The following is a 144179-nucleotide window of genomic DNA, read 5'->3' as shown; positions in this document are numbered from 1 at the left end:
CATCTCTTGAGATCAGTGAGATTGTTTTCTTTGCTTTAGGGTTTCACCATTTAAATTAAATATTTTCATTTATTTTACTTTTAAGGTTTCAGAACATGCTCCTGAATTCATAATCTCTTTTCCATATGTGTTAGCATCATTGTTATAATTTTGAATTCAACTAACTTCTTTGACTTTATAATCTACATTCCTCTGGTTGTTTCCAACTTGTAGTACCTTATCTTCATTCTCTTTCCTTGATTTCTAAAGCAGTCATCATTAGGAAAATTAGAGAGCTATAAAATATCAAATATATATATATATATTTATATATGAAACATTACTATCAATCACATTGGTAAAATTATTAAAATCTTCAGGGAATTTACTGACAAGCTAAGCACATCCATGCTTAGGGAATAGTGGCTAAATAGTAAGTGGCAAGATAATTAAATCCAAAAATTTGTTCCCATCTCAGTTCCATCAGTGAAGTTTTCTTTGGGTGACACAGCGTGAGCTTGCTGTCTTTGCCTCAGTGTCCTGCCTACAGTCTAGCTTACTTTGACAGGTGCATCAGTCTCCTCCTTCCTCACTGGCTCTTTAGAAGGAGAAAGCACAGCCTGCTTCGAGCTGCTGTAAGCTTCCGGGCATGTGGGTGACAATCCATACGTAAATATCAAACCTTCTTTCCAAACTTTGGTCCCACCCGTCTCCTTTCTGCAGACAATCAAGAGCAGCATGACCCTGACACCTGATGAGAATTCAGAGAATTCTGTCTTCTGAAACGTCACAAACTTTCCACTCATCAAAGTCATAATATGCTTTTCGTTTTGAGTTGCAGTGAACGGGCACGTTATTTTTACCTCCTCCCACTGGGCCTTGTCTCTCAGCACTCCTGTTTTTCCTGGGTTTCAGATGTTAGACTGCAGGGGAGGAGGAAACAGACTCCAGATGTACAAATGTAGAGAGTTCTGTTCCTTCAGACTGTTCTTTCCTTAACTGTGGAAACTCTGAGAGCCAAGAAAAAGGTCTTTCCTGGAACTTCCCTGGTGGTCAGTGGCTAAGACTCCACGCTCCCAGGGCATGGGGTCCGGGTTCGATCCCTGGTCGGGGAGCTGGATCCCACATGCAGCAACTAAGGGTCCCGTTTGCCACTACTAAGACCTAATGCAATAAAAATGAATATAGACACTTGATAAAGTTTGAGTGTCTTATATTAGACTCGCAAACACAGAGAAGGAACTTATGGTTGCTGTAGGGGGAGGGGGAAGGGATAGTTAGGGAGTTTGGGATGGACATTTACAAACTGCTGTCTTTAAAATGGATAACCAAGGATCTACTGCACAGCACAGGGAACTCTGCTCAGTGTTATTTGGCAGCCTGCATGGGAAGGGAGTTTGGGGGAGAATGGATACATATATAGGTATGGCTGAGTCCCTTTGCTGTTCACCTGAATCTATCACAACATTGTTAATTGGCTATACTCCAATACAAAATAAAAAGTTAACCCCCCCCCCATTAAAGTTCTGATCTCAGGGCTCCAATTAACACCAGGTTCCAAAAGATGAAGCAGCTCAGGTTTCTTGTTTAATAGAAATTGCCTACAGACCCTGTACTAAGGTTTACCTTATATCTGTTGGTCAAAACTCACCAAACCAACATCCACAAGGTAGGCAGTTTTATTCTTATTTTGAGGGTTACAGAGTTTCAATATTTATGTCATGTCATATGGCCAGTGTGACCACGTGGGGTTAAGGAATTAGCAGTCTTTCTGATGAGAAAGCCCTTGTTTAATCAAGTATCCCATATTTCCACCTTCCTGTGAAGCTTTCACGTCCGTGTTGAGCTTTTATTCATCATTCTTCTAAATCATGTGTATTTAATACCTGTATTGAGTAATGTTCAACTTAGGCACTTGGATAGACAATAAAGACAGGACCTTACCTTCAAGGAGGCTTCCCTGGTGGCTCAGCGGTAAGGAATCTGACGCCTTGGGTGAGATATGGGTTCAACCTCTGGGTCAGGAAGATCCGCTGGAAAAGGACATAGCAATCCACTCTAGTATTCTTGCCCAGAGAATCCCATGGACAGAGGAACCTGGCGGACTGCAGTCCATGGGGTCACAGAGAATCAGAGACGACTGGGACACCAAGCATACTCACCTTCAAGGAGCTTATATGCCAATGGGAGGAAAAAATATTAAAAAAAACTACACACAGTAAAAAATAAATCAGACTGTATTTCATTTTCCCTCACGTGTTTAACATCGCTGAAGTTGGGATGGCTTCTCTGAGTTATAGGAGATCGAGTGGCAAGGGTCACAGGTCGTCACAGCCTACGCATGGATGAACTTGGCTGTTATTCCTGATGGCCCGAGAGGACAACCTCAGCCCCTGAATTTCAATCCATGAACCACTCAAAAACCATTTAAAGTAGAGAAAATGAGTCCTAGTTGATGTCTTAAAACATTTTGGTAAGATTTTAAAAGCACCATCATCAAAACACTATTTTGGCCTTTGAAAAAAATCCCAGAGTCAGGGGTAAAACTTCAAAAAAAGCACTATGCAATGGTATGAATAGGATGATAGTTTTCGAAAAAGAGTCATTTATTTCACTTTAAAATATCCAATTGAAGAGGTTCTTAAAATCAATACTAAAACCCTTAATCCCAGATAATTTAATTGGTATTTTTGCTGTACACCAAACAATGAAATGCCTGATAATTGAAAGTGTTACAGATTCAATAAAATATATCAAGCCATTTCAGTTGGTGATAAGTGCTATGATGAGGTCAGGTCATGTTAGTAGCAGTAGGTAGGGCTGAGTGTTGGGAGGGGAGTATTTTAGCTGAAAACAGATTACAGTTGGATTAGATTTTAGCTAGAATAGATTTGGAGAAACTTCCTTAAAACTCTACCGAGTTACCCTGAACCTAAATCAGGTTAGTTACAACCTGCCAGTGATTGTATTCGTGTATTGTTTGATACCCTAGTTGGTACGTTTCGTTTCCCCCATATCTCACCTTTTCTGGTGCATTTTCAAGTATTAAAACTCATTACTTGCTCACAAAGCAATGAGAAGAGTGCTTTTACTGGGGAAAAAATATATTACCTGTGAATAGCTACTCAGTAATAAATTAATTCCAGATTTGTCTTTCTATAGAAATCATACAAACAAAAACTCAGAGAAATACCAAGTCAAAATAGCAAGGGCTCCCTTATCAAAGCTCTTGGATGCATTATTGCTTTGCTTTGTTTTATTCCAAATAAAGCTCTAGATGAGATGTCTGCATATTTATTGCAATAACTTTTTGAAGAATAACATTTTTATTTGCTCACTGCATTGTTCTGCATATAAGAGCAGTTCTTTATTATTTATGGATTTTCCAGTATTTTTCTATCACTTTGAATGGGAATTCTTGAAACTAAGTTCTCTAGTCAAAACCATTCTTATCCAACTTCTTTCTTTCTTCATTGGTCTTAACATTTAGAAGAAGTATTGTGACATACAGAAAAATTACGGACTTCTGGGTCAGATATCAACTGAAATGTAAGCTAGGAATTTTGGCTCATATTAAAGGCACGTAGATATAAAAGTGATTAAGTACTGTGCATGGGCCATAACAGATAATGAAACATAGATTTTATTAGTATTAGCAACAAGAAACCAACAATGATTTTAAGAAGACAAAGACAAACAAAGAGCCCATTATACTTTCCAAACTTTTCAGAGTTATGATTTCTTTTGACCTCTAGAATAAATCTATTGTTAGTAGAACAAGTGTTATTGTCCCCAGCTTGAGAAAATTGAGATTCAGAGAGGGGGTGAGAACCCAAAAGGACATTGTTATCAAGTGATAGAGTAAAAATCTCCTACTGCAGTATTTTCCTACCAGCAGTGGGCAATGCATAATATCTGGATTCTCAAAATCCATTTACTGGGCCCATAATGCCAAAAACAATTTTGGAAAAATACTAAAATATTATTTGTCTTTTTCACTATGTTGATATGTATGCCAGTGTTATGAAAACAATGGTGGATGCAGCTGCTGGTACCTTAACACAAATTAAATTTTTGATGGCAAACTGCATTAATATCCATTGCATTGTTCACCAGTACACAAATAGAGTAAAAATCAAAGCAAAGATCACTTTAAAATATCTTTCATGCGTCAGTAAAACTTGTTAAATATTTTGAAACTTCAGCCTTTTGTAGGACAAAATAAGAACTGTGATTAATGTTCTTTTGTCAAATGTCTGGTTATCTGATGTGATGGTTATCTGTAAAAAGAATATCTACTTTATTTTTTGAATTGCCAGCTGAACTAGCCTTTTTTTTCATGATATAAAATTTTTTCTTGGAGAAAATGATTGACAAATTGTGCTTTTTTCAGGTTTAGGTGCTAGGCAGATATTTTCTCAAAAATGAGTGAAGCCTCGTCTTGGAAAATGTCAAGGAAAACAATTGACGTTGGTTGTCAATGATACAATTTGAGTTTTAAGCAAAAATTATTGTCAGTTTCAAAAGTTTGTATCAGTCACTGGGTGCTTGACAGCTTCTGGTAAGACTGAAAGTGATATTACAAAATAGTATCTGAGTCCTATTGTAAAGTGAAATGTGTCAAAATTTGTAATATCTGCATAATTCAGTGAGCCAGTGCTTTCTATCGAACAATGCATGATGTTATAAAATCGCATGTGGGTAAAGATCTATTCAAAGATAAACCAATGAATTAAAATAAAAAAGTAAAATGTTTATTAATATGGTATCAGATTACATACTGGAAGTGACTTATAAGAAACTGCCACTTACTTAGTTTTAGTAGGATTTCATATAAGAATACCCACAATTTTCTGAAATGATTTTTAAAATATGCCTGTATTGTCCAATTACGCGTTTGTGAGTGGCCTGGTGTTCTTCAAATATCTCAGCCAAAACAATATATTGCAACAAATTCAGTACAGAAGCAGATATGAGATTCCAGCTGTCTTCTATTAAACCAGACGTTAAAAATATTTGCAAAAGAGAACACATTTGTGAACACAGTGAGGGAAGGAGAGAGTGGGAAGAACTGAGAGAGTAGTATGGAAACATATACATTAACTTATGTAAAATAGATAGCCAGTAGGAATTTGCTGCATGACAGTTCAGTTCAGTTCAGTTTAATCGTTCAGTCAAGTCTGACTCTTTGTGACCGCATGCACTGCAGGACGGCAGGCCTCCTTGTCCATCACCAACTCCCAGAGTTTACTCAGACTCATGTCCATTGAGTCAGTGATGCCATCCAGCCATCTCATCCTCTGCCTTCCCCTTCTCCTCCCACCTCCAATCTTTCCCAGTATCAGGGTTTTTTTCAAATGAGTTAGCTCTTCGCATCAGGTGGCCAAAGTATTGGAGTTTCAGCTTCAGCATCAGTCCTTTGCAATGAACACTCAGGAGTGATCTCCTTTACGATGGACTGGTTGGATTTCCTTGCAGTTCAAGGGACTGTCAAGAGTCTTCTCCAATACCATAGTTCAAAAGCACCAATTCTTTCGCACTCAGCTTTCTTTATAGTCCAACTCTCACATCCATACATGACCACTGGAAAAACCATAGCCTTGACTAGACAGACCTTTGTTGGCAAAGTAATGTCTTTGCTTTTTAATATGCTGTCTAAGTTTTTCATAACTTTTCTTCCAAGGAATAAGCATCTTTTTATTTCATGGCTGCAGTCACCATCTGCAGTAATTTTGGAGCCCCCAAAAATAAAGTCAGCCACTGTTTTCCCATCTATTTGCCATGAGGTGATGGGACCAGATGCCGTGATCTTAGTTTTCTGAATATTGAGCTTTAAGTCAACCTTTTCACTCTCCTCTTTCACCTTCATCAAGAGGCTCTTTAGCTCCTCTTCACTTTCTGCCATAAGGGTGGTGTCATCTGCATATCAGAGGTTATTGATATTTCTCCCAGCAATCTTGATTCCAGGTTGTGCTTCATCCATCCCAGCGTTTCTCATAATGTATTCTGGATCCATGTTAATAAGTATGACAAAGAGAGTTCAAACCCTGTGCTCTGTGACAACATAGAGGGGTGGGATGAGGAGGGAAGTGGGAGGGAAATTAAAGAAGGAGGGGTCATATGTATATCTATGGCTGATTCATGTTGATGTATAGCAGAAACTAACACATAATTGTAAAGCAATTATCCTCCAATTAAAAATAAATCAATTAAGAAATAACAATGTCACTTTCCCACAATTTTTTGAAAATACAATAGTTTTTTTCATGAAGATATTTACGGAAATATGGGATGGGTTTATTACTGCTCTTTTCAGGGCTGGCTTCATGGATGTGTGGGTAGCCCTGCATTTAGAAAGGCCCCTTGCTCAGTTTTGTGCTCTGCTCTCTGACTGCCCATCTCACAGTTTTATCTTTGGAGCTTGATCGCAAGGGATACATGCATCATGCTTGACCACCACTCCCTGCCACTTGAGCATTCACATTGCCACATGAGCACGGAATTTGGGTGGGCCCACAATGCATAGAACTTTAGGGAGATTCAAAGAAGTACAAGGTAAGCACATGACATCTAAGAACAGACTATGGAAGACGGTTGGCTGACAATTCTGAGAAGGCGTGCTTTGTATGTGAACCAAAATTTGCTTTAAATGCAGGCAAAAAGCAACAGTCTTCTAAGAAACAAAAACAACAAATAACTCCATCATAATCTTTTTACTTTGGTTACTTCCCTTCCCTGCATTGGGCTTCCCTGGTGGCTCAGACGGTAAGGAATCAGCCTGCAATGTGGGAGACCTGGCTTGGATCCCGGGTCAGGAAGCTCTCCTGGAGAAGGGAATGGCAACCCACTTCAGAATTCTTCCCTGAAGAATTCCATGGGAAGAGGATCCTGGCAGGCTACAATCCATAGGGTCGGTCCCTGGGGTCACAAAGAGTCGGATAAGACTGAGTAGCACTTTTACACTGTAAATTCCCTGTGTTAGCCAAAGCTTACACTGATGGTGATGATGATGATACAGAAGGAAAGAGAAGTTGGAGTAAACTATAGTCCATTTTCCTTCATATTTTTAAATGTGTGAGTTTTGACTTCCAATATGGCAACAGTGTGTGCTGGAGCCAACACAATCGATTTCAGTGACCACATGTTGGTAGCTTGAAGCTGGTTATTATGGCTGTATTTAGGTGTGTGCTAAGGCACTTCAGTCATGTCTGACTCTTTGCAACCCTATGAACTTTAGCCCACCAAGCTCTTCTGTGCATGGGATTTTCCAGGCAAGAACCCACACTTAGTGGGTTGCCGTGCCCTTCTCCTGGGGGATCTTCCCTACCCAGGGATTGAACTTGCATTTTTTATGTCTCCTGCATTGACAGGAGCATTCTTTACTACTAACACGACCTGGGAATTCAGGATGTATTTATAGATATGAGCAAATACTAGACTTTTTTCTCCCTACAGAGCCTATTGTTATTTACCAGAACACCCTTGGATAGAACACACAAAAACCAAAGCTCTTTGGGGCCTTAAATAATGGTTAAGAATGTAAAATAGCCCTGAGATTAAAAAGTATGAGGATCATTTTATATAATACACTTCTTTAAAACTGTGAAAGAGACGTATAAGCTATTTTGTCATTGCTTCAGATTCTTGGATATGAAGCATTTCAGGAAATAGGAAAAGCATTTCAAGTACAGAAATTATGATTTTCTTTTTTCCAGTATGTAATTAGCAATGTATGCTCTCTACTTCATCACACACACACACACACACACACACTCATATTATTTTCCCAAAAGGCTCTACCAACCAGTAAGTAGGCCCACCTTCACTGCAGAAGAGAAAAGGGTTCAGTGGGGAAAACAGGTCCTTTATTAGGCAAAAGTTTCCTTACAGAGTGACACTCATGTAAACACTTAATGATGTACGTCTTTTCAGCCTTCAACACCTGTGCCATTCATGTAAAATACCTCCGAAGTGAATAGCAGGTCATAAACTGTATGCAATTTGAACTCTGATGCAAGAGCCATTTTGTCAAAGCTTTAAAATGTGTGTCTAAACATAATTACTTCCTTTGCTGCTCACTGTAATAATATTAATCACACAGATTCTTTTCATTTTTACAGCTTTACTTTGAAATTAATTACCAAAGTTAGTGCCATTCCTGATCACAAATGGAAGCCCTACATGTTGGTGTTAATGTACTTAAACCAATGAAATTATATCAGAGCCCTACAAAATCTCCTCTACATACACATCTGTAAAATGTAAAAATCTGTGTAATCCGTACACTTAAAAAAAAAAAAAAAAAAAAGATGAAATTGGGGGAAATGTACCATGGTTTTCAATTGCTTTCAATTACCATTAAACCTTTCAAAGAATGATTTGCATAATGTTCCATAAACATGTAGGCAGATTAACCTTTTTTAGTTAATTTATTCATTAGCAGTAAAAATTCAAAGCACCACTTATGAGAAAATAATGTCTTGCTGTTAAATTACATGGAAACAAAGCAATTGGGACATACATGCCTAAGTTCACACTGTGTCAGAGCACAAAAAAAAAGTGGAGAGGGGATAAAAAACCCACAACTTTGCCTGTTAGTAGAGTGTTGATTAAATTGCCAGTTTGTGAACAATTAGTAGCATTACTAGAAGATTAGGTGAAGTATTAATTAGAGTCAGGCCAAATGGTTTCTGAGGAGTAAAGATACTTCCTACGCTGTGCTGGAGGTAATGGAAGGCAGTCCTGACGTCCTCTCACCTATGGTCTGTAGTAACTGCCGGACCCTCTTGCTCAGGGCTGAGTCAGGGTGTACATGTGTGTGCTGTTTGTGAAGCCGTTTTTTAATACCCTCTGGCTAATTAGAGGGCTTCCCTGATGTTAAAGAATTTGCCTGCAACATGGGAGACCTGGGTTCAATCCCTGGGTCGGGAAGAGCCTCTGGTGAATAGGTTGCTTAGAGGGCTAATTAGAGGGCTTCCCTCATGGCTCAGACAGTAAAGAATCTGCCTGCCAACGCAGGACACACAAGAGATGTGGGTTCGATCCCTGGGTTAGGAAGATCCCTTGGCATCAGAAATGGAGCTCCACTCCAATAATCTTGCCTGGAAAATTCCATGGACAGAGGAGCCCGGTGGGTCGGATGTGACTGAGCACACACAGTTAGAAGTCAAGACTCAGCTCTCAAATTGGTTAAACCCTGAATCAAAGCTATACCCAGCATATATATGTGTTTTAAGAAATATCTGAGAAGCCAGTGGGAATTCTAAGGGTTGTTTGCCAAAACCAGGTTTAAAAAAAAAAAAAAAGAAACTGCCCATCTGTCAGGGTAAGTCCGTGAGTAATCCCATTGATCACATGAAGGTAAAATCAGGACAGGGTATCGGGAATGTGTTTCTTGCATTAAGAATGGAGGAATAGGGTCTCTTGCAGCTGAGAACTGGGTAAGGGATTCTGGCCTCAGCAGTTTCTTACTCCAGATACACAGGGACGTGCCATTTCCAGAAGGAATTTTTATTTAAGACGACAAAAGTCAATCCTGCCTCACATGGCAGACCAAAATAATTAATAATAATGGTAACCAAAGTCCAGCTCCCTCTCTGTCTCATGATCCCCCTCCACCCTGTTTTGCCTAAAAATGTTCTTCCTTCCCAGAGGACTGCCTCTCTTCTTTTCAGAAGCATCTATTGTAGGTCTGCAGTTTTAAAGGCTTGCATGTCAGGCAGAAACTGTAACTTTCAAGCCTTCCATTCTCATAGAAACCAGAGTAGTTTTTTCATATATTATCCCCGAAGTAAAAAATCCCTTTATTATGCAAGCTGATGTTTGTACTTTGTTCAGACAATTGCTTACTTGCTTATATTGCACTCCAGCAAACGTGCTGACTAGAGTTCAAGATCCTGGAAACCTGAACTTATGTTTTCTTCAAATTGATATCTTCCTGTAATTATCAGGGTATTTTACACAATGGTGTTTATAAAGGCTTTTAAACTAAACTTTGGAAAAAGCCAATGGACTCAAAATTTACATCTTTTATCTGTTGAGAGAAGAAAATCAATTTCAGCAAAAAAAAAAAAGTATTGCTTTAAAAAATCCTTCATTAATCCAGCTAAAGTCAAATAAAAACAATTCTGGGCTGCCCCAGTTATTTCTTCAATGTATGACCTTCTTTTGGTCAGGACAACCAGTAATTTGGCTGCCTATACATACATGTTTCCTTGTTGCAAAGACATGGATGGGTATTCACTAAAGATAAAATTGAAGTAAGACATGCATAAAAGAAAAGTAGTCCATAAATTGAAGTGCTTTGAAAAGCAATTGAAAGTAAACTTAATCCAAAACGTGAAGGCAAAGGAAAGTAAGTTACCAAATTGAGCAATTTTCTTTTAAAACATGTGTTTAGTGAGGCAATAGCAAGACAGAGAGAGACATATTGCAATCTAGGTTACAAAAGTAAGATACTTGGTGTACCTTAGATACTTATTTCTTAAAATTAGTTATAAGCTCAATTGTATAAGCTTTAAAATTCATTTTGAGTAGAGTTAGTTTCAGGAGAGGGCATAAATCAACCCCAAACAAAGACAGCTCAAGAATTTCTCTGTTGTATGTACTTTAAGGACTAGACAATATGTGTTGCTTGCATAATAGCCAATACTCTGCTTTTAATTTGAAAATATATATATATGTACATCTGTATAGAATACATATATTTATATATATATATTCAGTTCAGTTCAGTTCAGTCGCTCAGTCATGTCTGACTCTTTGCAACCCCATGAATCGCAGCATGCCAGGCCTCCCTGTCCATCACCAACTCCCGGAGTTCACTCAGACTCACATCCATTGAGTCAGTGATTTATTATATACTTATAATATATAGAATATATATGTTTATACTTATATATATTTATAGAATATATATTTATACTTATATATGCCATAGATATATTTATATTGTATGTGGGCATGGGAAGCCAATGAGGATTGTGAGTCACACATGTACACATGCTAAATCACTTCAGTCAGCCTAACTCTTTGCAACCCTCTGTACTGTAGCTCCCCAGACTCCTCTGTCCATGGGATTCTCCAGTCAAGAATGCTAGAGTGGGTTGTCATTTCCTTCTCCAAGGGGTCTTCTCAGCCCAGGGGTCTAACCTAAGCCTCTTGAGTCTTTGCATTTTCAGGTAGGTTCTTTATCAATAGTGTCACCACATTTATTTATGACATAGATGTATTAATATTGTATGTGGTATAGGCTTCCCTGGTCATTCTGTGGTAAAGAATCCACCTGCAATGCAGGAGACTAGCAAGAGACATGGGTTCAGTCCCTGGCCGGGAAGACGCCCTAGAGAAGGAAAGGGCAACCCACTCGTGTCCTTGCCTGGGAAATCCCATGGGCAGAGGGGCCTGGTGGGCTGAAGTTCATGGGGTTGCAAAAAGTTGGACACGACTGAGAGATTGAACAACAAACGGGAAGCCAACAAGGACCATGGGCCATGAAAATGTCTTAAGGGAAACTCCCTGATCTTTGGGAAAGAAGCATCAAATCCAGAACCACAAGAAAACGGAATTCCAACAAATGAGTGTGGTTAGACTCTAGGAACACTTGAAGTCTGGCTTTCCACAGATACTGACATCATTGACATGGATGTGTAGTTCATCCAAATTCATCACCTAATCTAAACATGAAGGAAGAGATCTCAGAAATGGACACTCTATAGGGTATTAAATAGGCTAGTTTTGTGCATATCCCACTCTTAAAAAAAATGTGGTGTCAATCCTCACAGATGGATTATAACACCCCCACACACACAGTTTCTAATCACTCCTGATTAGTAACTCAAGTATGTGCTCATAAACAAAGCTAGTGGAGGTGATGGAATTCCAGTTGAGCTATTTCAAATCCTGAAAGATGATGCTGTGAAAGTGCTGCACTCAGTATGCCAGCAAATATGGAAAACTCAGCAGTGGCCACAGGACTGGATAAAGGTCAGTTTTCATTCCAGTCCCAAAGAAAGGCAATGCCAAAGAATATGCAAACTACCGCACAATTGCACTCATCTCACACTCTAGTGAAGTAATGCTCAAAACTCTCCAAGCCAGGCTTCAGCAATACGTGAACATGTTGAGGCGGCCGAAAGGAACAGCCCAGCATCCAAGGTTAGTGGCTGTGCGGGCGCAGGAGGGTCGAGTGGAGCTACTCCACATTCAAAGTCAGGAGGGGCGGCCATGAGGAGATACCTCTCGTCCAAGGTAAGGAGCAGCGGCTGCATTTTTTGGAGCAGCCATGAAGAGATACTCCACGTCCAATGTAAGAAAAATCCAAGTAAGACGGTAGGTGTTGCAAGAGGGCATCAGAGGGCAGACACACTGAAACAAATATCACAGAAAACTAGCCAATCTGATCACATGGACCACAGCCTTGTCTAACTCAGTGAAACTAAGCCATGCCTTGTGGGGCCATCCAAGACAGGTGGGTCATGGTGGAGAGGTCTGACAGAATGTGATCCACTGGAGAAGGGAATGGCAAACCACTTCAGTATTCTTGCCTTGAGAACCCCATGAACAGTATGAAAAGGCAAAATGATAGGATACTGAAAGAGGAACTCCCCAGGTCAGTAGGTGCCCAATATGCTACTGGAGATCAGTGGAGAAATAACTCCAGAAAGAATGAAGGGATGGAGCCAAAGCAAAAAGAATACCCAGCTGTGGATGTGACTGGTGATAGAAGCAAGGTCCAATGCTGTAAAGAGCAATATTGCATAGGAACCTGGAATGTCAGATCCATGAGTCAAGGCAAATTGGAAGTGGTCAAACAAGAGATGGCAAGAGAGAATGTCGACAAATTAAGGAATCAGCGAACTGAAATGGACTGGAATGGGTGAATTTAACTCAGATGACCATTATATCTACTACTGTAGCCAGGAATCCCATAGGAGAAATGGAGTAGCCATCATGGTCAACAAGAGTCTGAAATGCAGTACTTGGATTATAAAACATACTGCCCTAGAAATTCATAGAGAGTCGGTGCAGTGGATGTGCATAGGCACTTTGGAGCACATATACCTAGATTTGAACCTCAACTGCACACTGACTGTAAGGACACAGATTACGTGTTCACTCTCTCTCTCCCGCTTCCTCGTCTTTGAAATGCTGATACTAATATCAACAGTAAGCGTTCATCATTCAGTTGTGTCTGACTCTTTGTGACCCCGTAGACTGTAGCCATTTCTGTCCTTTATCGAGCCCATCTTTGCATGAAATGTTCCTTTGGTATCTCTGATTTTATTGAAGAGATCTCTAGTCTTTCCCATTCTGTTGTTTCCTCTATTTCTTTGCATTGATCGCTGAGGAAGGCTTTCTTATCTCTTCTTGCTATTCTTTGGAACTCTGCATTCAGATGTTTATATCTTTCCTTTTCTCCTTTGCTTTTCACTTCTCTTCTTTTCACAGCTATTTGTAAGGCCTTCCCAGACAGCCATTTTGCTTTTTTGCATTTCTTTTCCATGGGGATGGTCTTGATCCCTGGCTCCTGTACAATGTCATGAACCTCATTCCATAGCTCATTAGGCACTCTATCAGGTCTAGGCCCTTAAATCTATTTCTCACTTCCAATGTATAATCATAAGGGATTTGAATTAGGTCATACCTGAATGGTCTAGTGGTTTTCCCTACTTTCTTCAATTTCAGTCTGAATTTGGCAATAAGGAGTTCATGGTCTGAGCCACAGTCAGCTCCTAGTCTTGTTTTTGCTGACTGTATAGAGTTTCTCCATCCTTGGCTGCAAAGAATATAATCAATCTAATTTCAGTGTTGACCATCTGGTGATGTCCATGTATAGAGTCTTCTCTTGTGTTGTTGGAAGAGGGTGTTTGCTATGACTAGTGCATTTTCTTGGCAAAACTCTATTAGTCTTTGCCCTGCTTCATTCCATATTCCAAGGCCAAATTTGCCTGTTACTCCAGGTGTTTCTAGACTTCCTACTTTTGCATTCCAGTCCCCTATAATGAAAAGGACATCTTTTTTGGGTGTTAGTTCTAAAAGGTCTTGTAGGTCTTCATAGAAGCGTTCGACTTCAGCTTCTTCAGAGTTACTGGTTGGGGCATAGACTTGGATTACTGTGATATTGAATGGTTTGCCTTGGAAATGAGCAGAGATCATTCTGTCGTTTTTGAGATTGCATCCAAGTACTGCATTTCGGACTCTTTTGTTGACCATGATGGCCACTCCATTTCTTCTGAGGGATTCCTGGCTACAGTAGTAGATATAATGGTCATCTGAGTTAAATTCACCCATTCCAGTCCATTTCAGTTCGCTGATTCCTAGAATGATGACATTCACTCTTGCCATCTCTTGTTTGACCACTTCCAATTTGCCTTGATTCATGGACTTAACATTCCAGGTTCCTATGCAATATTGCTCTTTACAGCATTGGACCTTGCTTCTATCACCAGTCACATCCACAGCTGGGTATTCTTTTTGCTTTGGCTCCATCCCTTCATTCTTTCTGGAGTTATTTCTCCACTGATCTCCAGTAGCATATTGGGCACCTACTGACCTGGGGAGTTCCTCTTTCAGTATCCTATCATTTTGCCTTTTCATACTGTTCATGGGGTTCTCAAGGCAAGAATACTGAAGTGGTTTGCCATTCCCTTCTCCAGTGGATCACATTCTGTCAGATCTCTCCACCATGACCTGTCCATCTTGGGTTGCCCTATGGGCATGGCTTAGTTTCATTGAGTTAGACAAGGCTGTGGTCCTCGTGTGATTAGATTGACTAATTTTCTGTGAGTATCGATAAAGGACAGAAATGGTATGGACCTAACAGAAGCAGAAGATATAAAGAAGAGATGGCAAGAAACACAGAAGAACTGTACAAAAAAGATCTTCACAATCCAGATAATCATGATGGTGTGGTAACTGACCTAGAGCCAGACATCCTGGAATGTGAAGTCAAGTGGGCCTTAGAAAGCATCACTATGAACAAAGCTAGTGGAGGTGATAGAATTCCAGTTGAGCCATTCCAAATCCTGAAAGATGATGCTGTGAAAGTGCTGCACTCAACATGCCAGCAAATTTGGAAAACTCAGCAGTGGCCACAGGACTGGAAAAGGTCAGTTTTCATTCCAATTCCAAAGAAAGGCAATGCCAAAGAATGCTCAAACTACCGCACAATTGCACTCATCTCACACGCTAGTAAAGTAATGCTTAAAATTCTCCAAGCCAGGTTTCAGCAATATGTGAACTGTGAACTTCCTGATGTTCAAGCTGGTTTTAGAAAAGGCAGAGGAACAAGAAATCAAATTGCCAACATCCGCTGGATCATGGAAAAAGCAAGAGAGTTCCTGAAAAAACATCTATTTCTGCTTTATTGACTATGCCAAAGCCTTTGACTGTGTGGATCACAATCACCTGTGGAAAATTCTGAAAGAGATGGGAATACCAGACCACCTGATCTGCCTCTTGATAAATTGGTATGCAGGTCAGGAAGCAACTGTTAGAACTGGACATAGAAAAACAGACTGGTCCAAATAGGAAAAGGAGTACGTCAAGGCTGTATATTGTCACCCTGTTTATTTAACTTATATGCAGAGTACATCATGAGAAACGCTGGACTGGAAAAACACAAGCTGGAATCAAGATTGCCGGGAGAAATATCAATAACGTCAGATATGCAGATGACACCACTCTTATGGCAGAAAGTGAAGAGGAACTAAAAAGCTTCTTGATGAAGGTGAAAGTGCAGAGTGAAAAAGTTGGCTTAAAGCTCAACATTCAGAAAACGAAGATCATGGCATCTGGTCCCATCACTTCATGGGAAATAGATGGAGAAACAATGGAAACAGTGTCAGACTTTATTTTTCTGGGCTCCAAAATCACTGCAGATGGTGACTGCAGCCATTAAATTAAAAGACACTCCTTGGAAGGAAAGTTATGACCAACCTAGATAGCATAATCAAAAGCAGAGACATTACTTTGCCAACAAAGTTTCGTCTAGTCAAGGCTATGGTTTTTCCTGTGGTCATGTATGGATGTGAGAGTAGGGCTGTGAAGAAGGCTGAACGCCGAAGAATTGATGCTTTTGAACTGTGGTGTTGGAGAAGACTCTTGAGAATCCCTTGGACTGCAAGGAGATCCAACCAGTCCATTCTGAAGGAGATCAGCCCTGGGATTTCTTTGGAAGGAATGATGCTAAAGCTGAAACTCCAGTACTTTGGCCACCTCATGTGAAGAGTTGACTCATTGGAAAAGACTCTGATGCTGGGAGGGATTGGGGGCAGAAGGAGAAGGAGACGACAGAGGATGAGATGGCTGGATGGCATCACTGACTCGATGGACATGAGTCTGAGTGAACTCCGGGAGTTGGTGATGGACAGGGAGGCCTGGCATGCTGGGATTCATGGGGTCGCAAAGAGTTGGACACGACTGAGCTACTGATCTGATCTGATCTGATCTGAGACTCTAGCCTGCCAGGCTCCTCTGTCCATGGAATTATCCAGGCACCAAGGGATCCAACCTGGGTCTCCTCCATTTCAGGTGGACTCTTTACCATCTGAGGCACCAGGGAAGCAAATAGTGACAATCTCATACTATTATGATAAGTATTAAATAAGTTAATCTTTGTAAAGTTCTAAGAAGAGCACCTTTCACGTAAGTTAAACAATAACCTTATCAAATAAATACAGTACTTGATCTCATGGAAAGCACCTAACAGCTACAAGTGACTGCTTGGACATAGCAGCTGAATTATTTTTTTGTCTGTTTATTTCTTTAAATCTGTTTGTTTCTTTAAATCTGTTTGTTTCTTTAAATCTGATTGTTTTAACATTGTATTTACATCTATCTATCTATCTATAGCTACAGCCCAACAGATCATGTTGTGGTAGTTTGGTAAATAAATCTGTTAAATGTTAGGTCACTGTGAAATTTGAAAAAAAAAAAAAAAAATGAGATTGCCCAGTGTTTCTCAAGTTTTCCTTAAAAGAAGTTTTGAGTTGTGCTAATTTAAGTGGTACTGCTTTGGTTACAAAATTGACTATCTTGGGAGAATGTATTTCACCAATATGACTTAAATAAAAGTGATTTACAATTTATATATTAGACAAAATTAGCACTAAACTATTTGTGATCAAAAGGGAGCAAGTACATACAACTTAGCACTACCTTTCTGAGAAACACTGCAATACTTGAGAAACCAACAGTAAGTGAATCCATTAACATGCAATCTTTAGGCTACATTTTAAGTAACTTGGCAAGTTTTGGGGATAGAAGAGTAATTCACTTGCCAGGATAACATAAAATAAAGTGGAGAAATTTAAGAGGCTAGACAAATGCTTTTAGATCAGAAAAAAAAAAAAAATTTCCATGTCTTAAACACTATACAGATAAAGTCATAATAATGCAGTTTAAGACAGCTCGATATGGCATTAGAAGTATTTATTTAAAAAACTCTCTTAAGCAACAGATATTCTAAAAATGATGGGAAAAAAACCACAAAATCTTAGATACCTGTTTTAAATCATGTACAGTAGATCTGATAGACAGGTAGACAGATAGATAGACTGACTTATTACTAATGCTTATACAAATAAAATATTATTGATATTTCCAGCAAAATAAAGAATAGACAGAACTTGTACCCAAGTAGATTCAGAATGGATTTTGCATTAACGAGGAAAATCATTTAAATATTTACATTTATAGCCTTACATTTAAACTTATGAAACTGAAAACACTCTATTGCTTGACTAAGAGTTGCTAGATCTTAATTCTAGAACTTGTTCTGAAATTACAAAATGACCATGAACAACAAATTAAAAATGGATTCACTTTATTTTTTTGCATTTTTGGAAATTAGATATATTTAAGTCACCTCAGAACCTAAAATTGTATGTCTCAAGTTACATACAAAGATACATACAACTTCTTATGATGAAAAAAACTGCAAATTGCATTCATTAAAAAAATGACTTAATGGGATAAAGTCAGAATTGAACTGAGACTTGAAGTAGATCAATTGTTTCCCACATATTTCCATTCTCAGGAGAAGATGATTTTTGCTTTGTTACAACAGATCAAGGATGCCTACTGCTTTCCTTCAACTTTATAACACAATTTTTAAAACTACTTTGTCACCACCGTCAATTCATCATCTCTTACCCTCACAATAGTATTCAATCGGGTTTTCATCCCCACTTTTATCTTTTTTTTACCTAAATCCATTGAGTCAAAACTACTAACACCATCTAAACTGTTCATTTCTGTCATCAATTCCTAATCCACACACCAGCACTGTTTAACACCGAGTATCGTCTGCTCCTTCTTAAAATGCTTTGTCCACTCAAGTTCCGGGATACCAACCACTCCTGGTTTTTCTGTGACCTCACTCCACTTTAGTCTCCTTTGGCAGATCCCATAATCCCTTGATGTGTAAATGTCAACATGACTCAGCACTCTGTCCTCAGAACTTGGTTCTTTTACTGACTTCCTCGGTGACCTCACAAATCCCATGGTTTTAAACATCATCAACATCCTGATAACATCTAAATATTAACTTTTAATGCAAGCTTCTCCTTTGAACACTGACCCATATTCTGCTGCCTCCATGATGTGTCCATTTGAATATCCATTTGCTATCTCAAACTCAACAAATTTCTACACACAAACGCTTGATTTCCCTTTCCAGTTGGTTATTTCCTATCTCAATAAATGGCATTTGTGTTTACTCTACTGCTCATATCCTGAACTTGGGGCAATCCTTGACTCACTCTTTTCTTTTACATCCACATTCAATACATAGCAAATCCTGTGTGTCCAACATCCAAAATGTGCTATATCTGGGCACTTACTACTGCATCCTCTGTGACTATCCTAGACCAAACTCTGATTGTCTCTCATGTGTCAGTTGCAATAGTCTTCTAACTGACCTCAGGTTTCAACCTTGGTCCTTTTCCATCTATTCTTCATGCTGCAGTGTAGTGATCCTTGGCAAAGGTAGGTCAAAGCATGCCACATCCCTGTTTCCCACCATCCAGTTGTTTCCCATTATATTTATCATGGGAGCTTCCTTGGTGACTCACCACGTAAAACCACCACCAATGCAAGAGAATCAGGAGATGCGGGTTCAATCCCTGGGTTGGGAAGATCCCCTGGAGGAGGAAATGGCTACCCACTTCAGTATTCTCTGTCCTGGGAAATCCCATGGACAGATGAGCCTGGTGGGCCACAGTACAGTCAGTTGAGTCCAGTCACTCAGTTGTGTGCGAATCTGTGACCCCATGGACTGCAGCATGCCAGGCTTCCCTCTCCATCACCAATTCTCAGAGATTACTCAAACTCATGTCCATCAGAGACACCATCCAACCATCTCATTCTCTATCATTTCCTTCTCCTCCCGCCTTCAATCTTTCCCAGCATCAGGGTCATTTCCAATGAGTCCGTTCTTCACTTCAAGTGGCCAAATATTGGAGTTGCAGCTTCAGCATCAGTTCTTCCAATGAATTTTCAGGACTGATTTCCTTTAGGATTCACTGGTTTGATCTCCTTGCAGTCCAAGGGACTTTCAAGAGTCTTCTCCAACACTACACTTCAAAAGCATCAATTCTTTGGTGCTTAACTTTCTTTATAGCCCGACTCTCACATCCATAAATGACTACTGAAAAACCATAGATTTGACTAGAAGGACCTTTATTGGCAAAGTAATATCTCTGCTTTTTAGTATGCTGTCTAGGTTGGTCACAACTTTTCTTCCAAGGAACAAATGTCTTTTAATTTCATGGCTGCAGTCATCTGCAGTGATTTTGGAGCCCCCGCAAAATAGTCTCTCACTGTTTCCATTGTTTACCCATCTATTTGCCATGAGGGACTGGATGCCATGGTCTTAGTTTTGTGAATGTTGAGTTTTAAGCCAACTTTTTCACTCTCCTCTTTCACCTTCAAGAGGCTCTTTAGTTCTTCTTCACATTCTAACATAAGGATGGTGTCGTCTGCATATCTGAGGTTATTGATATTTCTCCCAGCAATCTTGATTCCAGCTTGTGCTTCCTCCAGCCCAGCGTTTCTCATGACGTACTCTGTAGATAAGTTAAATAAGCAGTGTGACAATATACAGTCTTGACATTCTCCTTTTCCTATTTGGAACCGATCTGTTCCATGTCCAGTTCTAACTGTTGCTCCCTGACCTGCATATAGATTTCTCAAGAAGCAGGTCAGGTGGTCTGGTATTCCCATCTCTTGAAGAATTTTCTGCAGTTTGTTGTGATCCACACAATCAAGGTTTTTGGCATAGTCAATAAATGGGGTACAGTCCATAGAGTCACAAAGAGTCAGGCTGACTGAAGTGACTGAGCATTCATACTTACCATGTTTTATAACTTTAGAAGAAATTCAGGCTTAAGGAATATGCTTGTTACAGGTGTACCCTGATCCCAATATGTGGATACATCAGAGGTAATTTGTCCTGTTTTCCCACACAGTGTCATTTTCTATTCCTGCTCATTTTAGGAGCTGTTCATCCTTTCACTTTCCCTTCATTCACTTTACATCCAAGCCTTCCTAGCCCAGTTTTTGTTTGATTTTCACAAAGATTTCTTCCTCAGACACTGTATATTATTTGTTTCATTATCATCATCTGTATATTACCAGGATGGCAAAGTGGAGGGTATAGTGCATTGGGAAACAATACCAATCTTTTGACAATTCGGTGGTCAAAGTAGCATTGTTAGATTCCTCAAAAATCAACATTATGATTTTCCCATGTAATAGAGAAATAGGAAAATGCTACCTATGTGTGGTTGGAAGAGCTGTCTAAGAATCTCAGCTTTACTAGTGAGAAAAATGATGTAAGTCTGAATATCAAGGTTAAAAACTGTACAACTTGGAAGCTGTAGATCTGCAGCAGCAATTTGCCTTTTCTAGGGAAACAGTGGTGTGTGAAGAGCACTGTGATGTATGCTGCTGCTGCTGCTGCTAAGTCGCTTCAGTCGTGTCCGACTCTGTGTGACCCCATAGACGGCAGCCCACCAGGCTCCCCTGTCCCTGGGATTCTCCAGGCAAGAACACTGGAGTGGGTTGCCATTTCCTTCTCCAATGCATGAAAGTGAAAAGTGAAAGTAAAGTCGCTCAGTCGTGTCCAACTCTTCGTGACCCCATGGACTGCCACCCACCAGGCCCTTCCGTCCATGGGATTTTCCAGGCAAGAGTACTGGAGTGGGGTGCCATTGCCTTCTCCACTGTGTGTATAGGGTGAGCAAATATTGGCCACATTTGTTGAATCAGTGTCCAATATACAATTACATTAAGATCCTATGCCACTAATATTAAACATCATGTACACAGAAGCATGAAAGATGATTCTCTTTTGCCTAGTATTTGTTTCAAATACTAATATCTGTACTATAGTTTCCTAAACTGAGATACTGAGTTGCATGTTATGTTCTTATACCTCTTCATTTGATCATATCATTTTAGGCCCAAGTAAAGAGCTCAAGTACTCACAAAATCTTTGCATGTCAGAATCCTCTGTAGCACTTCGTTTTAAAGGAGGGAGTGAGGCAGGGTACTCACATTTGCAGTCCACCTGTTATGTCTTCAGTAACTTGCTAGGAAACTGAATGTGTTATTTCGTTGTATCCTCACAATAATAAAAGACAGATTTATGATCTCCATTTGACAGAGAAGAAACTGAGTCCAAGAGGGAATCATTGACCTAACCAATGTCTAAGAGCATCGCTAAGACATGGGCCCGGCCACTGAGCCACAGCAGCCCAACGTTTGTTTCATCACACTATGGCAGTCTTCCTACAAGAGAAAATAAAAACATCATCATGTGTTTTCAAAAGTCCTTGGCTTTGGTGGCTATCATCTTACAGTCGGCTTCGGAGATATTTGATTCACTGCCGTGTGAAAGTTCATGACGTGAACGGTGAAATACGGAACGCGACTGCTTCTTTTACACCAGACCATGAACTGTACCAGCTGAATGCCATACTAAGTATCCAAAAAGGATAAATGGAAATCTACTTTTTATGACTAAACAGAAAATTCATAATATAACTTAATCTTTAAAATCTACAGATGCATTCTAAGTGAGTTAACCATACAAAAAAAATCTAATTTTTAGATTTTTGTTGAACTGTCCCACTTTACAGAGTGATGCACTGCACTGGAGTATGTGAAGTGTACGGATGTGTGTGTAACATGTTCTTCAAAAGTTTTTAAACTGTTTTGAATGAGCTTTTAGATATTATATTGAGAATTTTCTGTTAACCCTAAATTTTAGGAATATGTCATTTCTTAAAAAGAAGTATGGCATACAAAGACAATTTCCTAAAGCTTTATCTTGAAATTATATTACAAAATTAAAATATTTAAAAGTCAACAGATGAATTAATTTGGTGCATAATACATATAAAATATATTATATTAATTGAGCCTTGGACACTACATTTTAGAAATTCTTACTACCATGACTCATCTTATAACCACTAGAAGATTTTTAATGTTCCTGGGAAAAAGGGTTCATTCATTATCTTTTTAGGTTTGCTCAAGGACCTGGAAACAGGGGGATGTCCTGGATGACCTTTAAAGAACCCTTCTATTCCTATGGCTCTGAAATAAATTAAAGTTTTATGACCACATTATGCATAAGCATCAGTGGGTCTGGAAGACAATGAGGATGAAGCCTGTGCTCAGACTCTCCCTCCTAGTATTTATGCTTCCCCTTCATTTCATGCATAACTAATTTCATATAGCAATTGGTAATCGCATCTTGGTAATGACACCACAGGCATCACAAAACAATTGCAATCATGGCTGCAATTCATTGTAACTACAGCAAAATACCCACACTGAAGCTGAAATACCTTCCTGACCCACCCAAAAGTAAAGGATTAGAAGAACAAAATACAGCTTTGAAACGGTCACCTTCACTAACTAGCTTTTAGTTCTAAATACTGAGTTCCTACTTTTTTTTTTTCATTTTCAAGGACATAAAGATTTATTAAGACTGTGGGGCCTAGAATTAGCAAAACAAAACGGCACACATAACCTGGTTATACTACTTTACGGATGCCACTGTATTTGTCAAGCTTCATTGTTTTAAAGACTTGCTGATACTTACACATAAGATGGTCATGAATAAAAGGGTATATATTTTCCTGACATGTTTCTTCCATTAAGTCAACAAAAGTAAATTTAGGGATAAGAAGTGGTTGTCATAAACTTGTTAAAATAACAAAAATCATTCTCTTTTCTTCCTGGAATTGAAAGACAGTATCTACCTTTGATACCTCCCAAGTCTACTTGGAATATGCCAGTAATACGACAATAATTAATAGTATACCTTTTGTGGCACTTTTAAATCTTACAGACCAATTCCGGTTTTATTATTTTATCTTATACTCAAAAAAGTCTGTTAGGTAAATAAAGCCAGTATTATTATGTCAAAATCATAAATGAGGAATCAGAGGCCCAAAGGATCTAAAGAATATTTCTTTTTTTTTTTTTTTTTCTTTTTTAAAGCAAGGTGCTGGAGTTGCACCCCACTGTGTGGCAGATGGCAGGAAGAACTGCAGTCAGCTTTGCTACTGGGCGGGGAGCCTAAAGAATATTTCTATTGTCATCCAGGTTCATTCCCAATTACTATGAAATTGACTGCTACCTCTTACTTAGTGTATGGCAGTCCAGAAGCCCAAAGCTGTCAGCAAAGGAAGCTGGCTGGAACTGGACAATTGGTGGCTGGGACTCTGAGCCTGGGCCTTTGTCCTCCTGGCTGATAAGAGCTATTGCTACCATGGCTGAGTCGTGCTTCACTCTTCTGGATGGAACAAAGGTGTATATTGTCATGGTAAAGAATGACCATCCTCTGTGACTGCTTGCTGTTGTTCAGTTGCTAAGTCAAGTCGTGCCCGACTCTTGGCAACCCCACACTGCAGCACGCCAGGCTCTTGTGTCCTCTGTTATCTCCTAGAGTTTTCTCAAATTCATGACCATTGAGTCAGTGATGCTGTATAAACATCTCATCTTCTGCCGCCCCTTTCTCCTTTTGCCTTCAGTCTTTCCCCACATCATGGTCTTTTCCAATGAGTCAGCTTTTCACATCAGGTGGCCGAAGTATCGGAACTCTAGTTTCAGCCATCAGTCCTTCTAATGAATATTCAAAGTTGATTTCCTTTAAGACTGACTGGTTTGATTGCCTTGCGGGACAAGCTGACTGTTTCTACCATTTTATTAACTAATAGGAAAGACATTGGCTTTTGTTGAGCGAGAATTTCTGTTTTGAATCACTTCAAAACCATGGAGTTACTACTCTTGTTCTTAATCTTGGAATACTGGGTGGGGGCAGTTTAGGTGAAGCAGGGTTAGTTTACCCTAGTCAACTCTTTCCTAACTAGTCACCATGAAAGAACAGACCTATAGAGTCCATTGTATATTACTAATACTACCAATTATTAAACCATATTTGTTCATATTTGATTTAACAAATACATTTCAGGGAATTATCCATGAGTCTGTGACTGAACTTGATCAAAGTTAAATCTCCCCAATCATTACACGATGTGTTTTACTCTTAAAATAGTAAACATTGTCATTTGTGAAATCTGATGATTCTATTTGTCTGAATAATTATGTTTCAGTTTTCTTTCTCTCACTATAGACCATATCTATAATTTTTTTTTAAAAATCAGAAATATATAATCTTCATTGACTTCAAATATTTCAGGAGTATCTCTTTTGTGTTAAATAATAGTGGCACCAAAAATCAAACAGTAAATATATCTGTTAAGGTGCTCATAAGAACAACCCTAATACCCCCCCCCCACCCAGTAGTCTCAAAGGAACCAGCCCACACTAATAACTGTCCACTGGCAACTTACTACCAACAACCTTTTAAGAGAGGTGTTAGCAGAAACCATTACTCACAGGTCTAACAGACAGTGTAAAAGGAAAGGAGGGGATTATGATTTCAGAGATAAACTACAGAATTAAGATTCATTTCATTTTCTCAAAAAAAGAGTCTGGGTAGTGTGTGTGTGTGTGTGTGTGTGTGTGTGTGTGCATGCGGGTGAGCACTCAATCATATCCACCTCAGCAATCGCAGGGACTGTGGCCCACCAGACTCCTCCATCCATGGGACTTTCCAGGGAAGAATACTGCAGTGGGTTGCCATTTCCTGCTCCAGGAGATATTTCTTACCCAGGGATTGAACCTGCATCTCTTGCATCTCCTGCACTGGTAAGTGGATTCATTACCACTAGGTAGAGAAGCAGTCTCTAAATAAAGGAAAGGACACTTTGGCTTTTGAATTGTCAAAAGTTCACACTCACCAAATGCATTATAAAATTACATGGTGCTGAAAAATTAATGAGCTTCTAAATCCCCAGGAAAAGTGAGGCGAGGAACTCTGGTCTATCTTAGAGATACTAAAGTAATAGAAAGATGTTTCATGCACTAAAACAGCAAAATTAACAAAAATAAACAGTTGGGAAAAGAGCAAATGAAAGCATATTAAAGAAAGATCATATCAAAGTGAGTTTGCATATATTAGATAATTAATTATTAATCACTTTATTTAATTATTATAATTGATATGAAATGTGTTGGCTTCTTCTGTGTAGTGTCAGTGATATTATTTTACATACATATTGATGGGTTACTGTTACATTTATAAAGCAAGAAAATCTTTAGAAAAGGAAACTTATTTGGTTCCCATTTCAAATAAGTAGTGACTTTTAAAATTGTACAACTTAGAGTTTATTAGTCATTCACTCTAAACCATGGGTTGACTTTAATAGCAATCTTTCAATATTCAACCTAGAAAAATCTCATGATTGTGGAAAATGTATAGAGAAATACATCTATATGCACCTGGACTTTGGTATAAAGCACATTAGCTGAAGAGAAGTTAGTTCCTAAATCTCCCCTCCACTTCATACAAACTATGAAGTTTTAACAATGATTCTTTGGAAACCGATCTATTGAACAGTTTTTAATAAAGTGCCAGCATGAACATTTGAGACTTTTCTTGACATTTTAATTTTAATAAAAAATAAAATAAATCTGGCCATCTATTCTCATGGGAAATGAATTCATGCATTTTTTTTCTATTTATGACTAAATACTCAAGTATGATCCTGTAAGAGTTATTTAATGCTTTTTTTCTTCTATTTCTATGTTTGGCCTCAAGAATAAGATTAGTGGACACAGTTATATAAAAGTCGAATATAGTGTTCTATGCACAGTGCATCAAATATGCCCTAAAGAATTAAAATGATGCCCCCACTATGGAAAATAGTATGGAGATTCCTTAAAAAAAAAAAACTACCATAATACCCAGTACTCTGACTACTGGGCGTATACCCTGAGAAAACTATACTCCCAAAAGACACCTGTACTCCAGTGTTCATTACAGCAAAATTTACAATAGCCAAGACATGGAAGCAACCTAGATGTCCATTGATAGATGAATCGATACAGGCGTTCTGGTACGTATACACAATTGAATATTACTCAGCCATAAAAAGGAACAAATCTGAGTCAGTTGAACTGATGTAGATGAACCTAGAGTCTGTTATACAAAATAAGTCAGAAAAATAAAAACAGATATCATATATTAATTCGTATATATATGGAATATAGAAAGGTGGTACCTGATGAACTTTTTTGCAGGGAAGGATTACAGAATACAGGAATCCAGAGTACTGGCTTGTAGACACAGCAGGGGAAGGAAAAGATGGGAAGAACTGAGAGAGTAACATGGACACATATACATTCACTTCAGTTCAGTTCAGTCGCTCAGTTGTGTCCGATTCTTTGCGACCCCATGAACCACAGCATGCCAGGCCTCTCTGTCCATCATCAACTCCCAGAGTCCACTCAAACCCATGTCCATTGAGTCGGTGATGCCATCCAGCCATCTCATCCTCTGTCATCCCCGTCTCCTCCTTCCCTCAATCGTTCCCAGAATCAGAGTCTTTTCAAATGAGTCAGCTCTCCGCATCAGGTGGCCAAAGTATTGGAGTTTCAGCTTCAACATCAGTCCTCCAATGAACACACAGGACTGATCTCCTTTAGGATGGACTAGGAGGATCTCCTTGCAGTTCAAGGGACTCTCAAGAGTCTTCTCCAACGCCAAAGTTCAAAAGCATCAACTCTTAAGTGCTCAGCTTTCTTTATAGTCCAACTCTCGCATCCATACATGACCACTGGAAAATATATAGCCTTGACTAGATGAACCTTTGTTGACAAAGTAATGTCTCTGCTTTTTCATATGATTTAAAAGGTTGGTCATAGCTTTCCTTCCAAGGAGTAAGCGTCTTTTAATTTCATGGCTGAAATCACCATCTGCAGTGATTTTGGAGCCCAGAAAAATAAAGTCAGCCACCGTTTCCACTGTTTCCCCATCTATTTGCCATGAAGCGATGGGACCAGATACCATGATCTTAGTTTTCTGAATGTTGAGATTTAAGCCAACTTTTTCACTCTCCTCTTTCACTTTCATCAAGAGGCTTTTTAGTTCTTCTTCACTTTCTGCCATAAGGGTGGTGTCATCTGCATATCTGAGGTGATTGATATTTCTCCCAGCAATCTTGATTCCAGTTTGTGCTTCATCCAGCCTAGCGTTTCTCATGATGTATTCTGCTGCTGCTGCTGCTAAATCGCTTCAGTCGTGTCCGACTCTGTGAGACCCCATAGACGGCAGCCCACCAGGCTCCGCCATCCCTGGGATTCTCCAGGCAAGAATATTGGAGGGGGTTGCCATTTCCTTCTCCAATGCATGAAAGTGAAAAGTCAAAGTGAAGTCGCTCAGTCGTGTCTGACTCTTAGCGACCACATGGACTGCAGCCTACCAGGCTCCTCCATCCATGGGATTTTCCAGGCAAGAGTACTAAAGTGGGGTGCCAATTGCCTTCTCCGATGTACTCTGCATATAAGTTTAATAAGCAGGGTGACAATATACAGCCTTCACATACTCCTTTTCCTATTTGGAACCAGTCTGTTGTTCCATGTCCAGTTCTAACTTTTGCTTCTTGACCTGCATACAGGTTTCTCAAGAGGCAGGTCAGGTGGTCTGGTATTTCCATCTCTTTCAGAATTTTCCACAGTTTATTGTGATCCACACAGTCAAAGGCTTTGGCATAGTCAATAAAGCAGAAGTAGATGTTTTTCTGGAACTCTCTTGCTTTTTTGACATATAGATATACATTACTAGGTGTAAAATAGCTAGTGGGAATTTGTTGTATAACACGAAGGGGCTCAGCCCAGTGCTTTGTGATGACTCGAGGGATGGGTAGGGTGGAGGTGGGAAAGAGGTTCAAGAGGAAGGAACCATATGTACACCTATGGCAGATTCACATTGCTGTATGGTAGAAACCAACACAACACTGCAAAGCAATTATCCTCTAATTAAAAATAAAATTGTTAAAAAAAATAATAAAAAAATAAAAATAAATTTGTTAAAATGACCAAAAAAATTTGCAACAGTGAATCCACCAATTTTGGATTACTGCTAAGTTTCATAGAACAAGTTTTCTTCCTTATACTCATTACAGTGGTTTTGCTATAAACCTTTCTACACACACAGAAGCACAGATTCTAGGTGGGGAGAAGCATAGTAAACACGTCTGATTACTCTCTCTTTCCTTTGATTTGAAAACCAGGGATTACACAGAACATTTAGAGCTGGTTCTAAGTATCCATTTATTGTAAATAGTAATGTTTAAGGGGTACTGTGACATCATCAGGAAGCTCAGTGACCAATAAAGTCCTCTGTGGAATCCAAACCTTGTTGCTAATATGACTCATCTTTCCCATCATAATCTGTTTATTTTTGAGAGTATAGAAAGTCATCCTCTTTCACATGGAGACAGACACCCTCCTTCCACCAAAATGCCAATATCTTTTATTCCATTTGTTCCATAATAGAACCTCCAATCTGCTGTGCTCAAATAACATTATGGTATACTTCCATTATTCATATTAGAAAGCAATCAACATAGAATCAATAGAAAGCATGTTTACTCAATAATTAATTAAATTTCCTAGAGAAAATGAATGTGCTACAATGTAGTAACCTACGCTACAAAACAATGTGTGTGTGTGTGTGTTTCTTTTCTTTCTCATTTTGGCCAAGGTTGCCATCACCCCTTTCAAAAGGATCAGAATAAAATATGGGAAATTACTGAAAAAGTACCATAGGAGACAGGCAATGTGACCATTGGAGAAATAAAGACATGTTCGTTGTGCTCAGACCTCTGGAGCATATCCTAAAATGATTTAACAAACATTGTAGTCTTCAACAGAGTCTTCATACAAAATCGGGGGTAGAACAACCAAAGGGTAATACCCACTAAGACCCATCCATGGGACAGTGTATCAGGCTTCAGGCTGTTGATACCTGGGTGGCAAGTGTTTGCCTAGAGTCATGGATTCTTTAAACTATGAAATATTAATGATAGAAATCATCAAATCCACTGCAGTATTCTTGCCTGGAGAATCCCATGGTGATGGCGGAGCCTGGTGGGCTGCCGTCTATGGGGTCTCACAGAGTCGGACACGACTGAAGCGACTTAGCAGCAGTCCATTGGGTAACAAAGAGTCAGACACGATTGAGCACACAAGCATGTATCTCTATTATAAGATTGCTGTAAACCTTAAATTAACAAATACATAGAGCGATTTGTAGCACTGAATGAAATGTTCAAAAGTTTATTTTTATCATGAGATGCGAAAGAAAAAAATAAGCTTCTAGAGGGTAGACACAGTAACTCTCTATACTCTGTTCAGTTTTGCTATGAACCTCAAACTGCTTTGAAAAATGAAATAAAATATGTGATATTTTGTCTATTTCATATAATTTAGAAACTCTTTTCCTCCACCTTCCTATTTCCATCTGGAGGAACTTCCATTAGGAATATACTCCAAGCTTCTCTGGGGCCTTAGTCTCCTGGGAAAGAATTACTTGCCTGGTGGATGTATTCGGGAGAAGGAGCTGATGATTATAAAATTAACTGCTTTGCCCTTCATATATTCATGGATCCATCTTTGCAGGAAGAATTCTTCCTGGTGTTGGTCTCTACATGGACCAGGTCCCATAGGTGTGACCTATTAGTTATCCAGCCTTGTCAGAGACTGGCTGAATAAATCTAATTCTGAGATTAGGAATTAGCAAGCCCAGCAGAGCTACAGATCTAAAGTCAGTTTCTCCAATTCAGCTTTTTAGGTATCATCAGTTTCTCCAATTAAGCTTTTTAGGTATCAAAGCTGGTATTTTGATTGCCATATTTCTAACAAAATGACAAAAACAAAACAAAAAATATCTAACAAAAATTTTTGTAACAACTACTTTTTATTCATTTTGAATTTGCATTGGGAAGTGAGGTGTTTTTTATCGACCCTCTAAAGACACAGCACACTTCTTGGGCACTCTCAGTACATATCTATCTGTGCTACAAGCTGCGGTAGCATTAGAAAAGAAAGAAAGAAAGTGAAAGTCACTCAGTTGTATCTGACTCTTTGTGATCTCATGGACTGTAGCCCACCAGGCTCCTCTCCCCATGAATTTTCCAGGAACCAATACTGCAATGGGTTTCCATTTCCTCCTCCAAAGTATCTTCCCAACCCAGGGATTGAATCCAGGTTTACTTCATTGCAGGCAGATTCTTTACCATATAGCTACCAGGGAAGCCCCTGCTTACCTTCAAAGGCCCAAGGTATTTAACCAAGAAAACCCAGATATTCATGGATAGACGTGTGTGTGTGTGTGTGTGTGTGTGTGTGCGTGCGTGTGTGTGACTGTGCCTTTCTGTGCCTGTGTGGTTAGATGGATATCTATGTCTAAAACTAACACTTATGGAACAAGACTTACCAGAATATGTTGTGGATCATGCTGGTGACAGAAAGAAAAAAATAATAATTGTTGATACCCTCAATCAGTTCTGAAGATACCACCTTAGCTAATCCATTCAGGCTAAACCTCAGGTTTTGTTGTTATGTTTATTGTTGTTGCTGTTGTATGTAAAATGAGAACAACCACACCAACATTAGTGGCTTATAATGAGAAGAATATGGAAAATTTTTGACATGTATTAGTATCTTCAATACATACTGATTTCCATCTTGCATCAACTTCTTTCCAGATGTGTGTGTGTGTGTGTGTGAAGTCACTTGTCATCTCTGACTCTTTGCGACCTCATGGACTGTAGCCCATCAGGCTCCTCTGTCCATGGGATTCTCCAGGCAAGAATATTGAAACAGGTTGCTATGCCCTCTTCCAGGAGATCTTCCAGACCCAGGGATTGAACCTGCATCTGTTATGCCTCCTGTGTTATCAGGCAAGTTCTTTACCACTCGTGTATGTCTCAAATAAGTAGCATTGATTCACTAAAAATGTGATTCTCTTTGTGTCCATGTGGCACAGGGAATTCTAACTGTTCTGTAGACCTGGTTAACCCCACTTCAGTTGTTATACTAAATGCTAGTTTCCTCAAGGAGGTCTTTATTAGTAAAAATTATATCCCCATCTATTTTCTCCTGACCTCTGTGCTTCACAATATTGATAAAAATTTTCAATGTCATATACACCCTTATAATTATCAGTAACCTCAGATATCAATAACCTCAAATATCAATAATCTCAGATATGCAGATGACACTACCCTTATGGCAGAAATGAAGAGGAACTCAAAAGCCTCTTGATGAGGGTGAAAGAGGAGAGTGAAAAAATTGGCTTAAAGCTCAACATTCAGAAAACTAAGATCATGGCATCTGGTCCCATCATTCATGGCAAATAGATGGGGAAACAGTGGAAACAGTGTCAGACTTTATTTTTTGTGGGCTCCAAAATCACTGCAGATGGTGATTTCAGCCATGAAATTAAAATACACTTACTCCTTGGAAGGAAAGTTATGACCAACCTAGATAGCATATTAAAAAGCAGAGGCATTACTTTGCCATAAAAGGTCCATCTAGTCAAGGCTATAGTTTTTCTAGTGGTCATGTATGGATGTGAGAGTTGGTCTGTGAAGAAAGCGGAGTGCCGAAGAACTGATGCTTTTGAACTGTGGTGTTGGAGAAGACTCCTGAGAGTCCAAGGGACTGCAAGGATCTGCAAGGAGATCCTACTAGTCCATTCTAAAGGAGATCAGTCCTGGGTGTTCATTGGAAGGACTGATGTTGAAGCTGAAACTCTGATACTTTGGCCACCTCATGTGAAGAGTTGACTCATTGGAAAAGACCCTGATGCTGGGAGGGATTGGGGGCAAGAGGAGAAAGGGGCAACAGAGGATGAGATGGCTGGATGGCATCACCAACTCGATGGACATGAGTTTGAGTGAACTCTGGGAGTTGCTGATGGACAGGGAGGCCTGGCATGCTGCGATTCATGGGGTCGCAAAGATTCGGACACGACTGAGCGACTGAACTGAACTGAACACACTTACAGTTATTTGCTTAAAGTTTATTCCCAACAAGAAAGCCAAAGTCACAAGAAAAAAAGATCTCAGTCAACATGATTCAGTATTGTACATCCAAGACCTAGCACAGAATGGGCACCAAATATTTGTTAAATGAATAAATTAAAAAAAATAAAAGAAAGTGTTCGTACAATCTAAATGTCAGATAAATGCAAGAGCAAGCAAGAATTTTTGGTGAATTCTTTCACCTAAAGTACCAAGTTGTGATAGAGGGTTATGCTTTTGTTTTTTATGGACTGTCATAACCACAGCTGAGCAATATCTCACGCGGCAGTCTTCATTCTTTTAAAATCAATAAACATGCTCCAAAAGTGAATTAGAAAGGTTGCAGCTGAAATGCATGCCGTCAAGCTGTCATTAGAGACATAAGGGCATGTATGTCCACCCACACACCCTGTCACGCCTTGAGGTTAGGAGGGTTGCTATATCTGCTACTCAAAGAGAACGGTCAATATTTATATCTAGCTTGGATCTCCCAAACATTATTTCATTTTCCAGAGACAGTGCCTTTGGCCCCATGAATCTCCCCATGGGCATCTTTGGTAAAACATGTCTGTAGCCCTCAGTGGACAGTCATTCATTGCAGTATGTATGATGTGCCTGTGTCAGAGAACAACCTCTCTAATGGCATGATTCATGTATACACGGTCCTTCCTTTGCTCTTCCAAATGCCTCTATAAAGAAGCGGCAGTGAAATTTAAAAGGTACTTACTTAAAATACAGATTGTTTGCAAAGTATATTAGCTAAAATTCAGCCAAGCCAAACTCAAATAAACTAAGGCCATAAAAGTAATACAATGCTTTATTATGTCTTAAGGCTTGTAGTGTCCTTTATTAGAAAGCCACTCCAAATAGCCAATCTTTCTGCTTTTCTCTTTAGTAACTAGTAATAAGGAAAGCTTAGGAAAGGCATGCATCAGATGCTTTGCTATGAGCACTTGGAAGGGGCAGAGGAACTCTGATTTATTGAATTTGAATCTGCTTTAGTGCATCGAGGGACACTTGGCATTACAGATTGCTCACTCTTTACTCTCAGGACATAAAAGCACAGGGACTGGATACAAACTTTACCTCCTTGAACAGCTAAGAAAAGGACTGGTCACTGCCAGATTCTTATCAAGATGATACACACATTTAAACACAAATATTACAGGAGTCAAGCTGGGCTTCCCTGGTGGCTCAGATGGTAAAGAAGCCTCCTGCAATGCAGGAGACCCCAGTTCGATCCCTGGGTCAGGAAAAGCCCCTGGATAACTGAATGACTATGCATTCCAGGATTCTTGCCCAGAGAATTCCATGGACAAAGGAGACTGGCAGACTACAGTCCATGTGGTTGCAAAGAGTCAAACACGACTGATCGACCAACACACAACAACAACAATTACAGGAGTTGAGTTAGCTGGATTCAGTGGAAACAGTGCCGAGTTTGGATCCAGATAGAGCTGGATTTAAATCCCAGTAGCTATTCACTCACCTATGCCTTCAGAAATTTGTTCATAGCACTCTGAGCCTTAGTTTTCCATCTATAAGTTGGGTAAATACTGTTGGCTTTAATGGTTGTTTCTCAGTTACTCATTGTGTGTAAATCGTAACACACTGCCTAGGTCACAGGGTGTATTCAATCAATTTTATTTGTTGTCAACATCATTATCTTTATATGATGCAATGTGGGCCTGAGGACAGGTAATGTTCCGGAGTGAAGTTGACCTTGCCTACAAATGAGATTGATGGAGACCATCCTAAAAGGAAAGATCTGGGTAGTGATGGCAATACTGCCACAGATCCCTTTTGATGACTATCCTTTCAGACCTACTGACCATCTTTTCTGTGTTTTTAGTTTCTCAGATAATTATAATTGATACCTTCTTTTGTTAAAGCATCCCTCTGTGCCTCATCCTAAATCTACAGAAAAAGACGAAGAATAACTAAGCAATCTTGTCTTGATCCCATAGCTCCTTCTCATCACACCTCCACTCTCCTCCGACTCTCTTATGCAAACTCTTTGAAAGGGCAGATGTGACTTTACTCCACATAATCATTTTCTCGCTTTCAACCTTGAAGGTGATTTCTGCCCCCACAACCCAAGCAAAACTATGATCACTAAAGTCAGCAATAACTTCCCAGCTGTCAAATCCAGAAGCTATTTGTTGGCGTTCATGAATCCATCCTCTGCTTCATCTGTCAGTACCTTCAATCCTTTAAAACGCTCCACGTACCTCTGGCCTCCCGCCCACAGCTGTCTCTCTGCCTTTGCAGATGCCTCCTCCCTTGCCCACCCTTGCGCTTCCTTTCATTTCTATCTTTAGCCCTTTGCTCTTCTGAGTTCTGCAGACTCTTTCAAGTCACTCAGATGATTTTTGAAACAGACCTTCGCTACAGATTCCTAAATAACTCTCTTTAGACAGACTATGAGCTTTGGTTTCAAGCATGTATATCTGAATATCTGCTAGACCTCAGTGTTCTTCATCCAACATCTTGAATCCAACATGTCCAACACTACATTTATTAATTTCTTCCTGACATTACACTTTCACCTATAATCTGCTTCTGAGTTAGACCCTTGAACCTACACACTTGCCCAAGCTATGGGTGTAGGGAGTCTGGGTGCTCTCTCTGTGACTCAGCACTCCCCAACATCAGTTGGCAAGGTCCTTATTTCAGTTTTTCTCAAAGCTATTATCCTCTGTGTCATTATTACCTTTCTTCTCTAGGCACATACATATGTGTCCTAACTGGTTGTTCCTGTCCAATCTTCTTTTATATCACTGACAGGATCATCTATTTAAGTATAATTCTGGTTATGTCATTCACCTCTTAAAGCTCTCCTTTAACCATCCCTTAGTTAACCCAATGTGGCTCCTTAATGTGGTGCATTTAATGTCGTCTCAGAGGTCTCTAGACTGTCCTCGCTTTTTTTTTCTTTTCATTCAACATGTGACTTTGAGTAATCACTATCCTAAAATGTAAATGTTGAGGATTTGGGCATTCAGACATAAAAACATTTGGTGAAGTCACTTGCAATCAAATTCACCTGTAACAGCGATGATTCACGAGGCAGTTTTTATTCCTTTGCATCAGCCTTTGTTTTGGGTTCCATTTGCCGTGTTCCGCTGGTTTTTCCAGGTGGTGCAGTTGGTAAAGAACCTGCCTGCTAATGCAGGAGACACAAGAGACTCAAGTTTGATTCTGGGGTCGGGAAGATCCCCTAGAGGAGGAAATGGCAACCCACACCAGTAGTCTTGCCTAAAAAATTCAAAGGACAGAGAAGTCTTGCAGACTATAGTCCACAGGGCCAAAAAGAGCTGGACGCGACTGAGCACAGATTCATCCATTCGTTCATTGGTTTGGGTCTAGACCAGTCATTATCAACATGGGTTGCCTGGTGGAAATACGTGAAAACACTATTTAAAATAATGTTGAAGCCTTGATCCCACTTCTAGAGATTCTGATTCAAGTGGTCTGGGACACAGTTTGAGAACTAGATTTTTTTTACATTCCTAGGTGATTTAGTTAAAGTTCAGAGCAACTATCTATATATTTATTATTTTTAACTGTGAAAGGTATAAATATGTCAACTACATGATGTTTCTTTCTTTTTTACATTCATTCATTTACTCTTTCAGTCCACAAGTATTGACTGAAAACCAGCTCAATAAAGTGGTTGGGCATCATGACAGCTGCAGGGAACATGCTGGTAAATAAGGTGGGAATAGCATGGACCCATCGTGTTCAGCATTATCGACACCTACTATAGATGACTATAGTAGATTCTATCACACAAAGTGAACTGTCATCTACCTGCGTGACAATTCAGAATCATCTCTTTGAATGACGGGAAGTCGCCTCCAGCTATGAAGACAGCTGCTTCTGAAGTAACATCATGGGTACCAGCATGTCATTAACAATGACAAGGGATCCCTCTCTCAGACTTTGCTTGAGCCTTCTTTCTAAAAGCCAACTGAGCTTCTCTAACTTTCCCTTCTCAATTCCTTCTTTCTTTCTCCTGGCAGAAACTTTCGTTTATTTCCCAATTATTCTCTCACAGTTAAAGAGCTAAAGTTTGAAATGTTAGGATTAAACAGCACTTCAAGCACTTTTGATCCACAGACTAAGCTAAATTAGCTGATCATGTAAAAAACATGCGATTTGGTTCTTACTATTCATTTTTTTTAAAGACAGGCAGGAAGATATCACAAAAGGCAAATCCTACTAATTACATATAAACACAATAATTTTGTATTAGACAAATATTTAATGCTAGAACAGTAGATACTATTTCTAGCAATAATAATAATAATATAATGATAGTTACATTTACTGAGGTAGTTCTTTTTTATCAGGCATTTTTTCATTACCTGAATTAGCTTATTTCATTTTCAGTGGGAAACAAAAAGGAGACTTTGTGTAATATTTTAAAATAAAAGGAAAACTGAGCACAGAGAATTTGTACACTGGTGCTGGCCTTCCTAGTGTTAAAGAAATGAACAGGACCTGACATTCTTTAAAATTTAGATACACTCTCAAAACGCCCTTGTATTTAAGCTACAAACTCTTCAAAACCTCTCACTTCAGATGACTACTTTTGCTTGTTTTGTGAAAAATGGCCTTGTTTTCCAGTTAATGTTGTCATGAGTCAGTTAGTTCATGAGTTTCAATTCAGCAGAATTTCCAGAGAAGAATGCTTTTATAATGTTTTAGATAAAAGTAAGGACGTCAAAATCTAATCCATGGTATCAGAGTTTTGCCAGAACGTTGCTCAGACTGAAATGAAAAACAGGATCTCCCAAGGGAGTTCTCTTCCATAATGAAATCATTGAAATGTGAAGGGCCCCAGGAGGAGGACTTTCAAAGCTCTAGCCATTGGCAAATAAGAAACCAATTGAGATTTTGTTTTTAAAAGAAGATGGTGTAATATTCCTATAGTTTGATATTAGGAAGGAAGCCAAAAAACCTAAATTGTGGACCATCTGGAGAAGAAATATAATGAAGAAAGCCAACAAAAATATAATTACAACAACTGGCTTAGAAATAACAACTGCATTGATTAAGAACAGCCTAAGTAGAGATGTCAAGAGCACAATCTGAGTTAAATTTCCATTTCAGTTTCATTGTAGGAAATAGAAGAAAATGTTCTTGTTTGTAGCCTGAATCCCCATATGCAAGAGATATGATAAGAATTTGGTGAAAGATCAGATGCGAAAAAAAAACTGACACTTACATCTCTGCCTTTGTGAGTTCAAAACAAATACACAATTGAAGAGTGTCAACGATATGTGATAATCTATGGTTGGTGCTACCTGGGAATACAGAGACCAGGCAAACAGTCTTTTCCTCCAGAAGCTTAAATCTGACCATACATATAAAATCACAATCTCCATACTAGTTGAAGAATAAAATGACTATAATAGACTCAGATGCAGTCATTCAAAAGTAATCCATAGTACATCAATTAGAACTTCGCTACTTCCTGTACCAAAACAGGAATTTATTGAACTGATAATTAGGAGAAAATTTTTTTTGATATATGCACAGATGCCTTCATTCCTTTAAAATAATGTGACACCTATCATGTTAAGCATGGATACTGAAATAAATATAAATATATATATATATATATATATATATACATATATATATATACTTTTCCTCACAGATTTGAGGGAAGAGAATTTTGTGATTTTTTTTAATGATTAAGAGGCAATGAGTGAAAAAAGAAAATAAGAGTATAGCTTTGATACCAAGGTGAAAAGGAGATTATAGGAAGGTTTCTAAGAGTAGATTTCCTTAAGCTGAAGGGTGGCCAAGTATTAATATTTCTTAGGAGGAGAGAAGGGACTAGATAAAAGGCACCTGAACAAAAGCTCAGTCCCCTGCCTAAAAGAAAGTCTGGAACATTAGTGAAAATTAGTGAAGTCGCTCTGCTGCTAAGGCGCTTCAGTCGTGTCTGACTCTGTGCAACCCCATAAATGGCAGCCCAACAGGCTCCCCCGTCCCTGGGATTCTCCAGGCAAGAACACTGGAGTGGGTTGCCATTTCCTTCTCCAATGCATGAAAAATGAAAAGTGAAAGTGAAGTCGCTCAGTTGTGTCCGACTCTATGCGACCCCATAGACAGCAGCCTACCAGGCTCCTCTGTCCATGGGATTTTCCAGGCAAGGGTACTGTAAAGCAGTAGGAAAACATCACATTTTTTTAATGTGTGGAGTCAAGAGAGGTTAGCAGATGATTCACGAGCAATACACGGAGGTCAGATTGTTAGGGCCATACATACTAAGCAAAAAATAAAAGTAAAATTTGACTGAAATTTTTGAGAAATCGGTCATTGATTCTCTGCAAGAAAGCGACACAGACTGATATGCATAACTACACCTCAAAATTTAATTATACAGAAAATTAACCAGAGTTGAGATCCAGAGCAAGAGGAATCCGCAATATACTGTGAACAAAGCAGGTAGATCTCATTGCTTTACCCTTTAATGATCTCAAAATCTCAAATCATCACTCTGAATCATTCTTTATCTTTTATTTACTGAGAAAGGCTGGGGCATTCATTATCTACCCTTTCTGAACATATGCTATTGCTTCCCCTTCAGCTACAAGATGTGGCTATTGCTAGATGTTTGTGTTTTAAAATAAAGAACTTTACAAAAGTATATGTAAAGCATATAATCTTTTTTTCCTTTAGAGCATTCACTTTTTATGTTGCATTCAACAGTTTATTCAAGAGGCTGTAACTGTATACTTATTTTCCCTTAGTAGTTTTACAATATTGCTGCTTATTTTAAAATTATAATCACTTTGGAATTATGATCAATTTGGTATACAGGGAATTCCCTGGTGGTCCCGTGGTTAAGACTCCACGTTTTCACTGTAGAGCGCCCAGGTTCTATCCCTGGTCAGGGAACTAAGTTCCCACAAGCAGTGCACCACAGGCAAAAATAAATAAATAAATAAAGCCAAAAATTTTTAATATACAGTGTAAAGCATGAATAAGCATAGTTTTCTTCCAGAAGGGTATTACTAATAGTTTTACAATGTCTGAACCTTAGGAGCTGCTGGGTGAAGGGTTCACAATATTTCCTATAGACTTTTTTTAACTACTTATGAATCTATAACTATCTAAAAATAAAAGATTTCTTTAAAGGAGTGTTAGCCAACTGCTCTGACTGCAAGCTACTTTAGTACTTCAAATGCTTAACTAAATGAGTAAATGTCCCCCCAGATAAGTCATTCATTGAGAATTTTATTCTTCTCTTGCTCTGAATTTTAGAAGGCTAAGTATTGGTCTTCTGGTTTCCAGTATCTTCCCTAAAACACAAATCAGATTATGTTATTGATCTTCTTCACATTGGAAACTTAAAATGCCTCCATTTTAAATAGGCATACCCTTGACCAGCCTTACCCTTGTCAACACCCTCTTTCCCTTCAATCGTTTATCAATGATTCTAGAAATACCAAGGTTGCTTTATAATATGCACAATCACGTAGGCCTCGTGTTCACTACAGACTTCATTATCACATGCTGAACAGAAACTCTAAATCATGATAACCCCTATCTTTGATCATGAACTATAGAATTATTATAAAATTACTTAATAGTTCATTTTCAGATTTGTAATGTGAAAAAAATACTGCCTCAGAATTGCAAAATCCTGGGCCTACTTATCAGCTATGAGATGATGATAAGTCTACCTATTTCATTGGATAGCCATGGAAATAAAAGCAGCTGTGAGTGTGTATTGTGTCTAGTATGGCAGGTGATAAATATGATTTCCCCAACCCTCAACTTCTGAAACTTCTTCTTAGTAAATTCTGATAGACAAGTTCACTCAAATCTGAAGGGAAAGAAACACCATGGATTCTTGATGGTGTCAATTTTGAGAACCCAAATCAACCTGCAGCTAGTTTTATAGACAATGCAAGAAAGAGCCAGGATTCTTTGCCCTCAACCAAAGTTGCATCACCCTGCTTACTGTCTAGTCAGACCGCATGTACATTCCCTACATGGAATGGAGTTTTAAAATGCAGGTCGTGGAAATTAGAGACATGAGGTATCTTAACCCCCAGTGTTCTGATATTGGCCTCACCAGTGTTTTTGATGGAATGAAGAGAGACTGTGTTTGATTTCCATCAGCGTGAAAATAAAAACTTTGACATTCTTGGCAAAGGAACCTGTGTGGGTCTCCTAGATGACTAAGGGTGATGAAAAGTCAGAGCAAGCTGGATTCCCACTAATGATAAGGATAATTGGATTGGGGCGCAGGGCTGTACTCTGGGGCACACACTTGCCAGTGACATGCGCGCTCCCAGCTCAGAACAGGCTTTGTATAATGTACACAGTGGTTGCCTGGACTTTCTGTGTCATGAACTCAGGCTTTGGAATCCAGAACAGTCCCTAAAGCACAGGGACTGACAGCTAGAGGTGTCTGTAAACAAACCCTGTTGTAACTCAGAAGGGACGCTTCTATTACAATGCTTCAAGGGCCTCTACAAGAATGTTTTTGCTAAAATAATAGTCTTGCTAAAAATTAGCAAGATTATTGCTAAAACATTTGGTCTACTTGAACCAAATGATATAACTGGCAAGACAAAATGTATTTATGAACCAAAATGGGCAAAATTTATAGTTTTGGCCTCTATCTATTTACATAATCTGCAAATTATATTCATGAACATGTTTGTCGGTCAGTAATTCCTAGAGGTAATTTTTATTTTTCTAAAGGCTAAAATAGGCTTCCAAGGTGGTGCTGGTGATAAACAATCCACCTGCCAATGAAGCAATGCAGGAGATGTGGGTTTGATCCCTGGGTCAGGAAGGTCCCCTGGAGGAGGAAATGACAACCCACTCCAGTACTCTTGCCTGGGAAATCACATGGACAGAGGAACCAGGTGGGCTACAAAGAGTGAGCATCTGAGTAAAGATTAAAATGGAATAGGGAATAAAGTTTGCAATGTTTGCTATTAACTGTCTTGATCTATCGAACTGAAATTTTTAAATTTTTTCTTCATTTTTTTTTCCATTTGGCTCAAGTATTAAGAGATCATTAAGATTCTTCTAAAATGTAAAAAAAAAATAAATCTAATGTTTAACCCACTTCAGTAATACAAACGCAATTTTAATAAGCTTGAGGGAAGCAAGTAAATGATCTTCTAGAAAGCCTACATGAAATGTCATTCATTAATTTGATCAGTTAATATATTGATTACAAATTGCAGAATGCACTGCTGTTAAGGTCTTTATCACTGATGCTTTAAACACTGATGGATCTTTTTCTTCCTTTGTATTTTGCTAAGGTCCTTCCTGAGAGCTCTACTCTGATGTCTTTTTCTATCAGCCTATGCAATATTCCACATTGGTCATTTACATAAAATTTGAAACTTTTTTTCAATAAACTTTCTCTAATTCATTTCTGAACTATTTCTTATTTGAACTTGAAGTTATGAGATTTACTTTTTCATTTAGAAGAACATGTCAAAGAATATGTGCTCAGTCATGGCCGAGTCTTTGTGACCCCATGGGCTGTAGTCTGCCAGGCTCCTCTGTTCATGGGATTATCCTGGCAAGAATACTGTAGTGGGTTGCCATTTTGTTCTCCAGGGGATCTTCCCAGCCCAGGGATCAAAACTGTGGCTCCCGAAGCTCTTACTTTGGCAGGCAGATTCTTTAGCACTGAGATACTTGGGGAGCCCTTTTCAAAGAATATAAATAGTCAAAACTAATTTACCCTAAAAATCTGTGGCAAAGTTTGAGGATGTTTCCCTGGTTTAAATCTATTTCTCCATCTTATAGAAAGTGAAAAGTGAAAGTGTTAGTTGCTCAGTTGTGTCCAACTTCTATTGATCGCATGGACTGTAGTCTGCCAGGCTGCTCTGTCCATGGAATTCTCTAGGCAAGAATACTGGAGTGGGTTGCCATTTCCTTCTCCAGGGGATTTCCCAACCCAGGGATCGAACCTGGGGCTTCTGCATTGCAGGCAGATTATTTACCATCTGAGCCATCAGGGAACCCCCTTTATAGAAAGCATTATATATTAATCCTTGATGTTTTCCTTTATTAATTTTTTCTAAGAAAAGATTTTAATATGAATATAAGTCACTAAAATTTGACTAGATTTTAATTTTTCATTGATCCTTAACTGCTTTATACACTATGAAAATCAATTTTGATATTTTATATCTCCAAATCATAATTCACATGTGGCACAGAGAGAAACTGTACAAAAAATTTGCTCCCTCTTCTACACTAAGATATAGTTTAGAATTGTCCATAGGAAGCGGCTACCTATCCAGGGGCTGTGTTTATCAGTAATAACTGAATTAAAGTGTCTCGTGATTAGTTCTTGATAGTGGACTTTGGATGGGAATAATGTATAACATCTCTACACCTCTCCCTGCTTTCTACCTAAATTCAGAGCAGTTGAATACCCTAAAGGATGCTGGAGTAACAGGATGGAAAGAACCTAGTACCTCCTATCACCGCATCAAAGACTGATTGCCGGATTCCCTTATGGAACTTTTTTGTAAGTGAAAAACCATCTTCTTTTGCTGTACAGCAAGGAATCACCAAGCATCATAGAACCTTAAAGTCTAGAAGGTTAATGCTAAAAGGAATGTAGAAGGCATTTAATCTACCCCTACACAAGCACTGTTCAATATATTACTCCATTAGAGGGCTTATTAGGGTTTGGGGAAAAGAGAATGCAACTAAGAAATATATCTTTGCAAAGTTGATGCACCAACTCTGGTAAATTCATTGACCTTTTCTCCACTCAGCTAGCTGATTTCATAGACCCTCAAAATTTATACTTGGATCTGAACTAGAGAAAGAAATATGGAATAAAGAGAGGGATAGATTGAGGAGCCTACTTTTCTCCTGATTGAATAGGGGCATAGGCTAATGAATGAAGAAGAATTTTATTTGTAGTCTCCTCAATCATTCATGTGGCCTGAAGTGATTTAAGGTAACATGCTTAATTGAGGGAAAATAAATCAAGAGTGTAAGATCAAAGGAGAACAACCGATACAAATTGTACCAAAACATCCTAAAATGGAAAAATAAAAGTTGAGGGATGGCTGAGGAGAAAGTAAAGGAAATGGGCCAAAGCATGGAAATAAATGGGAGCAGGGATCAAATTCTAGACCCAAATGTCTCAGTTCTATTTAATTTGTATTGGTTTTCTGTCCAATCAAGCTAATGCAGTTGAATATTCATTGTTTTAAATGCTTTCTTGGATTGTATACAACATCCATTGTGAAAATCTGAAAGTATATTTAACTGGTAAAAACTTTTTTTTTTTTGCTTTGCCCTTTACATATCCTTAATTGTTAAAAATCCACCGGAAACTCCAAACTGATCTGCTCTCAACTTTCACATCAGTGAGACATTTGGCGTATATGAAAAAATAAGCTGCACAGATGAGATTCCACATGAATAAAGCAGATGCATTTGTCTTATGTCAAGGCAACAATGCTTTCTCACTGAGAAAGTAACTGTTCTGGCTATTGAGAAAGCTGATAAGGATATTTCCTTCTTCCTAAAGACCATGTCCACTTTTGGACAGCTCAAGGAAATGATAACTGAACACCTAAATAGAGAAAAGTTTTCAGATTTTTATCAAGCCTGCCATAGTTAACATGGAGATGGCAGCATTGAATCGGGTATTTATTCCACAGTGTTACAGTGAAAATTAAAGAAGCCATGAAATGTATTTAGTGCAGCATCTGGCATAGAGTAATAAACAGAGCAATAGCTGATTTTTTTATTATACTTACAACCTGAGTGTACCTTAGCTTTCCCCTTCTCCATAGCCCAATCCCCTAATTTCTGTGGACCAAGAGTTTGGAGTCCTCCAGTAAATACATTTGAGGATCCTAGCCAAGGCATATATTGCTGTGATTTCTGCTCCACACCCTTATCTGAACATAAGCTTTTCTTTGCGTCACTGGGATGACCCCTGTCTCACTTGTCACTGCTCTTCATGTAACTGCTGCTCTAACTAGTCTAATTTGCTCCAAAGCAGGGGACCACAAGCTCTCCTTTCATTTACTGGTAAGCAGACCAGTAGTAGTCAACAAATATTACATTTTGCTATAAGGAATCACATGAAAAACAATAGTTGTCTACAACTATATGTACTAAAAAGGTTCCTGATATCTGGGCCTGGCTCCCTGTTGCTTGAAACCAGTCTTATTAAAGAGTATCAAACTAAGAGAACTTAATTGGAGGAGAAAGTGAAAGTGAAAGTTGCTTAGTCATGCCAGACTCTTTGAGAGCCCATGGACTACACAGTTCATGGAATTCTCCAGGCCAGAATACTGGAGTGGGTAGCCTTTCCCGGAGAAATGTGTAAGAACTCACGGTAACAGAATGTGTAATAAAATCACTGGATCGTATAAAAATCAAGGGAATTCCAGAAAAGCATTTACTTCTGCTTCATTAATTTTACTAAAGCCTTGGACTGTGTGGATCACAACAAACTGTGGAAAATACTTCAAGAGATGGGAATACTGGGCCACCTTACCTGCCTCCTGAGAAATCTGTATGCAGGTGAAGAAGCAACAGTAAAAACTGGACATGGAAAAACAGACTGGTTCCAAATCAGGAAAGGAGTACATCAAGGCTGTATATTGTCAACATCTTATTTAACTTATATGCAGAGTATATCATGAGAAAGGCTGGGCTGGATGAAGCACAATCTGGAAAAAAGGTTGCCAGGAGAAATATCAATAACCTCAGATATGCAAGTGACATCAACCTAATGGCAGAAAGCAAAGAGGAACTAAAGGCCCTCTTGGTGAAGGTGAAAGAGGAGAGTGGAAAAACTGGCTTAAAACTCAACAATCAAAAATCTAAGATCATGGCATCCGGTCCCATCAGTTCAGTTCAGTCGTGTCTGACTCTTCGCAATCCCAAGAACCACAGCACGCCAGGCCTCCCTGTCCATCACCAACTCCTGGAGTCCACCCAAACCCACGTCCATTGAGTCGGTGATGCCATCCAACCAGCTCATCCTCTGTCGTACCCTTCTCCTCCTGCCCTCAATCTTTCCCAGCATCAGGGTCTTTTCAAATGAGTCATGGCAAATAGACGGGGAAACAGTGGAAACAGTGACAGTTCATTTCTTGGACTTCATTGCTCTGTACTGTTAGCTAACACAGGCATTCAAGATGGAGATGCATACAACCATCCAACTCCGCCTTGGCAGAAAGTCCTCAGGAAACTTTGCTAAGACTTAACAAAGGAAAGAATGATATCACAAAGGAAATAAACGTGAGTGAGTATGAGACTTCAAGTTCAAGAGCTTCTTGGCTACCAGAGAACCACTGACACATCAAGTGATCTTAGTGGCAGTAAGTGTAAGTGATGAACCAAATATTTCTAGGATGCGTAGTCCCTTACCTGTCTTAGAAGCCAGCACTACAAGGTAGGAAACCCTCCTTGCTGCCACCAGTCCCAAAGGCAGTTGAAGCCAAGTCAATGCTGTTCCAGGAAGGCACTCAATCAGTTACATTCAAATCACTTTCAGAGACTCTGCCCTTCCTCAACCAACCACAAAAAAATAAAAACAAGCCAACAAACAAAAACAAACAGAAAACAGTGGACCCTATTTTTCTTGAAATCAGTTTACCCATTTTTGATTAACTTTTCCCAGCCTGAAACTTGCTTTTCACTCAGCTCTTTGTTCAATGAATATTTAAACATCAACACTTTTCTGGTGTCTGGATATATAGCGATACATAAACCAGATGAAAATCCAGCCCCAAAGGATTTGATATAGGAAGGGAAAAAGATAAAACACACATAACAAGTGTATAACAACAGGTGTTAGTAACCACTGTTGAGAATAATAATGTAGGGAGCACAGGGGATTAAGGGAGCAGCATTAGTTACCATTTTGTATAAATGATCAAGAAAGGACTCTGCAGGGAGGTGTCACTGAAGCAGTGACCAGAAAGAAAAACCTATGTCTGGGAGATTCATGCACCAAGCAAATAGGAAAACGGTTGCTAAGGGACAAGGCCTGGAGCATGATTGGAGTGCTGACCCTTTCACATTCAAAATGTCCTTTAATTAAGTTTTTCCCTAAATGAAAGGACTTTCTCTGCAAAATTCAGAATTTGCAGCTACTTCTGGGATGCAGGTACTTTTGCAGTCCTGTAACACACTGTTCCATCTGCTCTATTATAATAATGACCAAGACCATCATCATGATCTGTCTTAATCACAGACCAAGACTAACTTCAAATTGGATCTTGTAGGAAAATACACAAAAGGGAAGCATAAAGGGAAGGAAGCTTCGTAGCTTGAAATACCCATCAACCAACATTATCCTGAACCACGTTGCCTTAATGGGCCTACAGTTTACATCAGAAGGATGGTCTGTCATATTGTGCTTCTGTGACTTCAAGATATGTGATAACTTTCCAAAGCCAGACAAGTTTACATCAAACTGGCACAGCATATATGTGTCCAGTCTGGATGGTCAAAAATATTCCATGTATAATTAGCGATAATAATAGTCTGATTGAAGAAACAAATGTGTGCCCAATAATAATATTGAGCTTATAATAACAACTTGGCCTACGGCTGTGAATAATGATCTCTTGTTGGATGGAGGGATGCAGCAGATGTATGAGGTCACATGTTAAGATATTTATTCAAATGTCAGAAGCACAAACAGGGAGAGTAAAATAGACATGACTTTGTTGGTAAGAACAGGAAGTCTCTGCTTCTAGAAGACATTTATCTTAGTGTTATGAAAGTATTTAAGATTCTATGTATTTTAATACTTGTCTCATCAAAAATTTAGAGTACTATATATTTCTTTATACTCAGTAATATACATTTTCAATTTTTTTTTAATTTACTTGCTCTTCACCCTCAATTTTTTAATGTTTTAATTTTCTGGCTACTTTTGGTTAAGGATATTTGAAAGCAAAAAATAACAGTGACAAAAAATAAAATGTTTTAATATAAAAACTAAAAGAACCTCAGACATGAAAAAAAAATGCAACAAAACCTCTATAACTGAAAAGAAACCAATATGGTTCTAAGACGTTAACAAATACACAGTCGTGGCCTTTGCTGCCAAAAGCAGGATGGGGCAGGGATTTTATTTACTAAGACCAAAGAAGTTAAGGAGTTTGCCTAATTTCATAGAGCTTATACTTGTCAGAGTCACACCCTTAACACAATTTTAACTTTAAACACTGGCCAAACAAATATTGCTCAGGCTTTTAATTTTAAATATCTAAATGCTGCATAATTTGATGTTTTCTTGGGGTACTTCCCTGGTGGCTCAGGCGGTAAAGTGTCTGCCTACAATGGGGGAAACCTGTATTCAATTCCTGGGTCAGGAGGATCCCCTGGAGAAGGAAATGGCAACCCACTCCAGTACTCTTGCCTGGAAAATCCCATGAATGGAGGATCCTGGTAGGCTACAGTCCACGGGGTGGCAAAGAGTCAGACACGACTGAGCGACTTCACTTTCACTTTCACTTTGGGGGTGCTTATACTCTGAGTAAGGATATAAAATACATGTTCAAGAAATTAGGTACAGAGAAGAAGCTAGATGTTTCACATTGACTAAAAGCTTCCAATTACATGTCTGTATTTGATTTTTCAACCCAACCCTGTAAAGGTAATAGAGCATGCCTTACCATCTTTTTCAGGCAGGATGTACAGCTATGCCATAGTAACAAAGAATCCTTAAACCCAGTGACTTTCCACAACCAACATTGATTTCTTGTTCGTTCTGCATGTCCTGCAAATCAATTGTGACTCTTTAGTCTCTATTTGGGAGGCTACAGTTCTCAGGAAAAGAGAAACAAGAGATGTGGTAAACCGCTGCATCCTAGAAATGACACAGCTCAATTCTGCCATATTCAACCGGTCAAATCCTTGACTTCTGAGTGAGATACAATCATCTTCCCAAGTTTGGGCACAGCAAGTCCCAAGGCCAAGCCTAATGTCAGTGTCAGTGGGAGACAAAATTCTCCCTTAAGGATTACATTTAAGATAGAATACAGTTGACTACGCAACCCATATTATGTAGATGAGGAAATGGAATTCAGAGAGAGTAGGTGGTAACTGGCCAGAACGTGGAAAGTAGCTCAAAGTCAGCACTCAAGCCCCGGTGTTCATTAATCTACTCTGAACTGCATTGCTTAGGAAGTCAGCAGCAGAGCTGAGGATACCCCGAGGAGGGGTTGGTCTTGCCAGTGAAGAGCCAGAGGCAAGTTCTTCCTATGCTCTCTGTGCCACGCCTCTCCACGGTCGATACTGTGAAGTGGAGCATCTCTGAGGAGCTTGATCGCTGAGGAAATCATGGGCTCCATAAAGCAAAATAAGAAAATAAGTATCGAGACTGAGTTCTGTTGTTTTTTTTTTTTTCCCAACAGTCAAAAGCAACTGAACTGACTCCTCCCTAAATTCTTTCACATCTGCAATAATCAGTGGAAACAAGATTGTTCTGACCTCATACAACATGATACATCATCTCTTGTCCTTAATGTTCTTTTGTTATAGACACAAACATAAAGGGAAATGTTTTCAATAGAGAGAAATAATACATAAACCTAGTCTGAGGTAAACACTTTTCTAATTTTTGTTGTTTGAAATGATGGATCTTATGAAAGGAAATAATTTGTACTTTAAAGTGTTTCTTTTTTTTAAATAAAAACAATATATTGAAAATAGTGTTCAACTCATTCTTGACAGAATCCAGAATGTGGGGAATTCTACATTATGAGTGATCCAATTTCTTCAACAAATAAAGTAAAGAAGCAATTTGTAGATTAAAAAGTGTCTTTATATAAGTTTCACTGTTCAAGATTTGAACAAACTAACTGCAAACACTTTATGGGATAATAAGGAATATTTGAAAACCTGATTGTACTGATGTATGGCAAAACCAATACAATATTGTGACATAATTAGCCTCCAATTAAAATTAAAACAAAAAAAGTAAAAAAAAAAAAACTATAGAAATACTAACACTGCTTCCACCCTCAGAACTATACCTTTTAGTGACACAAATTGCAATATTTACAGATGAAATATTCTGGGTAACAAATTTCAAAAGAATGCTATGGGGTTGAAGGAAGTGGATAGAAATAAAGATGCAATAAGCATGTTCCTGAGTTGATAATGCGTAAAGCTGGTTGTAGGTGAAAATGTTAGGATTTGTTATATTCTTTTTTCTTCTTCTGTAGATTTGCAATTTTCCATATTAAAATATTTATGGCAATTTGGTTCAGTCCCTGGGTCAGGAAGATCTCCTGGAGAAGGAAATGGCAACCCACTTCAGTATTCTTGCCTGGAGAATTACATGAACAGAGGAGCCTGGTGGGCTACAGCCCATGCGGTTCCAAAGAGTCAGACGCTGTTGAGCGACTAACACACACATGGTAGGAAGATTGAAAAACACGGCGCCAACTACTTTGTTTTTTAATTCATAAAGCTTCATTCATCTGCTGATTTCTTAATTGTTTGTTTGTGAGTTGAAACTGGGAGACTGAAAAGTGGGATGAGGTCCCAACCCTCTATGCTGTGACATTTAGATTACTGGAGATATAGACAACATCAGAGTCACCTTATCTTCTTAGGCTGTACCCAGGATGGACAGAAATGAACATTTTTCTACTTAAGAGGATATGTACTTAAGGACAGAGGGTTAACTATGTTTCCATGTGTTCCCACTGACAGTGAGCATAATTTGCCTGGTATTTGAAACACATAAAAGAAACAACTTCTATTCCTTAAAAAGGTAGGATTAAAACTACCACGCATGCCATGCATGCCAACTCACTTCAGTCATGTCTGACTCTTTGCAACCCCATGGACTGTAGCTCGCCATGTTCCTTAGTCCTGGGATTCTCCAGACAAGAGTACTGGAGTGGCTTACCAAGTCTCTTATGCCTCTTGCATTGGCAGGAGGATTCTTTACCACTAGTGCCACCTGGGAAGCCCCTAAAACTACCAAACAGCCCAGCAATTCCACAACTGGGCATATACCCTGAGAAAATCATAATTCTAAAAGACACATATACCCCAATGTTTATTTCAGCACTATCTACAACAGCCAGGACATGGAAGAAGCCTAGATGTCCATCAACAGATGAATGTATAAAGAAGCTGTGGTACATATATACAATGGAATATTACTCAGTCATAAAAAGGATCACATTTGAGTCAGTTCTAGTGAAGTCAATGAACCTAGAGACTATTATACACAGTGAAGTAAGTCAGAAAGAGTAAAACAAGTACTGTATATTAATGAACATGCATGGAATCTAGAAAAAAAATGGTACTAATGAAACTATTTGCAGGGCAGGAGTGGAGATGCAGACACAGAGAACATTTTGAACGCAGTGAGGGAAGGAGAGGGTGGAATGAGTTGAGAATGTGGTACTAAAACATATATATTACCATATGCAAAATAGATAGCTGTTGGAAAGATGCTGCATGACACAGGGAATTCGACACTGTGCTCTGTGACAGCCTGGAAGGGCAGGAGGGGTGGGGAATGGGGGACAGGCTTTGGAGGGAGGGGATATATGTGTGCTTATAGCTCTTCATATTGTTGTATGGCAGAAACCAACACAATATGGTAAAGCAATTGCCCTTCAATTCAAAATAAATTCTAAAAAAAGAATAGTCTGAATACTCTAGTTTAAGTATTCCATTTTCTATTTGCAATGATATACACAAAGATTCAGAAGTGGAGAGGAATATCCCTATGCTTAAAGACTTTATCTATTGTAGTGTAATAAGACTCAAAATACTATAACTCAGCTATTTTCTTACTCTAAGAAACTCATTCATGAAACCTGTATTTGCAGCTTAGCCTTGATTTGATTTTTGATGTCAAAATGAGGTTCCTTCCGTTCAGGAGTTCTTCCTGCAAATTCCATACAATGATATGTGAATTTTATGTTTAACATGGCACTTACATATCTGGGATGTCAGCTTGCCAGCAAAAACCCAATATGAAATCTTGAGTATATTTAACTTGAATCACTCATGGCTGATGCAGTGAAGATCTCGGGCTGGTGTCTTTAATCAATGGTTATGAATAACATGCTGTATCATACTTCGGTGTAACTCAGTTGAATGCCGAAGAAACCCAACACAGCACAATGCATTGTGAGTTGCTCAGCAAGCTCCAGGAATGTGAGAGGGTGATCTGTTTTGTGCAACATGCGGTCCTTGTGTGTGTGATATTTCATGTGTTTGTTGTTGGTGTGCAAACCTAACCACAGGAGAGGTGCACACTGGGCCCATGAGAAGCCTTCGGATGAGAAGTGTTTATTGCAGAATTTCAAGTCACAAAATACAACTATCTGTAGGTTAACATGGTGAACAACACCCAAGTCAGAAGTTCTTGATTTAGATTTCCTTGGTAACTAGATCAGAACTAGGATAGATACAAATTGCTTTTACAGAATCTCCTCAAATTTCACCCATTTTCCCTCTCTGTATTATTTTTCCATTTCCTTTTGGGACCAACCCACAGCATTATCCCTTTATAATTTGATAGAGAGAATAAATCATTCTAAGCAAAATTAAGTGGTGTAATTCTATGTACTGTAACAAAGCACAGTTGTTAAGACTCATTCTGGACCCGGGTCGACTTGGTTTCTTATCACTTTTGCTGTGTGACTTAATAGAGAACAACCCTGACTGCATATTGAATCTGTCCCTTTAGTTCTAACCTCTGTGCTCTGCTTCCTGTGCTTAGTCCTGCTGGCTCTCACCTTTTGTAAAAGAACGTTGCCTATAACCTGAAATATATATGACAGCCCACTCTCAAGTCTCTAACCTTTAAAGGTAAGGAAAGGGAATTGGCAACCCACTCTACTATTCTTGCCTAGAGAATTCCATGGACAGAGGAGCCTGGCAGTCTACAGTTCACAGGGTCACAAAAAATTGGATACAACTGAGCGAGTATCCACAACTTTTAAAGGTATCACAATTTTCCATTCAGATGGAGATAAAAAAAATTATAGAACAGAGAATGATATTTGTCTTACTGGGTATTTACAGGAAAATTGTGATAAGACCTACATGGACAGCTGCAAGAACAAAGGATTCCTGCACAAAAAAGTTTGCAACAACCAGTCCCACCCCTTCCCCTTTTAGTGTAAAAGAAGCCTGAATTCTAACTTGGGTAAGATGGTTCTTTGGGAATCTAGTCCACCATCTTCTCTGATGCTGGCTTTCCTAATAAAGACACTATACCTTGCCCCAAAACCTCATCTCTCCATGTATTGGCGCATCTTGCAGCCAGCAGTACTTACATGACCTTGCACAAATTACTTAATTTCTCTAAGGGCTTCACTTTCCTCGTCTGTAAAATGAAACGAAGGACAGAACTTACTTCATAGAGCTGCTATGACACCTAAGAGACAGTCAGTGAAAATGCCTGGCTCTATTTCTGATGCATAGTTGAAACTTTGAAAATACTAGCTTGCTGGAAAAGGACAGGGAAGAGGGAAAGTTTCTGAGTTTGCTCAGCAAATAAATATTGAGAGATGGGGGGTGGGGTTGAAGTGTGAAAGCAGAAAGGGGGAAAAATAGATAAAAAAGGAAAAATTACCGAGAGAAAAACGTATACCCAATATGAAAACAATGATGCGAGGAAAGCAACAAAGAGAAATGTGTTCATAGCGGGAAATGAATGTGAATATTCTCAATTCATTCTCATCTACAAATGACTACTGTACAATAAATGCTGAATAAGATACTACATTTGCATGAATGTTGTAATAATCACAATAATGAGATAAGATGCTACTCACCCACAGGAGATCAGAGTATAGCAAGGGGGCAGGTAAGAAAACCAATCTATAAGTTCCCTGTTAAGGGCAAGCATGGGGCATTTGGGAGCTCACGAGATGGGAGACTTGGGCCAGAGAGAATCAGAGGAGGTTTTACTGAGGAGGCGGCTCTTAACTGGGGTCATAAAGAAAAACTAAGATCTTGTCTATTAAAGTAAAATTGAAAGGTTGGTCTTAGAACAAACAAAACCAAGTAGACTTGAAGAAAGGTATTATTGAAAATTCCAAGGACCTCATGTGGGAAGGAGCCTAACACTGAGATCAAGGGAGTGGTGAGTCAGGAGATGAGAACTAAGAGAGCTTTCATTTTGGACTTTATTAAAGAAAGGTAGCTATTGAAAAATATAAGTGCGTGTGTGCTCAGTCACATCCAAGCCCAACTCTTTGAGACCCCATGGACTGTAGCCAGCCAGTCTCCTCTGTCCATGGGATTCTCCAGGCAAGAATGCTGGAGTGGGTTGCCATGCCGTCCTCTAGAGGATCTCCCTGACCCAGGGATTGAACCCGCGTCCCTTAAGTCTCCTACATTGGCAGGGAGATTCTTTACCACTAGCGCCACCTGGGAAGACCATAAAATAAAGGGATGTAATCAAACTGACTGATGGCAGAGGTGGCAAGGGCCAATAGGAGAAAGATAAGTAGGCAGTAAAGGAGTCCCCGGAGACTTCCAGGTTTCCGGCTGGGTGATAATGGAGGTTTGTATGGATATTTGTTGAAAGAAACATTACAAAAGAAGGGTCAGAGGAGAGCAAAGGAGTGATGAGTTCGGTTTCCTTCTGAGTTTTGAAGTCCAGGCCCAGCCTCCAGATAATTGCATCCAGTGTGCTGAAGATCACTGGGTGGTGACTGTTGAAAATAAATATATTTAAGTTTTCAGCAAATATGCGGCCATTTTCCCCAGCATATCTGATTCCTCCAACTAGACTTAAATTGCCCCATACCTAAGTCAAAATAATCTTTCCTTCTTATCTCACAGTACCCTGAGCATAGTATTGGCTAAGTAGGTAATATAATAAATAGATGTATAAATTGAATTGTTTACACTAGGAAGTAGTTCTTGAGTAGGAAAGCCCTTATTAGGCTACTAGTCAACTGAAATACTAAAAAGTAAAATAATTTACAAAATATAGATCAGTCACTAATAAATGCTGTCCTGAATTTATACGTCTTTACTTTGAATTCTAATAGGGCCACCTAGCTTCATTGAAAACACAGAGTAAGGTCTATATTCTTTTAAAATAAGCATTATTTATAATATTGTAATACTGAATTAACCACATTTTCTATTTTTTTTTAAATTCTTGTGGATTCGAGTGTATTGCAGATGACAGAGGCGTCAAGCCCTCATGTTTGTTGTTTGCTGAATATCTCCCTTTGGAGGTCCTCACAAGTTCTCAGACTCCCCAAGTCCTGATCTAAAACCCCCTTTTAACAGATCTTACTGATCTCAGCTAATGACATCTTCTGCTATTATCCAGATTCAAAATCCCTGGTGCCTTCCACTTCCCTCTTTTCTCATGTCCTGTCATTTGCAAGTTCTCAGAGTTTTTTCTTACCTATAAGCCCTTTAATCACCATTTTTGTTCTGGTTTTCCTTTCCTTCTGCTCTTCTCAACACATTTGGCTTTTCATTGTTTCATATTTCACCAATGTTTTACCTGTTACAAATTTACTTGTAGGAGTGTCCATATGTACATATTAATCCTTAAAATGCATGAGCTAATTTTATCTCACAAGGAGAAATAATTGAGAGGAGGGACAATTCATATAGGATTGGGGATAAAGTTATTCATCACAGCTTCTTCTCACTCCAACTCCAAGCACCATAGGAAAACACTTTAAGAGGTCACCAAATGCCATCCCAATTCCAGACCCTGGCTGCCATGCTGTATTTAAACTTCATCTCTTCTAAGAATTGAAAATTGTGTGGTTAGAGAGCAGCCCACTGGCAAGGTAACAACACAGTGAGCGGCTTTGTAACAACCTACATTTGTTTTATACCAGCAGGTATTTTTAGAGGATTAAAACAGAAAACTGGCTGTTATACACAGCTCTCAATATGAAGCCTTCTTATAGAGCACAGGGGGATTCCTTTTTGCTTTATAATGGGGGAAATAATAAAAGGAAGGACACACTGACTCACGAGCAAAGCAGAACAAACACAAACACTTTCTGACAGTTTTGTTGGAGAGAAGGTGTGTAGGAAAGGAATTCTAGCCTGGAATCACGGGTTTCAGAGCGGGAAGAGGCCAGAGAGATCCTTCTTTCCAGACTCCTCAGATTACAAATCAGGAAACAGACTAGGGAGTGTGCCATTTTCCCAAGGTCACAGTTAGTTAACTTTTCATCAGGGACTGGAACTTGAGTCTATTAACTTCCAGTCCAGTCTTCTTAAATCCTAAGAAAAGGTGGGAAACAAGTGCTATTTCCCAAGAAATCACTTATCTACTTGCCAAAGGTTTTGCCTACCTGAAAAAGACACAGTATCTGTTACCATCTAGTTTAAAATATGCAGCAGTCACCCTGACAATTTTTTTGGAGAGGTTTTTTTTTTTTTTCCCAGGCAAGTTCAGTATCTTCCTGCTGGGTTTCCTGACTATTCTGAGAAACTTATCCCAGGGCCATACAAGAGACGAAACCAGTGGCTTCTGAATTATGATCCCTGAGCTATTTGGGGTTTGGCATGCCTAGCAGTTTAGCAGAGACGTAAATTTTCAATTCCAAGAAGAATGAATTCGGGAAGGGGAAAGAAAAGAAGTGTTTTTAACTGAAAACTGAAAGACAAACTGTGAGTTTTACCAGGAAAGGTAGACAGTAATTTCACTGTGTGTGCATATATATAAATAGAGAGAGTGCTAAAAAGACCATAAAAGAACATAGTAACAAAAACACATCATTATGTCTGTGCTCACTAGCTGGCAAGCTGGACAGACCACTTGCTGAAATTCTCAGGGCTTTGAAAGAAGGCTGCAGGGATGAAAGAGAAACTCATCTGTATACAGAAAAACTACAGTCTCTTTTCTGATATGACTAAGAAATAATTATTCTCAAAGATCCTGTGGTCTTTGCCTCCAATCGTGCAGTAGAATAAGAAATAAATAACATAATAGAACTCACCAGGGAGAAACCCTATATGTCCCTGGCAGTATATTGGAACATACCAGAGGAAAATTAACAGCTTCAAGTCAGATGGGTTCCTGGGTCATAGAAACCCCTGTTGAGCATTCATCATTTATGCTCAGTTTTTCAAATGGCCATATTTATAATCAGATACACACACACTACTAACAATCACACATGCATATGCAATCCATGTGTGCATACAAGCTCACACTTGCTCACATGTTCACACACACACACACACTCAGCTAAATTCAACACATGGCTACAATTTTCTTATTGTCCCAAATTGAATTTGAATATACAGTAAGCCAGCTGAATGATGATAGTTTTACAAGGTCTGGGGATAATTTATCAATTGAACTTCAAAGGTATCTCAGCCTTTCCGCACTGGTCATTATTAAGTAGGAAAATATGTAATCATTTGAGAAGAAAAATATTAGATTTAAACAAAAGTCAACTAATCTTGAATCAATGTAAATTTCCAACATATCATCTATCCCCAACTCCTTGTTTTCTTAATCTGCCTTTCCTTCAAACATAGTCAGCACTTCCCCAATGTCTTTAGATCTGGGATGAGGAATGCATTGAGAGAATAAGAATTAATAAACTTAACAGGATGTCCCTATTCTTGCATCCCTGGAATAAATCCTACTTGATCATGATACATGATTCTTACATTGTATTGGGTTAGGTTGGCTGATATTTTCTTCAAGCATTTTGCATCTGTGCTCTTCAGTGATGTCGGACGATGATTATCTTGTTTGCTGTATCTTTGTTTGGTTTCGCTGTCAGATGATACTGGTCTCATTGAACGTATTTGGAAGCCACCCTTCTTCTGCAATATTTTGGAATAGTTTGAGATGGATAGGTGTTAACTTTTCTCTAAATTTTTGGTAGGATTCACCTGTGAAGCTATGTCTTTTTGTTTGTTGGAATTTGTTGTTTTCCTTACTGATTCAATTCCATCACTGGTAACTGGTGTATTTAATCTTCTGTTTCTTACTGGTTAGTCTTAGGAGATTACACAGCTATATGTAAATGAAATTAGAACATTTTCTCACATCCTATACAAAAATAAACTCAAAATGAATTAAAGACCTAAATTTAAAAATGTAAACCATGAAACGCCTAGAAGAAAAAAACAGAACACTTTTTGACATAAATCTTAGGAATATATTTTTCACATCTGTCCCTAGGGCAAAGGAAACAAAAGCAAACAAACAAATGAAATCTAATTAAATTTAAAAGCTTTTTTTTAACAGAAGAGGGAATCATGTGTTTGTGCTCAGTCATGTCCAGCTCTTTGTGGCCCCGTGGACTGGAGCCCACCAGCCTCTTCTGTCCATGGGATTCTCCAGGCAAGAATACTGGAGTGGGTTGCCGTTTCCTTCTCCAGGGGATCTTCCTGACTTAGGGATGGGACTTGCATCTCTTATGTCTTCTGCACTAGCAGGTGGGTTCTTTACCACTAGTACCATGAAGGGAACATGGACAAGATAAAAAAAAAATACTGAATGGCAGAAAATATCTGCAAATTAATTGACTGGTAAAGGGTTAACATGCAAAATATATAAGCACTTCATGAAACTTGATATCAAAAAATCCAACAACCCAACTGAAAAATGGGTAGAAGACCTGAAGAGGCATTTTTCAAAAAAGACATACAGATGGCCAACAGGCATATGAAAAGATACTCATTTACTAGTTATCCAAAAAACACAAGTAAAAACCACAATAAGATATTACCTTAAGCTGTCAGAATTGCTATCATCAGAAAGACCACAACCCTAACGAATGTTGGTGAGGATGTGGGGCAAAGGTAATCTTTGTACACTATTGAATTAAAAACAACTGAAAAAAATTACAGGCCAAAATTTAAAATAAATAAAAGATGTCCTTATTCTTAGATACACATGGTAGAAAAGGCTTGATAGTGTGAAAATCTGTTATTGCTCAGATTTCAAGGCAAAATATACCTAAAATTAAGAAATGGGAAGGGTTGAAAAAAAATGGATAAGGCAGAGAAGAATTAAAGTATTTATCTATCCCTCAACAGCCTTGGAAATACTTTCCATTCCCATTTTGATCATGAGAAAAATTGGTCTTAGGGTGATTAATTAATTTCAGTTAGCAAACAGTGAAGCAGGCATGGAGAAACAGGTTGGTTTGACCCCTAAATCTATCATTTCACTAGCATACCTGAATGAGAGACAATGGGAGGGAGGTGACCTTTTCAAAGCAACAGCTATATTTGGCAGGTACTTCATTTTTAGGTTGTTAGACTAAAGAATGAACAGAAAAGAACACAGACGTGCAGCAGGGTAGGCAGCACTCCAGAACTGCTCATATTTTTGTTAACAATCTACAGTTACTTGGTCTCTGGTTGGGAGATACTTATTCAACACCTGTATTTCCAAGGACTATTTCTTCAGGTATGAGCAATGCAAGAAATTAGAAAAAAAAAAGGTAAGACAAAATATTCGCCCCCACCATCATTATTAATAATTTTATAGCAAACATAAGACAGGTAACAAAATAATTTCAGAATAAGCTAGGTAAACTGTAACGGAAGCATTAAAAAATCATCCTAGGAAAGATGGTACTTTGAGAATTTAAAAATGGTTATAAGTAGAGAGGTTAACATGGGAATGATATTTCCTTGGTAGGACAAATGCTAACAGCAAATACCAGGGCTTGAAAGCCTGGGCTCAGTTCAGAGGTCATCTAGAATATGATCCTGACTAGATGACGGAGTTGAACAGTAGGAAGCAGGAGTAGAGACGAATAGGACTGGGTCCCTGTTGTAGCAAAAATTACATTTTCCAGAATTTTTGTTTGTTTGTTTGTTTTCTAAGTCGGTTGTCTATAGTAGCATTGTGTTGGAGTGTTACAAATCACAATGCGAACAACTGCTTGTGCTGAAAATCTTCAAGAAAATATTCTGTTTATGAATTTATTTTGGATACCTATAGTGACTCCTAATTATTCAAGAAGCAAATACCCCCAAAGAATATCTATACTAAAAATTTATTTTGGCATTGTATGCAAATCAGGGTGGACTGCGCGAGACTATTTCTTCCAGTAACACCTGTGTGTGCTGTGCTGTGTTGTGCTAAGTTGCTTCAGTTGTGTCCCACCGCTTGCAACCCTATGGTCTGCAGCCCTCAAGGCTCCTCTGTCCATCGCATTGTCCAGGCAAGAATAGTACAGTAGGTTGCTGTGCCCTCCTCCAGTCATAAACACTTATTATTACATAATTACCTGATGTCATTCCCAGTTTATTGAGAAGATTTCAGGCAATAACCAGTTGGGATAATCACTGCAAAAGTCTCTCCAAAACAACTCAAAAGGGTTTTCTTTCTGTTTCTATTTGGCTGTACAAATGCAACCAAATAACACTAAAAACAATTTTTAAAAAAGATCAAAAAAGCGAAGACATCAATTTGCCTACAAATATCCATAGAGTCAAAGCTATGCTTTTTCCAGTAGTCATGTACAGATATGAGAGTTGACCCATAAATAAGACTGAGCACCAAAGAATTGATGCCTTTGAATTGTGGTTCTGGAGAAGACTCTTGAGACTCCCTTGAACTACAAGGAGATCAAACTAGTCCATCCTAAAGGAAATCAGACCCGAATATCCATTGGAAGGACTGATGCGGAACTTGAAGCTCTAATACTTTGGACACATTATGTGAAGAAGTAACTTATTGGAAAAGACTCTGATGCTGGGAAAGATTGAAGGCAGAAGGAGAAGAGAGCAGCAGAGGGTGAGATGGTTGGACGGCTTCAGTGACTCAGTGGACATGAGTTTGAGCAAACGCAGGGAGACCGTGAAGGGCCTGGAAGCCTGGCATGCTGCAGTCCATGGGGTCACAAAGAGTAGGACACAGCTTAGAGACTGACCAACAACAAACTAAATTATCCGCCATATCCCAGAGAGCACAGACATGCTGAAGTTTTAAAACCTTTGCAAATCTCACCTGGGCTTTGCTGTGTTGTTGTTTAAATGCAATGTGCTTGGAATTAGAAAAAGGAAAGGAGGGATATGTAATTTGTCCGTGGGTTCACCATGAAGTTGATTATCATCTTTACTCTCACAAGTATTATTGTAAAGCTCTTTAAATTCCTGGTTATGCCTCTGTTTCCCTGTGGCGTACAGTTTGAATTTAATCACCAGGAAAGTCAAAGTATTGAAACAAGTTATCTCCAATGTTGAAAGGAGGGGATTCTAGTACCCCAAAAAAAGTTGGAAATAAATAAGACTGGAAAAGCTAAAATAAACATCACAGTTTTTAAGATACGTAGATTGAAAGCCTCCAGAAAGCCCAGTAGTCAGTGGTGCAAAGAGTAAAATACAGCAAATCCCACAAATTAGTGGTTTGAGCCTAAAACAAAATTTTTGATGCAAATGCCTGATTTAAATCTCAGTTCTTGGCTTGATTTAGCATGTGACTAAACTCCATATGAGTAAAATCAATACAGACAGCTTCACACTGACAAACCTGCAAAAAATAGCTTCACCTCCTTTTCCTCCAATATTTCAGACAAACTCATGGAAGATATTTTTTCTTTAAATAACATCTCTAATATTTGTATTAAATGTAATCATAAATATAATTTTCCATAGGAATCTCCTTCATTACAAGCTTATTTTAAAATTTTCCTGTGATCAGTGATGGTACCAAGTTAAACTGCTGAAGAGTAGAGGTTTCAACTTGTGTTCAGTTGCAGGCTGTCTTCCGTGTGACCTAATTCCCCAAAGTACACACAATCATCTCTAAATTTCCTTCTATGTTTAAACCTCTATTTTTCCTTCTGATACATGCATTTTACCTTGTATCAATTTAACAAATATCACTTCCCGTTATGATTGATCAAATATTATTCTCCTACCCAGAAAGATAAATGTTTTTATGTCACTCATTATTAATTAGATCTAATTTCTAATTCAGTGAGTGAATTTGAAAATCTCCCATAAGCTATGCCTTTCTTACCCAAACAAGTTCGCTGTATCCCAACATGCGTCTCCATCTCTCTCTCCTCACCCCGTCCCTCTTCCTGGAATACGCATTCCCACTTCTACCACTTTATCTTTGCGTGTTTTTCCTTTACGTCTATAAAACACATAGTTATGATCCTGTAAATCTGATAGGTCCCTTAAGGTCCAGCTCAAATTCCTTTTGTTCCAGCCCATGATGTACAGTAACTCTGGTGAATGGACATTGCATTTGATGATGGTGTGATAAAATTGACTTGCTTAAAGCTAGCACAGTTTATGCTTCTCTTGTTTCATGAAAAGAAGCTATCACAGTCTTGTGAGCCCAGTAAGTCCTTTATAAATACTGTTTGATTGATGCTTTCATAGCTAATTTCCCTTTGGCACCTCTGTAGGGATAGAGAAAATATGCTTAAGAAATCACTATGTATTATATTCATATACAACTGTGACTAATTTACCTGGTGTTTGTGTTCTGTTGGTTCCTAGCCTCCTTATATAATGTTATACTATTAGCTATCATTATGTATTGAAAAAGGTCATCGTTTCAGATTAAAAGTGACTCACCATTGCAAAATACAGCATAATTAGACGCATCATGGGTGATAGTGTTCGTGTGGATCAAGATCCCTCTAATGTGGTCTCTTAAAGACTGAAACACAAGCCAAATAGAGTCAATTATTATAAATAAAACATAATTCCAGTGACACGTAAGCTCTTTGGAAGCTCTGTTGATGCATATTCAGTGTTCTGTGGCGCTGAAGGGCGAATGGCAGAAGAACACCATTCACAGGGGGTGCACTTTATTGGAAGCCTAGTAAATTACTGCCTCCATATTTTATTTTATTTATTTTTCCTTTTTTTAAAGGAACAAAAACCTGATCACCTCATAGAGATAAAGGGAGCAGTTTTGGTTGTTGTCTTTTTGTTTGCTTTGATTTCTTTATTTGGCTGCATCAGGCTTTACTTGTGGCACTCAGTATCTTCTCATTGCCACGCACGGACTCTCTAGTTGCAGTGTGAGTTTAGTTGCTCCGGGATATCTGGAATTTTAGTTCCCCGACCAGGGATCGACCCTTGTCTGCTGCATTGCAAGGTGGATTCTTAACCACTGGATTCTTAACCAGGAGAGTCCCTGCCTCCGTAATTTAGAGCAAACATATCACAGACAGCATGTTCCTTATATGTGATAGACTTATTCCTGGAAAAGTGTGGAGATTTGTATGTTTGTACCTCGCTTTGTGGATTAAATCCTGCTTTTCCCTCATTGACTTACACTAGGTTTGTATTTCAGATTTTTTGTATTCTTTTTTCTTTTTCTCCTCTCAGTAAACTCTAAGTCCAAATTTAAAATTTTTCTGCTCTGCCTTCAACATTATTTTTTAACTCATGATAAAATGATTAAATACATTCCAGAAACTCTAATTTTAAAAGTCTGGTAGTAAATATTTCACAATGGTTGCTTTACTGATTTACCTGCTTGCTGCTGATTTATCTGCATTTTCTTAAAGCACAGATGTACTGACAAAACCTTTAGTCAAGCTTTTTATTTTTTTTTCTGGATTCAGTTTTCACCACCTCTTTCCCTCTCTCAGTGATTTCTTGTTTGTCAAAAATGTTGAGAAAGTCAAGAAGAACAGTAAATTAATTCAAATCGTTCAAGAATTTATAAAGTTTAGATCCCCTTTTACGACCAGCAGGAAGGAAAAAAAAAAAGTAGTTGTACAACTTACCATATTTTTTCAATGTTTCTTAATTTTCAATGGACATTATTATTTTAATAGCAATAGCTCCAGAGACTGACAGAGAAGGAATTTTTTCAAAGTAACAGGTAAGACATTGCTGAGAGCATGTGTCTATCAGTAAGAACTTGGCATATCAGGTGAAACTCTGATAAAATGGCAGTTATCAGCATGTAGCCATTTTTTTTCACTGTGATTGAAGTAAAGCCCTGAATATTTGCCAAAAGTCGTTTTCAGCCGTGTCTCCCCAGCACATGGTTTTTCTGAGCAAGGAAGTAAACTGAGGCCTTTCCCGCACCTGCACAGCATCACTGTGTGGACAGAAGCTTTAAACAAGATTAAGATCAAACGAGAAAGGTCAATATTAAGTCCTCTCGGAGGAGAATCATGTGAACACTGAAGCACAGAAAAATCTCCCTTTGTTCTCTGGAATTGCAGATACAGGGATGCTACAAACTCCAGCTTCAGATGGCCATTTCTGCAACCAACCAAAAGGAACTAGATCAAAGAAAAGGGAGGGGAGAAACCAGTAGATCAAATCCGATGAGCTTATTTGAACATTTAGATTGAGACAAGCCTAAAATCAGCCACACCTCCATGGACTTCCTAATTTCAAGAGCCAATAAATGTACTTCTGTTGTTTAAATTTAGGTGAATTGTATCACAAGACATTCTCATTTTCTTCTCAAATAAAGCAGAGTGATTATATACTCATGAGTTGGGCTTGGCTCATCCCAGTCTGCTGGTCCACTAGCTCTCTTCCAAATGCTGATAGACATGGCTTAGAGACATGGTGTTGAGATTACAAAATCTTTGAACAGAATGGCTTCAAAGAATCTATCCTGCCATTTTTTGTTTGTTTGTTTGTTTGTTTTGTTTTGTTTTTTTTCCTCAAAGCGAGGTGTGTGTTCTCTGCCTAGGAAATGAAAGAAGAGCAACTTTGGTCTCTCTGTGTCAGTTATGGGTTCCATTGAGAAGCCACATTGGAATGACTCACTATTGTAATCAAGATGAGTCAGATTGTCAGGAAACCCAAAATATCCTTGGTGTTTTTCTTCCTGTCTCAGTTGTTCCCTTGGTGAGCCCTTTAGATAATGTCCCTTCCCCCCTCAAGTCATATTCTAGAAGGGACTTGCTCTCAGCTGACTAGCAAACCAACCCATATTAAAGAATGGATTGGTTGAAGAATCTCTTGCGTGATGACACCATGGCAGTCTCTGCAAGCAAGAATCTGGATGGGGTGGGGCAGGGTGGCGTGGGGGGCGGTGTTGTGGAATATTCCTTGTATCACATCCTCTGCTGCTGCCAAGTCGCTTCAGTTGTATCCGACTCTGTGTGACCCCATGGACTGCAGCCTACCAGGCTTCTCCGTCCATGGGATTCTCCAGGCAAGAACACTGGAGTGGGTTGCCACATCCTCTGGGGGTCACCTATTCTGGCCTTCCCTCTTCTGCTCATATTAGAGAAAGGAGAATTCTCCTTAGAAACAAGACCCAGCAAAGGAGTGAAAGCCTGGGTTTTCCCAATTTATGTAATAAGCACCTTCTTAACATATAAGAGTAATATTTTGTTCTGACCATCAGTTTCAAGAAATCTGCTGAAGTGTTTACTTCCTGGTGTGTATGTGGGGGAAGATATCTGATGTGTGGCCTTGTATGGCTTTTTATTTGGTGACATTGACTTGCAAAACATCACTTAACTAGAAGTAAAATTGAAAGTCCAAATTCATTTGGTTGACAACACAAAACACTTCTCTTCTGCACGTTTTCCTTTGATTTCAGTGACCCATATTATTTTAACTTTAAAAGAGATCTAAATCCAAGGAATGAAAGACCAGATCATTGAATGTTTTATGCTTTCTAAATAAGCCAAAAACCTCTTCAAATTCATTTACACAAATACACACACACATACACATACAACCATATTTTTATAAACCCTAAACAAATAACTAGGAATAAAAACCTATGGAGGAAATGGAAAAGGACCTCTCATGGCTTAAGCTGTTTTGAGAATACGCCTGTTAAATTATTTTACATGTGATCTGAAGTGTGAGCCAAGGAACGTACATATGGTGAAACTTTAGCAAATACTTACTAGGGGAGTAACCCACAAAGGAATTAAGGATCCTAGCCACATATTTAATTTTTTCAACCAAACTGTTAAAAGTTATGTCATTTTTCACTGGAGAATGTAGGTTGGCTAATGGATTTAACACTACCATTTGGTCTAATTTCCTGATGTCTGCTCCAATTATTGTATAAGCCTCTTTATAGGGGCAAAAAAAAAAAAAAAAAAAAATCTCAGAGCTTTATCTCCTTGTTTTCTACATTCTCACACAGACATTCTGTTACTTTTTACTCACTGAAAGCTGAGGTTGATTGGAAAAGAAACCATTCAGGATAGAGATGAGTTTTAATATTATACCTATCCCTGAAACCAAAATAAGTCAGATGAAAATATTTTCCAACATAAACCATACTTTGTAGGTCAGGATAGAAACCTGGAAGCAAGAAAAAGTGCTTTATTCTATTTAAATGAAATGTTTTCTGAGTTTAAAAATTTTCATCTTTTCCTATCCAAATCTAGTTATACCTTCTAAATTTTATGCTGCTCTTTCTAACAAAATTTCTATGTTGATGATCATTCTGCTGCTGCTGCTGCTAAGTCACTTCAGTCGTGTCTAACTCTGTGCGACCCCATAGACGGCAGCCCACCAGGCTTCCCCATCCCTGGGATTCTCCAGGCAAGAACACTGGAGTGGGTTGCCATTTCCTTCTCCAATGCATGAAAGTGAAAAGTGAAAGTGAAGTCGCTCAGTCGTGTCTGATTCTAGCGACCCCATGGACTGCAGCCTACCCGGCTCCTCTGTCCATGGAATTTTCCAGGCAAAAGTACTGGAGTGGGGTGCCATTTCTAGCAATAGCAATTATTCTCTGCTTGGTTTGGGTTGTCCCTTTGTACTTTGATTTTCCCAGATAAAAGAACCCCATATTTGAAGTAGATTTATTTGTCAAGAAAATAATTTAAAATGAGAGTTTGAGACTCATTTTAGAAGATTTGGAATCCTGATCTTACAAGCTTACCAATTTTATGAGAATGTTTCATAGCATTCATTACTAATTCAAATAGTTATTGAAGATAAATGAAAGTTTAAAGAAGATAAATCAAAGCTTAGAGATGGACCTGGGTTCCGATCATAGCCCCATTATTTATGAGCATTGTGACCATAGATTATTTCCATAACTTTTCTAAGTTGACTTCTTTATCTAAAATAGACAGAAAATGTTTCCACATCACAAGAGAGTAATGAGAATCAGTAACATGATGCTCATTTTCAGCAGGATGTTCAATAAACGAGTGCTCAAAATAGACTCATGCCATTATTGCTATTATGACTGCACTATTCAAATTGTCATTCGATGGTCGTCGTCACCTCACAACACTGAGACTTTAAATGTGGAAAAAATGCATGGTTTCAGAGGTTACAGCAAGAAGTTCACTATTCTCCATAAACTCTAAATGCTTCTTCATACAGGTTCTCAGGGGCTTTCCTGGTAGCTCAGCTGGTCTAGAATCTGCCTGCAATTCAGAAGACATTGGTGTGATTCCTCAGTCAAGAAGATCCCCTGGAGAAGAGATAGGCTATCTACTCCAGTATTCTTGGGCTTCCCTTTTATATTAGAGGGTAAAGAATCCACCTGCAGTGCAAGAGACCTGGGTTCAATCCTTGTGCCTAGAGGAGGGCATCGCCACCCACTCCTGTTTTCTTGCCTAGACAATCCCCTAATGACAGAAGAGCCTGGTGGGCTACAGTCCATGGGGTTGCAAAGAGTCAGACGACAGAGACATTAAGCACAGCACAGTGCAGCATACATTCACAAGAAAAAGCAAGGATCTATTTAGTTCTGATCCTTAATTCAGTATTGACCATCTGGTGATGTCTATGTGTAGAGTCTTCTCTTGTGTTGTTGGAAGAGGGTGTTTGCTATGACCAGTGCATTCTCTTGGCAAAACTCTATTAGCCTTTGCCCTGCTTCATTCTGTACTCCAAGGACAAATTTGCCTGTAACTCTAGGTATTTCTTGATTTCCTACTTTTTCATTCCAGTCCCCTATAATGAGAAATACATCATTTTGGGGTGTTAGTTCCAGAAGGTCTTGTAGGTATTCATAGAACTATTCAGCTTCAGCATTTCAGTATTACTGGTCAGGGCATAGACTTGGATTACTGTGATATTGAATGGTTTGCTTTGGAAACAACAGAGATCATTCTGTCATTTTTGAGATTGCATCCAAGTACTGCATTTTGGACTCTTCTGTTGACTATTTCTTCTAATAGATTCTTGCATGCAGTAGTAGATATAATGGCCATCTGAGTTAAATTCACACATTCCAGGCTATTTTAGTCCGTGGATTCCTAAAATATCGACGGTTCACTCTTGCCATCTCCTGTTTGACCACTTTCAATTTGCCTTGATTCATGGACCTAATGTTCCAGATTCCTATGCAACACTGCTTTTTACAGCTTTTTACAGCATCATATTTTGCTTCTATCACCAATCACATCCACAAATGGGTGCTGTTTTTGCTTTGGCAAATAGATTCAAGGGATGAAATCTGACAGAGTGCCTGATGAACTATGGGTAGAGGCCTGTAATATTGTACAGGAGACAGGGATAGAGACCATCACAAAGAAAATGAAATGCAACAAAGCAAAATGGTTGTCTGAGGAGGCTTACAAATAGTTATGAAAAGAAGTTAAAAGCAAAGGAGAAAAGGAAAGATATACCCATTTGAAAGCAGAGTTCCAAAGAATAGCAAGAGGAATTAAGAAAGCCTTCTTCCATGATCAGTGCAATGAAATAGAGGAAAACAACAGAATGGGAAAGACTAGAGATCTCTTCAAGAAAATTGGAGATACCAAGGGAATGTTTCATGCAAAGATGGGCTCAACAAAGGACAGACATGGTATGGACCTAACAGAAGCAGAAGATACTAAGAAGAGGTGGTAAGAATACACAAAACTATACAAAAAAGGTCTTCATGACCCAGATAATCATGATGGTGTGATCACTCACCTAGAGCCAGACATCCTGGAATGTGAAGTCAAGTGGGCCATAGGAAGCATCACCATGAACAAAGCTAGTGGAGTTGATGGAATTCCAGTGGAGCTATTTCAAATCCTAAGAGATGATGCTGCGAAAGTGCTGCACTCAACATGCCAGAAAATTTGGAAAACTCAGCAGTGGCCACAGGACTGGAAAAGGTCAGTTTTCATTCCAATCCCAAAGAAAGGCAATGCCAAAGAATGCTCAAACTACTGCACAATTGCACTCATCTCACACACTAGTAAAGTAATGCTCAAAATTCTCCAAGCCAGGCTTCAGCAATACACGGACTGTGAACTTCCAGATGTTCAAGCTGGTTTTAGAAAAGGCAGAAGAACCAGAGATCAAATTGCCAGCATCCGTTGGATTATCGCAAAAGCAAGAGAGTTCCAGAAAAACATCTATTTACACTTTATTGAGTCTGCCAAAGCCTTTGACGGTGTGGATCACAGCAAAAAGTGGAAAATTCTGAAAGAGATGGGAATACCAGACCACCTGATCTGCCTCTTGAGAAACCTATATGCAGGTCAGGAAGCAACAGTTAGAACTGGACATGGAACAACAGACTAGTTCCAAATAGGGAAAGGAGTAGTCAAGGCTGTATATTGTCACCCTGCTTATTTGACTTATATGCAGAGTACATCATGAGAAATGCTGGGCTGGATGAAGCACAAGTTGGCATCAAGATTGCTGGGAAAAATATCAGTAACCTCAGATACGCAGATGACACCACCCTTATGGCAGACAGTGAATAACTAAAGAGCCTCTTGAAAGTGAAAGAGGAGAGTGAATAAATTGGCTTAAAACTTAACATTCAGAAAACTAAGATCATGGCATCTGGTCCCATCACTTTATGGCAAATAGATGGGGAAACAGTGGAAACAGTGTCAGACTTTATTTTTGGGGGCTCCAAAATCACTGCAGATGGTTCAGCCATGACATTAAAAGATGCTTGCTCCTTGGAAGCAAAGTTATGACCAACCTAGACAGCATATTAAAAAGCAGAGACATTATTTACTGACAAAGTTCTGTCTAGCCAAAGCTATGGTTTTTCCAGTAGTCATATATGGATGTGAGAGTTGGACCATAAAAAAGGCTGATCACTGAAGAATAGATGCTTTTGAACTGTAGTGTTAGAGCAAACTCTTGAGAGTCCCTTGGACTGCAAGGAGATCCAACCAGTCAATCCTAAAGGAAATCAGTCCTGAATATTCATTGGAAGGACTGATGTTGAAGTTGAAACTCCAGTATTTTGGCCACCTGATGTAAAGAACTGACTCATTTGAAAAGACCCGGATGCTGGGCAAGATTGAAGGCAGGAGGAGAAGGGGACGACAAAGGATGAGCTTGTTAGATGGCATCACCGACTCAATGGACGTGAGTTTGAGCAAGCTCTGGGAGTTGGTGATGGACAGGGAGGCCTGGCGTACTTCAGTCCATGGGGTTGCAAAAAGTCAGACATGACTAAGCAAGTGAACTGAATGGAACTGATCCTTAATTTTTGGTGTTCTCTTAGCCCACATAACTTCTACCCTCCTAAATGCACACTGCCTATCACAAGTTCTCTTCTTACTTGTAATATATAGCTACTTAGAAAAGAAATGCTAGACTTATACATCTTCCAAGAAAGCCAGTTTTACCAAAGTCTAAAAAGTAAATATGACTTTATTAGTAGTGTATTTATTTGCTTATTTTTTAATTTATAATTTATTTTCCAATATGCGGGAGATCAGGGTTCAACCCCTGGGTCAAGAAGATACCCTTGCAAAGGGAGTAGCTACTCACTTTCCTATACTTTCCTATAGAATACCATGGACAGAGGAGCCTGAAGGGCTACAGTCATTAGGGTCAAAAAGAGTTGGACACGACTGAGCATCTAATGCTCACTCACTCATGTTCCAAAAGAACACGTTTGATAAATAGTGAAAAAAAATGCATAATAAAGAAAGAACAAGGCCATTATCATATTGCAATCTTAGGGCAGTGTCCTTTACTTCACTTGGAGTCTCTTAGAAATGGAAGGAAAGAACAATCAAGAGGAATCTTGAAGCTACAATTATTGTTCAGTCACTAAGTCATATTGGACTCCTTGTGACCCCATGGACTGCAGGAGACTAGACCTCCCTGTCCTTCACCACCTCCCGGAATTTGCTCAAACTCAAGTCTGTTGAGTTGGTGATGCCATCCCACCATATCATCTTCTATTGCCCCCTTCTCCTCCTGCCTTCCACCTTTCCTGAGCATCAGGGTCTTTTCCAATGAGTCAGCTCTTCACATCAGGTGGTCAAAGTAAATGGGTGTGAAATAAGCTTATTTAAAAGAAATGACATTTATGAAAATATACTAGGTGTTCCAAACTGTGACAGATATAATAGTGACACAATCAATATGTCAGTTCTAACAGCAACTTTGTAAGGTGGGTATTATTTTGCCCGTTTTCAGCTCAGTTCAGTCACTCAGTCATGTTTGACTCTTTGCGATCCCATGAATTGCAGTACTCCAGGCCTCCCTGTCCATCACCAACTCCCGGAGTTCACTCAAACTCACATCCATCAAGTCGGTGATGCCATCCAGCCATCTCATCCTCTGTCATCCCCCTCTCCTCCTGACCCCAATCCCTCCCAGCATCAGAGTCTTTTCCAATGAGTCAACTCTTCACATGGGGTGGAAAAAGTACTGGAGTTTCAGCTTTAGCATCATTCCTTCCAAAGAACACCCAGGACTGATCTCCTTTATAATGGACTGGCTGGATCTCCTTGCAGTCCATGGGACTCTCAAGAGTCTTCTCCAACACCACAGTTCAAAAGCATCAATTCTCTGGTATTAGCTTTCTTGACAGTCCAACTCTCACATCCATACCCGACCACTGGAAAAACCATAGCCTTGACTAGACAGACCTTTGTTGGCAAAGTAATGTCTCTGCTTTTTAATATGTTATCTAGGTTGGTCATAATTTCCTTTCAAGGAGGAAGCGTCTTTTAATTTCATGGCTGCAATCACCATCTGCAGTGATTTTGGAGCCCCCAAAAATAAAGTCTGACACTGTTTGCACTGTTTCTCCATCTATTTCCCATGAAGTGATGGGACCAGATGCCATGATCTTTGTTTTCTGAATGTTGAGCTTTAGGCCAACTTTTTCCCTCTCCTCTTTCACTGTCATCAAGAGGTTTTGAGTTCCTCTTCACTTTCTGCCATAAGGGTGGTGTCATCTGCATATCTGAGGTTATTGATATTTCTCCCTGCAGTCTTGATTCCAGCTTGTGCTTCTTCCAGCCCAGCATTTCTCATGATGTACTCTGCATAGAAGTTAAATAAGCAGGGTGACAATATACAGCCTTGATGTACTCCTTTTCCTATTTGGAACCAGTCTGTTGTTCCATGTCCAGTTCTAACTATTGCTTCCTGACCTGCATATAGCTTTCTCAAGAGGCAGGTCAGGTGATCTGGTATCCCCGTCTCTTTCAGCATTTTCCACAGTTTATTGTGATCCACAGAGTCAAAGGCTTTGGCATAGTCAATAAAGCAGAAATAGATGTTTTTCTGGAACTCTCTTGCTTTTTCGATGATCCAGCGGATGCTGGCAATTTGATCTCTGGTTCCTCTGCCTTTTCTAAAACCAGCTTGAACATCTGGAAGTTCACAGTCCATGTATTGCTGAAGCCTGGCTTGGAGAATTTTGAGCATTACTTTACTAGTGTGAGATGAGTGCAATTGTGCAGTAGTTTGAGCATTCTTTGGCATTGCCTTTCTTTGGGATTGGAATGAAAACTGACCTTTTCCAGTCCTGTGGCCACTGCTGAGTTTTCCAAATTTGCTGGCATATTGAGTGCAATACTTTCACAGCATCATTTTTCAGAATTGAAATAGCTCCACTGGAATTCCATCACCTCCACTAGCTTTGTTTGTAGTGATGCTTTCTAAGGCCCACTTGACTTCACATTCCAGGATGTCTGGCTCTAGGTCAGTAATCATACCATTGTGATTATCTTGGTCATGAAGACATTTTTTGTACAGTTCTTCTGTGTATACTTGCCACCTCTTCTTAGTATCTTTTGCTCTTGTTAGGTCCATACCATTTCTGTCCTTTATTGAGCCCATCTTTGCATGAAATGTTCCCTTGGTATCTCTAATTTTCTTGAAGAGATCTCTAGTCTCTCCCATTCTGGGGTTTTCCTCTATTTCTTTGCATTGATCGCTGAGGAAGGCTTTCTTATCTCTTCTTGCTATTCTTTGGAACTCTGCATTCAGATGCTTATATCTTTCCTTTTCTCCTTTGCTTTTCGCTTATCTTCTTTTCAGAGCTATTTGTAAGGCCTCCCCAGACAGCCATTTTGCTTTTTTGCATTTCTTTTTCATGGGGATTGTCTTGATCCCTGTCTCCTGTACAATGTCACAAACCTCAGTCTGTAGTTCATTAGGAACTCTAACTGATCTAGTCCCTTAAATCTATTTGTCACTTCCACTGTATAATCATCAGGGATTTGATTTACATCATACCTGAATGATCTAGTGGTTTTCCCTACTTTCTTCAATTTAAGTCTGAATTTAAGTGCCCATTTTAGAAATGTTTAATTGGTATTAATAGCCACATACATTCAGAAAACTAAAATCATGGCATCTGGTCCCATCACTTCATGGCAAATAGATGGGGAAACAGTGGAAATGGTGACAGACTTTATTTTCTTGGGCTCCAAAATCACTGCAGATGGTGACTGTAGCCATGAGATTAAAAGAAGGTTGCTCCTTGGAAGAAAAGTTATGATCCAACCTAGACAGCGGTCTGTTTAGTCAAAGCTCTGGTTTTTCTGGTAGTCATGTATGGATATGAGAGCTGGACCATATAGAAAGCTGAGCACCAAAAAACTGATGCTTTTTAACTGTGGTGTTGGAGAAGACTCTTGAAAGTCCCTTGGAATGCAAGGAGATCCAACCAGTCCATCCTAAAGTAAATCAGTCCTGAATATTCACTGTAAGGACTGATGCTGAAGCTGAAACTCCAATACTTTGGCCACCTGATGTGAAGATCTGACTCATTTGAAAAGACCCTGATGCTGGGAAAGTTCGAGGGCAGGTGAAGCACCACAAGGGAAGGCCAAGAATACTGGAGTGGGTGGCCTTTCCCTTCTCCAAGGGATCTTTCCAACCCAAGGATCAATCCCAGGTCTCCTGCATTGCAGGCAGATTCTTTACCAGCTGAGCCACGAGGGAAGGCCAAGAATACTGGAGTGGGTAGCCTATTCCTTCTTTAGCGGATCTTCCTGACCCAGGAATCAAACCAGGGTCTCCTGCATTGCAGGTGGATTCTTTACCAACTGAGCTATCACGGATGGACCCAAGGATTGTCCTAAAGTAAGTCAGAGGCTCTGACTTCTGGCTTCAGTTTTCATATTATAAACAAACAAATGTCCTTTTCATGGTCTGTTTAGTACCATGTTTTTAATTTCTGTGCTTCAGGGGGTGATTTTGCTGTTTAAAATGCCCCCCAATCATATTGCTCAATGACAGTTCCTCAGAGCAAGTCAGCTGAGATGAACCTGACAGAAAAATATATGTATTAGAAAAATTTCTGCAGAGTTGAGATACAGTACTGTGCTCCAACTATATATAGTTGATTCATTAAGTATATATTAATATATATTTATATATATTCATTTATATATAGATAAAGTGTCTTTAAATATAGACACCCATACTAAAAGATCATGTATTGATTTTTTAATGAAAATACTCTAGCCAGAGGTAGGCATCTAGAAGAGATGGTCCAGTATTTCCCAATTTGATGTTCTCAGCAAATGTATAGACTATAAGTACTGAGAATAATGGGGATCAACCATATGTCTTTTAAAAAGTTATGGTCCAGACAGGACATTTAAATTGTACTCTCATCTCCCTCAACAATTACACCAAGATGTGTGCCGTAGGCTTAGTATTTTGAATTTGATTTGTAAAACCTTTTATTATAACCCTTATCTCCCATCGTTTGTGTGTACAAATCAGCCCTGGAATGGACTTAACACTGTCTCCACAAGGAACTCACAAAGTTCTGTTCCCGTGTATCCTTGCCTATCGTCTCCCAGATCCAGTACTGCAGGCTGCTGGGCTTGAAGCCACGGCCCTCACTTAAACTGGAGGGTCATCCCATCTCTGCCCAGCACACTCCTGCGGAAAGTAAGCTGCTCTCGGACTTTTCATTCCTTTTGCAAATCAGACTAGCTATTTGTGGTTCCTGTCCTTTCCTGAGAAAAATTATGGAAGTGGATGCAGTGGAGGAGCCACAGAGGCAAAAATGTTGAAAAAAGGTGTGAACCCCACCTGTGAATATCAAAGCCTCTGGAGAAGTCGAGAAGGCTTTGCCCTGTGAGCGGACATGGTGTTTGAAATGTCCAGATGAGCCAGGTCTCCTGCCCCCTGTCTCCCTCTCTCTCACACACTTAATGTCTCTCTCTCTCTCTTTGTTCACTTAAGCAGGAGGATGAGGCAAGAAGTTGATTCACTTATTGCATCTGCCTGGTAAGAGCCATAGCAAGGCAATTTCACCTCATCTCTAGACCTCAAGCCCTCTCCTATATATCCTCTTAACTCCAACAGATGTTTCACACATTTATCTAAAGAAAATGCATTTTGCCAGAGATTCTATGTTCACTTTTTGCCCTTTGGGTGTTATCCTTATACAAATTGTAACACTGCACCATTCAAACTATTTGGATAGATATTTATAATGTAGTGTTGGAGAAGACTCTTGAGAGTCCCTTGCACTGCAAGGAGATCAAGCCAGTCAATCCTGAAGGAGATCAGTCCTGAAGGGAGGGACATCCACGAGATCAGTCCCTCATTGGAGGGACAGATGCTGAAGCTGAAGCTCCAATATTGTGGCCACCTGATGCAAATAACTGACTCATTGGAAAAGACCCTGATTCTGGAAAAGAGTGAAGGCAGGAGGAGAAGGGGATGACAGAGGATGAGATGCTTGGATGGCATCATGGACACAATGGACATGAGTTTGAGTAAACTCCAGGAGTTGGTGATGGACAGGGAAGCCTGGTGTGCTGCAGTCCGTGGGTCACAGAGAGTTGGACATGACTCAGTGACTAAACTGAACTGAATACATGCAGAATCCAACCACTTCTCTCTCTGCAGCTGCTACCCTAGTTCATTGACTGGCTTAAAATACCACTGCCTGGCCTCCTAGTGGAAATCTTCTTCATCAAAATCCTTATCGTGACCCACAGACACATGGATATCCTAATTCCCACTCTCTTCCTCTCTAACACTATCATCTATCACTTTCCTTCTAACTTTAGCCATCCTCATCTCTAGCTGCTTCTTGAATATCTCAAATCTTGTGCTTCCTCTTTTCCCAAATATCAATTCAATAAGTTCCCTACATAAGAACCTCCGAGTTGCAAACTTGCAAACGGAATGTGCCCCTGTATGCCAGCTTTGTACTATACTACTGTATCTTTCAAGGTACTGTACTGTGAGATTTAAAATGTCCTTATTTTTGGTTTGTTTTTATGTATGCTTGTGCAAAAAGTATCATAAACGTATTACAGTACAGTACTACATAGCTGACTGTGTTAGTTGGGTATGTAGGCTAACATTTCTGGACTTAACAAACACCCTCTTGAAATGGAACGCAATCGGATGTAGGGAACTTACTGCAAAATTCACATTATTAATTCAGATCTCAGCCCACATATTAGAGATATTAGGTGTCCCTAGAGACACCTCACATAATAAACTTCTCTAAAACCACCCTATAAATTTCTAACATGGCCATCTTTACTTCTTTATGATCAGGCAGTCCCTACTGAAGTGTGAAGTTCATTTAAAATGTGTTTTTCTCTTTGCTAAGTCACCGGAGTTTTTAAAATTGCATGGCATGTACATGTCCAACAAATATTGATGAATCATAAGTTTTCATGACCAAAGTACTTTGATTGAATTAAATTTATTCCAAAACAAAGGAATGTTGAGAACCACTATCTCTAGCTTATATTTTATTTCCAGTTTATATAACTCAAATTAAGCAGTATAGTGTTCATGAATCCTTTCATTTTTACTTTATCTGTTAATAAGTTGGGGTGGGAAAGTTTTTATTTCTCATATATTTTTTATTAAAGGCAACCTTAAAAATTCAGGAAAAATATCCTAACCCCATTTATTAGACAGTTTATATTTCTTATTTTTATGCTTAAATTTCTATATTATTCAAACCTACATGCAACAAATTTGTGACAATTAGGAAAAAAAAATAAATCTGCATGCAAAGTATGCATGATGGTTAATTTTGTCAAGTTGGTTAGTCTATGATGCCCAGTTTTTTGCTCTAACACTTGTTTAAACATTACTGTAAAGATATTTTTTGCACATGACCTATCAGTAGAATTTGAATAAAGAAAATCACCTTCCAGAACGGTGAAGGGGGGTTCATTGAATCAGTTGAAGGCCTTAAGACAAAGACAGGTTTCCCAAGTAAAAAACAATTCTGCCTTAAGACCACAGCATACGAATCTTACTTGAGTTTTCAGCCTGTAGATTTTAAACTCAAGACTACAATGTCAACTCATATATAAATTTCCAGACTTCCAGCCTTCTCTATAGATTCTGACCTTGCCAGATCCCACAGTTATGGAAGCCAATTCCATACAATGGATCTTTCTAAATATACATATATCCTCTTGGTTATGTTTCTCAGGAGACTCCTAACAAATACAGCATAAAAGTACCAAATAGCTCAGTGATACTAACCATGGGTGGGGCTTCCCAGGTGGCTCAGAGGTAAAGAATCAGCCTGCTAATCCAGGAGACACAGGAGGATGTGGTTCCATCCCTGGGTCAGGAAGATCCCCTGGAAGAGGAAATGGCAACCCACTCTAGTATTCTTGCCTGAAAAATCCCTTGGACAGAGGAGCCTGGCAAGCATAGTCCATAGGAGCGCAAAGAGATGAATGCAAATCAGCATGCATGCATTAACCATGCATGCATGGTTTGATTTCATAAGAGCCATCTCAGAGCTTAAGCTCTGCAGGCAGCTACTAGTGTCTCCTTACAGCCACATCACAGGAGGGAGCCATGTGTAACCCATAGCATCTTGAATCATGAATCCACGACACTAGCAGGGAGCAAGAATGCTTTCTAAACTCCTTCATTGAGTTAATATGGAAATAAAATCTTAGCTATTCTAGAAAGGTGGCTATCCTCCTCAGTTTTCAAAATTTGCAGAGAGACAATTGAGCTGACTTACTATCCATGGCCACAGAGGTCTTAGTAGGAAACTTAGAACTGGGCAATCCACAGGGCTGTTTTCAGAGTAGATCTGGGTCCTTACTGTTTTGTGGCCACTCAGTTTCTCAGGCTTCCTGTCTTCATCCTTTCCAGGGCACTATGAAGTCTGAGAACAGGATAAAAACTTTAGTCGTAACCTCACCTTTATCCCAGGGCAGTCATCACAAACTCTGCATTTATAACTCTACGGAAGAGTTCCGTGTAGATTTCCTGGGGATGATTTCCCCTTAGAATATGTGAGAAAGAGCAAGTGTGACTATTTTTAAGCTGAAAGTACTGAGATAGTAAAAGCAGAAAAGAACTCTTACATTCCTCACCACGATACGATCTCACATTAAAAAAAAAAAAGCCCTCAAGTCCATTAAAAAAAAGAAACCACTTTTAGAAGATATGAGGATAAATAAGCTAATGAGAAGTAAATCCAAGAACAAACTTGAGAGAAGTGAAATTTAGTTCAGTTCAGTCACTCAGTCATGTCCAACTCTTTGTGACCCTGTGGACTGCAGCACACCAGGCCTCCCTGTCCATCACCAACTCCCAGAGTTTACTCAAACTCATGTCCAACATGTCAGTGATGCCATCCAACCATCTCATCCTCTGTCGTCCCCTTCTCCTCCATCTTTCAATCTTTCCCAGCATCAGGGTCTTTTCAAATAAGTCAGTTCTTCACATCAGGTGGCCAAAGTATTGGAATTTCAGCTTCAGCATCAGTACTTCCAGTGGATATTCAAGATTGATTTCCTTTAGGGTTGACTGGTTGGATCTCCTTGCAGTTCAAGAGACTCTCAAGAATCTTCTCCTACACCACAGTTCAAAAACATCAATTCTTCAGCACTCAGCTTTCTTCACAGTCCAACTCTCACATCCATACATGACTCCTGGAAAAACCATAGCTTTGACTAGATGGACCTTTGTTGGCAAAGTAATGTCTCTGCTTTTTAATATGCTGTCTAGGTTGGTCATAACTTTCCTTCCAAGGAGGAAGAGTCTTTTAAATTTGAGAGAAATGAAATGGTGAATAGCAAACTCAGCTTCTGCAGGATAGAGAGAGGAGAAAGGAGCCTAACTGCCTAGAGCCTGAAGCAGAAAGCCTTATCAGAAATATCTGGATGCTTTCCTGTCTACACTCAGTATACAGATTAGGCATTGGTTAAATGTGCTTCTTCTCCTACTGCACCCAACATCAGGTTTCTGTGCCTGTGTGTGTGTGTGTGTTATTACCAGATAAGGAGAGTCAAAGTAGACCCTTCCTCATGGACCTCAGTTCTTGGTAAGGGCACAAAGAAGCATCTGAGGTCTTACCCATGGCAAAAACAAGTTTACTGAATAGACAGCAGAAAGAAAACCTCCAGGGAGAGGTGGGCCAAGCCAAGGGAGGCCCTGGTGCCAGAATGATGAGGTTGGGAGGTTTTAAGACAAGGCTTTTACTTATTCAACGGCCAGTGTGGGCTGACAGTCTTGATAAGACAGCTGCAAGTTACATAACAGCAAGCTCTACTGGGCATCTTTTTCCCATGATTCAGTCTGTTATAATCAGATGTATGTATGTATAGAATATTTATGAACCCTTAATAGGCTCCTGACTGCCTAAGGTCACGTGAGAACACAGCTGTTCATCGAGGGTGCATATGTCAGAGCTGGGAAAGTCTCTCTGGTTATTCTATAGCATATCTGTGAGCTCTCCCAGGTCACCCTGGGATGTGTCTGGAGTGGGGTTTAGAAATCAACTTGAATCTTTTTAGGCTTGGCCACCTCTCATTGCTCAAGCCTAACTGCTTACCTAACGCATGTGTGTGCCTGAATGTATGCCACCAGTTTCCATCTTGGCCGCCCTATGTGAGTGGGTTTCAGAAGGTGCAGTTTTGTAGTTTCTGAAGCCCCTTTCCCTTAGGTAAATCAAAAGCCTTCTGGAACCATTTCCCTCCTCATCTCAATCTACACTGACTGTTGACTTTAGAGTATTGACTAGACTTTTACTATGAAGCCATATGATATAGTATTAAGAGTTTGGTTTCAATGTAGAACAACTTGTTACCTTTAGAAAAAATTTCATCATCTCTGAGGCTAAGATCCCCCTGCTAAGGAAGAGAGAAAATGGAAGTTCTCATCCTCTTGGATTCTTACTAAGATTAAATGAATTAATGCATTCTAGGCACATAGAGCCTCTTGATGAAAGTGAAAGAGAAGAGTGGAAAAGCTGGATTAAAGCTCAACATCCAGAAAACGAAGATCTTGGCATCTGGTCCCATCACTTCATGGCAAATAGATGGGGAAACAATGGAAACAGTGAAAGACTTTATTTGGGGGGCTCCAAAATCACTGCAGATGGTGACTGTAGCCATGAAATTAAAAGGCGCTTGCTCCTTGGAAGAAAGTTATGACCAACCTAGACAGCATATTAAAAAGCAAAGACATTACTTGGCCAAAAAAGGTCTGTCTAGTCAAAGCTATGGTTTTTCCAGTAGTCATGTATGGATGTGAGGGTTTGACTATACAGAAAGCTGAGTGCTGAAGAACTGATGCTTTTGAACTGTGGTGTTGGAGAAGACTCTTGAGAGTCCCTTGGACAACAAGGAGATCCAACCAGTCCATCCTAAAGATCAGTCCTGAATATCCACTGAAACAACTGATATTGAAGCTGAAACTCTAATCCTTTGGCTTCCTGATGTGAAGAACTGACTCACTGGAAAAGCCCCTTATGCTGGGAAAGATTGAAGGCAGGAGGAGAAGGGGACAACAGAGGATGAAATGGTTGGATGGCATCACTGACTCGATGGACATGAGTTTGAGCAAGCTCTGAGAGTTCATGATGGACAGAGAAGGCTGGTGTGCTGTGGTCCATGGGGTCACAAAGAGTTGGACATGACTGAGCGTTAACTGAACTGACTGAGGCACATAGTAAGTAATCAATTCATATAACTATGTCTAGTAAATTTCAGGTGATATGAACATATATGCTGAAGTGTAGCAAGGAATATAATTAAGTAATGAAGAAAAAAAATGAATAAGTGTTTCACTGACTAGGAAGAATCTGGTTAAAAATAAATGAGAGATTGATGTGTGTTTGAATGGTGAGAAACGGCCTCACAGTAGAGGCTTTTCTCTTAAAGTGGTAGGCTTGGAGTGGTAGATAAGGAATATGAAGAATTATTAGTCACATAGTCAAAGACAGAATGGGATGACCAGAGCATATGTCAGCATCTATCCACTCTAAAAACGTCAACACACCTTGGAAATATGGATATACCAATAGGAATTTTAAGTAGAGGCCAATTATCACCAATTCCTTTTCCAACATAAAATTACGAACTTTCACCTTAGTAATATTTAAAATTCAAAAATATACTTATTCATTTTATGTCTTGATACTTTTTAAAATATTCAAAATGATAATTTGAAAATTTCAAACTAAAATCAACCTATTTTTCTCATTCAGTTATTGATTTATTGTTTGTAGTTATAAGAGGGAAAAAGAAATTCTGCATGCCACATCCCATTTTAAAGACAGAAAATCCAATAATACTGTGTGAAGTAATCATGAGGTTTATTTAAGTCTAGAGATTACTTTGACCAAGTGTTGACAGTCTAAAGTATTGTATTTGAATTATTTAATAGCTTTGTCAAATGTATCTTAGACTTTAACAAAAATGTTTAAAAAAAATTTTGAGAGCAATATATGTCTTAATTTTCATCCTTACTTTAGTATTTACCAAACCTGGAATAATGAAGTTTCTGGTATTTATTTATTCATGAGTAAATAACAGACAAAATATTTCTGGCTCATCAAGCTGAAGCAACATTTCCTCATAAAAAATTGTGGGATGGGCAGCAGGTGTCAAAGGAGAATTTCATCAGACACTAGCATGACCTACACGCCTCCTCTGATCCTTTCTACACCCACAAAATATATTGGGAAAATTAATCTTGTACAAGACTGCAAGACCCAATAAAGACCTTAGCTGAGCTTCATAACTTCTCAAAACACAAGCAGTGCCATCATCATGTAAAGAATGTGCTGGGTCAAAGTACCATTTCATTCTCTCAATAACTGAGGAGGAAGAATTGCCATTTTGTTAGGTAGGTTCCCTATATAAACACACTCAATATCAGAACATGCTTTATTTTATTATTTTCCTAAAATGTTAGCTAGTTCATTGTGTTTAATCAGGAAGATAATATTCATCCTGGAAGAAAGTTTGGTAAAGTAATACAGGAATCTACTCTCTCTAATTAGCTGCTCAAGTGTTGAAAACGATTTTAATAGTGTTATCAAAATGAATCTGACATTAATTACTACTTTGCTAGGATGGGGTCAAAGGTTCAGATTCTGGCACCAATTTTTGAGGCAACAGATAATAGAACTAATGTCTCAGTTGTTAGCCAATCAAAAGGTGGTATTAGCAGAATTGAAACTAGGTAGGCTGCCTGTAGGAAAACATGCAACAACGTTCTGTAACCCCATATCATGAATATTTTTAATCTTGGCTAAAGAGATACTAAGGCAGATTTGAAGTAATTTGATTGCTAAAGCATTTCAACTCTGATAGAAATCTGACAGTAAATAGGTTGCACTAACCGAGTCAGCAGATTTTTGCCTTCCGGGTCAGAGCAGAATCCCAGTTGTATCAATGTGGAATTAATCCGAATGCACCAAGTACAATCATGGCAGAACATTTTATAGCTGAACCTCAGAAAGTGACCTTCCTCCCCTTCCCCAGCATCACTATGCAATGCCAGGTGGCTCAGTGGTAAAGCATCTGCCTGACAATGCAGGAGAGGCAGGAGACATGGGTTCGATCCCTGGGTGGGGAAAATCCCCTGGAGAAGGAAATGACAACCCACTCCAGTATTCCTACTGGGAGAATCCCAAGGCCAGAGGAGTTTGGCGGGCTACAGTGCATGGAGTCACAAAGAGCTGGACAGGGCTGAGCATGGACACACAGCAAGCTTCAGTATTTGGGAAGTTCCTTCTTTTAGATTAGACCGGAAATCAGTTTCAAACAGGGGCAAACCTGATTTTCCCCACCCCATTCTCCTCCTATTTGAAGATACTGCAAATGAAACTTTCTGAACACTTTATATATACTTAGTCATTGAATTGGCAATGGCGAAAACTGGAACATGGGGAGGGGATTATCCTCCTTTCCTCCTTTGGACTTCTGGAAATGAGAATCCAAGGAAGTCATCCTGTTAAGCAATCTTGAAGAAAATATCCCCAAAGTCAGAGCATTGCCATGAAGAAAACGTTCTCACAAAGCATCACAACAATGAGTTGCAAAGAGAAAACAGCATTTGCAGGATGCCTTGAAACTTAACTACAATATCCTTGAACTACTGATACCTAGATGAGGATGGGAAGCTGCAATTTTTTTTTTAGCGTTATTTATTTATTTTACTTTACAATATTGTATTGGTTTTGCCATACATTGACTTGAATCTGCCATTATTTTTAAGGATCAAAGAATTTCTCTGTTGTTTAGGGAAAGGCTTAAATTCCTTAGGCTAGGTTTATTTATTTTTTTTTTTTACTTTTTTCTAGGTTTATTTTTAATTTGGTTATTATTGCTTATTAAAAATAGCTTTGTTTTGTTTTTTAGTAACCTGTATTAGCAGAAAGACTCTCTGTGTTAGTTAGAGTTGCCAGATAAAATATAGGACGCCTTGCTAAATTTGAATTTCTGGTCAAAAAGGAATTATTTTTATTTAAGCACTTTTATTTGCTAAATCTCATAACTCTAACTATTGTATGCTAACAATTTACAAAATAAAAATGTAAAATATCTTCATGAAGAATCATGCTGTATCTCTGCTAACTATTATTATTGATGAAAAATTGAGCTGACAATTAGGAACAAGAGATGAATGGATATGTTTCATTTTCCTTACATTTGTTCGGTTTCAAAGAAGATTGAGAAGGATAGACAGATTTGGGGTAGGAAAGGCAAGCTCAGAGGCACCTCCACTGATGGAAGATAAGGTGGTCCCTACAACACCTTGGCTGGAAGACCAGGACATAAGAAGACAGACGGTCAGTTAGAATTACTTCAGGGACGTCATGTCCTTTAGGCATAAAACCTGGGACAAATGCCAACCAGGCTGGATTTATGAAACATAAATATTATTCAGAATCACCCAGAAGTCCATGAGGAGGAGAAAAAAGCCTGAGAAAAGACTGACAAAAGACTAAAAATTTCGTGATCAAGCAAGGTGGAGTTCAGATTAGTACCTAAAGGGTCATTTTAGAAAGACGTGGCAGTCCTGATGGTTAAAACATTAATTCATGGGTTTCGTTCAACACCCTGGATTAGTGGACTTAGATACACTATCCTACTCCACTCGCATGTGAGAGAAGTACTCACAAGAGTGCTGGACTGACCCAGATTCTGGGCTACATGTAGACATAAACTGAAACACATTTCATATTTTCAAAAGCTAAAACATATTTAAAACATTCCACTGTTTGTCTAGGTAGGGCTCAGAAAGGTTATTTCCTTAAATACCATTGGGTCTAACTTGGCTCCTGATGTATAATGTCAATAAGTGGAACACAATCTCCCCAAACCTAATATCACAAAGACAAGTAGGAACATTCCTTCTAATCTAAACAATATTTATAGATACATTTACATACCTCACTATAAATACACATATCAAAAACAAATGATAATGACCAAAATTAATTCCCCCAAACCCTAGAAATATTTATTTAAATAAAGTAATGAATTTCCAAATTCTTTTTCCAATGTTAACTTAATTTAGTTTATTAATAAGTGATTTCAAAATATAACAATAAGACATCCACACTATGAGCTATCTTTTAATGTTTTCAGGTGATTTCTAATAGTTCTCCTGAAAAGATGCTTGTGCGGATTTGTCTTATGTATCAGTTTATAATTATGCAATGTTACCAAGGAAAAAATGCTTATATAAGTATCTACTCAGAATATTTTGTGAAATATTTAATTAAGCATAGAGGAGTGCTATTACTATCTTTTAAAATCTTAGGATTTTCTTCTTTCTTTAGCTGTGCTTAAAACAGTGAATGAATGAATGGATTACATAGACAGATAAATGATAAATAAGTAGACGGATAGATAGATCAATTTTAAAGTCCCATTTTAAGCCAATGTAAGTAAGCTAAGGAGAGTTCTATAAGATAAATAAGACCTTTAAAGAATTGTTTTTCCAGATGACTATCAACAAGTTTTTTTTAATGAAATTATATTAAGAATGAGTAGGTAAACAATAATTACACAGGCATTCTTTGTGGAAAAGCCCTGAACCTCCTATAAAGGCTGTTCTACTACATTTTCTTAAATGTACAAAGAACAAATTATTTCTTTGATTACTTCTTCCCATATTTTCCTAAAAGCATTTCATGCCAGAGAATGCTTTTAGTTCAAAGAAAATGGTAGAAGTCATTCCATATCTTTATGTGCCTCCATAAGTTCAAGAGGTAAAGAGAAAGAGGTGGTAAGAAGTATGAGACCTGCAATGAAATTGTTCCACATATATGAAACTTCCAACACGTATTCCATAAAGCTGGGTCATCTGCATGGGTCAAAATGTTGTGGTCTTCAGTTAATGTAGCCTTTCCCAGCTGGTCTTTTTTAAGCTAACAGCCGGGAGAATAAATCCATAAAGTGCAATAACCACAAAGCATAAAGTTCGATGGTAAAGCTATTGCTTGGCTGAAGGTTTAACAATACTATTTAAAGCCATTTTACCTCAATATTGACAAAACAAATCTTTCATGAGGTTAGAGAACAAGAGTTATTGATGTGATAGCAAATGCTTCTGAACGGCTTTCGAACTGCTTGGGATAGGTGTAAAGATTTGTTTGACTAGATTCTAATACAGTCATTCTAGAATATTTTGGAACATGCCTTACATGGTCAAAATAAGAAACATAAGAACCATAGTTTATACCATAAACCAGTACACATAGAATATATTACACATAAACACATAAGATATATAACACATTTACCACTTATAAAGATCTTGACATTTTAAATTCCTTTTTTAAAAATTTAATTGATGACTCATGATCTACAATTTAAAAAAAATTGGTTTAAGAGGCGGCACTTTGTCCTCCTTAAGAGCAGGAAAATTGTCTTAAATCTCTATATTCCAAGGAACTAGTCCAGTATCTAAGGATGTATGAAATGGTAGTAAACTTTTAGTGACTAAAAACAAGTGAATGATTTGAAAATACATAAATGTATGTTGTGCATATGCATCATATTAAATATGAGACCAAAACTTTTGAGAGTGGTTATTTTACTTCCCCCTACATTGCATTCCTAGCAAAAGAGGTAGATTTTATAGATGGTAGATGAATAAGTAGATAGATAGATCAAATTAGTGCAAGTTTCCCAATAAGTCAAAGATCCAACCAGTCAATCCTAAAGGAAATCAGCCCTGAATATTCACTGGAAGGACTGATGCTGAAGCTGAAACTCCAATACTTTGGCCACCTGATGCGAAGAGTTGTCTCATTTGAAAAGTCCCTGATGCTGGGAAAGATTGAGGGCAGGAGGAGAAGGGGATAACAGAGGATGAGATGCTTGGATAGCATCACTGACTCAATGGTCATGAGTTTGAGTAAGCTCCAGGAGTTGGTGATGGACAGGGAGGCCTGGGGTGCGGCAGTCCATGTGGTCGCAGAGTCAGACACGACTGAGCGACTGAACTGAACTGAACTGAGTCAATCAGGATATGTGATCTCTGGTGGTACCATCTGAGGAAAGGAGGAGATATTTGTTTCATATTTGAGTGGCAAGAAAGTCTCTATTTTAGTTAATAGAAAGCTTAGGACTGCCTGCGGCCATTCAGTTACCTTGAATGAGGTAAGCCTAAGATGAAACCAACATGAGTTGAGTGGGTTTTAGAGAATCCTTAGAAATGGAGTTGATCATGCACTTGAGACCTGCTTACCTCTGGATGTATAAGTTATGTGAATCGATAAGTTATCTGTATTGCAGAACTCAGTTTGAGCTCAATTATCTGCTGAATTCCTTTTTAGCATCTGGCAAGGAGTTCATCTCAATGACTTAACAATATCTCATCTAAACTCCAAACAATTTGGGACCCCTTCTCTCTGTCTTCAAAACTAGAGAAAAGAGTTTTAACATATTAGTTTTACTTAAACATTTATCAAATTAAATATATATATATATATATATCAAGAATTACAAAAAATAAATCAAGTGCTTACAGTATGTCAACAACAGTGTTTAATAAATTAGCAGATATTATTTTATTTAATTTCATAGAAACCCCTTAAGTTAGAATTATAACTACCCCCTATTTCAGATGAAGAAAATCAGACTACTAGAAATTAATATGCTTGTATTTAAGCTATATAATTAGTAAAAGAGAAAGTGGAATTCCAGCATTTTTCTAGGTCTTAAGATGTTATCTCTGCTGCTTTGAACTAATTATGTTATCAAGTTCTGTGTTAAAGAGACACTGGAGCCACAATTCCATATAGTCCAAATAGTCCAACAAAATGTTTTCAGAGTCCATTATATACCAAGTGATATACACAATTAGAGAATTTGTCAGATGGACTTGAAAAGGCACAATCAGGAGATATTCATTTCCTCACTAGTGAGTTCAAGTGCAGTCTGAAATATATTTCCACTCTATTACTGGGTTACAGTAAGGAAGATTATGGTAAATGTCAGGTCTAAGAACAGTATAGATTCAGGTATTAAAAACTCTAGATCATCTAAACACACAGAACATACAACACCAAGAAAAAACTCTAAAATACATTTGAATTTGGGCAGATTATGGTATGTCAAGATTTGTTCTTGACAGAAACATACATATTTTGACTGTGTGGATCACAATAAACTGTGGAAAATTCTGAAAGAGATGGGAATACCAGACCACCTGATCTGCCTCTTGAGAAATTTGTATGCAGGTCAGGAAGCAACAGTTAGAACTGGACATGGAACAACAGACTGGTTCCAAATAGGAAAAGGAGTTCGTTAAGGCTGTATATTGTCACCCTGTTTATTTAACTTATATGCAGAGTACATCATGAGAAACGCTGGACTGGAAGAAACACAAGCTGGAATCAAGATTGCCAGGAGAAAATATCAATAACCTCAGATATGCAGATGACACCACCCTTATGGCAGAAAGTGAAGAGGAACTGAAAAGCCTCTTGAGGAAAGTGAAAGTGGATAGTGAAAAAGTTGGCTTAAAGCTCAACATTCAGAAAACGAAGATCATGGCATCCGGTCCCATCACTTCATGGAAAATAGATGGGGAAACAGTGGAAACAATGTCAGACTTTATTTTTCTGGGCTCCAAAATCACTACAGATGGTGACTGCAGCCATGAAATTAAAAGAGGCTTACTCCTTGGAAGGAAAGTTATGACCAACCTAGATAGCATAATCAAAAGCAGAGACATTACTTTGCCAACAAAGGTTCATCTAGTCAAGGCTATGGTTTTTCCAGTGGTCATGTATGGATGTGAGAGTTGGACTGTGAAGAAGGCTGAGCACCAAAGAATTGATGCTTTTGAACTGTGGTGTTGGAGAAGACTCTTGAGAGTCTCCTTGGAGATTCTCTTGAGAGGATGTCCTTGGACTGCAAGGAGATCCAACCAGTCCATTCTGAAGGAGATCAGCCCTGGGATTTCTTTGGAAGGAATGATGCTTAAGCTGAAACTCCAGTACTTTGGCCACTTCATTCAAAGAGTTAACTCATTGGAAAAGACTCTGATGTTGGGAGGGATTTGGGGCAGGAGGAGCAGGGGACGACAGAGGATGAGATGGCTGGATGGCATCACTGACTCGATGGATGTGAGTCTGAGTGAACTCCGGGAGTTGGTGATGGACAGGGAGGCCTGGTGTGCTGCGATTCATGGGGTCACAAAGAGTCCGACACGACTGAGCAACTGATCTGATTTGATCTGATCTGATATATATATATATATATATATATATATATAAACTTCCCTGATAGCTCAGACGTTAAAGCATCTGCCCGCAATGCGGGAGACCCGGGTTCGATCCCTGGGTCAGGAAGATCCCCTGGAGAAGGAAATGGCAACCCACTCCAGTACTCTTGCCTAGAAAATGCCATGGATGGAGGAGCCTGGTGGGCTACAGTCCATGGGGTTGCAAAGAGTCAGACACGACTGAGCGACTTCACTCAGCTCACATATATAACATATATATAACATAAATAAATATACCACTCTTGTAGGGGAAGTTGATGATGAAGAAGGCCATGTATGTGTTGGATCATGACTATATGGGGAATTTCTGTACATCTCTCTCAATTTTGCTGCAAACCTAAAACTACTCTAAAAATAAAGTCCTTAAAAAAAAAAAAAAAAGAATTAGCTATGCCTTGAAGCTTGAAGGATCTTAGTTCCCCAACCAGGGATTGAACCTGGGCCATGGCAGTGAGAGTGCTGGGTCCTAATCACGGGACTGCCAGGGAATCCTCACGGTTTTTTTTTTTTTTTTTTAATTTGAAAATCTAGACCAAGGATTTCTCTTCTCAGTCATGTTGGACCAATCATTTATAAATTTGTCTCCCAACCTTAAATCACTAGAGGTGTTTTTCAGACACTAAAGAAAAACCTATGCAGGGCATGATGCTTCATAACAGGGGGAACATGAGGCGAACCTATAACAGTCCTGGTGTTTTGACGGTAATCAATTATTAGCAGAAAGGAGGAGTCCAAACAGATTCCTGTAGCCTTGCTGAGTTCAGGAGACCAAGGTCAGAGGGTAAGGATGATAAAACAGGTGAAATTCATGTGTCAGCCTTCCATGAAAAAAGGAAGCTACACATGAAATGAGCTCAAGAAATTTGCAAGGACATCCTATTTAGTATTGATATATATATTATACCATAGACCTTATTTTGGTCAGGATGAAACTAGAGAAGCAGAATCAGTAGAAAGAAATTATACATCTATTTATTATGTATAAACTATGCATAATTATTATAAGGAATTGGCTTATAAAATTTGAGAGGGTTGATAAAGTTAACCCTGACGCAAGGCAACCAGTTAAGAAGAGAAGATCACGGATGGACTGGAATCCTCTGAGCTGAAGTTGAAGCTTGGCTCCACAGGGGAGGGAGGGAGGCCCAGAGGAAAGGGGCAGCCATGTCTACGGCTTAGTCTCTGTCCTCAGGGAGCACCTAAGCTCCCTTTTAAGGAGAGAGCCTGACTAAAATCAAGCCCACTCAGGATAACTACTTTGATTAGTTCGAAGTTAAATGACTATGATTTTAATTCCATTAGAAAATGTCCCTCACAGCCAAACCCAGATGAATACTTGATTGATAAACTGGGAGATGTGTGCACACTACAAAATGGCTGCTGTCTCCCTTGTAGCTCATTCTAACTTGAAACATTCTGAGGAATCTTGTTTAGTCTAGAAAACTTGGCACATTACAAAGTGATCACAGATGTGAAAAGTAAAACTTCAAAAGGCAAGCAAAGAAGGAGCAGAAAGTCATTAGCTGAGCAATCCCCTGAACTCACATCAGAAGGGAAAATATTTTAGTTCCTTCAAGCCAGAGCAGAAAAACTAAAAGGATCTCTCTCTGGGTAAAAAGCTCTTCTAGTCAGGCCCTAGCAGATTTTCAAAACAGGATTGAAGAGATCAAACTCATCTGCTAAAAACACAGCTGTGTGCCAAAATAAAACTCAGAGATCTTTAAAGAAAGAAAACAAAATCCAGTCTCTCAACAACATAATGCCAAAAATGTCTAACAAGTGCCCAAAAATTAGTAGACATTCAAAAAGAAAGGAAAATGTTACCTATGACTGGGAAAAATATGTCGGGCCTCTTTTTAAGTTAGTTTCCTTTTATTTGGGAATGACTGTAGTTAACTTTTATTAATGTGGAACCTGACTGATTAATGTTAAAAATCAAAGTGTATGATTCCATTTATATGAAATACCCAGAATAGGCAAACTCACAGAGACAGAAAGTAAATTAGTGCTTGTTAGGGACTGAGGTGAGGGGAGAGTAAGGAGTGACTGCTAACACGTAAGGGATTTCCTTTTGTACTAATAAAATGTCCGGAAACTATTTGTAATGGTTGCACATCCATGTGAATATGCTAAAATCACTAAACTATATATCTTAGAAAGGTAAATGTTTTGGTATATGAATTATATTAAAATAAAAGGATAATTGTTCAACCAAAAATGAAAAAAAAAAAAAAATCAAAGTGTAGAATAAAGCTGATAGCCACATTCAACATTGTAATTTGACTTTAGCTACTTTTTTTTTTTTTTTTTTTTAGAATTTCTTTCCCTGAAACATCTACAGCAGAAGTTTTCATTTTGTTTGCCCTTTACATCTCTAGATTTATCTTTGTTGTTTAGTCACTAAGTTGTATCCAACTTTTTTGTGACCCCCATGGACTGTAGCCCTCCAGGATCCTCTGTCCATGAGATTTCTCAGGCAAGAATACTAGAGTGGGTTGCCATTTCCTTCGCCAGGGGACCTTTCAAACCCACAACTCCTGAATTGGCAGGCAGATTCTTTACAGCTGAGCATCACCATAGAAATTGGTGGTAACACAGAAATGAGACAGATGAGAGAATGAGCCAACAAGAATGTGAAAACAGCTATTTTAAATGTATTTGAGTATTAAAAGCAAAATATGAACATAGTAAAGACAGACGTAGAAAATATAAACAATAATCGGGCAGAACTTCTAGCCATGGGAAGTAAACAACTTGAGATTAAAATTTCACTGGATGAGAATACCTGCAGAAAGTTTCACTGATATTAAAGATATAGCAATAGAATTGATTAATAATGAGGCACAGTAAAGAAAATAAGCAAAGAAAATTTACAGAGCCTAAAAGATAAGTGGAAAAATATAGTCTAAAATATGTATATTTGAGTTTCAAAAAAAAAAAAGATAAAGGGCAAAACCAGACACAATGGTGACAATAACAAACAAATAACAGCAAAATATCCCAATAAAGCTGAAGAAATTAAAAAACATTTTTCAACACACACACACACACACACACACACACACAGACTCACATGTCAAAGCTCAAAGAACCCAAAGCAGGATATGTACAGACACAAATAAACACATTTCAAAGTCCATCAAAATCAAATTACAGAAAATATATAATGCACTAAAAAAGCATTAGGCAATAAGGAGACATGATAACTTCATATAGAAAGAGATAAGAATAATAAAAATTTCTTATCAGAAGCAATGCAAACTAGAATAAATACTATGAAAAATTTAAAGTGATAAAGCATGTAATACTATGAAACTGAATTTACTAAGTGAAAATATTCACAAAGATAAATGTGAGAGAGAATTTATCCCCAACAGACTGACCGTATGAGAAATGTGGGAAAGGCCCTATGGGTGACTGACAAACATCCCAGGTGGAATTCGTACACACAATGGGATGAACAAGGGCAGAACGCCAAGCATGTGGTAGAACTGAAAAGTTCTCTCTTATTTTAAAGTTTTCCGCAAAGACAATTTATTGTTTAAAGCAAAAGTAATAACAATAATGTATTTAGAGGTTCTCACATATGCATAGAAGTATAGTTATGACAATGAAAGAGGGAATGAGAGGGAATATTACAGTATTCTGCTTGAAATTTTCTTTATATGAAATTGTGATATAAAATATAATGGACTGAAATAATGTAAATTATAATACTATAAACTTGAGACCAACCATGAGAAAATACAGAGATAGTGCTAAGAATTAAAAGGTGGAAATAACATTGAATGGCAAAATATACTTACCTATTCCAAAGGAAGACAGGAAAATGGAAAAAGAAATTTAAAGATGGATGGAGCAAAAGGAAGACAATTAGCAACATGATACTTTTAAATAAAAACTTATCAATAAATATATTAAATATAAATGTCCTACATTCTCAAAATACAAAGATTGGCACAGTATGTAATGCACAACCCAACTATATGCTGCCTATGAGAAATCCACTTTAAATATAATGACACAGAGAGAATAAGAGGACAGAGAAAATAATGCATGCAAACTCTAAGCATATGAGAACTGTAATTCTTATAATAACATTAGACTAATGTCAGAAGGAAATGCAAGAATACCCTGGAGATATCGTGGATTTGGTTCCAGATTGCTGCAATAAAGAAAATATCAAAATAAAGAAAGTCACATGAATCTTTTGGTTTCCCAGTACATGTGCAAACATTATGTTTACACTATAATGCAATCTATTAAGTGTACAACAGTATTATATCTTTAAAAAAACCATCACTCGGAGAGAGAAGGACAATAAAATCAATTTATCCATCCACTGCTGTTGGAAACTCCACTGGTCGGCCCCAGACTCCTTTGGTAGTTGCCTTGTTTAGAATTTATAAGATGCTGTTACTGTATTAAACAAATCACTATATTTCGAGGGCAATCTGGCACCCTTGGCGACATGTCAGTCCACGTGGGTGCTATAGTGGCCACCCTTTTTATGCAGTCAGTCTGCCCTATCTGCTAAGAGTCAGTTGCTGGGCTCATACCTGGCTTAGGGCATCAGCTTCCTGATTGCCAAGGAGTACAGCATGGTGCCCTCCTAGGACCATGACCAAGGTAACTAAGATGGTGGCAATGCTGGGTCCAGCCACAAGGAAGGGAGGCACTCCCTTGCTTTATTCTTGCTATTCCACATTCATCCACCAGGAGCCAGTCTACAGTATTAAAGGGACCTTCCTGACCACAATCCTTTGCCCTTTGTAACCACTGATGGCAGAGGGGCCAAAATACTTCTGAGAGTGACAAAGTACCAGAGTACATTTGACTCCAGTATTAACCAAAGCTGTCACCTTTTGCTTATCTTTGAGAAAGCGGTGAATAATGAGCTCAATAGAAGGCCTCAGATCGCCTCCAAACTGATCCCCATCTGGGGACAGTCTTGACCTACATACGATCCCCAAGGTATGGGAGATATCCACCTACAACAGGACTACCCTGAGGCCTCTGCTGGAACAGCGGGACATCAAGGATGGTGAGGTGGTTACTAGACTGAACTATGGTTCAGGCTTTAAGGCTTTTAGTCAGTGACCAACACACCACTGCTTGTCAATCTATCTTTTCAGGTGGGGCTCTCAGCAAGAAAGAGGTCAAGCCAGTTTTGTCTCTGTGTTACATTTATCAGACCCTTCACAGCCAATAAGGATAGTCTTCTGGCTTTGGGGGCTTCCTCTCTGTCTCAGGTCTTTCCTACAGCCTATACCAATCCAGGGATTTGTCAGTTTCCCGCAGATCAAGACTAGACTACACAACATCATAAATGTTTTGTCCCACGGCTGGATTCAGCATAGATGTCAGTGCCCCCTACCTGGTGGTGAAGGTGTACTGGAGTTTCGTGGTTCTCATTCCTATAGTGAATGCAGTGCAATTAGGGCCTTCAAATTCAGATTGTGGATGGCTATCTCATTCCCTACTCCCTAGGAATTTGTAACGTCTCTTTTACAGATTTGCAGGGTTGCATGTCCCCCAGGAGATTCCCCCCTCGCCCCCCCAACCCGACACACACTGAGCCAAGCCTCTCTACAGGCTACATAATCCTACCCATAAAATGTAACTACTCTGAATTTCCCTCCTGTCATACAGGCAATGCCTGTGGTGGTGATATGTGTCAATGTTGCTAATTTTCTCTGCTTCCTGCCTTGTCACAGAAATGAAATCACCCTCTGTATCCCTGGCCACATTAAAAATGCCTAGATATTCTCCCTGACCTTCCGCAGCAACTTGGCAGCTATCTATATCAATAAGCTCCAGTACTGGATAACTCTCTTGTCAATTCTCTGAAACATTTAACAAAGAGAAAATGTCCATCCCTACACCAATTATTTTATGAAATCTCCTAACTGCCAGTAAAGAAATGCCTGGCTTGATAAAATACAAGCTGGAATCAAGATTGCCAAGAGAAATATCAATAACCTCACCACCCTTAAGGCAGATGACACCACCCTTAAGGCAGAAAGTGAAGAAGAACTAAAGAGCCTCTTGATGAAAGTGAAAGCAGAGAGTGAAAACGTTGGCTTAAAACTCAATATTCAGAAAACTAATATCATGGCATCTAGTCCCATCACTTCATGGCAAATAGATGGGGAAACAATGGAAACAGTGGGAGACTTTGTTTTCTTGGGCCCCAAAATCACTGCAGATGGTGACTGCAGCCATGAAATTAAAAGATTCTTGCTCCTTGGAAGAAAAGCTATGACCAACCTACACAGCATATTAAAAAGCAGAGACATTACTTTGCCACAGAGACCCTTCTAGTCAAAGCTATGGTTTTCCAGTAGTCATATATGGATGTGAGAGTTGGACCATAAAGAAAGCTGAGCACTGAAGATTTTAAACTGTGGTGTTGGAAAAGAATCTTGAGAGTCCCTTGGACTGCAAGGAGATCAACCCAGTCAATCCTAAAGGAAATCAGTTCTGAATATTCATTGGAAGGACTGATGCTGAAGCTGAAACTCCAATATTTTTGCCAACAGATGCGAAGAATAGACTCATCGGAAAAGACCCAGATGCTGGGAAAGATTGAAGGTAGGAGGAGAAGGAGACAACAAAGGATGAGATGGTTGGATGGAATCACTGACTCAATGGACATGAGTTTGAGTAAACTCCAGGGAATTGGTGATGGACAAGGAAGCCTGGCATGCTGCAGTCCATGGGGTCACAAAGAGTCAGACAAGACTATTTGAGTGAGTGAACTGAACTGAACTGCCAGTATTACCCTGACATCAAATCATAAAACTATTTTAGGAAAAGCAAAGAAGAAATTAACACCCTTCATGAACAAAATTTTTTAAAAGATAATAGTTATTAATAATTAAGTGCAGTATTATTTTAAAAGAATAATATGCCATGCACAAATGGGATTTATCCTAGGAATGAAAGGATTCTTTTAAAAATAAATTTAATACACATTAGTTGGTAAAAAGTAAAATTCACTATGATTACTCAATGGATACAAAAGAAACATTTGAGAAAATTCAGTATCAAGTTACAATAATAACATTCAATGATGAGGAAGAAAAGGGGAGGGCTTTAACCTTTAAAGGTAATCCTCATTACACTATTAATATTTTATACAGGAAACAAATGTTCTGACCACCTCTATTCAGAGATCCTACGAGTGAAATGAGATTTAAAAAAAGAAAAAGAAAAATGAAATAATAGAGATTAGAAAGAAAGAAGGAGTGCTCTATCTATACATTAATGACATGAAGAATTTCCAACTGGAACTACTGAGGTGACAGAAAGTAAGGTCCCTGTACCAAAAGTCAGTTGTATTCCTATAAACTAGCAAATAAACATTAGAAATCAACTTTTAAAAGTTGTTAGCATTTATAATAATTTCAAAATAAAAAATTCTTAGGATAAAATTTAATAAAACATGTATAAAGCTTTATAATTAAAATTGTAAAATATTGGAGGGAGAAAGTTTTCAGTTCAGTTCAGTCACTCAATCATGACAAATTCTTTGCAACCCCATGGACTGCAGCCATGCCAGGCTTCTCTGTCCGTCACCAACTTCCAGAGCTTGCTCAAACTCATGTCCATTGAGTCAGTGAGGCCATCTAACAATCTCATCCTCTGTCGTCCCCTTCTCCTCCCGCCTTCAATCTTCCCAGCATCAGGGTCTTTTCCAATGATTCTCTTCTTTGCATCAGGTGGCCAAACTACTGGAGTTTCAGCTTCAGCATCAGTCCTTCCAATGAACACTCAGGACTGATCACCTTTAGGATGGACTGGTTGGATCTCCTTGCAGTCCAAGGGACTCTCAGGAGTCTTCAACACCACAGTTCAAAAGCATCAATTCTTTGGCACTCAGCTTTTTTATGGTCCAACTCTCACATCCATGCATGACTACTGGAAAAAGCATTGATTTGACTAGATGGACCTTTGTCGGCAAAGTAATGTCTCTGCTTTTAAATATTCTGTCTAGGCTGGTCATAGCTTTTCTGTCAAGGAGGAAGCATCTTTTAATTTGAAGGCTACAGTAACAATCTGCAGTGATTTTGGATCCCAAGGAAATAAAAGTCTCCAACTGTTTACACTATTTCCCCATCTATTTGCCATGAAATGATGGGACCAGATGCCACAATATTAGTTGTTTTTTGTGTGTGTTTTTTTTTTTTTAATTGTTGAGTTTTAAGCCAACTTTTTCACTCTCTTCTTTCAGGTTCATCAAGAGGCTCTTTAGTTCCTCTTCATTTGCTGCCATAAGGGTGGTGTCATCTGTGTATCTGAGGTTATTGATATTTCTCCTGGAAATCATGATTCCAGCTTGTACTTCATCCAGCCTAGCACTTCGCATGATGTATTCTGCATGTAAGTTAAATAAGCAGGGTGACAATATACAGCCTTGATGTACTCCTTTCCCAAACTGAAATCAGTACCTTGTTCCATGTCCCATTCTAACTGTTGCTTCCTGAAATGCATACAGATTTCTCAGGAGGCAGGTCAGGTGGTGTGGTATTTCCGTCTCTTTAAGAATTTCCACAGTTTGTTGTGATCCACACAGTCAAAGGCTTTGGCACAGTCAGTAAAGCAAAAGTAGATGTTTTTCTGGAACTCTCTTGCTTTTGCAATGATCCAGCGGATGTTGGCAATTTGATCTCTGGTTCCTCTGACTTTTTAAAATTCAGCTTGAATATCTGGAAGTTCTCAGTTCACATACTGTTAAAGCCTAGCTTGGAGAATTTTGAGCATTACTTTGCTAGTGTGTGAGATAAGTGCAATGATGAGGTAGTTTGAGCATTCTTTGGCATTGTCTTTCTTTGGGATTGGAATGAAAACTGATCTTTTCCAGTCCTGTGTCCACTGCTGGCATATTGAGGGCAGCACTTTCACAGAATCATTTTTAGGATTTGAAATAGCTCAACTGGAGTTCCATTACCTCCACTAGCTTTGTTTGCAGTGATGCTTCCTAAGGCCCACTTGACTGCACATTCCAGGCTGTCTGGCTCTAGGTGAGTGATCACACCATTTTGATTATCTGGGTCATGAAGATCTTTTTTGTATAGTTCTTCTGTGGATTCCGGCTACCTCTTCTTAACATCTTCTGCTTCTGTTAGGTCCATACATATCTGTTCTTTATTGTGCCCATCTTTGCCTGAAATGTTCCCTTGATATCTCTAATTTCCTTGAAGAAATCTCTAGTCTTTCCCATTCTATTGTTTTCCTCTATTTCTTTGCATTGATCACTGAGAAAGCTTTCTTATCTTTCCTTGCTATTCTTTGGAACTCTGCATTCAGATGCTTATATCTTTCCTTTTCTCCTCTGCCTTTAGTTTCTCTTCTTTTCTCAGCTATGCCTCCTCAAACAACCATTTTGCCTTTCTGCATTTGTTTTTTCTTGGGAATGGTTTGATCACTGACCTCTGTACAATGTCACAAACCTCTGTCCATATTTTTTCAGGCACTCTGTCTATCAGATATAATCGCTTGAATCTATTTGTCACTTCCACTGTATAATCATAAGGGATTTTTTAAAATGCATACCTGAATACTCTAGTGGTTTTCCCTATTTTCTTCAATTTCAGTCTTAATTTTACAATAAGAAATTCATAATCTGAGCCACAGTCAGCTCCTGGTCTTGTTTTTGCTGAATGTATAGAGCTTCTCCATCTTCAGCTGCAAATAATATAATCAATCTTATCTCAGTATTGACCATCTGGTGATGTCCATGTGTAGAGTCTTCTCTTTTGTTGCTCGAAGTGGGTGTTTGCTATGACCAGTGCGTTCTCTTGGCAAAACTCTATTAGCCTTTGCCCTGCTTCATTTTTTACTCCAAAGCCAAACTTGCCTTTTCCTCCGGGAATCTCTTGACTTCCTACTTTTGCATTCCAGTCCCCTATCATGAAAAGGACATCTTTATTTGGTGTTAGTTCTATAGGGTCTTGTAAGTCTTTATAGAACCGTTCAACTTCAGCTTCTTCAGCATTAGTGGTTGGGGCATAGAATTGGATTACTATGATATTGAATGGTTTGCCTTGGAAACAAACAAAGATTATTTTGTCATTTTTAAGATTGCACCCAAGTACGGCATTTTGGACTCTTTTTTTGACTATGAGGGCTACTCCATTTCTTTTAAGGGATTCTTGCCCACAGTAGTAGATATAATGGTCATCTGAGTTAAATTCACCTATTCCAGTGCATTTTAATTCACTGATTTGTAAAATGTCGATGTTCACTCTTGCCATCTCCTGTTTGACCACTTCCAATTTACCTTCATGGACCTAACATTCCAAATTCCTATGCAATATTGTTCTTTACAGCATTGGACTTTGCTTTCATCACCAGTCACATCCACAACGGCATTCTTTTCGCTTTGGCTCAGCCTATTCATTCTCTGGAGCTATTTCTCCACTCTTCTCCAGTAGCATATTGGGCACCTACCAACCTGGGGAGTTCGTCTTTCTGTGACATATCTTTTTGACTTTTCATACTGTTCATGGGGTTCTCAGGGCAAGAATACTGCAGTGGTTTGCTATTCCCTTCTCCAGTGAACCATGTTTTGCCAGAACTCTCCACTATGACCCGTCCCTCTTGGGTGGCCCTACATGGCATGGCTCATAGTTTCATTGAGTTAGACGAGGCTGTGATCCCTGTGGTCAGTTTGGTTAGTTTCCTGTGATTGTAGTTTTCATTCTGTCTGCCCTCTGATGGATAAGGATAAGAGGCTTATGGAAGCTTCTGGATGGGAGAAATTGACTGTGGGGGAAATTTTTAAATGAATCCAAATAAGTTAAGAAATATTCTAGGTCAACCAATTGGAAGGTTCAATATTAGTAAGATGTTAATTCTCCCCAAGCTAATCTACACATTCAACACAATTCAAATGAAAATTCTAAAATCTATTAAAAAAAAAAAAGATAGAAATCTTGTTTAAGGTATATGTGGAAATGCAAAAGACCTAGGATGATCGAATAATTTTGAAAAAGCAGAGCAAATAGGAGGACTTACATACTGCTACCATAATCAAGACCTTCTGATATCTTTGTAAGGATAAGTATATAGGCAGACAGTACATAAATAAGCCCATTTGTGTAGAGCCAATTTTTATACAACAGTGGTACCCAGGTGAGGAAAAGACAGCTCTTTTTTTTTTAACAAATGTGTTTGGAACAACATAGGTATTAATTTGAAAAAAATAAGTAAAACTAGGGTTTTGTCTCTTGACATATACAGAAATTAACTTGAAACAGATCATAGAGCTAACTAAAATGTAAAACTGTAAAAATTCTGGAAGAAATCATAAGAAAACATTTCTATACCTTTGGGATAAATTTCTTAAATTGGAACCCCAAAACCATGAAACAGAAAAGAAAGTGTGCTGATTTGCTCAAAATCATGTCAAAACAATAACACCTACATAAAAAATAAGCCTACATGAAATGCCACTGCACATTTAATAAATTAGCTAATTTTACAAACACAACACCAAGTAAGCAGCACTCTCAGACATTTGCTGATGGTTTTGCAAAATGGTACAGCTTGGCCACAGAGGATGAGATGGTTGGAGGACATCACTGACTCAATGCGCATGAGTTTGAGCTAACTCTGGGAGACGGTGAAGGACAGGGAAGCCTGGAGCACTGCAGTCCATGGGGTCGCAGAGTCGGACACAACTTAGAAACTAAGCAGCAACAACGACAACTTGGAAAATAGTTTCACAACTTCTGAAAAGTTAAATACATATATGTTGCATATAATTCAGAAATTGCTATCCTAGTTATTAACTCAGGAAAAGGAAACTTAAGTTTACACACAGGTTTTACTGTTCATAACAGCTGTACTCACAGTAGCCCAAAACTGGAAAAAAAAAAAACAAACAAACAAACTCAAATTCTCAGCAGTAGATGAATGGACAAATCATGGTGTATCCATGTCATAGAATACCACTCAGAATGAAAAGGGAACAAAGTATCAACTCATCAACAGGTGTCTATAGATTACAAAAAATGCCAAATGAATTAATGAAGCAAAATACAAAAGCATATACTCTATCTTCCTTATTTATTTGAAATTTGGGGAAAAAATAAAAGACTATAGTGACAGAGAGTATTATATATGAGTGGTTGCCTAGAGCCAGGAATGAAGCTAGAAAGCAATGACCTGTGAAAAGGCACAAGGGATTTTCTCCTCGAGGTGACCGTGAGGCTCTGTGTTTTGCTTGGACACTGTTACACCCATGTATATGTGAGCTCAGTTGCTCAGTCGTATCTGACTCTGTGCAACGCTATGGACTCTAGCTCACCAGGCTTCTCCGTCCATGGGATTCTTCAGGCAAGAATAATAGAGTGGGCTGCCATTTCCTTCTCCTCGGGGTCTTCCCAACCCAGGGAATGAACCCACATTTTCCGCATTGTTATACATTTGTCAAAAGTCATCAAAATGTTCATTTACAACTAGGTGCTCTTTAGTAGGAGAAGGCAATGGCACCCCACTCCAGCACTCTTGCCTGGAAAATCCCATGGATGGAGGAGCCTGGTAGGCTGCAGTCCATGGGGTCGCTAGGAGTCGGACACGACTGAATGACTTCACTTTCACTTTTCACTTTCATCCGTTAGAGAAGGAAATGGCAACCCACTCCAGTGTTCTTGCCTGGAGAATCCCAGGGACAGGGGAGCCTGGTGGGCTGCCGTCTATGGGGTCGCACAGAGTCGGACACGACTGAAACGACTTAGCAGCAGAAGCAGCAGCAGCTCTTTAGCAAAATGTTTAGCACTGTCTAGTTTTTCCATTGCGTTTCCCCCACTCATGTGCTTTGTCTTCTGATGCCAGGGATTTCCTAGGTCAGGAGTCCTTACAAGCAAAGGAGTGAACTCCTGGATGCAATGCCAGGTGACTAGTACCTCTGCTATGTTAGGTATCAGAATACTGACCCTTGAGCATGGGTCAATGTGGGTGATTTTTTCAAGGCACTTCTGACTTCACCTCCCCTCCAGTGACTGAATTGTCCTTTTTCCTGACAAAGTGATGAACCCTGGTTGATGTTTCATAACCCCCCTCAGTTCCTGACCCAGAGAGTACATCTAGAGTATCTATCTGCTAGGGTCCATTTGACCCACTGGGGCCTCGAAGCCAACTTCCTTCCTGAAGCAAACTTGGCCATCAGTAACTAGCTCTTCTTGCCCTGATAAATAATACAAATAATTACTCTTCCTATTCTATCCTCTTGTCCAGCTCTAAAATTTACCACCTTAAATTCTCCATCTTTCTGACTTTTCCAGATAAAATGCAAGCACAAGTCTTTTCACAGATACATATCAGATACTCATGAGAACACTCTCATACTCTGCCAGCTGCATTGACAGCAAAGGATCAGACTATTGTTGAGTCACTCATCTGTGTCTGACTCTTTGAAACTCCATGGACTGCAGCACGCCAGGCTTCCCTGTCCTTCACTATCTCCCAGAGTTTGTTCAAACTTAGGTCCATTTAGTAGGTGATGCCATCCAATCACCTTATCTTCTGTCTCCCTCTTCTATCGTTCCCAGCATCTGGGTCTTTTTCAGTGAGTCAACTCTTTGCAACAGGTGAGCAAACTATTGGAGCTTCATATCCAGCATCAGTCCTTCCAATGAGTATTCAGGATTCATTTTCTTTAGGATGGACTGGTTTGATCTACTTGCAGTCCAAGGGACTCTCAAGAGTCTTCTGCAGCAACACAATTTGAAAGCATCAGTTCTTTGGTGTTCAGCCTTCCTTATGTTCCAACTCTCACATCCATACATGACTACTGGAAAAGCCATAGTTTTGATTATATGGACCTTTGTTGATGAAGTGATGTCTTTGCTTTTTTGGTGGCTCATATGGTAAAGGGATCAACCTACATATCAGGAAAATTCTACATGGGAACGAAGAGGCCAGTCACCATTTTGGAAAAAAAAAAAAAAAAAATACCGAGTGTTTATGAGCGATTCTTCTGGTTTTCCCTTTATTGAGCACGGGAGTGAGGAAAAGGGGAGAGGGAAATATTTGCTCACCTTTAGATGACAGAAAGCAGCAATAGCACTTTCTTCTCTGTATTTTCATTTTTAATGTTTTTTTTTAATTTTCAGTTTCTAGCCTTTTCTTCTACATATGGGAGGCAGTTTCCCCAATTCTTACTAAATCTCATGGGGTCATGTAAAATAGCCTTCATTATAACACAGGATTTCTTGTCACCAATTATTTTTTTATCTTTAGGTCATTAGACAAATTAAGTCATGATGAAAAGTTCCACTTGAAATTCTGTGACGTGCTAGATCTGAGATAATAAGCTAGGTTAAAGAAAGATATATTCTACATCCTCCAGGAGATCGTAGGCAAGTAAACAAATTATTTCAACACAATGTAGTTAAAATGAAGTCACATAGACAGTCATCTCCTAAGGAATCCAGTATAATGGAAAATAAATTAAGAATCTGAATGGTTAGAGCACAGAATGTAAGATTCTATATGAGAAAAAAATGACAGGTCAGAATGACTCCTGAGAAGACTGCCCCTGACTTCTCACTTATTATAATCATCTGTACTACTTCTAATATTTGTTTTATATAATGTTCAGTAGTTGTTTTATTTTATTCAATGCCTTTGTAACTGCTCACTCTCATTTTTCTGATTTTTAGGTGATCACCATTTGATGCCTACTAGACATTAGATATAAATATAGTTTTTGAAAAGCCCTTATGTTTCTCAATGGGCTGTCAAATTTTACCTGGGGCATGACTAGCTTAAATAAAACCTGGAATGCCAGTTATATATGCAGAAAAATAAATCTATACATTTATGCTTATATTCATATTTATGTAGCTATACACAAAGAGTATAATTTGCCAGTATGATTGCCAACTCTAAGGATACCTAACTGCCCATAAGTAATTGTAAAAGTTAGAAGTTCATGCTTCTATTTTTATCCATTTTAAAGAATATAATTAACAGGTTAAATGTAATTAAACTTCTATGACTTTAGTATAAAGCTCTGCATGAAACAGGAATGAGCTCTATCCAATGACACTGAATTTCTAGGAAATGTATGTGTCTGTATTCCTACCTCCCTTTTTTTGTTTTCTTGCCTCCACATCTCTTCCCAGCAGTGGTGCAAACATTAAGTAACTGAAATAATTTTCAAGGAAAAAATGTACACAGTAGATGCATTGGTGAGAATTTAACTAAGTATCACTCAATGCCATTCAGTAACATTGGATTTTTCAAAACCAACAATAAATGAGGTGATTAAAAAAAAAAAAAGATGGAAAATCAAAACACTAGGCTCAGGCTCATCTAGGAGACTTCTCACATGAGCCAATCATGGATTAACAGGTATGTGCTTTGATCAATGAACAGCTAGACTTATCCACATACCTTTGGCATGTAGTATTGAATCAAATTATTTTCCAACTCACACACACTTAATATTTTTTAAAGATAAACAATGTATAAATTTGCTACTTTTTAAAAGTGCTAATAGACAAAACAAAAGGGCAAAGTAAGAACATGGCATGAAAAAAAAACTTGTCATCAAATCTGTTATATACCATGTACTATTCTAAATGTCACATTTTAAAATAACATTATTTCATAAACACTTTTCTAGTGCTTACTATGCACAGGATGTGGTTTTAAGCCACTTTATACACATTCAGTTCAGTTCAGTCACTCGGTCATGTCCAACTTTTTGTGACCCCATGGACTGCAGCATGCCAGGCGTCCCTGTCCTTCACCAACTCTTGGAGCTTACTCAAACTCATGTGCATCGAGTTGGTGATGCCATCTCAATGCCAGCTGGTGATGCCATCCAACATTCTCATTCTCTGCCATCCCTTTCTCCTCCTGCCCTCAATCTTTCCCAGCATCAGGGTCTTTTCCAAGGAGTCAATTCTTCGCATCAGGTGGCCAAAGTATTGGAGTTTCAGCTTCAGCATCAGTTCTTCCAATGAATATTCAGGACTGATTTCCTTTAGAATGGACTGGTTGGATCTCCTTCCGGTCCAAGGGACTCTCAAGACTCTTCTCCAACACCACAGTTCAATAGCATCAATTCTTCAGTGCTCAGCTTTCTTTATAGTCCAACTCTCACATCCATACATGACTACTGGAAAAACCATAGTTTTGACTAGACAGACCTTTGTTGGGAAAGTTAATGTCTCTGCTTTTTAATATGCTGTTTAGGTTGGTCACAGCTTTTCTTCCAAGGAGCAAGTGTCTTTTAATGTCATGGCTGCAGTCACCATCTGCAGTGATTTTGGAGCCCCCCCAAAAAACAGTCTCTCAATGTTTCCACTGTTTCCCATCTATTTGCCATGAAGTGATTGGACTGGATGCCATGATCTCAGTTTTCTGAATGTTGAGGTTTAAGTCAACTTTTATAAACATTAGTTGACTTAATTCTCATAACCACCCTAAAAGTTGTATAATATTATTCCCACTTTACCAACAGGGAAAACTGAGGAATTGCTGAAATGTGGTGAAATTGGGATTTTAATCCCCAGGTCTTCTGGCTTCATCGGGTTACTTTTATCATGAAAGAAAAAGAAGTTTCACTTCATTCATACATATATTTGGCCAAGCCAGGATTTGCAGTTAGTTCTCTTTGCTATTAAAGTTCATTATCTTATTTTACAAAAGTAAATGCAAAAGTTCAGATCAAATCAATTAAGTTGGACAAAAAGAGCATGCCCTCAGTTTGAATTTAGACAAAAAATTAGCATATATCAAGCTCCAACTCCCTGTGTGCTAGGTTTGAGGAGAATAGAAAAGGAAATGAGAGATTGTCCAATTTTTTTGGATTGGTAAGCAAATGATTGCTTACATTTGATACAAATATAATTTATGTTTCCTCCATAAACAAATAAATAATTGAAAAATTACCTCCCCTAAGTGCACTGAATTTGAGGGATGAGGGCTTAATGAAGACAATGAGGATCTAATCTATCCTAGGCAAGCGTAGGGGCAGGGGGTGCTATAAGAGAGCGTAAGAAACAATCTGAGATTCAGTGAAATGAAAATATGGCAAAAAAGCAAGAACTAGATGACCATCCTAGAGTACAGAGTAGTATGCTTCCATTGCTGAATCATGCTTTGTTCAGTAATCTATTACTGCTTAACAAATAGTCCTCAGATGAATGGCTTAAAACAATTTATTACTAGCTCTCACGGTTCTGGGGATGGACAGGTGAGCTGCAAATTTTTTCTTTTGTTATAAGTGTTGTCAACTTGGTATTCAGCAGGTCCAAACCACCTCTGGCACCTTGGCAGGGTTGAGCCAACTGTTGGACTGAGCTCAGATGCTGATCAAGAGCCTTCAGGATGATGAGCTTGTTTTGGGTGGGAGGTTGTCAAATTTCTCACATGGCAGTTCAGGGCTAACAGAGTAAGCATTCCATGAGACCTGGCAGGAAACTACTAGGCTTCTTACAACTTAAACTTCGATTGTCCAGTTGCCACTTCCTTCACATCCTATTAGTTGAGTAAGTCACTTAGACCTACCTAGGGGAGTAGAAGTAGATTCCATCCCTTAAAGAACTCGCAGCTGTCTTTAACCTACTCATAGCCCACTGAGCTTTAAGTCACAATAGGTTTCAAATCACAAATCGGCAAAAGCTCTCTGCACTAAAATTCTTAATACAGATGAAGACAGTACCATTCCGACAAACACCCATGCAAATCCAAGCACAACCTCAAGCATGCATGCAACATCTCTTCTCTTACCGTCCTGGATAAAGGCAATTGCTAGGTTGTCATTAGCATAGCGGCAAAGACAGTTAAAATAAAGAGATATGTGATAAACACTGTTTCCCAGCTATTGAGGATAAGGCACTCTCTGGGTTCAGTCCTTACCGCACTCAAGCCCAGAGCAGAGATGGGGATTTGATATGTGCCAGAAAGATTGCTAGACTGGTGTTTGTCTCCTGTTGGTGGAAACAGGATGTTCCGTTTACATGAGAAAAACGTGTTCTAAAATTTCCCCTCCTTTTTTATCCCTCCATCTCTCCCCATAACCTCAGAATCAACCCCACTAAATTAAAGCCATATTTGTGGATCCTAAAAGGAAATTTCTCTTAGTAGCCAGTAAATAGTAGTAGGTTTTGCTTCTTGTACATGTGCTGTGTGCCCTGCTGAGCGGTTCACTTCATTTGGCGTTGCTGGGAGACTGGTAATGAATTTCCCTGACAGATACATCCCTGCTCAGATCAGATCAGGGAAACGAGCTCTTTGGGGCACAGGCTTGTATGAAATTATAACAGTATGTGTTCACTGACCCCAATTTGAAAGAACGCTTCATTCCAATTCTCTGAAATGGAAATTGATAGTCTCTATTGTTTTCATTGCTTAACCTTCACATTATTATGAGGGACTTTATTTTAAATTAACTTGAGTGGTTGCATAGCTTTCCATGAAAAAGTTAAATCAAATGCCCCATATTTTGTTGGCTGCATATTGGTTACCTGAAAACAATTTCTTCTCTACAAACAAGGAAACAAAATCCTGACTTTAAGATTTACTAACAGTAATATCCTTCTCTCTTTGAGGTACACACACACAGACATACACACACACAAACACCCACACACACAATTTTGCTCTACTGTTCTTCTATGTACTTGAATAAAAGTAATAAATTCTATCACATGTCTCTCTGGTCTAACACCTTTAGGATAAGACTGTGAAATCTTAGTTTGGAATGAATTTGAGTTAACTGTCAAAGATTTCTGTCTGAAGTTTGCTTTTCTTTGAATTTTAATTTCACTTGGACACAGTACTTGCAATCAAAATAGCCTCCAAAATCAAAGCCGAAGGATTGGCCAGCCTATGTCTGACCTTTCCGGCAGATGTCTGTACGTGGAACGAATTGCTTTTCTCAACCCAAAGTGCGTAATCTTTGGTTAGGGTTGTTTTCCGTACAAATACTTAGAGAGGCTGTGGTTTGTGCTGCTTGGTGTTAGTAATAAGATATGCACAGAGCCCAGGTCACTGACTAAACCCAGCTGGATCAAGAATGATCATTTTTAATCTTGGGGTGAAAGCTTGATACATTAGGGAAATTAGTTGATCTGGTCAGCAAGATTTTTCTTTTTTTGCTAAGGCCCGAATTATGATCTGGACAAGCACTTGGCATGCTCAGCAGAAGAAACACAGAGAAATAATTCAACTCTGATTTGCCCAAAATGCCAATGGCCAGCACAACTCCAAATATGTTTCATTGAGTGATGTCAGTGATGTAACAAGGTGAGCCCACATCTGGTTATTCAAAGGGGATGGCCTGCCGTCAGGTAGAAAGAGAGCATGGGAATATTCACCCCAGAATGTGCTATTTGCCCCAGCAATTTCACGTAAGTGAGAAACTTGAAGAAACAGGATCTTGTAGCACTGTGGGAACCACTGTTCAGGAACTAAGAGCCTTCTGCTTATTTTAAGAAAAATGGTATCATGTTTCAGGGCTCATGAAGAGCGCATTGGCTGGCCCTCCACAAGGGGAAAATGAGAACTAATTTTGTGAGTGAGCCTACAGAACTGATGACTTGTAGACAGACCCTTGATAGAACTCCTTGGAGCTGTGACGTCCCACATCGCACTAGTGTCCCTTTTGAGAGGCGAAAGGACCCAGTGACTAAAGAGTCTCACAGACAACTGAGGCCTCTTAATGAAGCAGAATGCTTAGCAGGTCAGCTGACTTGGGTTTGACTTTGATTTCTACAACTTCTGGCTGTGTGGCCTTGAACAAGTCAGCTAGCCTCCCTGTGCCTACGATGCACACTTTCAGTTTTATGGGAAGGCTAGGTGGAAATGTGGGCAAAGCACCTGACATTAAGCTTGGTGCTTGGGAGTATTTTTTTGTTTGTTTGTTTGTTTGTTTTTTGTTTGGGAGTATTTTATAAGCAGTAATCACTACAATCACTCAGGTTTTGTGTTCGCGAACGAGACTACCAGGTCTGAACGCCAGATGCCCCCGCTTGTAGGTGCATGATGAAAAGTGATGGTCACTCAGCTGTTTGTGACTCTTTGCAACCCATGAACTATAGCCTGCCAGACTCCTGTGTCCATGGAATTCTCCAGGCAAGAATACTGGCGTGGGCAGCCAATCCTTCTCCAGGGGATCTTCCTGACCCAGGCATGAAGTCTGAGTCTCCTGCATTGCAGGCAGACTCTTTACCCTCTGAGCCATCAGGGAAACTCACATAGATGTATAAATTAGAAGAAATGTCTTTCCTTCACTGAACTTTAATTTCTTTATCTTTATAATGGGGGGGGGGGCAACAATTACATTGTAGAGATCATTTGATCATTAAACCCATGTTATAATAAAGTGCCTATGAGCATCTCCAGCATTTAACAGGGTCCATTTATTATGTCATTACTGTCCCACATTTTCCCCAGATTAGGACAAAGATGAGCAAGATTTGTCAAGAATCTTGGTTAATTCTCCAAGGAAGACAGACCCAGATTTGAGTTCCACCTGAAGACAGAACCACAGCAGAAGCTGCTGCTGCTGCTGCTGCTGCTGCTGCTAAGTCACTCCAGTCGTGTTTGGTTCTGTGTGGCCCCATGAATAGCAGCCCACCAGGCTCCTCTGTCTATGGGATTCTCCAGGCAAGAATACTGGAGTGGATTGCCATTTCCTTATCCCCATAGCAGAAGAAAATGTGACAAAAACCCAAAACTCGAGGGAGATTTGTTACAATTTGGAGTGATAGAGCTCATCCATGGGCAAGAAGCACACAGGACAATCAAGATTAGATGTCTGTATTCACCAAAAGCAAGGTGTCTAACTCAAACACTGGAATTTCTTGTAACTGGCCAAAGATAAAAGGGGTTGGGAGGAGCATGGAGATCTGGACGTGTGGCTGAAGGAGAAAGTTCAGGGGCTTCTGCTATGATGATAAGCAGCTACAGACACAAAACTCTTTTCATGCTTCTCAGCTAAGTTTTAAATGATTTACTCTCAAAAAAATTTTTAAAGTATTTTGTCCTATTTTCTCTCTCTGGAGCACTCCAAGACTTTTTGCCTATTAGTCTTAAAAGGTATAAAGCATGCCAGGAGGGACAGGGAATAAAAGGACTGACATTTATGTTTTGGTACTTAAACTTATTCCCCCGAAACTCACACCCAAGAACTTGTCTACAGGCCAATTTGCATTTTGGCCACATTTTAAGGACTTGGCTGCAAGAGCCACTGTGCAAACTCACACCACATGTGGTACTAATTGGCGCTGTTGGCAGTCTAAGAAGAAAGGCTGGGGATTGAGTGGGCATGGAAGCCTAACAGTGCCTTCACACAATGGCTCTCCACGGGAGTTAGACATTAGAACTGTGCAGAGAAGGATGGGCTTGCGCACCAATGAGCTGAATCTCTCAATACTTTGCAAAAGCAACCAAAAAAAAAGGAGGGGGGAAGGGGGCAGGAAAAAGATTTGAACTAGACACTCTGTTGTTGTTGTTGTACATGTGTGTGTGTGTTCAGTTTTGTTCAACTTTTTGTGACCCCAGGGACTGTAGACTGCCAGGTTCCTCTGTCCATGGGGTTTACCAGGCAAGAAAACTGGAGTGGGTTGCCATTTTCTACTCCAGGGTAACTTCCCAACCTAGAGATTGAACTCACGTCTCTTGCGTCTCCTGTATTGGAAAGTTTTCATACGAAGTCACTTTAGTTGAGTCTGACTCTTTATGACCCTATGAACTGTAGCCCACTAGGCTCCTCTGTCCATGGGATTCTCCAGGCAAGAATACTGGAGTGGGTTTCCATGCCCTCTTCCAAAGGATCTTCCCCACCCAGGGACTGAACCCAGGTTTCTTATGTCTTGTACATTGACAGGCAGGTTCTTTACCACTGTGCCACCTGGGAAACCTATAAACTAGATACTGAGTTTGGTACCAAATATTTGAAATAGGCTAAGGAAAGCTTGGGCTTCCCTGGTGGCTATGTGGTAAAGAATCCACCTGCAATGTAGGAGCCCCAGGAAATGCAAGTTTGATCCCTGGGTTGGGAAGATCCCCTGGAGCAGGGCATGGAAACCCACTCCACTATTCTTGCCTGGAGCATTCCATGGACAGAGGAGCCTGGAAGGCTATAGTCCCTGGTGTTGCAAAGAGTGGGATGCAACTGAAGCAACTTCCCATGCACGCATGCAAGGAAAGCTTGTTCACTTAAAATGTACAGTCAAGGGAAAGGAACATACAGATGGAGGAAGGAAGCAGGGTCAGACAGGTTGCTTTGGACAATATGGAGTCTCAGCCACTGCTTGGGGCCAGTAAAACTGCTTCTGGGTCAATTTCTCCATCTGCAAATAGTCATGGGCTGGGCTTTCATAGCATTCACCTCCAATCAGCCAAAGGGAACAGGGAGCCAATTTATAGGTTGTTAAAGTGCTTTGATTTTGCAAACTTCAAACCCAAACACAGGGATCTCTCATAACATGCTAGTGATGGGTCTCTGGAGGCCTGTGGAGAGCAGCACCGATGCTGGGGATAATTATTGCCCTAGACAGCTGTGTTAGTCCAGCTCTTCTAGGTTATAAGAAACAGAATTTGCAAGAAACTGAATGGAGCCCCAGGGATTGGGGTTAATTGTAGGGGATACACTGGGGAGGATTGGAAGCGTAGTGCTGCCTCAGTGGCCACATCTAAAGGCTCACAGAACTGGACAGCTTCGTTTCTTTAAGTCAAGATACAAGAGCAGCTTTGGTTTCCCAGGAGCAATTATAATCACCTTCACAGTCAGCCAGTGTCTCTTTTCTTTCACTGCACCTATGTGTGCTTCCTTCCAATCAGAGCACAATAAAGCCAAAGAAAGCTCCCTGATCTGGCCCTACCATGTTCTTTACAGAAACGTCAGCTACCTTCTCCCTGAGAAATAGGAATGCAGTTACAAAGGCCTGAAATGACAAGTGAACCTTTGCATTTTTCTCCCTCCCACATATGCCCTCTTCCCCCCCCCAATAAGGCTCACCCTTAATTTGCAGGTTTGAGACAAGGGTACCACTGGAGAACCCTCAGCTTCAGCTCTTCCCTTCCCACCTCCAAGTCTGCTCTTCAGCCTGAAGGATGTCCTACGTGTGTGAGAACATTCATCTCTAAAACGCATGTCCCATCTACCTGCTCCTCCCAGAGGTTACAAAGGAACACCTCTGGGCCTTTAAGAGGTCTGAGCAGGATTAGAACTGGGTTTAGGGACATGGGTCAGGCAACTTCAGGGTTTCAAATAAGTAAATATGAGCTAGATGAGGCCCTTGTACCCAGGCACTTCTTGATCTAGGGGACAAAGCTAAAGAGTGCCAGGGTCCAGGGACATCTAAAGTGTAGGACTTTGGGAAGGGTCCTACATTGCCCGGGTCTAAGACCACCTATTTTCCCTTCTGTAACTGTCTTAAAATAACTGCAACCGCAAATACAACTGCTATAACACTATATATGAATGGGAAATTATATTTAATATGAGGAATCTCCTTGAAAAAGAAAAAAAAAAAAGGTCTCTTCATGCAGTACTGGAGGCTGGGAAGTCCAAGATCAAGGTAACAGTAGGTTTGAGTTTGGTGAGAGCGTGTTTCCTGGTTTGCAGGTGGATTCTTTCTTGCTGTATCCTCACTTGCTGGAGAGAGAGACAGAGAAAGAAAACTCTTTCAAAGCTCTTCTTACAAGGGCATTAATCCCATTTAATTTACAGTCAGATTACTGCCTGAACACCCCACCTCCAAATACCATCCCACTGAAGATTAGGTTTCAACATATGAGTTGTGAAGAAATGTTTGTTTTTTTTTTTTAAATTCTTCATATCTTTTGGCCATGGCTTGCAGCATTGGGGTCTCAGTTGTCTGACCAGGGAATGAACCCAGACCCTCTGTAGTGGTGGTGTGGAGTCTAAACCACTGGACTGCCAGGGGAGTCCCCAGGAAACAAACTTTTAATCCTAGCATGGGTCAAACTATTCTGATCATTAGAAACAGGAAGTGTAGAAGGCAGTCCTCATCAGTACTTACAGGAGCAGGTGTGAATGTGAACAATGTGAGGAAGAGATGTAAATGCAGGTACCAAATGCATTCCCACAAAAATCAATGAAAGAGCCATCTCCAAGATTGGCTGTAGATTATTCAAACAAGAGTTAGACACTGTGAGTCCGTTTCATAGCTTGGTTTCCTGACTTCTAAGCCTTTGCACTCAGTTCAATATTCATTTTGAAGTTGATCCGGGCTGTGATGTGCAGGCAACACAGCAGCGGAAAACTGCAGGGATCGAATAACCTAGAACGGTCACCACGTCTTGCCAGTCACCCTTCTTATCAATGTTCCCACATCACCCAGAAGGGAGGGTTTACCTTCTTTTTCAGAGTTAGAAATCAATTTTAAGGAAATTTGGAAGTTGATTGGGTCATGAATTTGAGAATGGTAAAGTTGTGATCTAAATCCATGTTTTAGACTCTCAAAGCCACGAAGATTTACTCAGAAAACATATCACAGTAGTCTCTAAATTAACAAGCAAATAAGAGCACAAACTCGGGAAAAGACACAGGTAGATTTGGATCAAGTTTTCTTGCCTCCTTACACAGTTTCTCCTCATTTTTAAATTTTTTGGAACAAACAAAATCCTTTGTATTAGGTAAAATGCACACGCCAAGGATAGAAGGCATCACTTTCAAACCAAAGCTTTAAAATATCTTATTAGTTCCTCATACTCTCTTTTTCCATGTCCTTAAAGCCACCAAGATTTAGGGGAAGTGACTGGGCTACTGCAACCTAACGTATCCCACAAATTAATTATTATACTAAAAGTTGACCAGTCCCCGGGTAGTTTAGAGTAACTGTGAGCTCCTTCAGGCCAGTGAGACTTAGGCAAGAGTCTACTTGGTTGGAGTTGGGGTAGTGGTAATTCTGGGGGCCCTATGGATTCCCTAAAGAAGGCAAGTAAGATGTGGCTGGAATAGATCTTTAAGCCTTCTTCCTTAAGTTTCTTCCATTTTTCTACTTTGAACTGAAATATAACCATAAAATGACATGCATATGGAAAAAATTCATTCCATTACAGATGCAGAAGAGGATAAAAATTAAATAGGGAAGCCCTGTAGCATCATTAAACTATCCCTCAGTTCAGTTCAGTTCAGTCGCTCAGTCGTGTCTGACTCTTTGTGACCCCATGAATCGCACACTCCAGGCCTCCCTGTCCATCACCAACTCCCGGAGTTCACTCAGACTCACATCCATCGAGTCCGTGATGCCATCTAGCCATCTCATCCTCTGTCGTCCCCTTCTTCTCCTGCCCCCAATCTCTCCCAGCATCAGAGTCTTTTCCAATGAGTCAACTCTTCGCATGAGGTGTACTGGAGTTTCAGCTTCAGCATCATTCCCTCCAAAGAAATCTCAGGGCTGATCTCCTTTAGAATGGGCTGGTTGGATCTCCTTGCAGTTCAAGGTACTCTCAAAAGTCTTCTCCAACACCACAGTTCAAAAGCATCAATTCTTCAGTGCTCAGCCTTCTTCACAGTTCAACTCTCGCATCCAGACATGACCACTGGAGAAACCATAGCCTTGACTAGACAGACTTTTGTTGGCAAAGTAATGTCTCTGCTTTTCAATATGCTATCTAGGTTGATCATAATGTTCCTTCCAAGGAGTAAGCGTCTTTTAATTTCATGGCTGCAATCACCATCTGCATTGATTTTGGAGCCCTGAAAAATAAAGTCTGACACTGTTTCCACTGTTTCCCCATCTATTTCCCATGAAATGATGGGACCAGATGCCATGATCTTCATTTTCTGAATGTTGAGTTTTAAGCCGACTTTTTCACTCTCTTCTTTCACTTTCATCAAGAGGCTTTTGAGTTCCTCTTCACTTTCTGCCATAAGGGTGGTGTCATCTGCATATCTGATCTTATTGATATTTCTCCCGGAAAAACTATTCCTATCAACCTAGTAATCGTTTACCCCGAAACTTATTCTTATGCATAAAAGAACAGATTAGTTTGAGTTACTTTGAGTCTGTTAATATATGCTTTTTGTTGCGTCCCCAACTATATCCACCTCAGGTTCAACCCAACCATGTGGATCAAGCTGGGTCTCTCAAAGTCCCCCAGTAAGAGCTTGCTTATCCCCCTGCTTTTGCTCCAGCTAGCTCTCCAGTGTGAGATGCCTGCCCCTTTAATTATGACTTATCATAATCTATACTGTGTAAGCACAGTCCATGCTCAACCTCCCCAAAAGAGATAAGCAGTAGTTAAATACTCAGGTTTCAGAGTCAGACATCATAGGCTCAAATCCAGAAAATGCATGTGCCAAGCTGTATAACTATGACCAGTGCAATTTAGCTATATAGACTCATCTTTAGAATGTGGATAGTTATTTAAATCTCTTGAGATTCCTGTGCACAATAAATAAAATTATTTAAAGAACCTATCAAAGGCCATGTTTCAAGTGTACAAAATGATCTTGTAAGGTTAAAGTTTACAATTTTTTTTTTTTTGCCAGAGTGCATTCATCTTTCTTGTCATTGGTATCCTGCTAGATTATTCATTGGTTAGAGTAATGTCACTAAATTCTGGATACTTGATCAAATTTTGATTTCAAATGGGTTATTCTTTTATCAAATTATTTTGTCCTATGATCCAACATTTTTTCTTTAATTTTCTACTTGGGATATTTACAAGGAATTTGCAGTTCTAAAGTCATGGCATAGGGTCATCATCAATATTTCAGAAAGGGTTCTAAATGATTCACATGTTTCACCTATTTAATACTCACAATCCAAGGAGGGAGGTATGATGATTATCTTGCTCTTGCAATGGAGTCATGTGTACTGGGGGATCTCATCATTTGTCCAAGATCACAGAGGTAGGAGATAAGGGCAATGTTGCAGTTCACACTCAGTCATCTGATTCTGGAGCCCATCACTTTCAATGTTCTGCTCTCTCATCTATATGATGATAACTCATACACGGTCATCCAGACACCGAAGGGCCACCAACCAACACCTGTCTGCTGAACGTTATGAACTGCTGGTAAGTGAATCATTCCTTCTCATTTCTACATTGGTGCAAAAGGTAGATTAAAACAGTGGGTCTTATAAAGTCATTATTCTTCCTTCATTCTGCTCCTAGTGGAATGCACTACTTTCCTTAATTAGTCTGTGAGTATCAGGTATATCATATTTATCTGTGGACATAGAACCATTCCTGAAACACACAACATCTCAAGCAATTGTTGAATAAAATAATATTGGAGGTAGAAGTTTCATTTAAAAAAAAAAAGCACAAAGACTAGATTATGTCAGTTTACTTCCTGAAACTTGGTATTACTGAAATAAACTTCCTGAAAGTTGGCATTAATATTTCAAATATGTAGCCTAGATAGAAAAGTATTAAATTTCCATTAATCATAATAATTTGACATAAATTCAACTTTTTATTTTCTAAGTTATATATTTGATTAGAAATTTTTTATCCATTAAAAAAATTAAGTTGCAATAACTACCCTTTCATTTCTATATGGTATCAACCTATTCATTAATTCAGACAGAAGTCATTGTACTTTGCCTTGGAACAAAAACTAGGAAATATGATTTTTTTGTAGAAATGTCACGTTATGTCACAACAAAATCAATGATAAGAATTAACACAAGAATGTAAGGTTAGCTTCAAATAAGGGAAAATTATATTAAGATACAGACACAATCATTAATTAAAGGGAAGAGTCTTCCAAACGAAACTCCCTAAGTTCAGTTCAATTCAGTCGCTCAGTTGTGTCTGACTCTTTGCGACCCCATGAATCTCAGCACCTGAAGTTGGAGCCAAATCTCAGAAATTCCAGTTAAGAAATCACAAGCCGAAATACCATGGGTAACTCCTTTCTCCGAGCGACAAGCTCTTGCTCCCACCACTGCACAGACCACCCGCAGGCACTTGGACCTGTTAAGAACAGGAAACAGTGGGAACCTGGTTCCTTTTTCCTCTGCTACAAAATTCAAGCCAAAAAATAAATGAATCTGGATGCATAGGAATGCTTTTCTTTTCAATCGCCCAAGGTGACCTTCAGCAGAAACAAAAACAACGTTTCTCTCCTCCTAAAGGACGTCATGTCTTGTTGAAATAACATGTATGTAAGCACTTTAAAATTCAAGTATTCTTTGTGTTAATACGTGCCATGCTTGATAGTGAGACAGCGGTTTTTATTTGCCCTGAGAAATGTCTGAAAGGGCCATACATTTAGAGATTAATATAAATCCAGGAAAATTTTAAAGTGAAATATTCTCTTACTCACCCCTTGCCTCCTGCCACCAACAGACTCTAAGAATCAAGTGTCCTACAGTCCCAGAACATAACTAGGCTGATTGTCTAGAAGGCAGTCTCCCAAAATGCAATTCACCAACAGTGGACCTGATCACTTATTCACCTACCAGATAAAAGTATAAACATGCAAACTAAAAATTTATTTAAATAGTAATAATCTTCAGTTTTAGGACTTTCCAGGTGGTGCTAGTGGTAAAGAACCCGACTGCCAGTGCAGGAGACATAAGAGACGTGGGTTTGATCCCTGTCAGGAAGACCCCGTGGAGGAGGGCATGGCAACCAACTTCAGTATTCTTGCCTGGAGAATCCCATGGACAGAGGAGCTTGGCGGGCTACAGTCTATAGGGTTGCAAAGAGTTGGACATGACTGAAGCAACTTAGCACACACACATGGACACAATCTTTATTTTTAAAAATTATAAAGAACTTCCAGTGCTCAATACAGTTTTAAAAAATTCCTATATGCCAGAGAAATCCTGACATCAAATATTTATAACAAATTAAAGTTAAAATAGGTCAATAACACATTCTCTATCCCTTCAAATAGAACCCCTTCTTTCCTATCTTTCTTTATCTGAATTACCACAGCCCCTATACATGTAAAAGGGAGATTCTTGTTACAGTCCTTTAAGTTAGCATTGTCTCATCCACTTTTTCCAAAAAACTTGATAGCATGAATTTTGCGTTACTCTCTGTGAATTATTCTCAGTGACCAGTAATGGAGCATTAACAAAAAATCCTGTTACATATGAAAACAATTATATTTCTGAATATCAGAGACTACTATCTATCCTGGAAGGACAGTATTTTCTATGCTAAACCAACAAGAATTTCTCTATTCTACTGAAATGAATCCCTAGCACTTTTTAATGTGGGATACTCTTCTATTACAATAAATCATTGCCAACAAGACTGAGCACTTAAGAAGGAACTGAGGCGCAATGAACAAGAGAGAAAGAAATAAGAAGCTCTATTTATGGGAGGCGAAATACAAATGTAAATTTGATTATCTGAATAGCTCTAACTATTATTATAATTCACTTCAAGTATATATTAAACTTTAGTATAATGGAAAAAATAGAAACATTTTATCAAACACACACAGGCAAAGGCTTAGAAAGATTCTAATTCATGTTAGCAAATTATATATTGTCATCACTAACAAACACATCTGGCTTTTTATCATTATCCAAAACTATAGGTGGTATATCCGCCTGGTCCCCAAACAGTCAAATAAAAGGAAATTCAAATCAGTCAACCATCCAGACTGTTAGTTCATTCAACACTAAACATCTGTATATTTGAAATTCTCTAAATCATTCATTTTTTTTTTTAGTTCTTATCCAGATGGTAGTGCATTTTATACTTGACAAACAAAGGAATTTCTCAGTCTGGTGAGTTTACAAAGGAAAATAACAGAGGTTTAGAGAATGAGGATGTGAGATTTGTATAAATGATATATTGAGTAGACACATTTAAAGCACTATCTAGAGTTTCAGATTATCAGAAATTCCAAACCTAGAATTTCATCAGGACTCTTCATTCCTTTTTGCCCTGATGGCCTATCTAATGGGCTTCCCAGGCGGTGTGGTGGTAAAGAACCCACCTGCCAATGCAGAAGATGCAAGAGATACAGGTTCAACTCCTGGGTTAGGAAGATCTCCTGGAGTAGGAAATGGCCACCCATTCCAGTATTCTTGCCTGAAAAATCCCATTGACGGGAGAGCCTGGTGGGCTACAGACCAAGGAGTGGCAAGGAAAATGGCAACCCTCTGCTGTATAATTTCCTGAAAAATCCCACGAACAGAAGAGTTTGGCAGGCTACATCCCACGGGGTTGCAAAGTCTGAAATGACTAAGAGGCTGAGCATACACACACAGCACATCTAAGGCCTAGAATCCCTGCTTTTGATCAGGAACCATTTTGAACTTCCTGTACCCTTGTGTATCAGTCTCCTATGCTGTGTAAAGATTACTGCAAATTTAACAGCTTAAAAGTGCATGTCTGTTATTTCACAGGTTCTGTAAATCAGAATCTACATGTATATTATATGGGTGCCATGCTCAGGGTCTCAAGAACTTAAACCAAGATGTTAGCTGAGCTGTGTTCTTATATGGAGGTTTGATAAGGAAAGGACCTGCTTCTCAGGTCCCCCAGTTTGTTAGCAGAATTCTTTTTTTTTTTTCTGCTTTAGAATTCAAGGTGTCTTGTTTTTTCAATGTCAGCAAGAGAGAGAGGGTCTAAGTTCAGAGGAAGACTTGACTGATTAGGTCTGAGCCATCCAGGATGATATCCCTTTTGACTAACTCAAGAGTCAAATGATTAGGGACAGTAATCACATCTAAAAAAAAAAAATCTTTTCACTATTATCATATTCTACTGCTGCTGTTGCTGCTGCTGTGTTGCTTCAGTAATGTCTGACTCTGTGTGACCCCATAGACAGCAGCCCACCAGGCTTCCCCACCCCTGGGATTCTCCAGGCAAAAACACTGGAGTGGGTTGCCATTTCCTTCTCCAATGCATGAAAGTGAAAAGTGAAAGTGAAGTCGCTCAGTCGTGTCTGACTCTTAGTGACCCCGTGGACTGTAGCCTACCAGGCTCTTCTGTCCATGGATTTTCCAGGCAAGAGTACTGGAGTAGGGTGCCATTGCCTTCTCTGATCATATTCTATTAGTTAGGAACAAATTCAAGCTTTCTCCCATCCTCAAGGGGAAGGCATTATTCAAGATTATGCACACTGGAGGAGCAGGAATCTTGGAGTTCATCTCAAAATACTGCCTACCTCATCTGGTCAAGTCAGGGATTGCTACTTTCATGACTACCATCAGCCACCTCTGCATAGACCAGTGAGGTTGCTCAGTCATGTCTGACTCTTTGTGACCCCATGGACTGTAGCCTACCAGGCTCCGTCACCCAAGGAATTTTCCAGGCAAAAGTACTGGAGTGGGGTGCCATTTCCATCTCCAGAGGATCTTCCCAACTCAGGGGTCAAACCCAGGTATCCCACATGATGAAGCAAAATTTGGATTGTTTAAAAATGAGTTTTGTCTTTTAAGTTCTTGCCACAATTCATACAACTGAAAGGCCACACATTTAGGAGGATTCTTTGTGGGGGTGCACAATGGGATTAAAGGATGAGGTAGAAAACTTCTCAAACTTATTTTAGAGGAAAAGCTACTCACGGGGGCATATATAATGCCAAATGCAGAAGGTGGGCTGCGTGAAATATCCTGCCAAGGACTTGATGAATCTGAGGTTGCTGCTTCCATCAATGCAAAGACAGTAAGTTTTATTTCCCACTTGCACCTAGAAGAACAGAAGAGTGTGGTATCAGGTAGCAACTTGAGTCTCCTAGTCTATTGTAATCAACAAAAATGCGATTTTCAGGGCTTGATCTTCAAAATCCTTCATTTCTAAATATGTGCGTGCATCAGTGTGCATGTGTGTGTGTGAATCTTACATTCTGAAACAGGATTTCATTATGGATACAAAATCAAATATGTACATACTACAGTTCATTAAGAGACACATTTCTAGCAATAAAAACAGCAAAAATGCGTCCATTTTCACAATGGATTTTTACTCAGCCTATATTACCATGCTTTTCTATAACTTTATAAGCTTCTCAGCTCCCCTGAGAGTAAATTTTGGAGCTTGAGGAATTACATTTGTTTCCCAAAACTAGTTGACCAAAATATTCTTGAGGAACAGCAAGAATGAAGGAACAACTGGAGATATTGAAAGTATTTCTAGAAATTGTAAAAGAGGCAAACAGCTGATGTGAACTTTCTTTGACTTCTTGCTCAACGAACCACAGACAAACGCAAGGTTGTTCAGGCACATTGATGCTTTCCTTCAAATCAAGAAAAAATAATTCTGTAGTTTTCATATCTACTTTTTGCACTATAAACCTCTCCCTGGGGACAAGCAGTGGAGTGATCTCATACCTCTCTATTCTCTTTCCAATTTTACTGTAATGGTGTAAACTGTACCGAACTTCCCTCAGGACCATGTGCATGCCGTACACACTTTCTAAAAACTTGTGAATACTTGAATCGTCCACATCAAAAACAAGCATTTCTTGAAATTACACCAAGATGCAAAGCATCAAATAAAGATTGTTTGGCTTAATCATACACTGATCTAGTGATTCAGAAAATATTTACTGAGCCACTATGACCACTTGCTAAGTAATGTTTTGAAAACCTGTCATAGCAAGGATAAGCTAAAAAATGTCTTGACCTCTGCCCTCAGAGAGCTTATATTTTACTGTATAATAGCGTGTAAGGTTGTGATAAGTTCAGAGCCACGAAGTGAAAAGTAAAGGGAGGACTATTATTTAAGTGAGGTAGTCAGAAAGGGCCTCTCCTACAGAGGGGATCTGCTATACATTCACTTGTTTATTCATTACTTTTGCCCTCAGTAGGATGTCAGTCTAATGAGTGACATGCATGTTGCATACCTAGAAGAAGCCTGGAAGATGCCAAAATAAATAAGTAGCTCATATAGTGGCATCGTGAAAGGCAAATAAGAATATTTCAAGAAAGAGAGAACCCAAGAGTCAAGTACTAGAGCAAGCATCGGGTATGCATAAGCTGAAATGTCTCTGTTAGATTGAGCAACTTGGGTAAGAAGAGCAGATTCTCCAAAGTGGTACCCAGCTACAAGGGATTAAAAAGTGAGTGGTGGATGGAGACATGGAAGCAATAGCAGACATCTTTCACAGAGGACTTGAATGAAGGCATTGAACTACACATGGAGCCAAGGGAAGAATATTCCAGAAAGAGAAAGGAGCAGATAGAAAAGTGGAGAAAGAGCATGGGCATTCATAAGGAGGCTGATATAAGTGGATTCAGTTCAGTTCAGTTCAGTCGCTCAGTCGTGTCCAACTCTTTGCGACCCCATGAACCACAGCACGCCAGGCCTCCCTGTCCATCACCAACACCCAGAGTTTACCCAATCTCATGTCCATTGAGTTGGTGATGCCATCCAACCATCTCATCCTCTGTCGTCCCCTTCTCCTCCTGCCTTCAATCTTTCCCAGCATCAGGGTCTTTTCAAATGAGTCAGCTCTTCGCATCAAGTGGCCAAAGTATTGGAGTTTCAGCTTCAACATCAGTCCTTCCAATGGATATTCAATGATTCCTTTAGGATGGACTGGTTGGATCTCCTTGCAGTCCAAGGGACACTCAAGAGCCTTCTCCAACACCACAGTTCAAAAGCATCAATTCTTCAGTGCTCAACTTTCTTTATGGTCCAACTCTCACATCCATACATGACTACTGGAAAAGCCATGGCCTTGATGAGACAGACCTTTGATGACAAAGTAATGTTTCTGTTTTTTAATGTGCTGTATAGGTTGGCTGTAACTTTTCTTCCAAGGAGTAAGAGGGTTACAGTAACACAAGAAACAAGAGTTAGGAAGAGGTGGCAATTGGTAGCCTCACATATCATGTAAGACGTCATAGCTTGGACCAGAACTGTGGGGAGCTGCCCGTGAGAACGGGGTCCTTTGTCCAAAGGACACAGCTCTGGGAGCTGCCTCAGTCCTTGAGGGTTTGCTTGCAAACATAGCTCTCTGTCCTGCCACCCCAGAGATTAGGCGTTTATTTACTGCAGACACCTGGAGTTCTGTGCAAACTTCTCAGCACAGGGAAATGTTATCTGGTGTAAGAAATAATAACAGGGTGCCATTCCCATGCTCTCAAGATTTCTTGTGACTTTTTGTAAGATGTATAGGTCAACCAAGAAAAAATGTCAACTGTCTTGTCTTTCTCACGCTTTTCTGTATAAATATAAGATGCTGAATAAAGTTGTGTCAGACTGCGTCCCTTCGTGGAGACGTGTCTGAACCTCTCGACCCCATCTTTGTAGTCTCTTGCTTTAGTTTCTTTCTTAGCCCCGCCGTGCACGTTCTCGGGACCTGATCGACTTTGCCAGCTGGCACCAGCACAGAACATTAGATCTAATTCTAACTAGCATGAAAAGTATGGAAAGGCTTTGAGCAGGGAAGCAGAATGATCTATGTTCATGGAGAAGAGACTGTAGACAAACATGCATGGAAGCAGGTAGACCTGTTAGCAGTCTGTTGCATCAGGCCTAGATACAGAGGCAAGTGGGACAAAGTGAAATATACTCCTATTTAGCACAGATTTTGAGGACATAGCTAATAACCTGACTGGTGAATTTGAGTTAATCTAGGTGCCTTTGCAAGACTGTTGGAGAAGATTCGAGGTGGGAAGGTGATATAGATCGAATATTTGTGTCCCCCAAAATATATAGGTTGAAACCCTAAGCCTCCCCACTTCCCAGGGTAGCTGCATTTGTAGATAATGTCTCAAAGGAAGAAATCAAGGTAAACAAAGGTAAACAAAGGTGGGGTTCTGGTCTGGTAGGATTCGTGTCCTTATAAGAAGACACCACCAGAGAATGGAATTAGCTTTGTGGCAGCCTCTGCTTTCAACTTCCCCTTCAATAAATGTTTCAGAATCGTGCAATGGAGTTATGAACTGAATAATATCTCCCAAAAATTTCATATTGGAGTTCAAGCCTTCAATGTGATTGTGTATGGAGACATGGCTTTAGGAATAGTTAGCTGATGTCATGAGGATAGGATCCTGACATGATAGCACTGATGACCTTAGAAGAAGAGTTCTCTGTCTCTCTCGCTCTCATTCTCTTTCCATCTCCACAAATGCACCAAGGAAAAGCCAGGTGAGAACAAAGCAAGAAGGCAGCTACTTACACCCCCAAGGGAAGATACCTCACCACACACCAACCAGGTGCACCTTGAACTTGGACTTGCTGTCTTTACAACTAGGAGAAAATAAATTCTGTTGCTTAAGGCATGCTGTCTGTGGTATTTTGTTATTACAAGCCAAGTAGACTAATAGAGGCAATGTAACAAGAATTTTGTTTTGGACATTTAAAATTTGAAATTACTTATAAACTTGATTATGAGCCAAGATGGCAGGTGTTGGAATATCAGGGGTTCACAGAGGTCAGAGCTCAGTTCAGTTCAGTTCAGTTCAGTTGCTCAGTTGTGTCTGACTCTTTGCGACTCCGTGAATCGCAGCACGCCAGTCCTCCCTGTCCATCACCAACTTCCGGAGTTCATCAAACTCACATCCATTGAGTCGGTGATGCCATCCAGCCATCTCATCCTCTGTCGTCCCCTTCTCCTCCTGCCCCCAATCCCTCCCAGCATCAGAGTCTTTTCCAATGAGTCAACTCTTCGCATGAGGTAGCCGAAGTACTGGAATTTCAGCTTTAGCATCATTCCTTCCAAAGAGCACCCAGCACTGATCTCCTTCAGAATGGACTGGTTGGATTTCCTTGCAGTCCATGGGACTCTCAAGAGTCTTCTCCAACACCACAGTTCAAAAGCATCAATTCTTCAGTGCTCAGCTTTCTTCATAGTCCAACTCTCACATCCATACATGACCACAGGAAAAACCATAGCCTTGACTAGACGAACCTTTGTTGGCAAAGTAATGTCTCTGCTTTGGAATATGCTATCTAGATTGGTCATAACTTTCCTTCCAAGGAGTAAGCGTCTTTTAATTTCATGGCTGCAATCACCATCTGCAGTGATTTTGGAGCCCCCAAAAATAAAGTCTGACACTGTTTCCCCATCTATTTCCCATGAAGTGTTGGGACCAGATGCCATGATCTTCATTTTCTGAATGTTGAGCTTTAAGCTAACTTTTTCACTCTCCTCTTTCACTTTCATCAAGAGGCTTTTGAGTTCCTCTTTACTTTCTGCCATAAGGGTGGTGTCATCTGCATATCTGTGGTTATTGATATTTCTCCTGGCAATCTTGATTCCAGCTTGTGCTTCTTCCAGCAAAGCATTTCTCATGATGTACTCTGCATAGAAGTTAAATAAGCAGGGTCACAATAGACAGCCTTGACGTACTCCTTTTCCTATTTGGAACCAGTCTGTTGTTCCAGTCACCTGTTAAAAGATAGTATTTGTGGTGGTTAACACAATAGTTATATTAGACTACAGGATGGACAAGAAAATGAAAAACCAAGTGGGCTCAGCTGGAAGTTCTGGAAGACTCCAACATTCAAAGCCTAGAGGAATACATGGGAAAACTAGGGGGGAAATTCTGAAAAGAAAAAAGGATTCCATAACAAAACCTTGACTTGGACTGGAAGTAGGAAACAGTGAGGAGAGAGAGCCAAGAAGGAAGCTTAGCAGACACAGGTGAGTCCAGAAGGGCTTTCACTGCACTCAGACTGCCTCTTCAAGTCCCCCCATCACATAGAAAGTTTGAGCTATAACTATGAGAAGGACTGATTATAAATGTGTACCTTCTCCGGTACAATTCAGAAATAAGTTGAAATCACATTGCCTTTGTAGTAAATAAATAGTCATTTCTACAATATTCTGACACTAGCTGTCATTTAACAATGTGAAATTAATTCTCCAAATGTCACAATTAGCTCTTAAACAGAGTGTGTTCTAGGCTTATAGTTAAAATAGTTAACTAGTCTGACATTCCAAAGAAACAACATGACCGTAAAACCACTTCAATTAGCAGGAGTATATTCCAGCCCAGGAATATACTAACTGATTAACTTTTAATTAACTGATTGTTTTGCTTTTAATTAAATGGCCAGGAAACCTGAAGGATTACTTGAAGAATTATTATATCTATATTGTCAACACAGTCTTATGTCTGAACTTCAGCTCTATGTCCCCAAATTCTGTTGGATTATCTCCACTGGGGTGACTGGTAGCAAGACAAATCCAATACCTCTCAAACAGGATAAGTCATGTTTTCTAACAAAGTAGCTCCTCTTTCATATTCTGTATCTCCCTGTACCTGAGATATTTTGCATATTTCATGCCTTCTAACATATCTTATATTATTAACATAATTGTTTTTCACCTGCATTCATCTATGATTTTGGCTTCTGAAAAAGGGGCAGGATGAACACCACCTCAGATGTGATAGGAGGGAATTCCTTCCCCAACACTGATAGATAATGGAGAGCTCTCTCCCCTTTACTTCCCTGACATGTGAGAAGAAGAGTAATGCTAAGATAAGAGCCCATTAACTCTGTTTTCCTTACACCTAGAGCTGCTGTCAATGGGGTCACACAGAGTTGGACATGACTGAAGCGACTTAGCAGCAGCAGACTTATAAAAATGAAGAATAAAATATGAAGACCTTGAGAATGTATCAGTTGAAATTTCCTAGGGAAAAAGCCTGGGGTAAGTTGGTAACCTCCCAGAGGAAGTGACTTGGCTGAAATCTAGATCCAGCGCAGTGTGGGAGCAGTTGAATAGCATATTTGGGAGAAGATGCTTAAGTAGAGAGCTGAGTTACACTGCTGAATGTGCATGGTCAACCCATGACATGCAGGGCAACAGAATTTACCACCTCTCTCGCTAGTAAGACCAAGGGTATGCTGAGAGGACAGCTGGACCAAAAACAACCTGCATCAGAAAGAGGAGACCACCATGGATATAAGCATCAGTAACCACGGATGATGGCAGGAAGCAAGCACAGAGGACGTGACATCTGAGAACACGAGGTGGCAACGCCACTGACACTCAGGGGCCTCTAAGTCCCAGCACCCCACTCCTCCTCGGAGGAAAATGGCATACTTTTAAAGGAATAGAAATAAAGAGAATGTGCAAGATGCTAAACATTTACCCGAAAATCTGGAGTTTCTTGAAATAGAATTTTTTTTTTCCCCACTCTAAAAACTCATTTCCACTAATTGGCAGTTTAACGTTCTGGTCATCCCTTGATACTCAGTAGAGTAGGAGCTTAGGAAAAAGTTAAATCAGTTATACAAAATAAATAACTGTATTTTCTTTTTGCATAGCTGAATGGTGGTGATAAATTTTCTCACTTACATCATAGAAAGGAAACCTCTCTCAAGCAACTTCTCTCAAGCTCCAATACCTTACTAAACCCACACCCTTCTTTTTGCTGACTTCCAATCTGTCACCAATAATTTCCAGTTAGACATCTGGCTTCTCATATATGTCCCTTCCTTCCTCTTTTCTGGACGACTGTAGCAATGTTTCCACTGGTCTCCCAATCTTTTCTCACTTAGAATTATCTTCTAAATACAGACTAAATTATTATTGTTTTCATTAAATTGGTCACTTGCTTAAAATTTTCTGTTGGGTCTTTATAACCTGAATAGTAATTTTCAACTTTGCTGTAGAACAGTGGTCCTAGGGATGAGTCTTCATACCTGCAGCATCAATATTTCCTAGGAATGACATAAATGTAAATCGTTGACTCTTCCCATAGACCTATAGGTAATCTGAGACTCTGAGGGTGGGGCCCAGCAATCTGTATCCAAACAAAGCTTCCAGGTCATACAGGTTCACTTTCATTTTTGAGATCTACTTTCCCAGGAGAACCATGAAAGTAATTCAAATCACACTGGCTGATGGAGTCAAGTGTAAAGTGTGATGTTTAGCCAATATTCCTTTTTTCATTTTTTTCTTTTGGATGTCCAATTGTTCTTTGACCATGTGTTGAAAATTCCTTCCATTGAACTGGTTTGCAGCTTTGCTAAAACCTGTTGGTCATTCATGCATGTGTCTATTTCTGAGTTCTCTGTTGAATTCTATTGGCCTAAATGTCTGTTTCTCTACCATGACCACACTCTCTTTGATTATTGGAGCTATACAGAAGGTCTTAATATTGGGTAGAGCAATTCTTCAACTTTATTCTTCTTTTTCAAAACTGGTTTTAGCTGTTCTAAGATCTGTACCTTCCAAAATACATTTTAGAGTATACTTGGCTGTGTCTACAAAAATAACACTAATATTTTGATATGGATTGTAAATTTACAAGTCAATATGAGAAAAATTGACATCTTTACCATATTGACTCTTTCAATCCATGAATACAGTATGTCATTCTGTCTATCTAGGTCTTCTTTCATCAGCAATTTGTAATTTTGAACATATATATCCTGTATGTATTTTGTTAAGTTTATACTTAGATATGTCATTTCTTAGAGTAATTTCAAATGATACTGGATTTTTAAATTTTACTTTCTATGTGTTCATTGTCAACATATAGAAGTGTGACTGGCCTTTGTTGATCTTGTACCTTCAACCTTTCTGCACTCACTTATGATTTCTTGGATTTTTTTCTTGAGCTAATATATTAACTGAAGGAAGAATTTTACATTCCTCAGCACAAAACGTTTGAGGATCATTAAACATGACCCCCATTTGCCTTTTCAGATTCAATCTGTGTTCTCACTGACATTGTTTCCCAGGGATGGTTTGTTTTCGAGTTGTTACTGAAGACCTCCTGGATCCTCATCTGATGGCTTTAAAATATGGGTTCCAAATACTCACCCTAGAGTCTGTGGAGGTAGCTGAAACATTTGTACTTTTAGCATGATGCTGTTGGTGATGTTTATATACCCTTGCGTTTGAGAACAAAGTGTCTCTGCTTCTCTGCCATGACAAAAAGAAAGAGCCAAAAGGAAATTCTCATTTTTCCTGAACGTACTACCAACTTTAAGGCCATCAAATCTATTCTTCAAGACCTCATCATTCATTACTTTCAAACTTTCATAGTATCACATCAACATCCCTCAGATCTATACTTCAATTTTAGTTAGTTAGTGAGAGTTGCTAAGTCAGTCATGTCAGACTCTTTGCAACCCCATGGACTGTAGCCTGCCAGACTCCTCTGTCCATGGAATTGTCCACGCCAGAATACTGGGATGGGTAGCCATTCCCTTCTCCAGGGAATCTTCCCAACCCAGGGATCAGGCTGTGTCAAACTATTCTTTATTTTTGCACCTGGAAGAAAAAAATCATCCAACTCTTAATGAAAGTGAAAATTGAAAGTTGCTCAGTCATGTCCGACTCTTTGAGACACCATGGACTGTCCATGGAATTCTCCAGGCCATAATACTGGCATGGGTAGCCTTTCCCTTCTCCAGGGGATCTTCCCAACCCAGGGATCGAACCCAGGTCTCCCACATTGCAGGCAGATTCTTTACCAGCTGAGCCACGAGGGAAACTCTTAATAAAGGTACCATTAATACTTCACGGCATCTGACTTCAGATGGATTCTTCACATTGCTCAGACATCCTGCAATGTGTACCTGGTCAAGTCCTCCAAATCTACACAGCGGTTACTTCAAATATATATCCATTTCTTCAAAGTCCGTTTCCTCTCACCATATCCTACTAAATGACCTAGTTTCCTAATTCACAATTAAAAAAAAAAAATCTGTGTCTCACTTCTCAACCTAAATCTTGTCTTCCTTCATACACCATTCAAAGACTATTCTAGCACCTTTTCTAAGACTTACAAGTCTTCTCGATGGAAAGTAACTTCTACCAAGTACCCTCTTACTCAAGTGGGTTTTTTATTATTTTCCACTCGATCATTCTGCTGAGAATATACACATACTTGAGATCTCTAACCTATAAAAAATACAAAGATAAAAACTCACCAATACTGTGTTCCTTTTTGACTGCTGTCCTATCACATATCAGTCCTTCATTTCTCACCTTGTCAAACGGAACACAATGCATGATATTCCCACTTCTTCTCTTCTCAAGTCATCGAAGATTGGAATTGCCCTCATTGAAAACGGCCTGCTGAAGTAATCAGGGATCCTTAACTCCCAAATCCGAAGGGTAATATTAACCGTTTGTGCACTAACATGTGATTCCATTGAATCCTTTCTCCTTTCTCAACTCCCACTAAACCATACTCCCCCGAGACCTCCTTCTTAGCCTTTTCCTTGAGAGTTTTTGGGGCTCTCTGATCCTATTCTCTTGATAATCTAAGCCTGGGCACTCCATTCCATTCAACTATTTTAATTACTTGTTTTGTTTCCAAGTCCTGAATCAACATTTTCAAACTCCCTGAGTTCTCTCTTCATCTCTCTCCTGAGCTCTTCCACACTGCTTCCGACTTTGAAACCTTGACAACACAGCATAAAGTCAATGCACGTCAGACTTAACTTGTCCTAAAACAACCTCACTCTGCTGTCTCTTCTAACAGCCTTGCCTCTCTTATTTCCTGTTTTGGTGAACAGAAACCCAGCTTATCTAGCTGCCTTAGCCAAAACCAGAGAGCAGTTTCAATCCTTCTTCTCTCTCATTCCTGTAATGAATCAGTCACAAAAACCTGCCATTTTTACCGACTACCTCTTTCCATCGTCAAATTTGCCTCCCTCTCCATGTTCAAGGCCATCGCCATGGTTCATTATTGAATTAAGTCTCATTTGAACCACAGAAGCAATCATCTAATTTCACTCCCCTTCTCAGGTCTAATGCATTTAAAGCCATCCTCTCTCTACCTAAAAGTCTGGGCAGTATTTCAGATAAGCAAATCTCTGTTCAGATGTTTTTTTCAGTTCTTTCCTATCCCTTGCAGACTTAGTAGGACACAAAAGGCTTTTTATGACATGACTCCTCCTTCCTTTCCTCTCTAAACCTGAATTTACTGAATCCCTTGGACCCATCCAACAATCTGATTCTCCCAAGGTAACTGTTTATTGGAGTCTTTCCTCATTATTGCCTGACAAGCAACTTTTTCTTCATTCTTAAAGTCTCAGTTTTATACTAATCTATCATTAATGAAGTCCTGGCAAGATGATAGGCACTGGAGTGGCAGCTGTGTGGTGCTAGAGTGACTTTGGGGAGATACCCCAGGTCCAAGGGCAAAGGACAAGCCCCAGAAAGACAGTAGGAGGGACAAAATCACATTTAGAATCAAACCCCATACCTGCCAGAGATGCTCAGAGGGCTCAAACAAACCTTGTGTGCACCAGGATGCAAAGACCCCACAAAGGCTGAGACAGAACTGTGTTTGAGTATCTCCTGTGGAGGGACAAGTCAGCAGCGGATTGCCCCAGGGGCAGGGGCTCTGAGTGTAGCAGACCTGGTTATGGCATAAGCCTTCTTGGAGGAGGTTGCCATTAACTCACAATAGAGCCACCAACACCTACACAGGACCCGGAAAACAGACTCTTGGAGGGCACAAACAGAACCTTGTGTGCACCAGGACCCACGATAAAGGAGCAGTGACCCCCACAAGAGACTGACCCAGACTTGCCGAGGAGTCTCCAGGAGTCTCCGGTGGAGGTGTGGTTGGCCGTGGCCTGCTGCAGGGTTGGGGGCACTGAGTGTAGCAGTGCCTGCATGGGATCATTTGAAGGAGATCGCCATTATCTTCATTACCTCCATCATAGCTTGGCTTCAGGTCAAATAACAGAGAGGGAATACAGTCCTGCCCATCAACAGAAATTTGGATTAAAGATTTACTGACCATGGCCTTGTCCATCACAATAAGACCTAGTTTCTCCCTCAGTCTCTCCCATCAGGAAACTTCCATAAGCCTCTTATCCTTCACTGTTGGAGGACAGACAGACTGAAAACAACAAGCACAGAAAACTACCCATTCTGATCACACGGACCACAGCCTTGTCTAACTCAATGAAACTATGAGTCATGCCATGTAGGGCCACCCAAACGGATAGCTCATGGTGGAGAGTTCTGACAAAGCGTGGTCCACTGGAGACGGGAATGGCAAACCACTTCAGTGTTCTTGCCTTGAGAACCCCATGAACAGTATGAAAAGACAAAAAGATAGGACACCAGATCAGTAGGTGCCCAATATGCTATGGGAGAACAGTGGAGAAATAACTCCAGAAAGAATGAAGAGACAGAGCCAAAGCAAAAACAATACCCAGTTGTGGATGTGACTGGTGATGGAAGTAAAGGCTGAGGCTGTAAAGAACAATACTGCATAGGAACCGGGAATGTTAGGTCCATGAAACAAGGCACATTGGAAGTGGTCAAACAGGAGATGGCAAGAGTGAACACCAACATTTTAGGAAGCAGTGAGCTAGAACGGACTAGAATGGGTGAATTTAACTCAGATGACCATTATATCTACAACTGTGGGCAATAATCCCTTAGAAGAAATAGAGTAGCCACCATAGTCAAAAAAAGTCTGAAATGCTGTACTTTGAGGTAATCTCAAAAATGACAGAATGATCTCTGTTCATTTCCAAGGCAAACCATTTGATATCAGGATAATCCAAGTCGATGCCAGTAATGCTGAAGAAGCTGAAGTTGAACGGTTCTGTGAAGACCTACAAGGTGTTCTAGAACTAACACCCCAAAAAGATGTCCTTTTCATTATATGGGGCTGGAATGCAAAAGCAGGAAGTCAAGAAATACCTGGAGTAATGGAAAAATTTGGCTTTGGAGTACAGAATGAAGCAGGGCAAATGCTAACAGAGTTTGGACAAAAGAATGCACTGGATATAGCAAACACCCTCTTCCAACAATACAAGAGAACACTCTACACATGGAAATCACCAGATAGTTAATACTTAAATCAGATTGATTATATTCTTTGCACCCAAAAATGTAGAAACTCTGTACAGTCAGCAGAAATAAGACTGGGAGCTGACTGTGGCTCAGATCATGAACTACTTACACTGAATTCAGACTTAAATTGAATAAAGCAGAGAAAACCACTAGACCACTCAGGTATGCCCTAAATCAAATCCCTTATAACTATACAGTGGAAGTGACAAATAGATTCAAGGGATTAGATCTAATAGAGTGTCTGAAGAACTATGGACAGAGGTTTGTGATACTGTACAGAAGGCTGGGATCAAGACCATCTCCAAGAAAAGTAAATGTAAAAAGGCAAAATGTGTTGTCTGAGGAGGCCTTACACACAGCTATGAAAAGAAGAGAAGCAAAAGGCAAAGGAGAAAAGATATACCCATTTGAATGCAGAGTTCCAAAGAATAGCAAGGAGAGATAAGAAAGCCTTCCTTAGTGATCAATGCAAAGAGATTAAGGAAAACAATAGAATGGGAAAGACTAGAAATGTCTTCAAGAAAATTAGAGATACCAAGGGAATATTTCATGCAAATACGGGCATAATAAAGGGCAGAAATTGTATGAATCTAACAGAAGTAGAAGATATTAAGAAGAGGTGGCAACAATACACAGAGGAACTATACAGAAAAGATCTTCATGATTCAGATAATCACAATGATGTGATCATTCACCTAGAGTCAGACATCCTAGAATGCAAAGTGGGCTTTAGGAAACATCACTACGAACAAAGCTAGTGAAAGTGATGGGATTCCAGTTGAGCTGTTTCAAATCCTAAAAGATGATGCTGTGAAAATGCTGAACTCAAGATGCCAGCAAATATGGAAAACTCAGCAGTGGCCACAGGACTGGAAAAGGTCAGTTTTCATTCCAATCCCAAAGAAAGGCAATGCCAAAGAGTGCTCAAACTACTGCACAATTGCACTCATCTCACACATTAGCAAAGTAATGCTCAAAATTACTTTTTGTACTTTTGAGTATAACAAGCTCAAAAAGCTTTTTAGCCAGGCCAGGTTTCAACAATACATGAACCGTAAACTTCCAGATGTTCAAGCTGGATTTGGAAAAGGCAGAGGAACTGGAGATCAAATTGTCGACATCTGCTGGATCATTGAAAAAGCAAGAAAGTTACAGAAAAACATCTACTTCTGGTTTATTGACTATGCCAAAGCCTGTGACTGTGTGGATCACAACAAACTGTGGAAAATTCTGAAAGAGATGGAAATAACAGACCACCTGACCTGCCTCTTGAGAAATCTGTATGCAGGTCAGGAAGCAACAGTTAGAACTGAACATGGAACAACAGCCTGGTTCCAAATAGGAAAAGGAGTACGTCAAGGCTGTATATTGTCACCTTGCTTACTTAATTTATATGCAGAGTACATCATGAGAAACACTAGGCTGGATGAAGCACAAGCTAGAATCATATTGCTGGGAGAAATATCAATAACCTCAGATATGCTGATGACACCACCGTTATGGCAGAAAGTGAAGAAGAACTAAAGGGCTTCTTGATATCAGTGAAAGAGAAGAGTGAAAAAGTTGGCTTAAAGCTCAACATTCAGAAAACTAAGATCATGGCAGCTGGTCCCATCACTTCATAGCAAATAGATGGGGAAACAGTGGAAACAATGATAGACTTTATTTTTTTTGGACTCCAAAATCACTGCAGATGGTGATTGCAGCCATGAAATTAAAAGATGCTTGCTCCTTGGAAGAAAAGTTATGACCAACATAGACAACTTATTAAAAACCAGAGACATTACATTGCCAACAAAGTCTGTCTAGTCTAAGCTATGGTTTTTCCAGTAGTCATGTATGGATGTGAGAATTGGACTATAAAGAAAGCTGAGCACCGAAGAATTGATGCTTTTGAATTGTGGTTTTGGAGGAAACTCTTTAGAGTCCCTTGGACAGCAAGGAGATCCAACCAGTTCATCTTAAAGGAACTCAGTCCTAAATATTCATTGGAAAGACTGATGCTGAAGCTGAAACTCCAATACTTTGGCCACCTGATGCCTAGCAGTGACTCCTTGAAAAGCACCCTGATGCTGGGAAAGATTGAAGGCAGGAGAAGGGGATGACAAAGGATGAGATGGTTGGATGTCATCACAGACTCAATGGATATGAGTTTGAGGATGCTCTGGGAGTTGGTGATGGACAGGCAGGCCCGGCGTTCTGCAATCCCCGGGGTCATAAAGAGTTGGACAGGACTGAGTGACACGATTCAGTTGAACTGAATCATTAATGAAGACTTCCTTTAATCTCTCAGGCCAACTTATGTACCTTTTCTTCTCTTTTTATGTAATATTTCATATATTCTTTTATGATCACATATATCATCTTCTGTGTTTAGCTTTTAATCCACTGCATTCAATATAAACTCTATTAGGACAAAGATTCAAAAAAAAGAACTAAGATTCTGTTTTGTTCTATTTTGCTTCTAAAATTTCTTTAAAAAGAGCATGATCTTCAGTAGAAACATATTGAATATCTTGAGTGATGTACTTGATAGTAAAAGAGAGAGATGCACAGAAATTATAATAACACAGGACCAAAAAAAGACATAAGGTCTATTGGAATATAAATGGAACACGATTATATAGAGGAGAAAAACACTGAAGTCAAAGAGACTTGGTTTTAGCCTAAAAAGATAGCTGCAACAAAAGCAGAAGAAGAGAGATCTCAATTTTAGGAAACAGGTACAACATAACTAAATTTGCTGTTGTTTTTGTTTAGTCACTAAGTCGTGTCAGACTTTGCAATCCCATGGACTGTAGCCCACCAGGCTTCTCTGTCCATGGGATTTCCCAGGCAAGAATACTATAGTGGGTTGCCATGTTCTTCTCCAAGTGATCTTCCCGACCCAGGGATCGAACCTGAGTTTCATGCATTGGCAGGTGGCTTCTTCACTACTGAGCTACCAAGAAAGCCCATATAACTAAATACATACATATAAAAACCAAGATATGTCGATCTGCAGCTGCATAGTCAATGTGGCAAGTCTGAGTGGTTTAGCAAAGAAATGGGTATACTGAGAAATAAGAATGTAAAAAAGATGTTGGACTTTATCATGAAAAGGTTCCCAATTCCATGTTAGGAAATTAAAACAGCAGGCATTCAAGAGCCACTTAAGCATTTTTGAGAGAGGTGGGCGGATTTTCAGAAATTTGCTTTAACATTAGTATAAAACAATGGAGTTTTACGCTTCACAAACTCTTAGAGGTGGGGCAGATGGGAAGTGTCTTCAAAAATTCAGGACAAAAGTAATATGGACCTGAACTTGGGCAATGAATACTAATAAACAAAGAACACATGAAATCTGACTTCTAACTCTGGTGACTTCACATTTTTGTTGGAGGCCCCAAAGAATATAAATAACGTTATCTGCATGTGCTTTCAAAAAGGAAGACTGTATTTTACTATGTGTTATAATAGAGACAACATATAAAAATAAGGCCTGCCCCATAATGAAGCAGAATGTAGTTTGCTATGCACGGTTTTAACTTCCTGGATGCTAAAAGATCTTGCCAAACCAAGCAATTCTGATAGTGAATTAAATAATCAAGCTCGAGGAGAGAAATTATGCTAAATCCAAGCAGGGAAAACATACTATTCTTTTATGAGAACTGAATATGAATGAAGAGTTAAAAAGCAAAGGAAAACTGAATGCTTCTCCTAAAATATTTTTAAATGATTATATAAAATTGATTAGGCTTTTAACACCTAAGTTGTATTTATATGTTTAACTGTACATTATTCATAACCAGACAGTCAGAACACTTAATAGTTCTGTAGATATAGCAGTGTTTGTGTGTACATATATTTATAGTTAGAAATACTTCATATACAGATACACAAACAGATGTAGTGCAAGCCTTCTAGATTAACTGTTAAACTACAAATGGCCATTGTTTCAGATTTCTTAGACATTATAAACTCTAACACATATCAGATAAAGAAGACCACACTGCAAAAGAATTCATATTCTTATCTTTGCTGAGACAGATGGAAATCCATGAGAATTACAGATAGCGAAGATTTTGGAGGTCAAGAATCTTGTTGCTCTTGCCAATTCCACTGCTTCTATAATTCCTTATCACTTGAGTTTGAAAGTGGTAAAGGAAGATGCTTATATTTCCTTTGGAAAATCATCTCCTCTTACAATCTTTACTGTCCCTCTTGCTGAGCTCATGGTCTGACCTTCATCTTGTCAAGGCTTTCTTATTATGTAGAGTTCTGCTTCAATACTAAACCCCATTCCCACTTCCTGGCTATGTAAACAGCCATGCTATACAGTGTGTAATTTATTTTTTAATGGATTTTCATATATTCTTAACTAGGTAGAGAGGTTCTAGAGGGACAGATGGCTTATTACATTTCCCTCTGTAACAACTAATAATTCTCCAGGAGCAAATTCATGGTACAATATCAAAACATATTGTTGAATTGAGCTTCTTGTAAAGATCTTCATAGAGTCCCCCAAACGGAATTTTTATGATGCCCTTCCTATTTGCTTTCCCGGTACATCTCCCTTACAGTCTTATCGAGGTGCCTGCACAATGTCTGTGTATCTGCCTAACCCGCTGTGCCCGTCTTGAAGCAACTTCCAGCACAGGACTATCTCAAAACCTGTGAGTGGAGAGAGCAAACACCACAAGAACTCACTCTGCCTCCTCTAAGAAAGTCACTTCTCCATGAAGATCATATCAGAAGTCTTTGCTAAGTTACACTCAGAGGGATAAGAAAAGGCGAGATAAAGACTGTGACGAGATTTAAAGTCACCACCAGGTTTTACACAGAAAAAATAAAGAGACCTAAGTGGAGAAAGAATTCAAATGAACTGACCATGTGCTATAATGTCAGAAAACATTTAACAAATCCTTAAGGATACTCAAAGAGGAGAAGACTAGCAAGGTCAAACGGAAGTCAACCCTCAAAGCTAGACAAGATTTCAGAGAATTCTACATTGGGTAGCCAGGGTCTAATTCACTCTGTAGACCTATGTAACCTGTTTCTAAATCTGCAGGGGTTTTTCTGCTTTATTCCAGCGTCTCTGAATTCCTTCTCCATTGTGGATTTCTCCCTTTTTAATTCTAGAAAACTTTTTTATATTTGATTCTATCTTGAATATTGTTATTGACTACAATAAAATTCCAAAAATCCAAAGAACAATTATTAATCATGTTCACATCAAATAGTTTTGCCTCAAGGCAGGGGTGAAAATTCTAAGGTGGTTTCAGTTCAGTTCAGTGGCTCAGTCGTGTCCGACTCTTTGCAACCTCATGGACTACAGCACACCAAGCCTCCCTGTCCATCACCAACTCCTGGAGTTTACTCAAACTCACGTCCATTGAGTTGGCGATGCCATCCAACCATCTCATCCTCTGTCATCCCCTTCTCCTCCTGCCTTCAAACTTTCCCAGCATCAGGGTCTTCTACCCTTATGTGCTAAAAGTCACTTTTGCCCTGGCCTCTCTCTTCCACTCTATTCTGGACAGTGGGAGGATGAGCCTTTTGGAATACTTTAGAGGATCCCTGCCCTCTGTCACTGTGTGATTTTAGCCAACAGGAGATTGAGATAGAAATAGATGAGGAAGCAAGAGGAGTGAGAGGTCAGCTTCCTCCCGGCCAGATGAATGATGTCTGTCCGCATTCCTCAACCTGAGCTCTCGTCATATTGTTATCTGCTCAGTCGTGTCCAACTCTTTAAGACCCTGTGGACTGTAGCCCACCAGGCTCCTCTGTCCGTGGGATTTCCCAGGTAGGAATACTGGAGCTGGTAGCCATTCCCTTCTCCAGAGAATGTTCCTGACTCAGGGGTAGAACCCAGGTCCCCTGCATTGCAGGTAGATTCTTTACCATCTGAGCCACTTCTTCAACATTTTGCTCCTCCAGAACTGTATCTAGCCCCAGGGTCTTCCACTTTTACTTACTGATTTTTCTGAATTCTGCCAAAGCCCTTTTAAACCATCTCTTTACTAAATTTCTTCAAATTACTCGTTTAACTGTGCCATCTGCTTCCTGCCAGGACCCTGATTAATATGTTTCATATCCTTTTACCAGGAAATCAACGTTTTCAAGGGAGATGAAAATGACAGGAAAGAGAAGGGTATGGAAACCTTGTGTTCCTGGATCTTGTCTTAAAAAAAAAAAAAAAAACACACTGAAATACTATCTTCAGTTCCTATCTCCCACCCACAATTCACAACTGCTGTACCAAGTCCCAACAGATCTCCAGTAGTTATACATAAAAGAGTGAGCAACATATGGTGCGGCCCATAGAATTTCAACCTCTGTTTTCAAAAAAGGAGGCTTCTATCCTGGTGGGTTTGATAGAAGTTGTCAGACTATCAATTTATAAACTCTTACACTCTTGTATAGATTGAGTCCCAGTGTCTCCTACCTGCATAGAGGATGTTCCATCATTTTCCCCATACTCCAGATACCGTCTTGATAAACAGTGTTTGTATTATTGTAATCATCCCCTCTTCTTAAGGAAATATTTATACCCCAACTTAACGTTTTCAGCTGTTACCTTTTTTGTCATCAACTCACCTAGTTTATTGTAGTGCAAATATGGTGTTTATGTTTTGAATAATACATGTAACTGTGGTTTTTAATTTTCATTTAACTATGTTTATAAAAAATAGTTTTCACATCATTTGCTACTTTGGTTAGAGTCATTACAAAGAGATGTAGATATGAAACAGGTAGTTTACACCTAGTTTAGATTTCCCCCGCAGCTCTCTTGACTCCCAAAACTCTGTTTTATAAATCCGATCCTAAATACTCATTAACAATTTTTGAAGGAAGACCAAGAATTCACCCTTGACTTTGAATTTTGTTTTAAAAATGACCAAATACAAGTTGGAAAAAGGTTTCCTGTTATTTTGAATAATTTATTCATAGCCTTAACCCTGCATCATATATCCTGATGTTAGAGTTATGTTGATAATTTTCTCTCCAAGAATAGTTTCAAAAACATTCCTAAGTCATGATCATGCATCGTACAAATACACAAAGCTTATGTAGATGCCAAGAATATAAGTGAAAATTCAGAATTATTTTTCATCAAATAATATGGTTATCAGCAGGAAATAATTATTATTTTTAGAATGTATCTCCAAACTTGTCTATTTTTGTCCACAGAAACAGAGTAGGACACTTTCAGATTTACCTGCCTTTGGAGGAATATGAATACCTCTTTAAGACCTCCAGAACTATGCCAAATCTTCCTATCCTGTTTTAATAATGATATCCAGTCACTTAAATCTGCCTCAGCTGCAGTCAAAACAACTAGCCTATGCCATGTGCTCAGTCCTGTCTGACTCTTTGTGACCCCCTGGACTGTCATTCACCAGGCTCCTCTGTCCATGGAATTTTCCTGGCAAGAATACTGGAGTGGGCTGCCATTTCCTACTCCAGGGGATCTTCCCAATCCAGGGATCAAACCACCTCTCTGATGTCTCCTGCTTTGCAGGTGGATTCTTTGCCACTGAGTCATCTGGGAAGCCCAAACCATGAGCAAAAGACAATGATCCAGCATAACTGGGATAATATTATTGAAGAAAATGTAAAACTATTTTGAGAACTTCACATAAGTTTATAACAACAATATTATTGTTATTCTCATATACAAAGTTAATTCCTCTAAGAAGCAGTATCTTCAGCATCATATTCTATGCCAGCTTACTTTTACTTAATGTGCAATTTAAATTCCTGTTAAAGAGTTCAAGACAGATCTCTGTTATTTCAAATAACTTTAAAAGAATGATAGTTCTGAGCTCTGTTTAGAAATTCTCTTCCAGTAAAACATAATAAGTGGTTGGGTCATGAAATCTGGTTTGAAAAGTCTACATACAGGGGAAGACACCTGCTATGGCTCATACAGCTGAAACATCTGCTAAACCTTCGGACACAGACTCACTGGAACTAGATCTGTTCTTTGAATTATAAACTAAATAGCAACTACTGAATGTGTGGTCCTTCAGGGAGGGGGACATCTTCCATCTGCAAAGATCACCTGGCCTTCGAGCAGACAACAAGCAATGAAAATGCCTCAGGACTAAACCCAGCAGGACTGTTCCTTTAAAAAAGACTTACAACACTAGGAAGTCTTGTCTTTTCCTCAGGAGGCAGACAATTTCTATTTCTACTAATATTTGGAAACATGATTAGATAGAAAAACACAGCATTGAATTAATTGGAGAATTGGACAAAGCAGACAATGGATGAAATTGTGCATTGATGAAATATAATCTAATAGACATGTCACTGTGTTATTAAGGATGGTGACTCCATTTAGAGCCAAGAAAGACATTCTGTATTGGTTCAGAAGCAAATAAATGCACAATGTACTCAAGAGAGAAAAAAGCTTTAGAAGTTTATGAAATGATAGATATTCAGGTTTGAGTGTGTTTCATTTTTATACTTGCTTTAGATTCACTTTGGTTGCAGCTCAAACTCCATTTTTTAGTGAATATCCAAGACTATTGCTTGCTAAGATCTACGTGTTCCCATTCTTCGCTATTCACCAATCTTCCCTGAAACACACTCAGTACTTTTGTAGCTCCTTGTACAAGCTTATAATAATGTTCTCTCCAAAAGGAACCTAGAAATGTCCTGAAAAAATTGTCATGGCCTCAAAAAACTAAATTCTATAGTGGTTAGTTAGCTGAAAAGAGCATGTTGCCTTGAGAATAATGGGGGGGAAAGATCCTTAGAATTACATAGACATTCAAACTGATATCTTTCCCATTGTTTGAATCTGAACAGATTATTAAAATCAATGAGTGTTAGTGCTTCATCTATAACTTGTAGGTTTATAGAAGAATTTTAATGATACACTTTATATAAAACATCTAGCATAAGAGCTGGCATAGAGGACATGCCTAACAGATTTCGTTTGCTTTTTCCAGGGTAACATTAATATCCACCCAGTAATTGTTGTCAGGACTAAATGAATTAGTAGATAAAGCTTTTAAAATGAACTCTGATACTACTGGTGCTCTTTTAAAAATTTTATTAGCTATTTTTATTATTACCATTAATATGCCAAGACCTTAATGATATTAATTCAGTAATGGGGAGTAAAGAAATAAGTTAGAGCAACGACATATCAGTGATTGAATTATGCCAACTAGAAATGTGCAGTTACATGGAGAAGAAGAATCCAGATCAGTGACTGTTTGGTTTTTTTATTATGGTTTCTTCTTTCAGTGAGTGAATACTTTTTCATATTCATTACTCTTATATACCAGGGCTTTCCAGAGAAATAGATCCAATTAGAAACTAGATCCATAGATAGAGATGATAGAGATATATAAACAGATTTCTTATAAGGAATTGGCTCATGCAATTATGGGTGTGGACAAGTTCCAAGGTCTGCAGAGTAAGTCAGGTTGGAGGTCTGGGAGACGCAGTGCTGTAGCGCCATATGTGGTTGAAGGGTTGAGAAACAGGAGAGCCATTGATGTAGTTCTGGTCAAAGCAGCAGACTTGAAACCTAGGAAAAGTCAAGGTTTCTCTGAATATGAAGGCAGAAAAAAAAAAAGCAATGTCCCAGTTTAACGGCAATAGGGCAGAAAGAATTCTTCCACTTGGTAGCATCCACTTTTTGTTCTATTCAAGTCTTGCACTGATTTAAAGAGGCCCATCCAAGTTAGCAAGGGCAATCTGCTTTATTTAGCCTACTGATTCAAATGTTAACTTCACTCACAAACACCCTCACGACCACACCCATAATTATATTTTGACCAAATATTTGGGTACCCTGTGGTCTAGTCAAGCTGATATAACCACTATATTCTAAATGTTCCAATCTAGTCAGAGACAAGAAAAAAAAATTAAAGCTTATATAACTGATATAGGCTTCCTGGGTGGCTCGATAATGATATGACATATATAGTATTAACTTACCAAGTCAGTTCAGATCAGGTGCTCAGTCATATATGACTATTTGCATCACAATGGACTATAGCATGCCAGGCTCCCCTGTCTATCACCAGCTTAAATTCATGTCCATCGATTCGGTGATGCCATCCAACCATCTCATCCTCTGTCGTCCCCTTCTCCTCCTGCCTTCAAACTTTCCCAGCATCAGCATCTTTTCCAATGAGTCAGTTCTTCACATCAGGTGGCCAAAGTATTGGAGCTTCAGCTTTAGTATCAGCTCTTCCAATGAATATTCAGGACTTATTTCCTTTAGGATTAATTGGTTTGATCTTCTTGAACTCCAAGGGACTCTCAAGAGTCTTCTCCAACACCACAGTTTAAAAGTATCAAGTCTTCAGCACTCAGCTTTATTTATGGTCCAATTCTCACATTCATACATGACTACTGGAAAAGCGATAGCTTTGACTGGATGGACTTTGTTTGTAAAGTAATGTTTATGCTTTTTAATATGCTGTCTAGATTTGGCATAGCTCATCTTCCAAGGAGCAAGTGTCATTTAATTTCATGGCTGCAGTCACGATCTGCAGTGATTTTGGAGCCCCCAAAATAAAGTCTGTCACTGTTTCCATTGTTTCCCCATCTATTTGCCATGAAACAGTGGGACCAGATGCCATGATCTTTGTTTTCTGAATGCTGAGTTTTAAGCCAGCTTTTTCACTCTCCTTTTTCATTTTCATCAAGAGGCTCTTTAGTTTCTCTTCACTTTCTGACAAGAATGACATCATCTGCATATCTGAGGTTACTGATAGTTCTCCCTGAAATCTTAGTTCCAGCTCGTCCTTCACCCAGCCTGTAATTTCACACGATGTACTCTACAAATACGTTAAGTAAGCAAAGTGACAATATACAGCCTTGACATACTCCTTTTCCAATTTGGAACCAGTCCATTGGTCCATGTCCATTTCTAACTGTTGCTTCCTAAACTTATATAGATTTCTCAGGAGGCAGGTAAGGTGGTTTGGTATCCCATCTCTTTAAGAATTTTCCACAGTTTGTTGTGATCCACACAGTAAAGGCTTTTTGTAATCAATAAAGCAGAAGTAGATGTTTTTCTGGAACTCTCTTGCTTTTGTGATGATCCAACGGATGTTGGCAATTTGACCTCCGGTTCCTCTGCCTTTTCTAAATCCAGCTTGAACATCTGGAAGTTCTTGATTCATGTACTGTTGAAACCTAGCTTGGAGAATTTTGAGCATTACTTTGCTAGCGTGTGAGACGAGTACAATTTTGTGGTAGTTTGAACAATTATTGGCATTGCATTTCTTTGTGATTGGAATGAAAACTGATTTTTTCCAATCCTGTGGCCACTGCTGGGTTTTCCAAATTTGCTGGCATATTGAGTGCAGCACTTTCACAACATCATCTTTGAGGACTTGAAATAGTTCAACTGGAATTCCATCACCTCCGCTACCTTTGTCTGTAGTGATGCTTCCTAAGGCCCACTTGACTTCACACTTCAGAATGTCTGACTGTAGGTATGTGATCACACCATTGTGGTTTTCTGGGTCATTAAGATATTTTTTGTATAGTTCTTCTACATATTTTTGCCACCTCTTAATATATTCTGCTTCTGTTAGGTCCCTAACGATTTCTGTCCTTTATTGTACTCATCTTTGCACATAATATTCCCTTGGTATCTATAATTTTCTTGAAGAGACCTTTAGTCTTTCCCATTCTATTGTTTTCCTCTATTTCTTTGTATTGATCACCTAGAAAGGTTTTCTTATCTCTGCTCACTATTCTTTGGAACTCTCCATTCTGAAGGATGTATCCTTCTTTTTCTCCTTTGCCTTTCACTTCTCATTTGTAAGGACTCCTCAGACAACCATTTTGCCATTTTGCATTTCTTCTTCTCGCTAGGAAGTGAGTAGCACCATCCAAATTCTGTGCACAACTCTGGTCAGGAAATTACTGAGGTTCCACCATGTCGTACACTGTGCACTGAACCTAGTCCATCATCATAAACATCGAATACGTATCAATACAATGTATACTTT

This window comes from Bos indicus x Bos taurus, chromosome 10 (assembly GCF_003369695.1).
Source record: "Bos indicus x Bos taurus breed Angus x Brahman F1 hybrid chromosome 10, Bos_hybrid_MaternalHap_v2.0, whole genome shotgun sequence".
In the NCBI taxonomy this organism is placed as follows: Eukaryota; Metazoa; Chordata; class Mammalia; order Artiodactyla; family Bovidae; genus Bos; species Bos indicus x Bos taurus.
This window is presented reverse-complemented; position numbering follows the sequence as displayed.